The sequence below is a fragment of the Simochromis diagramma genome, unplaced genomic scaffold, assembly GCF_900408965.1.
Source record: "Simochromis diagramma unplaced genomic scaffold, fSimDia1.1 OVJJ01000337.1, whole genome shotgun sequence".
Lineage (NCBI taxonomy): Eukaryota > Metazoa > Chordata > Actinopteri > Cichliformes > Cichlidae > Simochromis > Simochromis diagramma.
In genome coordinates, this window is record NW_024386982.1 from 427,839 (window position 1) to 572,017 (window position 144,179).

The following is a 144,179-nucleotide window of genomic DNA, read 5'->3' on the forward strand; positions in this document are numbered from 1 at the left end:
CCTCACAGCAGGTTGTGTTATTTCTGATTAATCCAAGCACCAAAAGGCTATAAACACAACAGAGATAAAGCTCTGAGCCTTGTTCTGCTGGAGGTGTCTTCATATTAAAAATAATTTTGTTTTCTATTTTAAATGAGACTGTAGGCAGAACAAATGATGTTCCTTGGAGGCGCAGCGTTTTTTCTCTGCAAGTGTGGTAAGAAGAGAATAGCCAAAAGAGGGAAAAGCTGAGAGAAAGAAGTGAGAGCAGAGAGAAGTGAACAGAGTGAGAGACGTTTATTATAGATAAGGTACAGATGAGAGCAGAGGCCTGAAACTACCCAGACATACACAAACACAATTTTACTTGAGCTGGTTGGTAGAAAAGACGTGTTTAATTTGTGCTAATCTGAATCTTATCACAAAAGAAACTGAACTCAGGTAGAAAATTTACAAGAATCATCTAAAAACGGTCTAAAAATAAACTCTGCAGCTGGAAACAAGATCGAGAGGTGAGAGAAATAAAACCAACTTATGAGGCGACCTCAGCTGAAACAGTGACAAGTTTTGTGCGTCTCACTTTGATAAATAACCACGGACTGTCAAAGAGAACTGAAAGACAAGGTTTGCTTCTTTTTAAAATTAACAAGACATTTTTTCCAAACATAGGTTTACAACAAAAGATCGGCAATCATTACCAATACACATGTTGTTTAAAAACACAACAGTAAAATCAAACTAAAGGCACATGTACTTAGGTCCCAATGGGTTATCCTAATATCAAGAGACCAGAATGACATGTTGAAACCTTGTTTAAACAGATAGCATTAGCAAGAATCCTGTGCATGTGAGTGTGTGCATCCACTTACGGCTGCTTTTCCAATGACTGAGATGGGATTTAAACAGGAAACAGATGGCATCACCTTTGCATCCTTAATATGATTACAATGAGTCGATACATTCTATGTTGTGCTGTGAAGGACATTTCAGGGACATACATGTCCGAAACAAGCATAATTCACTTCAAACGATGACTATCATTCCTACAAATCTTTTTAAAATCATATAGAAAAAAGGTACAATAGACTTTCTAATGTTATTTAAATGTAGAAACAATTTCCAAAATGATTGTTCAGAGACAGGATAACCAGCAAGAAAGTATGCAAGTGAAGGGAAAAAAAACCAGAAATGGTGAAATTCCGACACAATGACTCTTGTGCATTAAGTGTTAAAAACTGTTGTTACACTTGGTGTTTAAACTACATTTTAAAATGACTGGGTGTAGGTAAAGAAACCCCTCTAAGTAACGAGTGCTTCTAATGTAATACTGGTCATATTTACATTTCTTTCGACTCCTGTATGCCCACTGCTAGATTTCTTTTTCCCTTGAACATGTCATACTTTGGCAATGAACTACATGAGATTTGAAGAAGCGGAACAGTCCAGAAAACATCTTAAAATAACAGACAACCAAAGAGGAGCAGAGACGATGTAAATGGCTTTCAGAACAATGCCAGCCTGATGTTTAAACTGGTATCTGCTGAAAGAGTAGGTGGTTCAGAAAGGAATACATAGAGAAGTGACTCTGACTTCAAAGATAAATTCAGGGAGAGGTCAACTCTGACAGACAGTTCAACACGAAATAAACCACAGACCGCACTTTAAATGAAAACTACCAGTCTGTACTGCTCTAAAGAGGATCTCAACACCAGGTTAGATTTGAAGTCTTTTTCACCTGTAACCCTGGTAAACAAAGATAACACATTCAGCTGGTGTTTAGTTGCTCTTTAACATGTTGTACGGATCAAAGCAGAACTGCCTCTGGGATGAGACTGAGGTAAGCACTGCTTCTACTGGTTGAGAAAATATATTGTAGTGAAATTCTGATTTTCTCATTTTTTTCACTGAAAACTATTCCAAGGAAATTTTCAAAAAGGGGACCACTGACAGTGACTTGTTGGCTTGTCACAGATCTGAATGTGACAAGGATTTGGATTAGATGGTAGACTTTGAAAAGGAGACTTTCAGATGGTGATTTCCTCCCATGTCGTAGTTGTGAAGATCCATCAGGGCTTGGATCCCTTCCTCAACTGATGACATCTGGATCAAAGCCATCTTACGGTCTCTTAATCGGGAAACAAAGAAAAGTTGAATGTCACAGGAAGCAAGAAAAACATGTTCACTCATGTTCACTTCTTCTTTAACATTACAACTGCCAGAATTTGATAATTTGATTATTTCATTACAGGCTGCAATGTTCAAATATATATTAGAATGTATTAATAAATCAATCAATAAACAGTTGGAGCTCAGGCTGCTGAGCTCTGGATTTCACTGCTCTGTACAGCCACCAGGTTCTCCACGTGTTCTGTCACACACTCCACCTTCTTTAACGCGCTCTGACACGACTTAGCATCCCACCCACGACCTTTCAATCCCGGAGTAACTATTCATCTTTTATCAATCCATCACATCCAGCTAGCTCTGCCTCATGTCATAGCAATATGCATATCAAAATGTGTGTAAACAATATGTGTTACTAGGCAACCCAACATGTTCTGTTCTTGTTATTCATTGTTATTCATTAATTAATTTCTATGGGAACAAAATGATGTCCCATTTGATGAAAAAACCCATTATAGGAATAGTGTGGGAATATGAAATGATAGTGTTTTAATTTGACCACAGTTACATAATTTAAAAAATTCCAAAGGGTCAAAATGATCCCCTTGTGGTTCTAGTGTTCTTTTGTAAGTTACCCCAGTGAATTGCATGCTACTTATCTAAAGTGTTTCAAAGTTTACTGCTTTTAACTTAAAGTAGAACGAATACCACTTATAGTGTCTTAAATAACTTCATACTGAAAGGTTACTTACTGGAAAAACTTGAAGGCCTTCACAGTCCCTCCACTGTTGGAGAACAGAAGACGCAGGTCATCCTCTCCTACCCCATCACTAAACAGGAAAACAGCAACTGTTATAACCTTGAAGCAAAGAATTATAAATAATACAAAGTGTCCGTGGCTATTTTACCGAATGTTGGAGAGGTGAAGCGTTGCTGAGGGTGGAAAGATGTTCTGGAAGTTTTTCGATCCTGGCTTCTTAAAGCGATGGAGTGGTGAGCCAGAAAAATCTGTGTATTGAAAACAAAATATCCACATCTTGACAAAAACACCTGCTAAAAAGTTTTGCTAATAATTCAATAACCAAATCTAGAAACTACAAACATTTTTAGACTCATGGACTAGGTCAGGGGTCGGCAACCTGCGGCTCCGGAGCCACATGCGGCTCTTTAGTCCTTATACTGCAGCTCCGTGTGGTTTGGGAAAATAAATTAGAAGTATTTAGCTGAAGTGTATTTTATTTATGTTAGTTCTTTTTTAACTTGTAGTTCTAAATTGGAAGATTACTGTGATATATATAAAAATATAATTATATTCTATTATTTTTTCATCGCTCAAAATAAGCTTCACACTCGCGGAAGCCGGTGTACCCGCAGAAACGCCGTGCATTTATCGAGACTTTCAACCCCAGGTAGGCCAATTATGGATCTTCGGATCCACATTACGTCAGCAGCTGTTCTCCACCGTGAACTATGTTAAAAACAAACACCGCTCACGCCTCACAGACGACAGCTTACAGTCCTGCGTAAAGGTGAAAGTGACTTCGTACAGCCCCGATCTGCAGACGCTGTGCGCAGAGGTTCAGGAGCAGAAGTCCCATTGTAAACATATCACGGCAGACCCGACGATGTTTCCATGAACATGCTTTTCAGCATCTCTTTATTGACCACTTTTCACACGGTTGCTGTACGCATACAGCCGGCTGTAGCTTTTCAGCTCACAGCCCGACACATAATAACACAGCATAGATAGCACAGACGGGTGCTATCTATGCGGGTACCGCTCAGGTGCGTTACCTCCCCTGCAGCGGCGCTGCAGACCACGCCCTGCCACACACATTAACCAGGTAAAATACATATTTAGGCAGAATTTAACAAATATCTATTTTTCATTTTTCAGCAGCATAGTGCTTTTTTTCCAATTATTTTTTAAAAGTCAGGTCAAGGTTCCACAAGCCCAAAGGCGATATGAGGGTGGCGACTCAAAACAGTTGTTGTTTGCTACATGGATCATTTTAGTTCAGCTGGGTTTCTTTCCTTTTGTTATATTTCTTTAAGAGTTCAAAATGTGTTAATTACATAAATAAAATGTAATTTTCTCTGTAGCACTTCATGGATTTCATAAGCAACACACCTTAGTTGTTCACACAAAGCATAAAGGTAAAAAACAATATATACAGTGTTATCTTTATTTTAGATGTCAAAAAGTATTTGCGGCTCCCAGTGTTTTCTTTAGCGTGGAAACCGCATCCAAATGGCTCTTTCGGTGTTAAAGGTTGCTGACCCCTGGACTAGGTGAACAATCTTTGAATATGGCATCTGGTTCTCCCAAGCAGGACAGCGCTGCCATTAAGACAGAGAAAAAACTTTCTAGCATCTTAAATTAACTTTAATACATATTGTTTTATGCACTTATGTAACTAGATCAGGCCACAGCTGTTTTTCATCAAATAACAGTTGTTTCAATGTTCTTTCTTTAAAATAATGAAGTTGGCGATAGAAGTGTAACATCCAAAGGGGCAAAGTGAGCAAACTTTTTTTTTTAAGTCAAGTCTCTCCTTTGACGCACAATCATCTTTTTGGTATGCCACACAAAATTTTGGTAAAGTCAAACATGTGGATCATAAATAACGAGATTTCCATACAGGATTTGTTGGAGTGTAGTGAAGGAAAACACACAGAGGGTTGGGCTGCAGTGGCGACACCTGTAGGGAGCAGCTATTCTTGATGCAGGGCTTGACACCAGTTTTGGAGAAAGGCTGCAGTTATCACTTATTTTAGTAATCAAGTATTTCATTGATTATTCCATCGATAAATTGGATAAGAAATAATTTTGTCTCATTAATGAGCAATAATAAATATTCAAAGGTGCAAAAACAAAAGTTTTAGAAATTGTAGTGTTTTAAGTTTGTACACTGTTAAAAAATTAAAACAGAATGGCTGTCTCCAGCCTTCAGCCAGTTGTCTAATTTAAACACCAAATTGGATTACATTAACAGTTCATCTGCATGTTTCATTTTAACTTCTGTATATTTCAGTACAACCTTTGTAGCTTTACTGCAGATTTTTCACTGTGTAAAAAGTGGCAGTGGATGCGAGCAGCTGCAAAGTTTGCTTTTCTTCCCATCGGAGTTTGTTAAACAGGTGGTTTGATGAAGGACTCCCACCAAAGGTTTTAATGATGATTACAGGAAAAAGTGCTACTATTTTGGACAAGCCATTGTACTGTGGCCCCCTGTGGCTGGGTTAATCCTTTGATACACAACAAGCAACGTGAAAGATACTGCCTTGTTGCCTTCCAGGATCATCTTACCTTTAGTTAATAGTTGGTCATCCAGTCCTTCTCTGGGCAAAGCCACAGTCTGATGTTTGGACAGTGTCACTCTCATCACTTTACCAAACACCTTCTGACCATTCAGGTGACTCATGGCTACAGGTGAGAAATGCAAACCAAGAGAAAAAAAACCTTGAAATCTGACAAATGTTGACAATATGAAATTTTCTGATGCAGTGATTTTGATGAGTGACTTTGTACATGCAAATCTCAAGCGCTACAAAAACAAAAGCACATTTCATTTTCTTCATATCAATGAGAATCTTTAACACAACATTTTTTTCCGTGAAATAATAAATGTATTATAATAAATAAATACATTTTTCCTAAAGAGTTTTTCAAAATATGTCAACCAGTGGAACTGGCAAGTTTTCACATTAAGCCTGAAACAGTGATTGTAAAAATACAAGCATCATGCCTTAAATGATCTCAAACTTACCAAGTTGAGCCTGGTTGCCATCTGACAGCTGAATCAGAGCGCTGTCCTTTTTGTTGTAGAGTATCTTTACCCTTTGCACATCACCATAGACCCCTGAAGGTACAGAAAGAGAGAGCGAGAGAGAACGAGCGCGAGCGAGAGAGGGAGATCGATAGGAGAGAAAGAGAGCAGGGGAGAAGAGAAAGAAGACAGATAGAGCAGGAGAGATGGAGCCGACGAAGATAAAAAAAGGAGAAGTGTGAAGGATGGAAGGAATAAAGTTAGTGCTAGAAAGACAAATGAAAAAGATGGAATCTTCCCATTTGACTTCAACTTTAAAGTCAATAAAATGCCTCTGTGAACCTGAGTAGTTTTATATCATGACTGTGAACCAATGAGAAAATCGTGGTTGAGCTTTAGCAATGACACCTGATTGATTATTGAGCAGTGTATGCAGGACTCACAAATCCAGCCTAATAATGCAATTCAAAATGGAAAACTAGACACGGACATGGTCAAAAATACACGTCATTAAACAAATATAGAGTAAACTAAGTCAGGAACATGACTTAGTTAGAACTCAGAACAACTGATATCTTTTCAGTGATTTTGAATGGAGATATTTTGAACTGTGGACATCTTGGAGTTGCAAAAACTAAAAACTAGTTTATATGAGTGTAAAGGCAAGAAACTCTCGTGCTACTCGACAGTCCAATGTGACCTTTGTGACACAACTTATTTAGAGGATTGATTGGCTGCAAAATCCAACTGCAAACTGACTGCACTTGTTTAAAACAAATCTAGAAAAAAAAAGGATAGAAAGAAAAGTAGCGCAAGAATGAGTCTTAATGAGTACACAGGACTGTCGTGATCAACCTGATTATCAGTAAGGAAGGAAAAAATAAAAAACCACTAAAAGACACATGGTAGCCAAGGCACAAGGAGAAAGACAGCAGAAATCTGCAGGGATGCAATACTTTCTGTCGTGGTCTTTGCTAATAAACTTGAGACTGGAGCAAATATTTATTTTGCCATTTCATCTAAAACAAATTTTATCTCATTTGTGGTCGCTGTGGTGCTCTAACAACGCTTCTATTACTTCTACTGGCTGTAAAATCTTTCAGCACTCACTTTTACAATGAAGCAGTTGAATTACATTTTCACAGGCAGATGTTCTATGTATTTAAAGGTTAGTCCTAAAACAATAGTCAGGTGTTCATATCAACACTGAAACAGGTTCCTAGTCATTAAATCCCTTTCCTAATGCACTTTTAGGGTACAGTTTTAAAATTATAAGAAGAAGAAAGAAATTAGGGTGATTAAAGCAAATACTGGTTCAAGCACTGGCTGGCTGGGGCTTGTTCTCCCTGTACCTGCATGGATTTCCACTAAAAAAAAAAATCCTGCTTCCTCCCACAGTCCAAAGACATGCATGTTAGATTAACTGGTGATTCTAAATGGCCATGGATATTAAAAAAACCATTTTCTCTTGTTTTTACTGGCCTGTGTGTGCTGTGGTACGAGAAACATGCAAAACTAAAGATATATCATAAACTGTTAAGCTCAGTCTGAAACCTTGTCAATGCCAGCTACACGTACAGAAGCTGCTCAGCCATGGAAAACCATGCTGTGAAGCTCCTGGTGGACAGTTTTTGTGTTGATGTTAATGGCAGAGGATGTTTGGGTCAGCAGAGCATTAGTGACCCCCCTCTGTACCTTTACTTTTACGATTTGAATTATTGCAACATCACCATTTTATTTTTGTACCATGCTCCAATTCAATGAGTTCTTCCACAAATTGCAGACTGCATGGCTAGATGTATAATTTTATACTCCTGTGGCAAAGAGTCAAAACACACCTAAATTTTAAGATTCCCCATACTTTTGTCCATATACATACATTTTTTTCCATGCTCAGTATGAACAATTAAAAGCTCTCTCAGTGTTCACAGAGACACCCGACTATTGACTTGAAAAAATTCTTAAGTTGAAGAAAATATGGTGCAGTATTTTAGATACATATATGCAGTTGACAGTTTGGCTTTTTCGTCTTTCTGTAATTGTACATGTAAAAAGAAAACACCAACAACAAAAAACAAAACAGAAACTTGTCTTTTGACTGAAGGCCTGCTACACCAACTGTGGACCAGGCAGAGTTCTTATGCGTTATAGGGTATATATGTAAGTGGTTTTGGTGTCTTGAGTTTAGAGATAAGCTGACCGAATGGACAATCTGTCAGACTCACTGCACTTTTAATGTGGTGACAGAAGTATATTTGAACTCTTGAGTACACAATATAATAGAGAAAGGCTTGGAAATACAGGAAGATACAGAAGTCCACGACATCACTGAAGAAAGTGAACAAAACTTGATTAACAGAGAGAGATATACAGATAGAATAGTAGAGGTTGAACATACCGAAGAGGGTAAAGAGACTTTGAGGCGTGACCATCTTTAGAGAGAGAGACCGCAGAGCAGAGGACAGGAAGAGGAGGAGCAGAGGAGGAGGAAGAGGAGAGACGAAGGTAGAAATCAGACCGCCCAGCGTTGGACGAGGGGTGGTGGTTTCCATGATGGTGAGGGGTGGAGCAAAGATGAAGGGCATGGGGGAGTGGGAGTTTCGGAGAGGAGGAGGGTCAAAATGGCAAAACCAAATTGGTTTTAGATCAGAGTGAGAAAAGTGAAGAGTAAAAAGTGAGAAAGGAGGCAAAATAATTCAGGGCAAATGTAGATGATTGGTTGCGGGTTAAGAGAAGTGTGCGGCAGTAAAGAATGGATGGCCACATGGAGAGAAAATAAATGTGTGAAGGGGGAGCAGAGGAGGGAAAAAAGGAGGCAGGGAAAGGAGAAAGGAGGAGAGGAGGACAAAAACCAAAGCAGAGGTCAGTAAACAGAGCATCAGTGGAATATCAACGGAGTCTGATTGATTGCTGGCTGGATTTCAAACACACACAGTCCAGTTTTGTTTACACACATATGCAAACATTTCTTTCGGAATGCATTTAACAGCGAAGAAAACAAAACAAAACAATGGAAGGCAGGTAGAATAATAAACAAAAAAACAAAGAGTGAGTGGAAGAGTGAGCAGCAGGACACATCAAACCAAAAGGACACAGTACCATGAAGCAGATGGCTGGAGGCATCGAGCACCACAAGAACCACCATCCATGTCTGGCAGATCAAACTGACAAGTGTGGAGGAGCTTTATACAAACAATGGAGCTAGACCACTTAAATGCAAAGCAATAAATTATTCATTCAAACAGGTCCTGCATTACTAGGGATGCACCAATCCAAGGCAATAACACCTGTAATATACCTGCTAATACGGAGTACCGATCCAATAGTCCACTAGTACTAAAATACAAAGCTGTTTCCATCCCTCTGAGGAGGAGACTGGGAATCATTGTTTGTAAAAGCAAACTACAATGAAAGAATGCATTTGTGTCATTTAAGCTCAGTGTGACACTACTGTGATGTCATTAATGGTCACACTGGTTTCTCATTGGCCCGCTGTCACTGATACCTAATATAGCTTTCAGAGTCATGACTGGCATTGGGTCGGCGCATTCCCATGTACGGCAATTTAAAACCAGGACGATCTAAAAAGCTATTCATAAAAGAACATGTATTCATTTTACAAATTTCATCCTATTTTAAAAAAAAAATCTAACATTTCAAATAAGTCCTTGTGTCATCACTATAAGTAGTCCAACCCTGGAACAAGATCCTCTGTGTTAACAGAGGCCATTGCCAAAACAAGGGTGTCAGTTTGTCACATTTTACTACTACCAAAATTAGTCGAAAAAGTTTAGAATGTTCAAGATGGATGAAAGCTTTTTTTAAAGTTTTGCTCATTGTCTGGGACTTCTTTTACTATGAAAACTGGAAACTCAAGTCTACTGTGTTAAAACAGCTAAAATCCATCCATACATTTGATGACAGAGTTGAGAAAGAATGAGCAAGTGACTGAAAAACATCACTTGGGTTCAACACTTACAATATGAAGAATGGCCACACCACACCCAAACACTACTTAACAAATGGACTGTATTGAGCAGACTCCCAAGTGTATGTGGAAGTTGCTGCTCTCAAGCGGATTGGTCACCAGAGAAAACTGTGTGCTCTTATGAAACAGTCAGGATACAGCTCCTGCACTAAGGGTAGAAGTGTGAAACCACTATTTTACTAAGAAGTCCATTTCAATACAGAGAGGGACAAAGACAGACAGAGAGAGAGGAAAAGAGAAGGAGTTTGATAGAGAGATGGAACACAGAAAAAGATAACAGGTACAGAAGATACTGGAAAAACAGATGACAGAATAGTTGCACATTTACACTTAGAAAATTAACAAAAAATTGAAAGACTAAATAGAATGCTATGATAAAAAATATACAAGTATGCAGGTGTTTATTACAGAGAAACCTCTCACCATCTGACAGACACAATGGGATCAAACATGAAGTAGTTGAAAATATTTTAAGACAGTAAAATTTAGGACTTGTGATGGGTCTTGGAGAACAAAATCAATCTGGAGATTCATCTCTCTCTCTCTCTCTCTCTCTCTCACACAGACACAAAAACACACATATACAGACACACACACCCTCACACCACTCCCTAACAGTCATTCCTGAATCTGAGAAAGTTCTTGAAAACAAGATAAATTGGCCAATCCACACTAAAGGCCAATCCACACTGGACAATTTAACTGGGGAAAAAAGTTTTGGTGCTAAGTGAAGAAAACCCTGAAACAGCTTAGGGGTCAAGACGATGTATTATACTTTAGCTAAGTGGAGGAAGATATGGGAAAAATTTAGCACACAAAAGACATAGCACACATCCAACCACAGCCCACACAGGAATTTACACTACTACCAACTTCAGCAGCATCCAACAATTCAAATAAGTGCATTTTACAGAACTTAAAAATATTACTTTAACATTATGCACATGGTTTGTGTACCTCTTCATTTAGGTTGGATGCCAACAGGACCCCTGACACTCCTGATCCTGATAGAGCAACGCGACCTGCAGCTGCTGCTGCCGCTGCTGCCGCACTCAGAGGGCTGATGGCTCCTGTTCGGAAAGCACAAGAGAAGGCACATCTCAGAATTAGACACTAAACTACAAAAACTAGAAACACCAACACACTTGTTTATTGTCAGCTAACTGCATGAAGCATTGGCAGGGCTATTATTTTTAATCAGTTTAACAGATTCTAAATGAAAGAACTACTGTGATCTGAAATACGAAATATGTAACAATTCCTCAAATGTGATAAAGAAAAAAAGACATGAAAAGAAATCAAAATGGACAACCTAACCAATTCAGGGTAGGGTCTGACATGATTGAGGTTATTGGTGGTATGACAATTGCCATTTAACTTTAGCTATCTCAACTTAAAAAAAAAAGTAGTACTTGTTGGCACTACAGAAATGAAAGGGAACGGTCACCAAAGTGAACATTACCTGCACTATACCATTTAACATTTTTGCTTCTTCTCTATAGAGGTAAACCACATAGAGAAGCAGGGCTTCCACTAGAAAAGCTGTTAGCCCCATAACCTTCAAAAGTCAACATCATTCATACAGCAAAGAATGATCAAGGCTGCTGTAATCTGTAAATGGGGGACATATGTGGATGGATAACAGCTAAACAGTTAAAACAACAGTAAATAATATAAGTTATTATTGAGTTGTTGTTGTTTTTTTTAATTAACCTTTAAAGCTTTTTCCAAGTTGCTTTTATTTCATACCCAATAAAAATATGCTAGTGGATACCGGTAACAGCTGTAACTGTACAGCTGGGGGAGGGTGTAGCTGTCGACAACAATGAAGCACACATAACATTTCCCCCCCAAATCTCACTGCATTCAACTAACAGGGCCATTTGAATCAACACAGATTTACACTCTCAACAAAGACCCCTCATTTTAAAACATGGGGAAGAAAAACAACCATGAGCAAAGTTTTCACACATCTGACTGAATATTATTTCTTTTTTTTTTTCTTTTTTTTTTACAAAAATCAACGCCCAAAACATACAACCTGCATTTAAACCATTTAAGTGTTTTGGTGAACAGAACAAGTTAATCTACAAAGAGAAATTCTTCAAGACTTCAAAACGCAGCAATCTTTAAATCTCTGAAACTCTCAGTATTGCTATTAAATTAAGCTGAAAAAGCACAGTTTAAACAGTTCAGCTAATTTAACACAACCTATACATATATTTAAATATTAAAAATAAGATTAAAAAAGCTCATAAAAATAGTTCAGGTCAATCAATGCCAGCACATTATTGGGAAAAAACATTTATTATGTGATGAACTATAATAATACAGGGGACTGCAAAGAATCCAACTGTTTACAAGATGGTAAACAGCAGTTTCTTAAGGCCACTATTTACCTAATTTATATATTTAGTTCCAATATCAACCGACCTATTTCGTAACCACTATGCTTTCATAGTAATCATAGCTGGACATGACAGGAGACAGGGCAGCAGTAACAGAGGCAGAGTCATGGAAAAACAAAAATAAGAAAAAAAAAGTATAGGTACCTCCACCCTGGGAGAGGGAGAGAGAAGATGAGTAACCTCCTCCACTAGAGTAGGAAGCTAGTGCTCCAGATGGGGTACCTACAAGACAATAACAGCTAGATTTATACCACACAACACTTAGCTAACCTAGCACCAAAGAGTACAAATATCACAAAAATCCATACTGGCCTAAATAACAGTATTATATTTAATGAGTTATTACAGTCAATAAGTAAATATTTATCGAAAACTACTCAGATGCTGCATGTCAGATACTGCATCGTCACCAGATTAGAAGAGACAAAATTAACATTAAAAAAAGAACTCTGTGCTTAAATGAGATCTAAAATATATCAGCATTACAGCATGGCTGCAATACACCAGCAACCTGCAAGCTGACACCTCACAAAAAGAGGAACAGAGATGATTTATGTACAAGTAGGATGACCAGAGACGAGTTACGGACATCCAAAAGTCAGTATACAAATGGTGTCATTTGCTATGAATAATGTGTACTTGTCTAAGAGAAAGAAACTTGCTTCTCAAATAAAATGTAACAAACTGACCCACAGCTACAACCTGATGGAAATAAATGCAAGTAAGATCTCTTTTGCTTCAAAGATGGAAGAGACTTCTCTATGTCTACAGTTTAATTTGTAGCTACTACAACAAACTTGTAATCTTGTAATGTAAGCTTGTAAGAATTTGTGTCGTTTGCCGCAACTATATTTGGCAACAAGCATTATGCTTCCCAACCATAAGCAGTTCGTTGAGATGACCCGGTGCACCTACTGTACTGACCCAGAAGACGCATATTTAGGAAGCCTGTGAGAAAAATAAGCTTTCAATATCCTGTATAAACAGCAAAATGACTAATGTGCACTACACTGCAAAAAGCTGGGTCTGTTTGAAAGTCACACTCTTGATTGGTTGATCAATTCAAATACTTGCCCCTTCCTAATACACAATACAGTAACATGGTGTTAAAGTTGATTGTTTTGCAGAATATATTCAGAGTGATTAATGAATAACATTAATGTAAAAGGGAAGAGCACAAGGGCAGTAGAAAAGAACACCAAGTTTATGAAGACAATAACACGAAGTTGCTTTTGTGTCTGATACTGCATAAATTGCAAAAGTATGAAGTATTGCACATTTCTAACTGACTCCCATGCACCACCAACGACTTGTGCAATATATTTCTTTGTAACGGTTTCGTGCTAGACTTTATCAGGCTAAAGAGGACAACTCATAATATTACCCAGAAACTTTAAACACCCCAGACCAGACCCTAGCACCAAGTCAGTTATACTTATGGGATATTGATCTGGTCAGGTAAATAGCAAAGGGCAAGGCTAATCAGGTACAGCTGCTTTGGTGTTAATGAAAGTAACAACAGGTGCACTAGTGGGGCAACAATGTGACAAGAACAGTTTACAAGTAGGGACCACTGACAAGTTTTCCTCCTTATCTTTTCTAATGTTTTTTAACTAGTTTTGCATTTTGCTATTATCTGTGTCTCTACTGGTAGCGAGACGCTACCAGCGATACCTAGTCCCTACAGAGATTGGACAGGTATTCCAACTCCTCCAGTATGGCACATCAATACGTGCCACGGCCAGAAGGTTTCTTAGTGTCCGATGTCTCCCAGGACAGTCTCGGGAGATTCCAAGACACAGATGGGAGACAGAAATCTTGCCCAACACAATGACCTCCAGGAGACCGGTAGTGTAAATTTCCAAACTGACCAAACAAGAGAAACAGACTTCACAAGGGTGGCTTAGGGTCCAGTGTTCTCTAGTGGGCCCTGGACTCACTGCCTGGCACTGTGGAGCCCGACTGGCATTTGCCACAGAATACCAGAATTGGCAGGTCAACCACTTGCGCACTGTGTTTTTCAGAGATTAGAAAAAGCAGGTTCATCATGAGCACATGTGAACGATCTGAAAGGGTCTGGAGAATCCAATGAGAACTTTATGCTTCCAGTTGGATGGTCATAATTGTCTGGGGAGGCATACACATGAAGGGACCCACACATGTCTGCCAGATAATTTATTCACTTTAATTTTCAAAGTTAATTTTAAATGCATCCCTCTGTAGGTCAAACAATCTATTTACTTGCATTTATTGGCCTTTATTGATTGATTATTATAATGACTAACTGCATTCTTTATTCTCTATTCTTAAATACACAAACAAATACAGAGCGGAAAGGATTACGACATATTCAGTGTAACTGTAATAATGTGTCGGTAAACTGGCTTCAAATTCACTTCCTTAAATTGACCCATGACTGGCAAAAGAATTTCTTTGTGGATGTGTTCCATCTAAAGCAAACAAATGGAGTTATGAACGTGACAGTACAGGGTTATGGATAAATGGAGGGACAGATAAGTTGATGTTTGGTAAATGGATTCAGGAGGTGGTCTATTTACCCAGTAAAGAATGATCCTTGTTGGTTGACTCTCCATCTCCTGTAGGAAGATCAGGCCTGGTGTAATCTCGACTCTTATCATTGTTGTATTTGACGTTAACATTGACCAGTTTACTGAAGTCTATCCGCAGAGTACAGCATGAGTTATAGATGTTCTGTCCATCCAAAGACTGAAGTAAAAGGAACAAAAGAGAAATAAAAGCTTGTACAATAGTCTCCAAAAGTTGATTCAGTTCATGCAGTCAATGTTGTGGTATCAAATACTGAAATTATTTTAAGATGTCAGACGAAATCAATAGAGCAAAGCACTTCCTAGCTCATATTTTGAGGTCAGTACCAGATTATTATTTTTATTAATAATAACAACAACAACAACAACGACAATGTTGTACAACTGTATTTTGGTACATAGATGGCGACAGATAGAAAGACAATCTAAAGCCTACAGAGATATACTTTAATAACCCTGGAGAAAAGAAAGTGTTAGACACTGTTGCTACTCTGTCAGCATGCAGTGGCTCAACACATTAAGCATTGTTTTTTCTGGTTTTGTCAGCCATTTATACATCTGCCTGCATACTTTATTTGCGCTTCTACAACAATGGGAAGGCAAAGACCTATTGCAGTGTAACTAGGGAGGATTCAGGGCTATCTGATCCAGCCCTTATTATATGCTTTATTGAAATTAAAGTTTTAAGCCTAATCTTAAAAGTAGAAAGGATGTCTGGCTCCTCAATTAAAACTGGAAGCTGGTTCCACAGAACCAAGAATCCTGGAATCTGCCTCCCATTCTAATTTGAAATAAGTAAGTCTGCATTCTGAGTGCAAAATACACTATTGGGGTGACACAGCAGTATGAAGTCTTTAAGATAAGATGGGGCCTGATTATTCAAGATCTTTTATGTGTTGTTGATGTGTTAGCTCCAGTTTGTGTATTTGTGGCCCCACCAGTTTAGCTTGCTGTGCATTGACGGGGTCACTGAACTGCAGAAGAGCCTGGAATTGGTTGTTCTTGGTGAAGGTTATAATCTTCATTACGGTCCCAAACTTACTGAAGATCTGAGAAGAGGAAAAGAAAAGAAAGAAAAAAAATAACAAACACCATAAAACCATGAGCAGCAAACTTAAACTGAGTAAGGTTCACAATTTTTTCTTTTTTTTTTTAAATGTATTTTGGGGTCTTTTTACCCTTTATTTGTAATGATGGACAGTGGAGACAAGAGAGGAAAGCTGGGAGAAAGACCACGTGCAAAATGTACAGTAAATGGCCTCAAGGCAGATCAAACCCAGGATTCTGTATTAAGGCTATATATAGGTCACATGCTCAACCCAGTGAGCTAAACCAGTGTCCCACCAATTAGATTTGTTATGATAACAGTTTCAAACTATATAGACAAATGACTAGTCAGCAAAAACAGCTTTTGAAAAGTCTTATGGGGATGATGATCAATGTGGGGATGCACCGATTCATTTTTTTCCAGATAACATCCAATACGTTGGCTGCGGACATCTGCCAATGCTGAGTATGATGCGATAGCAGTTTTAAATTAAGTCGCTATCCTGCCTACATAGTGCTACCAATTACAGTCACAGTAATTAATGCTTTTTCTTCTCACAGACACTTGAAGTGTGGCACTGCTAAAGATCTGGAGGCAAATAATATGAGTGAGTTGACAACATCATGTTATGTTACCATAATAAAAGCTTCCCATGAAGTGTTAAACCAAACCAATGTCCTTCACTCTGGGACCTGATGTAATGCCTCTACGAAAGAATATAATAAGAGTGAAAGTGAACGAGGGAGACAAAGTGAGAAAAAGCAAAGTTGTGTCATCTTATGTTTTCAGTCATGTCAGGTCACTCTAACCACAGTTTACAGTTGAGCAAGAAAACTTTGTTGGCAATGAGAAATGCCTCCAAACTGCTGCTGCTTTGTATAACTGAGGTTAGCTTTATGCTACCTTAGCTCTGCAGCTAGCTGTTGGATAGCACACAAACACAGAATTGAAAGGAAGGACTCCATTGTCATGACATCTTGTAAAGCGCTTTGAGTGCTCAGCAGAAAAGCGCTATATAAGAACCAGTCCATTTACCATTTTTACCATCCAGTTTTGGGGTCAGTACTGGATATCTGATCGAAATATCGGATATATGCACCCTTAGTTTATTTCTGTGCTCTTTTTCTGACCTGTAGTCCAAACATCAGAAAATACCAGACTGTGAATACCAAACATAATGCCAAATTTAGTATTCATGTTTTACCTGTTGTAGAACATCTAATGTGACAGGATAAAACATGTTGTCAATGATAATTCGCAGGACAGGGCTGGGGGGTGGAGTTAAGTCCAAAACTCCTGGGTCAGAGGACGGAGAGCTTCCATCCTGAACTGCTGACACTGCCTGCAGTACTGCCTGGGCCCTCTGAATGGAAAGAGAAAAGACACAACAATATAAGGTGATATAAGATTAATTCATCGAGGACTGGGTGAAGGACAGTCTTTAGTGTACAAATACAAATAAATAAATCCATCTACCTGGTTAAGAGCAGAGTCTGTTTTCAGTTCCTTATGGTTGGAATACTGGATGAAGACTGGAGTATTTCTGACCTGAATACAATACAAATCCACATATTAGTTACTAAGAATTAAAGCAACAACAGAAAACATTAATGCTTATAGAAAAGGTTGTACTTCAGACCTGTGGTGTGACAGCTGTGTAGTAGTTCACCATAGTTACAGCAGCTTCCTCTGTGCCCAACTCAAGAAAAGCCTGGAAAGGTACACCATGTTCAACTTTTGAAGAATGATAATGCTACAGTTGAGGTGACAAAAAATCCAGGAAAAAAATAACACAAATGGCTAATTTCACAGAGCATCAATAACACCAATGAAAGCCCCCGGGGAACAGACACAGTCTCACTGAATTTAATCAACTAGTAAGTCCACCTGTATTCATAACTGGCCAGACGCTCATTCAATATGGGAATGAATTTTTTGGGGGGGGAAATAAACTCTGCTCACCTTATGTTAGTAATGGCTTTCCGTGACTAAAATAATGTGAGAGAGCTTTTTTTCCAAATTTGCTGTATTAGCATATTTTGATAGAGAAACTTAACTGTTACAAGAGTACTCGCTAGGAAAGTTTTGTCCTTTCAACATTTGCTTTTGGGGGTAAAGTGATAACTAGTATCATCTTCTTTTGCAGTTTACAATGTAACATCATCTATTTACAGTATTCAATGATCAGGTTCACATTAGGTTCAGTTCTTGGATTCTGACAAATCACACCACTGCTGTTGTGACACCTTTGGAATAAGGGAGCGGCTGAAAATAGCCTTTTTTCCTTGCATTAGGCCCAGTGCATAATAGTTAATTTCCCATTCTGTGTAAAAGTTGAATGTTTTATTTTCCATCCTAGCACTAGCCGAAGCGAGAATATTTCACTGTAGCTCACCTGGTTTTTCCCCTTTAGCATCAGTATATTGGTGACCTTTCCAAAAGGCAGCCCCAGAGCGATGACTTCAGTCTCTGACACCTCATTGGGAAGTTTTCTGATGTGGAGGACTCTGGAGGGAGGTGATTCGTCCAGGCGTTGTTTCTTACTGTCACTGCCATTCGCTGAATATGCACATATAGACAAACATTAAGGATCAATAGCTTTTCATATCAAACCACACAGTTTGGGTCATGTTATTGGGCATACTTGTTCACTGACACATTTTCAAGGATCACTGTAACAAAGAAGTAAGAACAGAACTATTATGAACTTGTAATGTGAAATCATGACTTGACAGAGAAAAGAAATATTGGGAACCGTTAGCACTGAATTTATCTTTTAGGTCACGTATCATATGTATGTAAAACACTTTTTAAGGAGGTGCTTGTGGGTTCCATTCAAGCTACAACTGAACTCACCAGTCATAGAGTTGGGGCTGCTACCATACATGTTGAGCTCATCTGAGCCTCTCTAGTAAAACAAGCAAAAAAAGAAAAAAATTTAAAATTTCTATGTTCAACAAAATCTGAAAAGTGTACAAAGAAAAATCTAAAAGATCATGTCAAACAGTCAGGGAATACATAATTGTTAAGAGTAGAGGGAAAAAAACCAAAACTCAGCAATACAACTTACTTTCACACCAACCGCAACATCACTGCCAAAAACAAATGGGAAAAGAGATTAAGGACAAACTGCAAATCTCATGAGCACTGAAACAATGTAATTGTTCTCATAATTAAAACCAAAATTGAAGTATTGCTTAGTAAAATTGGAAATGATTATGTTGCTGGTGAGAATTTAACTTGTGTTCATTTATTACTGTCGATACTTTGGAGCTCTGATGACTGCACAGATACAACTATCAATGCAGTCTGTAAAACAACTGATTTTCTTATTTCAGAGCTTTAAGTAGAAACTGTACCGTCTAGGCGAGTAACAAAAATGACAAAGTATATGTCGTTTTGGTGCTAATATTCCCTTAAATCATATTACTACTTGAAGAAAAACAATGCAGCCGCTTAACCCAAATCACATTTGTTCTGTTTCAACACACCCACCAACTTTACAGCCTGCTTTGAATATGGCCATATTTACTAAACTGATATACGTTCCTCTTACACACCTTTCGTTTATCCCTTTTCTTTCCAAATGTACAGTCCGAGCAGTATGAGCACCTGATACTGATGCTAAAGTGTTTTAAAACAAACCTAAATCCAAAAAAACGCCTTTATTTATTGCATTATTTTGCATATAGTTAACTGCACAAACTGTTGTGCGACGCACTCTCACAGTGAAATAATAATATATATTTTTTAAACCCTTAATGTACAGTACCCCGACAGAGGTGAGTGTAGCATACATTATTCCAGACAAAGGAGCCTGCTTTCACTTAATGCGCGAGCAGCACCAACTGTCAAGTCATGTCGGCTTTGACATGATTCATTAACGCCGGGTTAACTAATCGCTTATTAAAATTGTAATAACTGACAGTAATAGTCGCCAATGCCATAAAACCACTTACATTGATTCCACTCTTACCGGCAGCTTTGTTAATGTAGCAAGCAAACGTTCAATTTTGTTTTACACACAAAACAATGCATTATTACGCCGAAACGCATAAGTGTCTTAATCTAACTAGGTTGTTAACACGAGGCATTACCATTACGTTAGAAAAAGACACATAAAACATACTGCTGAATAATGCTCCCCACACAATCAAGACATTTCAGTAATACATTTCGTGACGTTAGCTAGCTAACGTCGTGCACTTCGCTTTATACAGCTTCACGATTTGCAGGGGAGCTAACATTTAGCCTGTGTGAAACCGAGCAGGGGAAATGCTTTATTCTGAATACGGCCCACGCATAGCTGTGGAGGGCACACCCAAAAGCACCAGCTGCAACATAAATACATTTACCCGTCCATTGCAGCTCTTTGTCCTCTTCTGTCTGTTGATATTTCTGTACTCTTCGATGCGGACACTCTAAGCAAAATGGGCGTTCTTCTTCTTCTTCCTCTTCGTGTCTTTTAAGGGTGAACAACAGTAACATCAGGTGCTTTACTGCCAACCTTTGCTGAGGAGGGGAAAGGGAGATCGACTGTAGAATTTTAGAGGCTGCTTGAAGCTGGCTCCAAAAGCAAATGAATCTCTACAGACTCATATGCTTGAATTATATTTATGTTAAAATCCCTGCGTAGGATAAAACATCAAATCATGAGCAAATAATTTAATTTCACAGACACAGGTATTCCTTCACTGCCACTTGCACACGGAACAACCCAGTCCTATAGAAGTCTACAACATGCTTGTGAGAGTGTCTGCTTGGTGAGCACTGCAGCAGACTCCAGCTCTAACAGGCAGCTATGCTCTTAATGCTGAATTCCGGTGGTAAATTGGTGTAACTTTTGACAATGATATGAATATATGCCCCCTGTGCACCTGCAAAAAGGCCCAGCACTGACCAGGTGTCAGAGGTGAGCATCGCCTTCACATCATAATCAGTCAGATCCTTTACAGTGGAATGGATAGGGATATAAATTACAGAAATGACTATGTCTGTTTGTGAAGCTACTTGTGGATCATATTGTACTGTGTTCTCTTGACAGACCTATGTCTGTCAAGAGAACACAGTCAAGAGAACACGTGGGAAATTCATCTCACCCTAGAAGCTGAAATTGACTATTTTTCACTATGTCCTGCTAGCACACTCTCTTTCTTTCAGCTTTACTTATTAACAAAAAACAAACAAAAAACAGTTTGCCTCATCATCATCCTGCTGTGCTCTGGTAATTTTTCAGAAATCATCCCATATATAGCAGATTTATTAGTTCTGATGATTGTTTGTTTTTTTTTTTAAAAAAAAGACATCCCTAATATATGCTTGTGTCTGTCTGTTCAGGAAGACAAAACAAACGTTCAAGTAGGAGATAGCTCCTACTTGAACGTTTGTTTTGTCTTCCTGAACAGACAGACACAAGCATATATTAGGGATGTCTTTTTTCTAAAAAAAAAACAAACAAACATCAGAACTAATAAATCTGCTATATATGGGATGATTTCTGAAAAATTACCAGAGCACAGCAGGATGATGATGAGGCAAACTGTTTTTTGTTAATAAGTAAAGCTGAAAGAAAGAGAGTGTGCTAGCAGGACATAGTGAAAAATAGTCAATTTCAGCTTCTAGGGTGAGATGAATTTCCCACGGACCACCAGAGTGGCAAGGTCAAAGACTCATAAAAAAACATTTAAATGTGCAGATTTATAGCGAAGAACAAAACCTTTTCTAAAATATCTAAAATGTATTTTATACAACCCCAGTTTCATGAAGTGAATGAAATCTTTTAAATGAATATTGTTCTTAGTTAGTCTAGTTAACGATCATGTTAAAATATATTTTTAAGGGTGATAAGGGACTAATATTAGTAAGAGAACAAAGCACATTTCCTAGTGCAAAAAAGAGGAAATCTAAAAAAAAATAATTGTGTTTTCCAAAATAGTGATTTTTAGCTTCTTGAATTGATGAGGAAAAGGTGGCAACGTTTTTCCTGAATTTAATGCTACATTTTAAAAAGAAACTAACCAAATACTCAAGGGAAATATTTTCAAACCATTTCAAAGGTTGTTTCAAAAATGTTTCAGCAAGAAAAAGCTTCCAGCCTAACTAAACTCTTCTTCTAAACAAACTTTTATTTCACGGAATTCTTACCGTTCACAGAAATTAGAGGTAAACTGTCTACTAACCTCAAACTTAACTCCCTGGTCTTACTTTGCATAATCAAGTGAGACTTAACTGAGCTCTTGGTAATGTGAAAACACTAAAGATATAAACAGCACTACTGTCTAACCACATACAGAACCTGAATACAGAAACAGATGAGCATTCTGTCGCACTTTCTTCATTATATAGAACATAAAACATTTCATGTGAACAAATTATTAGTGACTTTGCAGATTTTGGATTCAAAATTACTTATTAAAATTTCATAAAAATAGAGACAAACTACCTAAAAATAGTATAATCTAACCAGCCCAGAATGTATGTTGTTTACATGCACTAGTGCAACTTTCATGAATATATATGAATATATAGGAACAATAATATTACCTAATATCAAAAACACAACAAAGCTGTACTTAAATATTTGAATAGATATAATGTATGTATTAGGATAATAAAATAACTTGACACAAAGTAATGGTTGCTTTTATTTTTAACATTTCACAACATTTTCCTGATAACGCATGTATAACAGAATATTTTTATGTTGGTTAATTTTTTTACACAATCTCACAAATTTGTAGAAAAATGTGCTCCATCTTACAGATATTTTCTGTATCCAAAAATACAGACATTTGAAATCACAGAACTTATTTGGGGAGCATTTCATTTGACTTGAATTAATTTGACATTCTGTAAATGCCTTTTTAACATTGAAATGATTTTCTACAAGAGAATAAAAACAAAGTCAGATTCAGATTTACCAACTAAATCAGAGTGGAATTATTGACATACACTTACTATATATACTATACAATTACTGTGATGTTATCTGCCTCTCTGCTCAGTGGTGCCACTGGAGCTGGGCTTTCAAACTAAGATTATACTTCACACAAATTAATTTACTGTATAAGACAATCCAGTTGGATGTCTTTGTTTTATTATTATCCTCGCCTTTAGCAGACAGGACTAATAGGTACACCTCTGTTGGGTTTGTAGGCTGTTTTCCTTTTGACCATCTTGATGCAGTCTATGATGGGACAGACACTGAGGCACAAAGTGCAGCCAGTGCAGCTGTCAGTCACGGATGGAAGATGAGTTTCAGGGTCGAATGTTATAGCCTTGAAATAAGAGTCACATTATGGGACTGAAGCAGATACATCTCTTCAAAAACAAGAAAGTGATGACTGTCTGGATATAGTAGAAAAACATACCTGGTATCCAGAGTCATTGCAGGTCATGTAACATTTCCCACAGTTGATACACATCTCTTCATCTATAAGAGCCTGGACCTGAGAGCACAGGGAAAGGCCATTGTTGTTGTTGTGATATTGATAAATGATATTTTACTGCTATCTGTGGTCATGAGAAGAAAACCTGATTTAGAAAATAAAAAGTGATTACACATGTGGTGCAATGTCCTTTTGTTCATTTATCTTTTCCTATAAATCACTACAATGGTCAGAATATTACCTGGTTAGAGTGAATGAAGGAGAACTGTGTACCTGCTCCATGTTGTTAAGTTCCTGGTATGCTCCAATGTGGCGCAGTGCTCTGGCTATCACGTCCTATAACACAACCCGTCACCACACACATACATAAAAACACATTTATGGTTAAAAACCAAATGCAGTGTCAGGGGCTGGGTCTGTGACCCAGCCTTTCATTCGGCTTTTGATCTCTTTTGTTGTATTTTGAAGATAATGTTAAGTTCTAGGTTCATTATTTAGTTGCCTCAAGTTTAATCTAGTTATGTTTCACTTACGTCTTCTGGTTAGTCTCATGTATTTCTTGTCTGTGATTTCAGGTTGTCAAGTTTGTATTGTCATGTTTGCATCTCATGTTTCCTGTTTTATTTTGAAGAGGTCTTGTGTTTCTATGTTCATTGTGTTTCATTTTACTCTTCCACTGTGAAGTCGTTATGCTGATTTGTGTCAGCTGTTTCCCTGCCTGAGTGTCTGTTACCTTACCTTGTTTCCATGTCAAGCTTCCAAGCTTATGAACTCATGCCAGGGGTCCGTTCTTCGTACCTCGCTAAGTAAGTTAGCTGGATTTGATTGTTGACGATTTCGCGTGATCTTGGATCGTTCGGTTCTCTGAAGCTCATCCGGGACTTGCTGTCATAGCAACAGATCCGTAAGCGTAAACCTGCTCGGGAGCAGGTTTACTTTATGTAAACAAGATTAGATCGCGGCCACTCAGGTATGTCCGCTTCATGTATACGAAAGCAACAGCAATATTTTACCACTGTTTTACCATAAATAAATATTATCAGTGTAACTAAAGTTAATGCAGTACTTGATCCTTTTATTGATTCCATACAGATACATACAGGTCATTTCCTAAAAAAAGGGAAATGTACTATTAATCATTCTATTTCATGTATTTGATTATTCCAGATGTAATTCATATGTCAGAGTAGTAATTGTAAATTACTTCGTGTAATCAAGATGAGAGACCACGGCTATAAAAGCGAAGGTGGATTTGGGAAGTCTGTCGCAGCCATGTCCTGTCCGTATACGCGAGCCACCCATTGCGGAAGGTGCAAGATTGATAAGGAGAGTTTTCAGAACTCAGCGTATATTGTGGGACAGACAGGATCCTTTAGCTCAGCGCTACAGTGTGCTCATTGAGAGATATCGATTTTCCCGTGAGGGTATTATTTACTTAACCAACTTGTTGACGAGGGGGTGCAGGACCACCACCTGACTTTTTTTGCTCTGCCCTTTTCTTGGTTGCTGTTATAAACAAACAGATTATTTCAGGGTCTCTTTCCAAGAGACTAAAAGCAATATAAGTGATAAATATTACCATTCTGTGGAATATTCTTATATTTCACTTTTACTTGTTCCCATGTTCTAGTGGGTCCTGTCGTGGCTCTAATGTGAAAGAGGATATAATATAATATAATATAATATAATATAATATAGTGTAATATAATAAATTTACCCTACCGCCTACTGGTGTTGGCCAGAGGGGCCGATGGCGTGATATGGCAGCCTCGCTTGTGTCAGTCTGCCCCAGGGCAGCTGTGGCTACAACCGTAGCTGCCTCCACCAGTGTGTGAATGTGAGAGTGAATGAATAGTGGTATTCTAAAGCGCTTTGGGTGCCTTGAAAAGCGCTATATAAATCCAATCTATTATTATTATTATTATTGTTAAATTACTTACGAGTTTAATTTGTCAGCAACCTTCTGCCAGCCCTCTCTCCTTGCTTTTGCAGCCTTTGCAGTGTTCCCTTGCGTTTTAATTAAACTCTGAAACTCCTGAAATCCCTCAATCAAGAGTTCTTGCTCTGCTGCCGAAAAATACTGAGCGTGCTCCTTCGACATTTTCGCCGACCAATCAAAGGGTTGCCGATCAATGTTTCTACTATCAATGCGTAGCCCCTGTTAAGCCACCCAGTGATCTCACATTACTTCATCCAGCTATACTAATCGTCAACAACAGGTGTGTTCGAAGAACCGGAATAGCGAGCTCAAAGTTAGCGCGATGATTTGATCTTGGATGTAGTAAGCGAGGTACGAAGAACGGACCCCAGGTTTCTATGTTCCAGGGTTTTGTTATGTTTAGCTCACCCGGTTTAGATCATGATTTAGTTCTGCTCTTTGCTTTATAAGTCCAGGCTTATTCTTCAGTTAATATTAAGTTTTGTTATTTTGCGTGTCTACACTTGGGTCCACCTTCTTCACTCCTTACAGTCTCAGCCAGACTGTGACATATAGCTTTATTGAACTCAATATGCAGCACATATGTGTGCGTATGGACCTTGACTGGAGGAACAGGCTTCTGGGGCACGTTGACCCGGCTGACGTTGGATTCCACCACATTGGTTTCACCAGCATCTCGGAGTCGTTTCTTGCATGCAGCAATGGCTTCCGTCTTCTCCTGAAGGTATGGACCAAAGCTAGGGAGACTCTAAACAAATGCACATTGACCATTAAGAGGTGACAAATGGTTATTAGACAAATAACCATTTAATGTGAAAAAGAACAGGCATCTTCTTTTGATTCAAGGTTTTAAATTTTAGGACGTAATAAAAATAATCTGGTCTCTAGCATGTTTTAAAATTGGTTAAATACAACCTAAGGAAAATAACAACACATTACCCAGGTTCAGTACTTATTTAACAAAATTTTAACTGGGAGCAGAAGCAAAACTAATTGCACTCTTACTGCTTCCTCAGGAATTAAGAGGGTAAGTACCAGTCTGGCAATGATAATAAGATGCAGCTGGTTAACTCATTGTCATCAGCAAACGGGAGTACCTCTACTAGCAGCTAGCAGGTTTTGGCAGTTTGCTGGCCTGAAGCATTCAGGTGTGGGTTGATATAAGGCCAAGAAAGACCAAAAAGTTACTATAACTGTTGTAGTTGTACCTTTCCAACCAGGCTTTCGAGTCTGGGAACTGGTTTTCCCTTCTGATGGCTCGCTGTTGGAGGTGACTGACCATCCCAGTCCTTTAGCTCTAGGCTCTTTAGGTACAGCAAGGCCTTCAGACCTAAACATGTGTAATGTCACAATAATACAAAAGTAAATATTTTGAAGCTCTAAAAACGTAAATGAATGCCTGTAAAGCTCAGCCAAAAAGCAGTTACGTACCCACACAGTAATCCTCAATCAATGTGAAGTCCTGGTTCTGAACTGCACTACACACCTGTGGTATCCCGACAGAATGAGACAGTTGATCTAAGTGACTGGTCTGTGATCAACTTTTATTAAATGGCAAAACCTGTTACAGTAAATTGGTTATCACCTGTAACAGGGAAGCCCCAGCATGAAGAAACTGTAGTCCGCTCTCTGCTGAGTCAATACCCCCGGTGGCCAGAATAGGAAAACCTGGAATTGCTCTGGCGATGGCTGACACTGCTCTGAGAGTAATGGGCCTGATGGCATTACCTGAACACACCATTAATGTGATAAATACGTTTATTCAGCACTGCACTATACTTTACCGTGTGTGTGCACTTACCAGAGATCCCTCCGTATGTGGTGCGTTTTTCCAAACCAACACTTGGCCAGGGAGCGCCATCAGCTTTGAGTCCCATTAAACCTGAGACCGTGTTGGTGGCTGTGACTCCATCCGCTCCACCTATAACACAGCACAACATTTACAGACTTGTTAACAGGCATCTGCTAATCATTCGTGGATTAGTACTGAGCAATGTAAAATGATACTGAATGAAAAGGTGAAGTGTGGTTACCTTCATGGGCTGCCTTGGCAATGTCAACAATATTTGTAACGTTTGGTGTCAGTTTAGCAAAGAATGGAATGGAAATGGCCTCACGCACCCAGCGACAGATGTTCCTTACCAGCACTGGGTCCTGATGACACAACAAATGAATAAATGGTTACACCTTCACACTTAATTGTTCTTACATCCATTTCCTCCCTTGTATATTTGGGTGGGTTTTTTTTTTTTTTTTTTTTTGGAGGGGGGGGTTGCTTTGTTCTTTCTTCATCAGTTGTGTGCGTACCTGTCCACAGGCCAGTCCCATGCCTCTCTCTCCCATCCCATGAGGACAAGAGAGGTTCAGCTCCAAAGCATCTGCTCCCGACTCCTAAACACATACATTCGTTATTTTTACAATTAAATTAAATCATCATTAGACTACATATTCTGTAAAAATGTTTATGATTATAGTGGTATATTGTTTTTATCACCTCAGCCATCTTGGCTAGCTCTGTCCAGTCTTCCTTGTTGTAACCACACATTATACTAGAAATCACCACCTGATGGACACAGAGGGATTTTTTTTTCGATTTTAAACATCACACATTTTAGACTTATTTTAGAACTTTGTACTTCAAACTTGGGTGAATTTTGGTACAGTGGTGCAAATAGACACTGCTAGAGAACACGCACTAAAGACATGAAATGTCTGGTAAACCACATGTGATGGAATGAAGCTCATGGAAAAAAAAATCAAAGTAAGAAATATGTAATATGGTACAGAAACAATCCAGAAAAGTAAATGTACATCCATCCATCCGTTCACTTCCGCTTATCCTTTTCAGGGTCGCGGGGGGCGCTGGAGCCTATCCCAGCTGTCATAGGGCGAGAGGCGGGGTACACCCTGGACAGGTCGCCAGTCTGTCGCAGGGCTAACACACAGAGACAGACAACCATTCGCACTCACTTTCACTCGCACATTCACACCTAGTGGCAATTTGGATTATCCAATTAACCTATCCCCACAAGCTGCATGTCTTTGGACGGTGGGAGGAAGCTGGAGTACCCGGAGGGAACCCACGCAGACACGGGGAGAACATGCAAACACAGAAAGACCCCGGCCTGATGGTGGAATTGAACTCAGGACCTTCTTGCTGTGCGGCAACAGTGCTAACCACCGTGCTGCCCCAAGTAAATGTATATTCATTATTTAATTAAAATCATCATACATTTCACCTGCAGTCAGCTGAGACTGAAGAAGTCACTTGGATGAGTGACGAAACGTTTCTCCCACAAAACGCTACGTCCAGATGAACAGAATCAACTTTTGGAGACATACATTTCATTCAGCTGAACACACACACGCGCGCGCAACAACAAGCTTATCACCAAGGAAAGGTATGATGTAATATCAAACTTACGTTGTTGGGGAAGTCTTTTTTCAGCTCAGCAACCGACTGACACCAGTAGGCTGCTGTCTTCTCGCTGATGAGCTCAATGTTGAGGAAGGAGCCCAGACCGGGCCCATAAAGAGGGCCTGATGTTGTACCACGCACAATTCGAGGAGACACATTGGTCACCAGATCCTAAAGACACAGATTTATAGAGCCCATTCATGAGGTTAACTTCTTTTTTTGGGGTCCTTAAAGTGAAACTTGCTAGACACAACAAAGCTTTCGTGTTTTTCTTTCTGAAGCTTTTACTTGTGTTCATCTGGTAAAGAATCCTAAACAAATCCCTTTTTTTTTTTTTTTTTTTTTTTTTTTTTTTTTTTTTTTTTTTGTAAGCTCACAATTTCCTGAGGAATAAATCTGAGGTTACATAATAAATTGGTATGGGAAAAATATAAAAATGCAAAAACAGCAAAGGTCTGCAAGGAGGAAATATTGATATGTTACAATGATTTATTGTAAGGTATTGTAAAATACATGTTCAGGTGAATAAATCTCTTTAATGCCTGCAAGTATAGTCGTTCTAGTGACTGGTGGTTTGGTACATTGTTTGCATGTGTGGTACCTTATCCAGTCCAAATGTCTTAGTCAGAGCGAAGCCCCATCCTTGTTCAAAAGCTCTTCTGATCATGGCTGTGCTAGTGGTAGGAGGAGCAGAGGCCAGGCCGAACGGATTTGGAAATTTTATTCCACAAACTTCAATGCTGATGTCCACCTGGTCTATAGCACTGTAGAACAATGGCAACTTTGGAACTGGGTCTACTGTTTGTCCATGAAGAGACTATACAAGTAAAAGAGAAGGGATAAATATTTTTGGTAACATTATTGGTATGATATTTTGTGTATTATGCATGAGGTACAAAAATTGTACATGGACACTAAACAAACCATTAATAGGCACAAGTTCAGTAAGGAAGATCTGCAGTCATTCATATGCTTGCTTTCCTAGATGTTCACTATAACCTTCCCATGCTGTCAAACTCAGTGCTGTCATCATTATACTAGCCCAGTCACCTTTTTGATTGGATCAAAGAAGGCAAAGCCTCCATTCTGAATGGTTTAAAATCTGTGCTTTTCCATCGGATTCTCATTCATGCAACCAACCACCTCTCCATCTCCATCTCGCCCCATCCAAGCTTCCATCTCCATCTTCAACACCATCAGTGCCTATGTTTTGGGGTTTCCTGTTCTAAATCCTATCGCTACTGGGATTCTTTTCTGTGATAACGGGTCATTGGAGTCTAATTGCAAAATTCATTCATTTTTCCATCTCAGTAAATCTTGTTCGGTTCTTCCAAATGATCTCTCCTTATCGAACTCATTGGTGTTTAGTCTTAGCAGACTTACCTGTATGTATCTGTGAATATGCCACGAGGCTTGTTTGCCATCATTCACTGACTCCACTGTGGTGTTTGCCAAACCAGCGACGTCTCCTCCAGCAAAAACCCAGGGCTCACTGGTCTGCATGGTGCCTGTGTTCACCTCTGGAGTACCCCAGCGACTCAGCTTCACAGGCGTCATGGCCTCAGTCACTACAAGCACCCAGCATATCAGTCAGTTTCATGCTCTGCCTCAGTCTAAACATCACCTGCAAACTTTCAAACCATTACAGATTTAATTTTGTTATGTAATAATACAAAATCTAGATGAATTTGCTTGCCCCCTAGTCTGACAGACTATATAGCAAGCTATACTGATTAACATCTCATCTAAGTTTAGCACAAAGAGTAAGGAAATTTGTGTTTGGTCAATTTTCTTTGCTGTAAAAATGCTTCTTTGCAATAAATGTTCTACTGTTGGAAAATTCCCCCTTAAATGGTGCTGCACCTGAAAGGAAAATGCATTTGTGGGTTGAGCAGCAAATTTTAGTATGTGGAAAAACTTGAAAAATCTCATCTGCCAGTACCAAAGAAGCTTATTCTGCTATTGACTGTTGTTTTGGGCTGCTGGTACTCCAGGTCTTTTTAACTGATGATTTTCAGAGAAATATGTTTTTGTGTGTCAAGCCTCTGAACATTGACCAAACATTAAAAGGTTCCTTACTCAAAAGATGAACTAGTGTTGTCTACACCTAACAGAGAACAACGTTTTTGCGCTGTATTTAAATTACAGGTTTTGCACCTATTTCCCATGTTAAGAAACTGGGAGTTGGTCAAGAGACTTGCTCAGTAATGTATATTTTAAAAAAAAATGTAAAATTAAAAAAGACAAACCAGCACTCAGAAACCAAAGTTTTACAATTACATCTGGATTTGTCATTACTTCTTCTAGTTAAAGGTGAAGCAAAAAGTTGGGTAATGTGTTGCGCAGCTGATTACTCATTACCTTGTGGCTCATTCAACATGGATCCAAAAGCACTGATTATGTAATCAGCCTTCAGTCTGACAATTTGCTCCTCGTCTTCAACCCAGTCACCTTCCTCAGTCTGCTCAGTGCGACAGAACTGTAACCCAGCAACATGCCCATTCTTCATAATGACCTCACGGGGAGACAGAAAAGGAAGGAACTCACACTGCTCCTCTTTAGCCAACTCCATCTGAGAGGAAAAAACGTCATACATATCAGTACACTCATCTGGTGATCTGTCTGTATACTGCGTCAGTTGATCCATCTGCCTCTCATCAGCACCTCCTCAGGAACAGCTCTAATGTTGGTGAATCCCCTCCTGAAGCAGACATACACTCTTTTGGCTCCACACCGAAGGGCTGAGGTGGCACAGTCAAATGCAGTGTCACCGGCCCCCAAAACTATCACCACGCCCTTTAGTTCTGGCAGAGAGGAGCGACACTGACACATACCTAGGCAAAGCGACAGAGAGCCCAAAATGTAAAAAACCATGTCACCAGCAAAAGTACTGTATGAATGAATGAGTATGTGCGGATACACTAACACATGAAAAGTTACGGGCTGATCAAAGGCTGTGAGGTGATGCTATTGTCGTATGTTTGGGATCGTGACTTCATATAAATAATGTGTATATTGTGACTTTGTTACTGCACATGTGAACTATAATCCTGTGGACTGGTAGAGGAACAAAAATTAAGTAGCACCTTTCTTGCTGGCAGAGGCCACCATGGGCAGAAAGTCCTTAGAAGTGAAGAATCCTTGATCCACAGTTAAACCCTTGAAGATTTCAGCTCTGTTGGCCTGTGGGAGACCTGGTGTCACACACACATTCACAGACACATGCAAACAGGACTTGATGAGGACTTAAAATGCATGCAGAAAAACAAATTTGATGGTTGATGTAATTCAGCAGTTTTTATAACTTTTTACAAATGTGCATAATATCGAGACACATCCAGATTCCAGATGAATTTACAGGGAACTAAACTGGAATCTATTCATAATGGTTGTCAAGTGAAACTCACCAATCCCTATGAAGACAGCCTTAAATCCATCTTCCTTCAGGGACTTCAGAGTCATTCCATTAACACCCAAGCCCTTCTCACACACCACCTGTAGACGCCACAGAAACAAAATGTTTTAACTGAACTGTTGACTCATGTAAAGAGATTAGACTAATATAATGGATGCTACAAATACTATTTTAAAAATACGTGCCACATTTCATACCTTCACTCCCAGGTCCTTCATCAGGTTTATTTCAAACTGGACGACCTCATATGGAAGCCGGAATTGAGGGATTTCTGACATGCTGCATAGAAGAACATATCTCTCTGAATGATTTTTGTCTCCCCAATGCTATCATGTTGGTATTGTGTCTTTCAACTGTCCTCATGCCAGCTTCTCTCTCTAATTTGCAGACATATTAAAAAAGGTTTACCCATGTCTCAATGTGCAATTCTAAAATTCTTTTTAAAAAGACTGAACCTTTACTTCCCAAGTAACTAACAATACAATATAAAACAGCTTGAGGGAAATGAACACTGTCCTATAATATTTTATATAATAATAATGTTAAGATACCTCAGCCCTCCTGTGTACTTCTGTTTTTCAAATATTGTGATATTATCATATCCCAGACGGGCCAGGAAAGAAGCACAACTAATTGATGCTGGGCCACAGCCAATCAGAGCTATAGGGGTGTGGTAAGACTCTGGCAGCTCATTGAATGGTGGGAGTTCGGGGTTTCTTATCTGAGGGATGCCCATTTTACTAAACACCTGTAAAGAAACACATACACAAATGCACATGCCAAGAATAGTCTTTAATACATTACGTTTACATCATGGCTGATGTTAAATCAATATAATTGATTAGAAATGTGTTTTCTGAAAACTGTTGTACCTCAATAGCAAACTGCTGTAACCCTCCAATGTTAATGGGTCCTTCTTCAGAAGCATACAGGTTGCAGCCCCCTACACACAGCTCCGATGTGGGACAAACCATTCCGCAGGTCAAACCCAGAGGGTTGTCAGATAGAATGGCACGCGCTGCCCCATAGTAGTTCTGTTACACAAATACACACACTTGACATCAGAGTACTGCTATCTGGTATTACTTTGAATATCTGAAGACATAAGGCTATGTGAAGACAGGATCGGGGACCCAGAATGCAGACTCTCATATGGACCTTAACTCAAAAACACAGCTTTATTATTGAACTTATGAAATACAAAACCAAACTGGAAACTAAACACACAGGCAGGAATGAGGGAGATGCAGACAATATATACACACGAGGGAATCAGGACAAAGAGGAATAACCTGGTGAAGACAGCTGGACATAATCTAACTGACGAGACAGAGGACAAAACTGCACATGCTACACACAGGGCAGGAGACTATCAAAGTAAAAAAGGAAGTACGAGAACATACACACACTGACTGACTAAATACAGGGAACAGAGGGAGTGAGAGAAACAGAGGCACGACTGGGGAACAGGCGAATAAGTGTGGAGACAGAGATAATACAACATAAACTAGACAAGAAACCAAGATGACTTAGGAATACAAATAATTAACAGAGAAACCAAAGTAAGAGTAACCAAACAAAGAACAGAATCTCAACCTCAGACTATAAAATAAACCAAAACTAAAAGTCCAAAACAGGAAACGCTGGGTACAAGACTCGGGATCATGACAGAAAGAGTGCAGAGTGGATTCTACCTTATTGGAGATACTCGTAATGAATGACTTGATGTCCAGATTAGTTGGGCAGCTCTTCTGACAGGGAGCATCAGCACATTTTAGACATCTAAACACAAATTTTTCATTTGTTTCTGCAGCTTAACCAAGTAAGATTTCTAAAAAAAATAAAAATTGCATGCAAACAGTTTGGAGGATTTTTGTTATTTTAGACAAAAAACATCCACACACAAAAGATTAATTTCCAACAAAAATGCTCTAATACATAATGCAGTCGTGACTATGGAAGGTTACCGATAAGACCTATAATTCCATAAGGCTGTAATGAAACTAAATTGTTACACAGTTTGTAGTGCTGTAATGTCTAATATTATAATGGATACATTTAAGATAATACTTTTCATGTACAGTGTCTTAGTTTAATGTGCCAGTACGTCACTATCACGATTTCGTCTCATAAATAAAATTTACATTTTGTTCATTTTGTACATTTTGTCATGATGGTGTAGCTAACTGAAAAAATAAAGAAAGTCCTGGAAAAAAAAACTTTCTTTTGACATGGATTATTATTATATTGTGTGTACAAATGTCATGGCTATTCAATTAACAGTTGGATTCATCCAACCGCACTGCTGCCCTTTTTCTCTAATGGTGATAAAAACAAAAGTACATGTGTGGAACTGGCCTGACAATGATCAGAATACTCTTCTTTAGCCTGCATTTGTTGTGACCATCTGAAATTTGGTATCTTTTTTAACATAAGTTGAATGTAAATCATATTTGTGACATATGCTATATTAAAAACAAATAACTAAAGTAGCCTCTTCATTAATCTTCACCTGAGAGCTTCTCGTAGTGCTCCTCGCTCGCTCAGTGTTGTATGCTTGATGTCGTCAAAGTTGTTTTCTAACTTCACACAAGACTGGAAAAAAGAATGAAGAAGATGAATGATGTTCCAAGCATTAAATTATGCAAATGCTCTAATTTGACTAAAGATACTCTTTTAATTGAAGCTACGTCTTGTTTGTGTATTTTTCTTACACCGCAGTTCCTTTCAGGGTTCCTCTTCCAGTGTTTCTTTTCTTTCTTCTTACTGGCTGTGGATATGATCTGAGCATGATGCTTCACCCTTGGATTCAGAGCTAGGATGCTCTGAAAAGAAAAAGACACAGGATTGGATTCTTAGACTGCACGTCCTAATAAACATGAGTAGAATCTTCTTTTATTTTCCAGAGACTTTGTTTTAGCATTTCAAGTGGCTCCACAGTATAGTGGTTCACATTTTTGCTTTACATATAAAGGAATGATCCAGGAAAAGCATCCAGTGTGTTTGTTTTTATAAAGTGGTATGGTTGCATTGCAGAGGGAACTAGATAATTATATTCAGAGAAGTCTTATGCCACAACCCCAAATTCCAAAAAAATTGGGGCACAAACCCATCCATATTTTCTTCACAATAAAACATATTTCTAACCTTTTATTATTTCATGAAATATATTTTCTCATATTTAATAATAATAATCCATCCATTTTCTTCTGCTTATATGGGGTCAGGTTGCTGGGACAGCAGCCTAAGCAGAGAAGCCCAGTCTGTAGCAAACTACCTAATCTAGCTTTTCCAGGTAGCACAGAGGCTTCCTAGGCCAGCTCAGAGATAAACCTCTACCGAGTGTCCTGGATCTGCCCCAGGGCCTCCTCTTGGTTGGACATGCCCAGAACACCTCACCCACAAGGCATCCTTGTCAGATGCCCAGACCACCTCAAAGGCTCCTTTATACAATTATAATTATTATCATAATTAAGTTAACAAAAGACAACAAAGGCAACAAAAGACTGGAAAAGTAAGTGGTCTTAGAAAGAAACAGCTGGAAAAATACTTTGCAACTAACTAGGATAACTGGTCAAAGGTCAGTAATATGATCGAATATAAAAAGAGCATCTTAAACAGGCACAGTTTCTCCACAGAAAATGTTTTATTTTCCAAGCTATTTCCCCTCAGTGCCCTTCTGTGTGTCTATATAGTGCTGGCTTCCTCTTATTCCTTGTCAGTCTCTATTTTCTTGTAAATGGTAATAGCCCTTTTCTACTCTCTCGGAGTACTCAAAGCACTCTATACAACATGCCACATTCACTTTATCTATACTTAGTGCTAGCTAACTACATTCACACACATTCTCCGATGGATGCATCGGAGAGCAACTTGGGGTTAGTACCTTGCCCAAGGATACTTGACATGCAGACTGGAGGAGCCAAGAATCGAACCACCAAACTTCGGATCAGTAGGTGACCTGCTCTACCTCCTGAGCTACAGCCACCCTTGTGTTTCCTCATTCCAGGTTCCTGTTGTTATAGTTTGCAATTCCCTTTTAGACATTAAGTTTTGTTTGCTGGACTTTTTACAGCCTAATAAAATGGCTTACTTTCTTCTGATTCCTACCTGCTTCTGTGTCTGCATTTTGGGTCCTCAACTTCACACTGCACAGTCTGCATAATATGCAGACCGTAACAACATTATCTTTCTTTACAGCACATTTGCTGAGATTTGCCGACAAGAACATTGAAACTGTGGAACATTCTAGGAAGTCTGGCTGTTTTCATGGTCGGGGTCAAGATGATAAGATAATGGTGAGGTGCCAGGTTGATGCACTGAGCCAATGTCACGTGTTGCATTCATATATAACAGTAGAAATCGAGAAATTAAGCTTGTCGCACACTGACACCTTGTTACATGGGGGAATACTGAATAGTATTTTATTCATGTAAATTCTACCATTAAAGAATATTATCACTGAATGTATTAATCCAACCTGACCTTGACTATTTGAACATTAGTGGCTAATGATCTATTGAACTGGTCTTAGCATATCAACGCCATCATTAGTTTCCAAAAATATGGGACATTTTATAAAATTTTGATTAAAAAAAATCAGTTCATTGTAGTCTATACTTGATTGGAAGTACAGTGATAACACATCAAATCATTCAAAAATGTAATAATTTAATAATTTATTTGATTTTAAAATCAAACAATTTGGAGAGGGCTTTGCATGAGACTAACTAAAAGTACTACTAAAAATATTTTCTACTTCTATGGGGCTAAAACCTGAGAAAATCCAGCTAGTCGACAGTTCACCCAGAATAATTTACTACAGAGGCATCCAGCAATTAACACAAAATATGTTTTGGCATTGCCTTGCTGGGATAAGTAAGCCTGTTGCCTGTCTATCAGTTAGCATCAAAGATGACTTGACAGGAGTGTTATCCACGCCATGTGGACTAACACATTCAGCTATGGGAACAGGTGTCCATGACATCCATGATTTGTGTGTGTCTCTCTCTCTCTCTCTCTCTCTCTCTCTCTCTCTCTCTCACTCTCTCTCTCTATGTATATATATACAGCTTTCTTGTCTTGACATAAAGACAAGAAAGCTCCTTACCATGCATGGAGGGTTTCACCCCAAGTCCAGCACCCTGAGGCTGTACGCTAAGCGGAAGGAAGGGGGCCGGGGACTGGTGAGTGTCAGCACCACAGTCCAGGATGAGACAAGGAACATCCACGAATACATCACAAAGATGGCCCCAACTGACCGAGTGCTCAGTGAATACCTCAGGCAGCAGAAACCCAAGAAAGTGGAGGAAGGCGAGGAACCATCATGGAAGGACAGGCCCCTGCACGGTATGTACCATCGGCAGATAGAGGAGGTGGCTGATATCCAGAAATCCTGCCAGTGGCTGGACAAAGCTGGACTGAAAGACAGCACGGAAGCACTAATCATGGCAGCACAGGAACAAGCACTAAGCACAAGATCCATTGAGGCTGGGGTCTATCACACCAGGCAAGACCCCAGGTGCAGGCTGTGTAAAGATGCCCCAGAGACAATCCAGCACATAACAGCAGGGTGCAAGATGCTAGCAGGCAAGGCATACATGGAACGCCATAACCAAGTGGCCGGCATAGTGTACAGGAACATCTGTGCCGAGTATAACCTGGAAGTCCCGAGGTCAAAATGGGAGATGCCCCCAAGGGTGGTGGAGAATGACCGAGCTAAGATCCTGTGGGACTTCCAGATACAGACGGACAAAGTGGTGGTGGCTAACCAACCGGACATAGTGGTGGTAGACAAACAGAAGAAGACGGCCGTAGTGATCGATGTAGCGGTTCCGAATGACAGCAACATCAGGAAGAAGGAACACAAGAAGCTTGAGAAATACCAAGGGCTCAGAGAAGAGCTCGAGAAGATGTGGAGGGTGAAGGTGACGGTGGTCCCAGTGGTAATCGGAGCACTAGGTGCGGTGACTCCCAAGCTAGGCGAGTGGCTCCAGCAGATCCCGGGAACAACATCGGAGATCTCTGTCCAGAAGAGCGCAGTCCTAGGAACAGCTAAGATACTGCGCAGGACCCTCAAGCTCCCAGGCCTCTGGTAGAGGACCCGAGCTTGAAGGATTGACCGCCCGCAGGGGCGAGTCGGGAATTTTTTTTTTTTTTTTTTTTTTTATAGATAGATAGATAGATAGACACATACATACATATGCACACTGACATCTCCACTTTGCCACCGCAGCAATTTCCTAATGTTGTAAACCCGCTCAACATTTGGCAATAAAACCCTTTCTGATTCTGATTCTTTGACCCTGTGTCAGTTATTTATAGGTTGTACAATCAAACACATGGCTTGTTACATAATACCAGGCGATCATGTTCAGACTGCATCGTGTGGCATTTTACCCACTAAATCCTCACCGTTGCAACATGTTACAGTGATTAGCCAATGTATAGGTCTGTCGTATATCTCTGATAACTCTACTGGTCTCTACTTGGTGCACCCAAGAGGACTTTTAAAAGAGTAAAAATCAGGTGACTCAGTAGATTCCTTTAAAAAGCATTTAGACACCCATGTTCTCACGCACTTTGACAGTGCCTCCCCCCCCCCCCCCCTATTTATCTGTTTTGTGTTTGTAGAAGCGGTTTTATTTCATTAAAAAACATTTTTATTTTATAAAACATTTTATTTTCATGTCACTTTGACATGTATTATTCTGCCACAAGGCAGAGAACACATCAGTGTGCGACATGCAGAAACTATGGGTGGCTCAGTGAAGCCAATTTCTAAATTAGTAAGATGTGTTTTTACTTTGCCCCAAAAACTCTGGATACTTTCATTTCTATTTCAGTATCATCTAAATCATACCAGGGCACTTCTCACACTAAAGTCAATACTTTACATTAGTAAAAAGAGTAACCCAATGAATCTCCATCGTGTGACTTTGCGGTCAGGCTTGCTTCTTATAGAAAGAAACGTCTCACCCTGTGGGCAGCCGAATGTTGAATTATACACAGGCCTTTTCTAAAGACACACACAGTAAGGGAAGTACTCTTTGTGCTGAGAAACTGATGGACTCAAAGGATATGCAGTGCCCTGTGCATGGCGGAAGTCCATTTGAAAACTGTGATATGCCTGCAAGTCTGATGAAACTGTATATGAACAGATGATTGTGACTGACTTACTGTTATTCCAGGATCACAGCTGTATGTATAGTTTCAATTTTTTCTTGTGAAATGGTCATAATTAGAGGCCAGTCGTGTGCAAATTAGCCTGCTGTTAAGCTTCTAGATTAGTGGAGAATAATCTTTAAATCCCCATCTGTACTCATAAAAATTCTATGGACACAATTAGAATGACTTTATTTTACTATGGCATGGAAAACATTTTTGGAAGCGCAGTTATCCACACAACACCTGTATATGTGTTGCTAGAGAATGCTATACATTGCATTTTCCACTTAGTATATATCATATGAGAATATCCTGCTATAACATATAACACAGCAAATTTACCTCAATGTCTGGAAGATCTTTACTCAACATGGTGCTTCAGCCCAGCTTCCGGAATAAAAGCTTTTAAAAGGTTGAAAATTATCCTCTGCAGATTGTGGTTGGTGTTGTGGTTTAGAGGTCCGAAGCACTGTCCGGGACTACTCTGCTCACAAGTGGAACTATATAAGAGCTTACGACCGCGTCACCCCTCTTAACAAAAATTTTAGACAGACAGTTTGAAGGCATCAAACGTCATACTTTCTCCTGCCAACCTGTTGATGAGGTGAACTTACAGGCAGAGCTCTTATCACTCATATGAGGGTTAAAGTTCAGCTTACAAACTCGGCTGCAGCTAGCAGATTCTGGGTTCACTGCACCCGAGTTTGTAAGCTAGACAGTGACCACGGCAAAGTTCAAACTCCACCTCTAAGAGGGGAGTGGACCTCTGCATATTTTTCCTCTTCTATCTGGTAAACAGTTCTGTGTTAACCCTTTTTTGTCTCAAGGACTCTATTCTTTTCTTCTACTTTGCGGGCGCTTCTTTCTCCATACAGAGGAGAGATCAGCTATTCAAGACAGCCAGAACCTGACTGATCAAGCAACTAGATATCAGCAAGTTCTCCTGTAGCAATATAACTGATTCTTCCTCCATAGTCTCTACTGGTTTAGATGTAACACAGCTTAGCGCCATCTTCTGACAGTAAGGAACACGATTGTCATGTGGTTGGTTGGTTAATAGACTTACATTAGTTTATGTTAGCTAACTAGTGACAGAATCGATAACGAGAGAAAAATAAGGACAGTAAAACTAAAGATCACTTTAAGGGGATCACATTTGTGCTGCCCCTGGCCGCAACACCGAGTTTTATGTTAAGAAACAGAGGATATACTGTCCACTTTCACTGTCTGTCTCTTTTGAGTACTGTGTGGAGGAGAGCCACCACAGTGGCAAGCTGGACTCCAACACTTGCAGAAGATGGCGCTAAACATGTTTCACTTATTTCTTAAATCCATCTTAACAGACAGTGTTACATCTATTTCAGTTTTTGAGAGCAGGGCTCAATGGTGTAAATTAGCCTTTATACATCTAGCGCTTTATGTGCTCTTTGACACAGCCAAGGACACTAACCACAGGCTGTGATTTCACGTGGCAAACTCAACCTCCTTATTGAAGAGGAATTCTGCTCATTTCTGGCGCTATATACATAGCTTTTATTCCAAATTAATTATTATTATTTAATTTCAAATGCACAGTGGAGCTAAACAGGAAAGCTAGGAGAAGGAACACGGGGGAGGCAGTAAAAACCTGGGCATATGGAATAACAGAGCACGTGTCACCTGTTCTTCCCAGTGAGCTAAACCAGCCCCCCCAGATTTTTATTTTTGTACTAATAGAGTGTATGTGTACAATTCAGAGTTCAAAACGATCCTTTGTCTTATACTGGGCCTCGGTGCGCTCCCTCAGTTCATTTTATGTATGAAACAAGTTGCTATATCTAGCTAGACTAGCTTATGTTCCCTGAAGGTGGTTGTGTGTCTACTGTAGCATTGTACAGATAGCTTAAATCCCCAGGACGCTATTTTCAGTTGGGGATTTTTTATTTTTTAAATAACTGTAGTCAGCCCTATTTGTTATCTTCTGATTCAACCAAGATCCACTTGGCAGAAAAGATCAAAACAAAACACTATTTCTTTATTTCATTTTCCTCAAATGTCATTGAGATACAGCATCGAGGCGGCAGTAGCAAGTAAGGCAACAGCTGTAGCCATGGCAACACCTAAACAACAAAAAGGAGGACAGTCAGGACAGAGTACACAAGCATGCATGTCCTTTAAAAAAAAAATATATATATATATATATTTTCGATAGTTAATCATTATCAAAGCACTACACAATAGACTTTAGTTATTTGAATACTGAGCCCTAACAGAAGACGATTGGATGATACAAAAAAAATAATAAGCAAATGTATCATTCGTCTTGCTAACACAATTTATTAAATGTAGATGAGAGGTCTTTACCAATGTAGTTTTTCTTGTGCTCTGGCGCCTCGACTTTTTCTTGAGTGGGCTCTGAAAACATACAACACACATTTGGATCAGCTAGGTTAACATCCCTCATCACCAACTCCTGCTTGATTATTGTGAAAATGGCGTAACTAAAGTACCATCAGTGTGCACATACAGATGTTCACTTGATTTAACGGTTAGAATTTGTTAGTGTCATAAAATGTTGCAGCTAGGGAGTAAGTTTGTGAAGTCAGGATGATTTCATTAAGTAACTTGTTAATTATTTGTTGTTTCAGTTTAACTTTGTGATGGGAATTTTCAACAGACATCATTAATATAAACTGTAAACTGACAGTTATCATCGCACCACTGTTAACAACAAAAATAACCATTTATTGTTGTATTACTGAGGCTGAGGCTTTGAGGAGGTTGCTGACTCTATCGCCAAATGATGACAGAGATGGGATATTGAGATTTTCCCAACCCAGGAAATTCCATTGAAGTGAACTTTTTTTTTATACCCATCCATTAGATGGATGAGCTATGATGGTTTTTAATTTGTTTTAATATACAGTGGGGCAAAAAAGTATTTAGTCAGCCACCGATTGTGCAAGTTCCCCCACTTAAAATGATGACAGAGGTCAGTAATTTGCACCAGAGGTACACTTCAACTGTGAGAGACAGAATGTGAAAAAAAAAATCCATGAATTCACATGGTAGGATTTGTAAAGAATTTATTCGTAAATCAGGGTGGAAAATAAGTATTTGGTCACCTCAAACATGGAAAATCTCTGGCTCTCACAGACCTGTAACGTCTTCTGTAAGACGCTTTTCTGTCCCCCACTCGTTACCTGTATGAATGGCACCTGTTTGAACCCATCATCTGTATAAAAGACACCTGTCCACAGCCTCAAACAGTCAGACTCCAAACTCCGCCATGGCCAAGACCAAAGAGCTTTCGAAGGACACCAGGAAAAGTATTGTAGACCTGCACCAGACTGGGAAGAGTGAATCTACAATAGGCAAGCAGCTTGGTGTGAAAAAATCAACTGTGGGAGCAATCATCAGAAAATGGAAGACATACAAGACCACTGATAATCTCCCTCGATCTGGGGCTCCACGCAAGATCTCATCCCGTGGGGTCAAAATGATCATGAGAACGGTGAGCAAAGATCCCAGAACCACACGGGGGGACCTGGTGAATGACCTGCAGAGAGCTGGGACCAAAGTAACAAAGGTCACCATCAGTAACACACTACAACGGCAGGGAATCAAATCCCGCAGTGCCAGACGTGTTCCGCTGCTGAAGCCAGTGCATGTCCAGGCCCGTCTGAAGTTTGCCAGAGAGCACATGGATGATACAGCAGAGGATTGGGAGAATGTCATGTGGTCAGATGAAACCAAAGTAGAACTTTTTGGTATAAACTCAACTCGTCGTGTTTGGAGGAAGAAGAATACTGAGTTGCATCCCAAGAACACCATACCTACTGTGAAGCATGGGGGTGGAAACATCATGCTATGGGGCTGTTTTTCTGCCAAGGGGACAGGACGACTGATCCGTGTTAAGGACAGAATGAATGGGGCCATGTATCGTGAGATTTTGAGCCAAAACCTCCTTCCATCAGTGAGAACTTTGAAGATGAAACGAGGCTGGGTCTTCCAACATGACAATGATCCAAAACACACCGCCCGGGCAACAAAGGAGTGGCTCTGTAAGAAGCATTTGAAAGTCCTGGAGTGGCCTAGCCAGTCTCCAGACCTCAACCCCATAGAAAATCTGTGGCGGGAGTTGAAAGTCCGTGTTGCTCGGCGACAGCCCCAAAACATCACTGCTCTCGAGAAGATCTGCATGGAGGAATGGGCCAAAATACCAGCTACTGTGTGTGCAAACCTGGTAAAGACCTATAGTGAACGTTTGACCTCTGTTATTGCCAACAAAGGTTATGTTACAAAGTTTTGAGTTGTATTTTTGTTATTGACCAAATACTTATTTTCCACCCTGATTTACGAATAAATTCTTTACAAATCCTACCATGTGGATTCATGGATTTTTTTTTTCACATTCTGTCTCTCACAGTTGAAGTGTACCTCTGGTGCAAATTACTGACCTCTGTCATCCTTTTAGGTGGGGGAACTTGCACAATCGGTGGCTGACTAAATACTTTTTTGCCCCACTGTACATCTGACCTCACATCTGCAGTTTGGCACATGTTCTCTGCAGCAGCACGTCACAATTACACATTTTGCATTCATATAGTAATGGCACTAAGATTTGGTCTGGAGGTAGGTGGAGCAGGTCATCTAGTAATCAGAAGGTTGGTGGTTCGATCCTGATGTGTGTGTGTCAGATAGAAAGCACTTAAGCATAGGGATAAAAAGTGCTTGTATGAATGGGTGAATGACGCATGTTGTAGTGTTTTTTGTGCTCCAGGTGAGTAGAAAAGCGCTATATAAAAAAATGTGTCCATTTACCATTTAAACAATACCGTGACAACAAAAGGAGAAAGTGAAAACTGATACCCAAACTAGAAATTAGGTTTTGGTGTGAAAATACTACTTTACAAACACAAACTCTGTGCCCACCTGGTGTAATATCACACCCTGTGATTTCAAAAGTCATTTCCTGTCTGGTATCCAAGTCTTCCTCAGCTGCATCAATGTCCAGCATCTCCTTCAACCGCTCAGTCACCTCAGATAAACCCTCATCACTGAACTGGTAGTCACACACACAGAGTGGCCCGCTGACTTTTAGTGGACAAAAGATACGATGGGGGAGGCAGAACAGCTCTGAAGGACAGACAGAGAAGCGCAGGTACAGTAACTAATATTGAGAGGTCGTTGATTTTAACATCTCTTCTAATGGTGCTCATCTATTAAGACACGACAGTAAGGTTATTCACTTCTAACTTTCATTCATTCTTTTTTTTTTGTCTGTCCCATTTGGTTCTTTAGCCATCAGAATTGTTGTCTGAAGACCAACAAGGATACCCAATGGATTTATTTTGCCAAATGGATCATCGTGGCATTGCTGTATTGGTCCATTTGATCGACCTTTGTTTTTATTATTTATTTTATTTTATTTTCAGTTGTTACAGACGGGACAGACATGAGTGAGGGATAGGAAACGGAGAAAGAAAGAGGAAGGAAAAGAAAAACAGAAGGGGAGAGGGACAGTGAGAAAGGGGAAAAAATAAAAAATAAATAAAAAAGAAAATCTCCTGAATCACCTGTTGAGAGAGAAAGAATAGAAAACAAGCAAAAAAAACCAAAGCAACATACTAAACACAACACCATCGCATTAATCTAGCTAAGTGTAAACAGCAGTAAATACTAAATATTCAATGTTGTTGTGCAGCACACAGGACAGACAGCGCACAATGTGCTTTGAAGTAGCAGCCAAGAAAGGTGTAATCTAAGTCTAGGAACAGTGAACACCCGTGTGCACACCTATGTGGATCAGCGCGCTTGTATTCAAATGGTTTCCACATGTAATGGTCTGCAAGAGGATGTAGAGAGCCATAGCCCCGTCCCCCAGGGCATGAAGCAGGCATGGAGGAGATCCAGGCCCCAGACATCCAGAGGCCCCAGAGTGCGAGAGCCCAAGGAGGACCACCGGAGGGGCATCCGTGCCACCCTCATGGGAAGGGCTGAGGATCCCCAGACGAGGAGTCACCCAGTAGCCACCGAGCAGAAGCTAGAGGGGGCTGCACCGGCGTGCCCGCCGGCTCTGCCGGCAGCCAGCTGTGCCGGAGTGAACCGAGCCACAGGCCCAGAGGCCGGAGGCCCGAGGGCCCCCGCACCCCGGAGGAGGCCTGACCGAGCAACAGGTGCCAGGCCCCGCCAGGTAGCCACCGGGAGTGAGCTGGTACATACCTGAGCGCCCAGCCCCAGACACCAAGAACCACCAATGCACCGACCCCTGAGGGCATCAGTCACCGGCAGGGAGTGTGGTGAGGGGAGATAGGCCTTGGAGGGCCTGGGAGTTCCCAGAGAGGTGGAGTCTAAGACCCGACCTGACATATAGACACAGACAAACAGGCACACACAGACACAAACATGCATTCCCACCCTCATGCACACATATACAAACACTCAGCACTCACCCAACATAAGGATTGACATAAATGGACATGTACACACAATCACACTCCCCAAACATACTCTATACCCCGGGTCCAGGTACCCTCGCCCCCAGAGGGGGAAACAGAACCCAGACCCAAGAGATGTTACCCTTCCCCCCGGGGTGGAGGCAAGCAGACCGTCCCAGGCTCCGCAGCAGCAGGGAGGCCAATCGGACAGCCAACATCTCCTCCCAGCCCCCCCGCCCCGATGGCTAGCAGAGAACGGGGGTGTGAACTTTCATTCATTCTAAAAAAGTTGCTTTGAAGATGTCACCATCAAGTGATCAGGTGTAGACAGACAACATTTTTCTTATTACTCCTTATTCCTCCTCCTTACTCATTTAAAGAATTGTGGGAGAAAGATAATAATAATACTAATAATGGATTGCATTTATGCAGCGCTTTTCGAGACCCTCAAAGCGCTTTACAATTCCACTATTCATTCACTCCACCGGCCTCCTCAGTTCCTAGATGTTTATAGTATTGTTGGAAGATGACTGGGGAGAAAACAGTGGTAAACATGGCCCTGTTCTAACTTTTTTGAGATGTGTTGCTGCCATCCCACTCAGTGCTTTGATACATTTTAAAATGCTACATTTTCAGTTTAAACATTTGATGCTTTTTATGTCTTGACCTTTTTGGAATTGGGGCTGTAGTTGTAGCATTTGTACTATTTGAACTAAACTGCTTTAAAATTCAGTGAGTTATGATCATTTTAGCTGTTTCATCTCCATAGACTTACATGGATTAACAGGTCTGGATCCCCCTTAACAATACACAAGCAGTGTCATTCTTGTGAGAAGCACTGGCCACATGTATACATGTGGATACACTGTGTTCATACCAGACCAACTATGAAATTGGTGTTTGGGATTAACAATAGCGTGTGCCATCCATTACTAATTGCTCACCTTGTACTGTTGAGGTCAGGTCTTATCTGTGTTCAAATCCTGCCTCTATGTGTTCATTGGCTGGCAGTAAACCCACCCATGACCCTGAACTTATCTATGTACAGCTGTAAGCAAGTGATTGGTAGAGCATACTGTGTCTGCACCTTTCTGTTGTTTGTCTCTGCAGCTGCCCTTGCTCTCCTGGTCTGATGCCAGCAGCTCCTCCAGCATCATTTGAACTCTCGTGGCCACCGTAGAAACCACATCCCTCTTCAGCAGCTGTCCGCAAGAGAGGTTTCCGTGAGAAAATAATAAATTCTGTTTTCATTTCATTTGTGGGTCATTCTTTTTCTCAGATGTTGAACTTCAGATCTTTTATCTGTAACGACCCTTATGTTAAAGAATTACCTTCTCTGCCAGTCTGGCCTTTGGCTTGTTGCTGTGTAGATAAGCTCTGCTGTGGATTGCTCCTGTTACTGACACGCTGCCGCCACACTGCTCAATCACATCTGTTAACCTCTTGTTTTCCTAACACAAAGGAAGACAAAATTTTATTTCATGGTCATGCACAAACTTCTCAAAACTTGACTTAGCTTTACTCCAGCAAATATGTATAATTTTAACAGAAATGTACCAAACACAAGCACATGTGTCCATTTATGGCTTCACTGCCACTACTTGTGTGACGTGTCATCTACCAATCACAAGGTCTGTGGTTCAATTACGTGCTACAGCAATCTACATGTCAAAGTACCATTGGGCAAGATACTTAACCTACTGGATCCATAGGTGGAAACCTACTGAAGTTTCCACCTATGGATCCATCGGAATGTGAGTGTATGTGCAAATGTTAGATATGGAGTTTAGGTACAGAAAAATGGGTGTATGAATGTGTGTGTGCTTGGGTGAATGAAGCTTGTAGTAAAAAAAACAGTGCTTTAAGTGCTTAATTAGAGTAGAAAAGTGCGTCTCTTACCGTTGTGATGAGCAGCTGAGCTGTGTATGTCTGTCTCACATTCCTCCTCTAGAGAAAAACACTGGATGTCAGAATTTTATTGCTGCCTTTCAACAAAAAATCACTTGTTATTTATCATCAAGCCACAGCAGTCTATGTAGGAATTGATTTGCACATAAAAGTGTGCAAATAATTGATCCTAAACCAGCAATCAAGCATTTATTCATTCATTCAAGTATCATAAACAACCTGTCCCACTGTGAGCTCCGAGTCCTCGGGTAGCCTTTTTCCATCAATCAGACACAGTCCGCTCTCAATCTGGTGTGCCCACGCTTTCAGTCCTTCCTGAAACAGAAAACCAAGTCAGAACTGTTCCCATGAAGAAAAAAAAAAAAAGGTCTCATGCATAAGTGTGTGTTCCAACCTTAAGGCATTCCTCCATATTTCCTGTGCTGGTTCTGTTGTTTGGTAGTGGTAGCAGCATGTCTACATTTAGACTGCATGACACGGTGGCCCAGGAGGAGCACAAACCCGACTGGTACTTCCAATCTGCAGGCTTAGCCACACTCTGGGAAAACATATAAACAACAACAACAACAGCAGCATTGTATGAAAGAGAACAGCACAACATATATCAAGACTGTTAACCTTGTGGCCTACATCTCACTTTAAAAGGTTTAATTCACAACCCCTGATAAATGTAACGTGGAAGGACTTTACCGCTGTGTTTGTGAAGTCAGAACATAATAGATTTCCTTGTTCAGTGAATAAGACTTATAACACCATACTGAAATAGTGTTCCAAAACTGTGAGATTACATGTTTTGGGAAAAGCAAAGAATGTTTTTTGAAGGCAGTACACATTTGAGTAATATTTTAGAGCTGTGCAGATAGAAGCTGCTTTTCTGTAAGACATGAGAGATGCAAACTGACCTTGGGGTCTTTGATGTCAAAGGTTCTACAGACAGTTCTAGTCCACTGGGTTAAAGAACATCCACAAACACTGTATGGTAGCTACCTGAGCCAAAGGCAAAGCTGATGAAAAGGATACTTTCTGGTTTTGGGATTGATGTGCAGCGTGACACAGTCTGTGACATCATCATCTGCAGGGTCCCACAGGTGCTCAGAGGAGATCAGATTTTCCACTGCAAACAGCAGCTAGACACACACACACTGCATGATGTTACCAATTTTTTACTTTTCTGTGGTTACATTTAATTTCACTCCTTTTGGAGTTGGGGATTATTCTAGCACTGAAGTGCAAATGTCAAAGACAAATTGAAAGACTGTTTCCAGTGTATTAAAGTTAAGTTAAGCAAGCTCCTTATGGAGTTGTAGGGTTTTCAGGCAAACCTTTGTCATCAATGTTATTTAAGATATACTTGACTGGGTTTAGAGCTTTAATTAGTTCAACAACATCAGCTAAAAGAAAGTTTGCATTTTGGTAAAAAAAAAAAAAGTTGAGATGATCACTGATACCAGTGTTTTTGTGAGAAAGTTTCTAATAAACCTCCGAATTATTTTTATTTCTTTTATAGCTACATAAAGAACAAAATCATGCTCCAACAATATTTCCACCATCAAACTGAATTAGCTCTTCACACACTTTGTGTTTAGTCACATGATGTCTTCCATCTGAACAAGCTAAGCTAATATTAAATAAAGCATTTTTTAACAAATCTGTGCTGAACTGTAAAGACTTATAGTGATTATTATTATCCATTCAACACTAAGACAAAACTGGTAAAAAAAAATGTATCCATGGGAGAATGGCAAGGCAAAATCTATGACCAGAAAGAACACAAAGGCTTGCCTCACATTTCCGAAAAAACATCTTGAAAATGTCCAAGACTTTTGAAAAAATATTTTGTAGCCTAATGAGAAAAAAACAAAACTCAGGTTTTTGGTAAGGTTTGATTCCCGTTACATCTGGCATAAAACTAACAGCATTTCATGAAAAGAAAATCTCACCAACAGTCAAACTTGGTGGTGGTAGTGTGATGGTTTTGAGCTACTTTGCTGCTTCAGTACTTAGACAACTTGCCATAATTGATGGAACTATGAATTCTGTTCTCTACCAGAAACTCCTGAAGGAGAACGTCTTCCCATCAGTCAGTACGCTGAAGCTCGAGATCACGTGTTATGATAATGTTCCGAAAAACATACCAGTTCTTGCTGCCACACGTAGCACATCCAGGTATTAGGTTTATGTGCAATTACTTTTTCACATCGGGCCAAGTACTGGAGGTTTGGAGGCAAGTTTCCTGCACTTAAATTGTCGAATTTCCTCCATGATTTTTCTTTTTTTTTTTTAAGCTTTGGAATATAAGGAGCATAATATAATAGATCCAGAAATAGATTCTGGAAGTAACTTTCTCTCTACTTTTGTTAAAAATTGTAATTATTTCACTCAGGAACAATATGAAAAAGAAATTAACCTAGACGGGAAGCTCTCATTAATTCACTTTAACAGCAGAAGTATGTACTCTAATTTTGATTTCATTAAGGACTATTTGCAACAATTTTCTCGCCCCTTTAGTGTTATAGCCATCACTGAAACTTGGTTCAATGTCGATAAAGGAATAGATTTTTGTTTGAATGGATATGATTTAAAATACATGAATAGATTAAATAAGGCGGGCGGCGGGGTTGCTATATATGTTCATAACTCTATAAAATATAATGTTGTAACAACTATGTCTATGGCTATTGATGGAATTTTGGAATGTTTGACTATTGAGATCATGAATGAAAAAAAGAGAAATGTTATAATAAGTTGCATATATCGGACACCCAGTTCAAGTATTGACACTTTTAATGAATGGATAGAAAAAACGTTTGCTTCGGTGAACCAAAAATTACTATTTATCTGTGGTGACTTTAATATTGATTTGCTAAACCCAACAAGGTTAAAAGCCATTGATGACTTTACTGACACGATGTACAGCTTATCACTATATCCAACAATAACAAAGCCAAGCAGAATAACATCACATAGCGCCACTATTATTGACAATATTTTTACTAATGTCATGGATTTCCAAATTAATAGTGGCCTGCTTGTCTGTGATATAACTGACCACTTACCAGTTTTTACTTTGTGTGACTGTGATTTTAAAAAAATAGATACCAAGATCATGATAGCAAAGCAAACAATAAATGAAGAAGCAATTCATGCCTTCAATTTCGATTTAGCACAACAAGATTGGAGTTCGGTGTATGAAGAGTCAGATGTGGACAAGGCTTATGACAATTTCCTAGATATTTTTACTATGTGGTACAATAAACATTGTCCTGTAAACGAACACATGACAAAGAAAAAAAAGATAAAAAGTCCTTGGCTCACAAAAGGAATTATTAATGCTTGCAAAAAGAAAAACAATCTGTATAAACAGTTTATCAAAGTAAAAACAAAAGAAGTGGAACAAAGATATAAAGCATATAGAAATAAATTGACTGATATTATAAGAACGAGCAAACAACTTTATTATAGAAGAAGATTATATGAAAATAAAAACAATATAAAAGGAACTTGGGATGTGTTAAACAACTTAATTAAACAAGGATCTTCTGGAACATCATATCCTGAATATTTTACTGATGCAAATGGTGAAAATCACAACATGAGTAATATCGTCGATGGGTTCAATAAATTCTTCATAAATGTTGGCCCTGAACTAGCAGCGGACATCCCATGTCATAAAAATGAAAATATCAGCAATATAAAATCAAATCCCTTTTCACTGTTCCTCTCAGCTACAAATGAGCAAGAAGTAATAAATATCACATTAGAATGTAAAAGTAAGTCTTCAATGGATTATCACGACATAAATATGTCTGTAGTTAAACAGGTTATTCTGAATATTGCTAGTCCCTTAACATATATCTGTAATTTATCATTTCAGTCCGGTTGTTTTCCAAAAAAAATGAAAATTGCGAAAGTAATACCACTATATAAAAGTAATGACAAACATAGTTTTACCAATTATAGGCCTATTTCTCTACTGCCTCAATTCTCAAAAATTCTAGAAAAACTTTTTAATTCAAGATTACAAAAATTCCTTGAAAAACATCAAATAATAAATGTTGGTCAGTATGGTTTCAGAACACAAAGAACCACTTCAATGGCGATAATTGAGGCAGTAGAAGAAATTACTGATGCACTGGACAAAAATAAATATGCAGTTGGTATTTCTGTTGATCTCAAAAAGGCCTTCGACACAATTAATCACTCAATTTTATTGGATAAATTGGAAAGATATGGTATTCGAGGGAAAGCTGGTAACTGGTTAAAAAGTTATCTAACGGGTCGGGAACAATATGTTAGCATAGGGCATTACCATTCAGAGAAACTTGGTATTACATGTGGTGTTCCCCAAGGGTCAGTGTTGGGACTAAAACTTTTCAATGTATACATAAATGATATTTTTGATGTTTCTCAAGTATTTAAACTCATACTGTTCGCAGATGACACCAACATATTTTTCAGTAGCGATGATTATACTGATCTTGTAATGACTGTAAACAGGGAGCTACAATTAATAAAAAAATGGATGGACATAAATAAATTATCATTAAATATAAATAAAACTAAAGCAATGTTTTTTGGTAATTTTAAATATAATATAGAATTACCAATTATCATTGAAGGTGTACCAATTGATAATGTGAGTGAAAACAAATTTTTGGGAGTCGTAATTGATAACAAAATTTCATGGAAACCCCACGTCAGACACATAAAAACCAAAATTTCCAGAAGCCTCGCAGTTTTGAACAAAGTGAAACAATTCCTTGATAAAGATGCACTTCGTACTCTGTACTGTACCCTGGTTCTTCCATATCTTACATATTGTGTGGAAGTGTGGGGAAACACATATAAAAATACAACTAATCCATTAGTCACAGTACAGAAACGAGCACTGCGTATAATTCACAAGGCTGGTTATCTAGATCATACTCACAAATTCTTTCTTCAGGCAAAGTTACTTAAATTCCAGGATCTGGTTAATTACAATACATCCATAATTTTGTATAAAGCTTTTACTAAACTTTTACCGGCAAATTTACAAACTAGATTTGAAATTCGAGAAAAGGTTTATAATGTTAGAGGATTTGGAGAATTCAAATTACCCAGAACTCGAACAACCCGTAAAGGTTTTTGTGTGTCTGTATGTGGTGTGAAAATCTGGAACAGTCTGAGTTTACAACTGAAACAATGCAAAAATATTCATAGATTTAAATTTCTCTACAAACAGTTGGTCTGGTCACAGTATACTCAATGATGGTTTTTTAGTGTGCTCTGTAATGTCTGTTCTCTTACCATTGCTGGTATGGATTAAAAAAACGAAAAAAACAAATAGTGTGCGTATGTATGTACATATATGTACATGTGTGTGTAGATATATATGTATGTATATGTATGTGTGTATGTGTGTGTTTGTTACTTGTAGTTATTACTGCCTGTTACCTGTGGTAATGTAATTTATAATTTATATATTCTGTATTCAGTTATGAAGGCTCTAATTGTTGTTTGCGAGCTGCAGTTTAGATGCTTGTATGCGCCCGGGGCTGTTGATGGGACTGTATGCAATAATGGGCGTAGCTGCGGGAAGTATATTGTTTTGTTTTGTTTTTTGTTTTTTTGTTGATGAGTGAGTATAGGGGTGGGATTTAATAAGTTTTCTTCGTCCCACTCCTTTTTCAGGCAATTTTTGTTTTTTGTTTTGTGCATTTTATGTTCAATATAGGTATTTGTTGTGCCTGGAAATGAACAAATAAATGAATGAATGAATGAATTCACAGCTGGTGGAACTATCTATTTATGTGCAGCCACTTATGTGTTAACATTCATGGAAGTCACCACTACTGGAGCTTAGCAAGAGTGAGAGCATAAAGCACCAGGTGACAGACATATTAAAACATTTTATTTTAAATTTGACATATAGGCTGCACATTTTTTAGAATCACTTAAAACAATGATTAAAAAAAAAAGTAAATTGTAAAAAAATTTACAATGCTCATTTTGATATATTAATTTTAGGTCAAAGCCACAGAGAGTAACTGGATTATGGGCAAAAAAGCTAAATGTGGCTCTAGAGCTGCAGGTTTAAGACCTCGTTTCTAATCACTTAAGTTGATTTTCGATTAAGCTTTCACACTACAAGCTATAGCACATTACAAGAATTTCAAAATGATTTTGCTGGAAACAGTGTCAACATGACTCTCACCTGTCGGAGTGTAGTTAGTGCGTCCTTGGCATCTGCATCAGTGATGATGAAGACTCCCACTACAGAGAGGCCTCCGGGCAGCATCCTGGACACCTGGAAATCAATAGCAAACATGAACCCTAGCAGTGTGCAAGTCCGTCTACCTAGGTGCACAGCTCATTTCAAAGCACATTCCACTCCTCATTTAATACATGAGCATAATACATGCTGAAATCAAATCAGTTTGTGCTGGAAGAAAGGCATGGCCCTCTTTAACTACCTGTCGAGCATGCTCGGTGACCCACTCCTTGTCCACAGAGTTTCTAGCTGCTGCAGCAGACTCCTCCTTTTGGGGGGTCCGAATTGCCATGACAACAAAATCCCTTTGCGTTGAGCTCTGAAATATTTAGTCAGTAATATTGATTAATCTCTCTTCACTCCACACACAGCATGTTGATGTCCTATCGTATTGTGACATTTGGTGCTCACGTATTAATTTTAAAGCATGTGTACAGTACTGTGCAAAAGTCTTTAGCCACTCTTTGTTTCTTTAGATTTTGCCAGAAAAATTGGAAATAGGTCCAGTGATTTATGAAAATGTGCAAATATGCATGGAAATACAGTATACAGGCTAAAACTCAGTTATAATTCTAACTAGCTTGAAAGTCAATATTCAGCATGACCACCTTTATTCTTCAACACAGCATGAACTCTGTGTTAGGCAGCTTTCTAGTAATTTCTTTACGCAGTCTTCATGAATTGTTCTCTTGACTTTCTGCATTTTGTTTTTTTCTCTGTCAAGATGATTAAATTAAATTTTATTTATATAGGGCCAAATCACAAAAAAAAATGCCTTGAGGCAATTTATATTGCAAGGTAAAGACCCTACAATAATACAGAGAAAACCCCAACAATCATATGACCCCTATGAGCAAGCACTTTAGTGAGAGTGTAACATTACTGACTGCAATGCAGAAGCAAACCATAACAGAGGCTCCGTCAATGTTTTACAGGTGGCTGTAGACAATTGTTGCTGCACCACTTTCCTGACTGTCTGAATACATATTGACAATTTGAACCAAAGATTTCAAATTTGGATTCATCACTCCATAAGACCTGCTGCCATGGATTTTCAGTCCAGTTCCTCTGAAAATGGTCACATACAGAGACTATACTGCAATAGACAGACCTTCAGAAAGCCTGAAGAACTGCAGCTCAAGACCATGATAAAAAATGACATGTTTGGATCTTTGGAAATAAAACATAGAAAATGGGGGTGGCAGAATATTTCTGCACAGAACTATATGTAGTGCATTTAATTAATTTCCATCTAATCTTTGAGAACATAGAATCATTTTCACCATTTCACAGCTCACATAAAACTGAGTAACTCTGGACTCCATCCTGAAAGGATTTTAGTATTTTTCAACTATTTTCTGATATTATATGGACAGAAGGGCTAATACACAGATTCACTTTCTTTTCTTTTTTTCTCATTTCACTTCTTAAGTTTAACACAATTGACAAACGTATTGGAATACTATTCAAAGTATTTGTGACTGTTACTTGCTTCTAAAAAGGACTTTGGTTGTAGCCCTGATTCAATATCTTGAACAAATTTTACATATGCCACCGCTAGACACACTCTTTGCATATAACAAAAAATTGGTATAATGAACGCAAAGTTCTAAAGCCTCTGTTTTTACACATGGCCTAATACACGACAGATGTTAGTATGCACAGGTACCTGTCCAATTAGCAGTCCTGTGACTGGGTCTGCCTTTTGTTCACAGAGTTTCGACAGATATCCCTCCACATCATCTTGGACTATATATCCACGACCCATTATTTCTGACAGGGAAATGAAGAGGTGATATAAACATTGCACTTTATCCAAGAGCTTCTGTAAATAAACAGTTCACGGAAAAAGAGATGTGGAGCACTACAACAAGTGAGTGTTTCTAATCTATAAATACGGTTGAATTAAAAGCAGTAAATATGCAGTCGCTCATTGATTATTTACAGCTGTTTGCCCCTCTAACTTTAGCTAGCTCATATTTTAGCTACATTTCATTAAAATAACAGTTCAGGTTCACTATAAAATACAGCGTGGACGTCATAAGCTTCCACGTACCATGGAAAATATTCAAAAGAAGTAAAACAGTTGCTAAAACCTCAACCAAAAAAGCAGGCAATTTTGACAGGTCTAATGGTTCGTCAGCAGACCAAAAACAAAAAAAATGCATTGACAAATTTCCGTCGCACGTCTGTGTCGTAATAGGTGACTCGGGATGGAAATGGTCAGCATACCAAAGCAAACTAGCGCTGAGAGTTTTTCTTCAAAATAAAATTTGCTGCAATAAGAGCCAGGTAGGCTTGGAGGCAAGACCAGATAAATACATTGTAGCTGCCCATATACATTAAATTAACAATTTAACTTTTATATTCGAAGAGCGTATATCGATTCATCGCATCTCAGCTTTAATAAGTAGTTTTCATTTACCTCGTCTAACTTCATTACCTTATTTTGAAAGTATGAAGCAAACTTCCTGCCTGTGTACGCGTCTAATTTGACATTTTTTAGTTGTTAGTTTGGTTGTAGACGGTGCACAGATTAAGATTATTTTACAAGAGTTTACCGTTATTCTTCGGGACGAGTAGGCAGCGATGGCGGTCGTCCTGCTTCAGGCTCTGGAGCGGACGGAGCTGAATAAGCTCCCGAAAGGCATCCAGAACAAGTTGGAGAAGTTTGTAACGGAGCTGCAGAATGCTAACGAGGCGCTCCAGACGCAACATGAGCGATTCAAAGCAGACAGCGGTGGGTACCTAGAACAAGTCCGTATTGGTTAGCTATTTGGCGTTTAACTTGCTTTTGTTGCTTGCTAGATTCCAGTATTCTAGTATTTAGAGTACTCACTCTGTTTGGGTATAAAACATGTATGTGTTTCACTACCCTTACTCCTGCACGCTAACGTTAGCTGCGCTATCAAGCTAAGGCTAATTTTGGCGGAAGGGAGATGTGTCCAGTTGTTGAAGTTATTTTATTATTAAGTAGTGATGTGTAGTGTGTTGAAATAAAAACAGTTCCCAAATTATTGAAAAACATCTTGTACCAGCCTGTGTTTTTATGTTGTCGCCATTAACCAAATGCACACAATGTTACTGTAAATTCGAATAGAGTTTGGCACTACCTTTTATCAGTACTGAAAAGGGGATTTTGTCAAATTATAAGTTAATATATATGTAAATATTTTATATATATGTATATATATATATATATATATATATATATATATATGTGTATGTATGTGTATATATAAATAAATAATAATCAGCATTGCAGATCTCTGTGTTTGTGACCGGACAAGTACTAAAGTGTATATTTCTTGTGTACACCTGTGTTCCTGTTGACTTTTGCCCAATATAGAGCAACAGTACTTTGACATGGAGAAGAGATTGGCGGAGAGTCAGGAACAGATCTTGTCTGCTACCAAAGATCTGCAGACCCTCAAGGAGGAAAATAAAAAGCTCAGTAAGTCATCATATCCATATCAGCTGGTGTCTTTATTCTACATGTTGTCTATATCAGCACAGAACTTAATTGTACAGTCCACTTTGAAAAAAAAAATACATTGATGTTTAATGATGCACTGATTGTGAAATTCTGGGAAAACAGGATTATAAAAAAATGTAGGTTGAAATCAGATGCTGATATGTTATTCCATTTGTTTAGTTTCTTTTTAAAAAATTTTTTGTTGTTTCAGATCAAATAGATCTTTAGTAACTGAACAGTTTTAACAATATTTTGTTTTTATTCACTTACATTTCCCATTTTTCCTAGAAAAATATAAATAACCAAGGGGTGGCTTGAAACGTTTGCACAGTATTATAAGGCTGATAACAAGTGTGTAAACATACACGGCAGACCCAGTGGCATTTTGATACTTTTTTATTAATCCCTTCGCGGTTGCTGTACATTCGCACTCAGAGCTGCAGCTCTCCCGCTGCCAGCTCAACATAACAACAACAGCCACAACCACAGGACCCAGTACAATATTTAATTCGGCGGGGCGTGATTGCGAATGCCGTGCAGGTGCGTCCACCTCCTCTGCACGGCACCGTAGGCCACGCCCCGCCACAAAGTGATATTGGTTTTAGCCAACGCTGATATTCTGCTGTTATAGATGACCATCCTTGTTGATGTTCTATATTATAGGCCTAAACAAGGCCTATTTAGTTTATAACACTGGCTGAAATGTTTCTGCAAAGACACTCTCAGTTAGACATTTCAGAGGTTACAGCTGCTAATGGCACCTGATTTGGGTGTGAGGGTTATTAAAAGAAATCTAGTGTAATTCATTGTACAGTCTTTTTATGCTTTACCAGAGACTGTTTTTAAATGAATCATGAGGTTTTAGTGTAGTCTAGCACTGTTTTTCTGGATCTCGTGATGCCATGGGTTGTAATGTTTCTCTCTTCAGATGAAGAGTTGAGCGCTCTAAAGGGAATAGAAGGAGAGAGCACCGAAGATAAACCATCGCAACAGGTAAACATGCCCATAAGGGCTTTATATTGACATAACTTAAAAGCTGTGTTGATACAATTATGCTTCATTTATCGGTGCTACACCCAGCTAAATCTTTGAACATGGTTAGTGTTTACTGCCATGTTGTGCGAGTACATAGCATGATATCACTGGGTGGGTTGGTTGGTTGCTGCTAGTAGACAATGATTGTTAATCTGTTACTGATAAATTGATAAACTGCAGTGAAAAAATAGCCAGAAATGCACAGGAGGAATCGATGGTACAGAACAGGCCAATCACAGTAGTCATGGGCTGTGGGAGGTGAGGTCTGAGGGATTTCCCACTGAAGCATATATCCTAGAATTTTATGCTGTAGTGGACTCACCAAAAATATAAACTCTATTCTAAAATCAACATCTTTAAGCTTGGTAATGGTAGCATCATAGTCTTTTGAGATTATTTAACAGAAAAAAGGATTATTGTACTTGTAAATATACATTGATTAGTGTGTAATTACATCTTCTAACTAATTACTGCATTCTCATAAACTCAGAAGTGATCTATTAAAAACACATAGGAGCAGGCACTAGTTATTAGGAGCTACAATGTGTGCCCCTCCATCTTGGATATAGTACTCACGATGGACACTGTTGCCTTGGCTTTTATGTATGTGCTAGAGACTGGTCTGGAGAAGAGAACTGTGGTGTCTGATATGGAGGCAAATTATAATTCCTTTTCTGCATTTTCAGACTAAACAGTTTATTCTTACATTGTGTGAGAGTTTTGTCACCAAGTGTCAGAGTCCAGCAATGTTAGAGCCTCTTCAAATAAAGCTTCACTAAAACTGGCTAAGAGTAACTAGCACGTGTAAAAACAGCAGCGCTTACCAGGATATTCTCAACAACTCACGTCAGTATCACTGTCATTGGTCACAAGTGAGCTTTCCTGACTTACTGGCTTGTATCGGGTTCCTTTCACAATTTTTGCATACTCCTCCAGAGTGAAGAGTCTGTACTAATTCTGCCAAGAAGAGTGGTGAAATATTCATCCAGATTTATACCAGAAGCTCTTGTTGATGGCTACCAAAATTGTCTGTTTGAGGTGCATCTTGCTAAGAGACATTTAACCAAGTATTAGTGAGGGTGTACGCATGTGTTTGAGTCTGTATGTTTTTGACCCTGTGTGAATTAGTGAAAAACCATTACCTCAGCTAATAAAAAAGAGACCTTTTACTCATCATTAACACAGATTAACACAGAAATTCCTTTAGAAGTCTGCTGGAGATACCGGATAATTGTTACACATTTCAATTTTCTACACACTCTTAGTGTAGTAGTATAATTCAAGTACTGTTTGTGCATGTATGTATGGATACAGCAAACCAAGACCAAGTATGAGATTGAGGCAGAGAAGAGAGAGCTGGAGCGGTTGCTAGAGAAGAGAACACAGGAGGTGGAGAACGTCTCTGGTAAGTTCACTACAGAAGCTATACACCTCGATAAATTGTGCATGTTTGGTTCAGTGGAAACCTGTTAACGCTTCTTTTTGTGGTCTGTGGATTTGTCTTTGCAGAGGATGTGAAACGTCTCAATGAGAAACTGACAGACTCAAACAAAGTGAAGATGGAGCTGCAGTTAAAACTGGACGAGATACAGTCGTCTGCAGCATCTGTACAGGTGCGCTACACACACACACACACACACACACACACACACACACACACACACACACACACACACACACCCCAACAGGTTCACCTTACGTTAAACACACCAAATAAACTACACAATAAGCAGGTAAGAAGCATAATATTACACACAAACAGATGCTTTGCTTTAATCTCTGTTTCAGATGTTTGCTTAAACTGCGGTCTGCCAAGAACAGCAGCTGCACTTGCAAGACGGGCTTGGAGTCGTCTTGCAAGGGCTTGAGGCTAAAATGACTGATCACAATAATCATTACTTTTGACTTAATCGAGAAGGCCTGCAGTCCTGCAGAGAAAGTGCTTACTGGCACAGAGTTCTACTTGTGGAAGCCAGACAAGGGACAGCCTTTTAGAAGACAGTGACCTTGTAGTTGGACAGTCTTAAAGGGATAGAAAATGAAACTGTTTCTTTCAGATAAGAAGTGTTGAGGCCTGTTCAGGTTGAACAAAGATTGCGAATTATTTATTTTTGAGCTTATAGTAAAAACCATATTTGGTCCCCCTTTAAAATGCCATTTTTTCCCTCTGGAAATCTTTTGTGGCGTGAAGAGAGAAGTGTTACTGGAAATGTATCTTACAGCACCGGGAGAAGCGCATGGAGCAGGAGAAGGAGCTGCTTGAGAAGAAGATCGAGTGGTTGACTGCAGAGCTAAAGACCAAAACTGAGGAACTCCTGAACACCAACAGAGAGAAAGGCGAAGAGATCGTGGAGCTGCAGAGCAGTCTGAAGAGCAGCGAGCAGAAGGTAAGATTGATACAGTACTGTATTTACATTCAGTACTGTATAAACTGAATGTAAATTCCCTGTTGGTTTTAATCTCCTTTATTATCAGTAGTTGTGGAATATGTAGGGTTAATTAGCTATTCTAGCTACAGTGCTAACGTCTTTATTAACAATATTTTCCTTTCCACAGGTGGCTGTACTGGAAAGTCAACTCACTGTTCTGAAGGAAACCGGTGAAAGTCAGAATAAAAGAGCTGAAGACCTCAACAACAAACTGAAACAGGTAACACAGAAACACTTGTGTAGGGCTGCAGCATTTGATTATTTTAGTAATTGATTAATTGGATAAGAAATACTTGTGACTTCTTAATGAGCAATAATAAATATTCAAAAGAGAAAAAAATAAAGGTCTTTCAAAATGAACTGTTCATTGGTTTCCATTTTAGAAACCGCATTGTTTTTGTTTTGTCCGTCATCTTGTTTCATTTGTCCCAAAAAAACACCAAAAAACTCCTGTGTTTTTATGCGTCATATTCAATTTTAGTTTTTAGAGAAAACATTTTCTTAAATGTATAAATGCTATCAAGTAGAGTCAAAGTCAAATAAGATAAGATAAATATGTGATAAGTCATAAAAATGTCATCTATACTCTGTCTTCTTGGAAAGCTTTGAGTTTTTGTGTTTCCATGGTGACAGTGGTGAGCTACAGAGCTGTGTCAAAGCGCTTAAACTCTAGTTAGTTGCCTTCGAAACTTTGTGCTCCATGATTTATTGAAAGATCTCTTCAAGTATGTTTAATGGTTTTATTGATCAAACAATTGATCAGCATTTTTTTTAATCTGCCAATTTAATTAATGATACAGTGATTGCATACACATATTTTATGCATTGCATTTATTTTCTAAATGTATTTCCAGGTCAAAGATGAGAAGAGCGCCATGGAAGAGAAGTACCGCAACGAACTCAATGCTCATGTCAAGTTGTCTTCACTCTATAAGGTGAAAAGTCACTAAGATAGTTGTTGCTTAAATAACTAAGACCTTCTGTCATACTGTAGTGCCATGTTCTTCTAAGAGTCATTCTTTTCCTCCCTGTAGGGGGCAGCAACAGACATGGAGACAAAGACCCAAGAACTGAGCAGAGCTGTTGAAGAACTCAGCAAGCTGGTGAAAGAAACACTTGAAGGTACAAATCCATGTTTTTAGTTTTGTTTCTGCACACCTGGTCATTAAATAAAAGTCTGAATATTCGTTTATAAGGCAAACAAAAACTAGTGCTATCATCAACCCCAAAGCCTTTGTAGTAAATGTGTATTCTTAATATATTTAACCTGCTCTGTACCTTTCCATATTCAAAGTGTTACTGATGACCTCTGTGTGGTTGATTTTGCTCTCTTTGCAGCCAATAAGGCTCTAGAAAAGAAGGTGTCAGAGGGTGAGGAGCTAAAGACTCGTCTTGAAGAAGAGCTTAAAGAGAAGATCAAGAAAATGGAGAAGGAGTTGGAAAATGCTACAGTGAAGGCTGCAGGCAAACACTGCTGTGAGAACACACACACACACGTCTTACCTGTGCTTATCAAGCTGAAGTCTGCTTTTACGAGAATGTCTCTGGAAACGCATAACAGCTTTATTTACATGTGCATGCTGTGTTCCAGGCATGCCTTCTATGACTGAAGAACAGTTGGATGCCATGTGCCCTTCAGCAGCCTCCATTGCAGCGATTGTTAAACCTGGCATGAAGTTCTTTGATGTGAGTTCACAGGATTTTACCAAGGTGTCAGTGAGAATTAGACACTACGTCTGAATCCAATAAAACACCTTTGGGATGTGGTAGAAGGGCTATTTGGTATTATGAATATCCAGAAAGGGTGCCATAAACCACATCATCATAGAGCAGCTTTTCAAAGGAGTGTTTTGAACAAAATTTTAGGCCATTAGAGAGCATTGTATTGCTTTGCTATGTTACGTCAAAAAAAAGGGAGGGCTTAACCAAGAATAACCATTCATTTGTTTATTGTGGTTGTTACTTGAGACACTCTGATATATTGCAAGTTTCTAGATATTTTCAAGTGTGCTGTAAATCGTCCTTCCAATAGTGTATCTGTACTACTGTAGTGTAGAGAGCAGTGTAGACTTTTGTGGTTAAGAATTCTTCTTTTGCTGTCTCTGTGTTTAGCTGTATAATGCGTATGCTGAGTGTCAGACACAGCTTCAGCTGGAGAAGCAAGAGACGAGGAGAGTGAGCCGTGTGCTGGATGAGATTGTTCAGGAGGTCGAATCCAAAGCTCCTGTCCTGAAACAACAGAGGGAGGAGTACGAGAGCATGCAGAGATCCATGGCCTCCCTGTGCAACAAACTGGAGCAAGCTCGAACAGTAAAGCAGCTGTTTTATAAACCCGATTGATTCACTTTTTGATTTGTTTGGTTACATAAAACTTACGTATTGTTCATTTTTTGCCATTAGGAAATCTACAGTTTGCAAAAAGAGAAAGAGGAGATAAAGCAGCACTGTGATACCCTGGAGAGAGAGAAACTGAGGATTGAAAGACTCTTGGAGGATACATCTGCTCAGGTATGCTAAGGCTACGTTCACACTGCAGGTCTTAATGCTCAATTCCGATTTTTTTGATCAAATACGATTTTTTTTTTTTTTGTCTGGTTGTTCACATTACAACTAAAATGTGACAGCAAACGAGCTCTAGTGTGAATGGTTCACGGCCCTCAAAGCAGCCTGCATGTGCAAGAGAAGACGTCACACACAACATGCTCTGTTTACGGAAGAAAAAATGGCGGCTACAGAGCTAGTAGGTGTTGTTGCAGCAGTCTATCAATTTCTGCACAGTCGTAACCGACAGAATTTTGACAAATTAATTAGAGAAAGAAGGACACTGAGAAAAAAGAGAGCTGTAATAATGGCCTTGTTTGCAGCAATGGCTGCTACCTCCGTGCAGAGGTATATATGGACATGGAGTCAGAACCAGGAGTGGTGGGATTGGGATGTGAGAGGCTGTCTTCTCCGGCGCTGAAATTGCCGTCTGTCTTGTGTCAGTGACGTAAAAGACAGATTTAATGCAACATGACCATTCAAACAGCAGTTGCTTTCCAAAATATCAGATATGTATCGGATTCAGTACCACATACGAAAGTGACCTACATTGGATTTGAAAATATCGGATTTGTGCCGTTCAAACTGTCATACCATGATTGGATATGGGTCGCATAGGGTCAGAAAAGTCGGATTTGATGCACTTTTGCCTGCAGTATGAACGTAGCCTAAGATATTCAGAGCAATACACAGAAGAAATTCATTCATTAGTGCTGTTATATCCGATTAGGTTTAATGCCCATCATGTGAGTAGGGAAATAATAAATTATTAATGTCAAACACAGAGTAGAGCTTGCACTGATTCATTTCTCTTCAGGTGTGTGGTCTTCTGGTGGAGTTGGAGGAAGCCAGGGGCAACCACGTGACCAAGGATGACGGCAGCTCTGCTGACATTTCTAAGACTTCAGAGGTGATCAGCCCTCACCAGCTGTCTTTCCGCAGTGTGGAGGAGCTCCAGAGGCACAACCAAAGCCTTCTGGGAAGGCTGAGGGAGCTGGAGGAGGAGAAGGACAAACAGCAGAGCCAAGTAACATCAGCACGGTAAATGTGATGGGGCTATTATATTTAGCCCTGCTACTTATTTTTATAATTGGTGTACAATTGTGTCCACAATGCAGTAACACAAATGTCTTAACACTGAACTTTCAGTAACTAGTAGACGTGATTTTAATTGGATGTACAGAAGCAAATCAATCTAACCATTGGGAGTTTTGTGTCTTCACGCCACTGAGATGACAAAAGATTGGACTGTAATGTCTGGTGTGGTAGTCACAGTAGGACTAGTCAGCATTTGTTTTTAGGTAATTTGATCAAAGATTGATTAAGGAATCTCAAAAGATGCGTTAGAGCAGCGATCCCCAACCTTTGGGCCTCGGACTGGTACCGGTCCGTGAGTCGTTTGGTACCGGGCCGCGAGAGTTGAGGCTCAGGTATGAAATGTATGGTTTTCAGGGTTTTTATCGGTTTTCAGCGTTATTTTGTTATTGTTTTTATTGTTAACTTGGTTTTCCTGGGTCTTTTCATGTGTGTTATGAATAAATCTTCTGTTTTTCGGTACCGGTACTAGTTTTATTTTGTTGTATTTATCCGCGACACCTTAAAGGCCGGTCCGTGAAAATATTGTCGGGCATAAACCGGTCCGCGGCGCAAAAAAGGTTGGGGAACCGCTGCCACTCTGTGGGTGAGTGATTGAAGTGATTGCAATTAAATTCAGCATTATTATTTATTTGTTATTATTAATGCTAAAACACATTCTGCAACAGCATGGCTAAACTGGTGAGCATGTAGTCCAGACTCATTCCATGAAAATATTTTTTGACACTTTTTAGGCAATGAACTACTGAGCTGCTGAAAATTTTAAACATTTTGTTTTCTAAACTGCTAATTTCCAAGTTCCTAAGAGTGTACTCAGACTCAACCTTTTAAATCTTGCATTTGCACTATTTTAATTAAATATGGGATTTAATTCATTTGCAAATTATCAAATTGAATTATAGCTATTTTACCTGTCATGGAACGGGGATTCTAAATACTTTATTGTAGTATTTTTTTAACAATATTGCAAATTAATAACATTTTAGCTAATAATGGTACATTATTTATCTTGGTATTCACATTACTGTTTTCAACCAGGTAATTATGAAGTCAACTGATATCTTTATTTATCGTAGTTAATCAGGGAAAATATCTGTCTATTTTAAAGATGAAGTATGTGCCCTTGGTTTCTTGTAGGATATCAGAGTTGGAGTCCAGTGTGGATCGACTTCATAAGGAGGTGGAGCAACTGAGAGAGCAGAGGAACCAGCAGAAACAGCTGGCAGACTCGAATGCAAGGCAGAGAGACATGTACAAGGCTTTGCTGACACAGAGCACTGGCTTCAGTCTGCCCCCTCAAGGTGACAAAAAAATACTAAGACCTGTATGTAGCATCTTTGTTGGTGAATACACACACAGTCAAGCTTTTATTTTTATTTATTTATTTTGTTTGCAACTTCAGGTCAAGACTCTTCTCCCCAACCTGCACAGGGCCGCTCTTCAATACCAGCTACTCGCTCTACTCCTCAGAGAGCTGCTGCTGCAGAGTCAGCACAGAATGCTCAGACAAAAGCAGCTTTAAAACAGGTACACACGAGCACATCTCTATATGAAAGTGAATGTTGAGTTAGGAATCGAATTCTTGAAGCTCTTCTGATGTGCGTCTGTTCCCAGCTCAATGACGCCTTCGCGCTGTATAAGAAGGAGAAGGCAGAGAACGACAGGATACTGAATGAAACCAATGATCGGCTGCAAAGGCAGCTGACAGAACTCCGCTCCAGCCATGCCAAGCTGACTTCTCAGCTGGAGTTCAGCAACAAGCGGTGGGTTTAGGACACAAAACACTAATGTGACAGTTTATGCTTTTTTTACCCCTCGCCTGTAAACGGCTGAAGGAGTATTGTCGTTAAATGCAGTGACTCAGTTTTCAAATTGATACAATAGTTGCATCTATTAAAAATCTTGTACGAGTTTGAATGTCAGTGATCTCAAGGTCAGAAGAAATTTTTCTCAATCTTGTGAATGCAATAACTTAAAAACAAAGTGATGTAGCATTGATACCATTGGTGTGTCTACCAGGAGGCTTAGGGGTAGTACTGGGAGTTGCCAGGATTTATTTTTAAAGGCTGAGATCTGTGTGTGTTTCTAAATACCAGATACGAAATACTCCAGGAGGCTGTATCAGCATACCGCCGAGAGATCGTTATCCTTCAGGAGAGGAACCAAAAGATGTCTGCAACAGCCCAGCGACACGAGCACATTATCCACACAATGAGCCAGGACCTGAGACAGGCTAATGAAAAAATTGCTCTGGAAGAGGTGAGCAAGACAAGCAGTGGGGATCAGGACGGCTAGAAAAATAAAGGGACTTATGGAGAACATTAAACATTAAAACCAATATTTTCCTAAGATAATATTAACATAGTAGCTTAATTTAGGCACATGGTGGTTTTTTTTGTACTTGTAATAACTTAATTTACAGCTGGGCCTCTTGACCACTGCAAGGAGTTTTATTTATAACTTATTTTGCTAGACTAATGGGTCTGTCTGCTTTTTAACCTAAAAGACCGGTTGACAGATTTTTGTGTTGTAAAATTTCCGCGCCTTCTTTTCTCTCTTTGCAATGGAAATGGCCCAAAAGTACATCTGCCTCTCTGTACATTAGGTTTCAGCAGTCTGAGAAGATCAAAACAAGAGAGGATTTTCAATACTCCAGAGTTCTTTCTGGTTTGGTCTATTAAACACCTGTGATATGTCTGAGAAGTTTATATTAACTCACTTTGGAAGTACATTAAACGTTACTATGAATGATTGGGAAGAAAGGTTATAGTAGACTGTATCAATGTGCGTTTTAGGCTTCAATTCCACATTTACTTCAAACATCTTTTAGCACTGGCGGATTCGCAGTTTAATGGCTGAGCCACACATGACACCTACATGTTAAAAATAAAACCAGACTGCCCCATAAAGGCATAACCAGTTAGCAATTTATGTTCACGTAGCTTTTGCAGTTGCTTCATAAACATAAACGGAATAAAAAGGGAAATGAATGTGCTCCCTAGTAAGTTAAAATTCTAATCATGTGTACTTTTGGGTCTGAACGAGACAAAACAAAAATAATCTTTCTTGGTGAGAGCAAGAACAAAATATTACATATATGATTCTCTGAATTTGGATCAAGTTCATGGTCATATTTGTTGTTTCATGGGCACTTTTGTCACCTTTGTCATTTTATCAGTAACCTGTCTCTGTCTGTAGGTGCGTGTGGAGAACCTGACAAAAGAGAGAGACATGTTGAGACAAGCAGAGAGTCGACTCAGTCGAGAGAAGGAAGCCATGCTGGCTGAACAACGTAACCAAAACTTGTTGCTCACCAACCTCAAGACCATACAGGTACCATATTACAGCAGCAGGGTTTGGAGACATGATGCTTTTGGTAATTTCTATATGTATGAGGTAGGGCAGGGCAATATGGACAAAAATATTTAGCACAATATATATTGGAAAATTTGCGATAACGATATAACTGATATCGATATAATTCCACAACTTTATTAGTGTAAAAAACCCATCAATTTATTTTCACTCAGCTGTTTTTTTTTATGTGCATTAAAGCTATACAGGGAGTGCAGAATTATTAGGCAAGTTGTATTTTTGAGGAATAATTTTATTATTGAACAACAACCATGTTCTCAATGAACCCAAAAAACTCATTAATATCAAAGCTGAATGTTTTTGGAAGTAGTTTTTAGTTTGTTTTTAGTTTTAGCTATTTTAGGGGGATATCTGTGTGTGCAGGTGACTATTACTGTGCATAATTATTAGGCAACTTAACAAAAAACAAATATATACCCATTTCAATTATTTATTTTTACCAGTGAAACCAATATAACATCTCCACATTCACAAATATACATTTCTGACATTCAAAAACAAAACAAAAACAAATCAGCGACCAATATAGCCACCTTTCTTTGCAAGGACACTCAAAAGCCTGCCATCCATGGATTCTGTCAGTGTTTTGATCTGTTCACCATCAACATTGCGTGCAGCAGCAACCACAGCCTCCCAGACACTGTTCAGAGAGGTGTACTGTTTTCCCTCCTTGTAAATCTCACATTTGATGATGGACCACAGGTTTTCAATGGGGTTCAGATCAGGTGAACAAGGAGGCCATGTCATTAGTTTTTCTTCTTTTATACCCTTTCTTGCCAGCCACGCCGTGGAGTACTTGGACGCGTGTGATGGAGCATTGTCCTGCATGAAAATCATGTTTTTCTTGAAGGATGCAGACTTCTTCCTGTACCACTGCTTGAAGAAGGTGTCTTCCAGAAACTGGCAGTAGGACTGGGAGTTGAGCTTGACTCCATCCTCAACCCGAAAAGGCCCCACAAGCTCATCTTTGATGATACCAGCCCAAACCAGTACTCCACCTCCACCTTGCTGGCGTCTGAGTCGGACTGGAGCTCTCTGCCCTTTACCAATCCAGCCACGGGCCCATCCATCTGGCCCATCAAGACTCACTCTCATTTCATCAGTCCATAAAACCTTAGAAAAATCAGTCTTGAGATATTTCTTGGCCCAGTCTTGATGTTTCAGCTTGTGTGTCTTGTTCAGTGGTGGTCGTCTTTCAGCCTTTCTTACCTTGGCCATGTCTCTGAGTATTGCACACCTTGTGCTTTTGGGCACTCCAGTGATGTTGCAGCTCTGAAATATGGCCAAACTGGTGGCAAGTGGCATCTTGGCAGCTGCACGCTTGACTTTTCTCAGTTCATGGGCAGTTATTTTGCGCCTTGGTTTTTCCACACGCTTCTTGCGACCCTGTTAACTATTTTGAATGAAATGCTTGATTGTTCGATGATCACGCTTCACAAGCTTTGCAATTTTGAGACTGCTGCATCCCTCTGCAAGATATCTCACTATTTTTGACTTTTCTGAGCCTGTCAAGTCCTTCTTTTGACCCATTTTGCCAAAGGAAAGGACGTTGCCTAATAATTATGCACACCTGATATAGGGTGTTGATGTCATTAGACCACACCCCTTCTCATTACAGAGATGCACATCACCTAATATGCTTAATTGGTAGTAGGCTTTCGAGCCTATACAGCTTGGAGTGAGACAACATGCATGAAGAGGATGATGTGGACAAAATACTCATTTGCCTAATAATTCTGCACTCCCTGTATAAAAATGTAACAGTGCAAATGCAAATTCCTTGCTGATAGTTTAACCAAAAGGCATTTTCAGTGGAAATGGGCTGACATATCCTGAGCATAACCATGTATAATATCCACAAAAGTTAAAAAGAGGTGCTTTGCAATATGAAACTGCAGTGTGCCAAATAAATAAGTCAAGTCCGTATTTTTTGGACCGTAAGGTGCACAGCATTATAAGGCACATTAAGCGAATCAAATCAGTCAGATACAGTGGGGCAAAAAAGTATTTAGTCAGCCACCGATTGTGCAAGTTCCCCCACCTAAAATGATGACAGAGGTCAGTAATTTGCACCAGAGGTACACTTCAACTGTGAGAGACAGAATGTGAAAAAAAAATCCATGAATTCACATGGTAGGATTTGTAAAGAATTTATTCGTAAATCAGGGTGGAAAATAAGTATTTGGTCACCTCAAACAAGGAAAATCTCTGGCTCTCACAGACCTGTAACGTCTTCTGTAAGAAGCTTTTCTGTCCCCCACTCGTTACCTGTATGAATGGCACCTGTTTGAACCCATCATCTGTATAAAAGACACCTGTCCACAGCCTCAAACAGTCAGACTCCAAACTCCGCCATGGCCAAGACCAAAGAGCTTTCGAAGGACACCAGGAAAAGTATTGTAGACCTGCACCAGACTGGGAAGAGTGAATCTACAATAGGCAAGCAGCTTGGTGTGAAAAAATCAACTGTGGGAGCAATCATCAGAAAATGGAAGACATACAAGACCACTGATAATCTCCCTCGATCTGGGGCTCCACGCAAGATCTCATCCCGTGGGGTCAAAATGATCACGAGAACGGTGAGCAAAGATCCCAGAACCACACGGGGGGACCTGGTGAATGACCTGCAGAGAGCTGGGACCAAAGTAACAAAGGTCACCATCAGTAACACACTACAACGGCAGGGAATCAAATCCCGCAGTGCCAGACGTGTTCCGCTGCTGAAGCCAGTGCATGTCCAGGCCCGTCTGAAGTTTGCCAGAGAGCACATGGATGATACAGCAGAGGATTGGGAGAATGTCATGTGGTCAGATGAAACCAAAGTAGAACTTTTTGGTATAAACTCAACTCGTCGTGTTTGGAGGAAGAAGAATACTGAGTTGCATCCCAAGAACACCATACCTACTGTGAAGCATGGGGGTGGAAACATCATGCTATGGGGCTGTTTTTCTGCCAAGGGGACAGGACGACTGATCCGTGTTAAGGACAGAATGAATGGGGCCATGTATCGTGAGATTTTGAGCCAAAACCTCCTTCCATCAGTGAGAACTTTGAAGATGAAACGAGGCTGGGTCTTCCAACATGACAATGATCCAAAGCACACCGCCCGGGCAACAAAGGAGTGGCTCCGTAAGAAGCATTTGAAAGTCCTGGAGTGGCCTAGCCAGTCTCCAGACCTCAACCCCATAGAAAATCTGTGGTGGGAGTTGAAAGTCCGTGTTGCTCGGCGACAGCCCCAAAACATCACTGCTCTCGAGAAGATCTGCATGGAGGAATGGGCCAAAATACCAGCTTGTGTGTGCAAACCTGGTAAAGACCTATAGTGAACGTTTGACCTCTGTTATTGCCAACAAAGGTTATGTTACAAAGTATTGAGTTGTATTTTTGTTATTGACCAAATACTTATTTTCCACCCTGATTTACGAATAAATTCTTTACAAATCCTACCATGTGGATTCATGGATTTTTTTTTTTTTTTCCACATTCTGTCTCTCACAGTTGAAGTGTACCTCTGGTGCAAATTACTGACCTCTGTCATCCTTTTAGGTGGGGGAACTTGCACAATCGGTGGCTGACTAAATACTTTTTTGCCCCACTGTAAGTCTATCTTCTTGCTTCCTCCACTTCTGTACCATTGACTCATTAATGCTGAATTCTCTGTTCCCATGTTCTACTGCGCGATTGATAGCCTTGAGTTTAAAATGTGCTTCATACGCATGTCTCTTAACAGGTGCCATTTTGGGGTCCTTATACACACACACAATACGGTAATATTATGTTGAAGCGCAGTACGTATTACTCCGCTAGGCTCCTGACTACGGTAGCTGTTATGCTCTGACAATCCATCAAGTAGCGTGGCTTCGTAGCTTACCAAAGTCATACTAAGACATTTTTTGACAGATTTTTGTGCATAAAATGAGTTCCAGGTCAGTAAGCACAACCAGAATTCATACATAAGGCGCACCAGATTTTAAGGTGCACTGTTCATTTTTGAGAAAATTAAAGGCTTTTAAGAGGCTTTTAAGAGTGCCTTATTATAATAATAATTATAATAATAATAATAATAATGGATTGCATTTATATAGCGCTTTTTGAGACCCTCAAAGCGCTTTACAATGCCACTATTCATTCACTCTCACATTCACACACTGGTGGAGGCAGCTATAGTTGCAGCCGCAGCTGCCCTGGGGCAGACTGACAGAAGCGAGGCTGCCATATCGCGCCATCGGCCCCTCTGGCCAACACCAGTAGGCTGTACGTGAAGTGTTTTGCCCAAGGACACAATGACTAAGACAAACAGAGCTGGGGATCAAACCGGCAACCTTCTGGTTACAAGATGAGCTTCCCAACCCCCTGAACCACGGTCGCCCCATTATAGTGCAGAAAATACGTTAATAACGACGGTCCACTTGCATGTTCTACAAAAAATGTGCTTTGGTGGGTATCTGACGGACAAAAACCAAACCAGTTTCACATCACTGAAGTTGCAGGTTTTTGAAAACAATTCTTGTTCATCTGTTTCATTCAACAATCCACCTTTGCCCTTCTTGTTTTCCGTCGCCGCCATGCTTTTTCTGCCATGTGCGTATGAAAACAAAGGCACCGCGCATGCGCATTTTATGTCATTTTCTTATCATTGCCTAACATTATAAAGTATAAAGTGAAGTATAATATGGCCCAGCTGTAGTATGAGGTGTATGTAAATATACCAAAGCTTTAGACTACTCTGAACACCTGTTTTGGTACTCATCTCTTTCTCCTTCAGTATAGGTATAAAGCATGTCTAAAGTTTAAAAGTGTTAAATTCACTTTCTTGGGATGTCATGTCCAGTTGACAATGGAGCGTGCAGAAACAGAGACACGCCAGCATCTGAACAACAAGATAGAACAACTGGAGTCAGAACTGGCTTCGATGAAGACCAGACTAGAACAGGAAGTGGCACAGAGACATGCCCTTGGGCGTACTATGGACGTATGTATAATATTTGTGTTTATTTCTTTCATTGTAAACGTTGTTGGAGAGCGCATGGCTCAAGTAGACTGATAGACTGTGTGTGTGTGTGTGTGTGTGTGTGTGTGTGTGTGTGTGTGTGTGTGTGTGTGTGTGTTATAAGAGTTTCATTCCTTGTTCCTTTGTAACCTCCATTTGCTCTACAGGCTCAGTTGTTAGAAGCTAAGAAGCAGCTGGAGACCCAAAACACACTGCAGCAGAAGACCAGGGAGCTGCTGCGTAGCTCTGAACAGCAGGTGGCAGCACTGAAAGCCCAGCTGGCCTCTGCTACCTCCTCTGAGGCTACCACCACCTCCAGCACCACCACCACGCCAGTTACCAGGGCAGTAGGCCTCCGAGCACCGTTGAGAGGTAAGTTATTATGGCCGTACAAAGGGTTAATGTACCTGTATACTCAAAGTCAGCTGTAAAACAATAGTAATGTCTCCCACAGTGCGCTCTCCAGTCCCAGCAGCCTCCCAGCTACCCAGCCAATCAGAGCAGGAGCTCTCAGAGGTGAAAGGTCTCCTGCACAGTGTTGAGGAGAAAAAGAGTGAATTAGAGGAGCAGCTGAAGAGTGCTAATGCCTCCGTAGAGCAGTATAGATCCGTGGTGCTGACTCTGGAAGACAGTCTAGAGAAAGAGAAGGAGGTACCACTCCTAAATACTACTAAATACTGTACTTCCTTGCTCTGTGCACCTTTTAACATACTCTCATACTGACCTTTCTTCATGCTTTAGCTACGTTCTCCTCTGGAGGTTCGTCTGAAAGAGTCGGAAGAGGTGCAGAAGCAGCTGGAGAAGAAGATTTTAGAGTTGGAGAAAATGAAGCAGCAAGAGCAAGAGGAAAGAAGAAAGGCTGTGGGTGCAGTGGAGAAACAAGTGAGTTATAATTTAACATGTGTTCTGATACAATCACACGTTTACTTAGTGCTGTGGTCATAAGTTTGCATATATACACTTATCAGGGATAAATGTTATAGTAATTTAGACTTTTACTGATCTCTTAGAATAGAGTGGAACAATTGAACAGCATACATCTTTAATGACTTTAAAAACAAGTGCCCGTGTGGGCAGCTGCAAAGTTGAGCTTGAAAGTGTTAATTTTGGACTAGGGGGTTCTTTCTTGGATGTCACCCACTCAGTCCACAGCTACATTAAACTTGCTTCAATGTGGACCGTGACAGTGGTGTTTCAGCAGTTTCCGGGCTTGAGCCTTGGAGGTTCTTGTGTTAGTTTGCCATGCTCTGGAAAAAGACACACTGAATAACTTGAATTTGAACAAAATTTGGAATCTACATTTGTTTAGAAATTGCTCCACTAAACCTTCCCGACTTGTGTAAATCTATAATTTCTTAGATCTTTGCTGAATTTCTGGGACTTTCCCATTGTTGTATATTGGTCAATCTAATTTTCATTTCAGACAAATACATTTTTATGCTGGCAAAGAAAAACTAGCAGTTAGAGTCAATCATGATGGCCAATGAGAAGTAAATAGGCTTTGACTGTGTCGAGTTAAAATACATTGTAGAACCTTCGGCACCACTTTGTAAAACATTTAAGTCAGTGTTTGTATATTTGAGCCTGTGTGTATAATTTTTGTAAATGTTGACTCGATGTCGACTTCAAGATTCTACCATACGTACAATACAAAGGCAACAAGAAACGTGAAAAAATAAGCCAGGCAGTCAAAAACTATTTGCACATTTGTATATAAGGTGCTTTTTAAAAATGCTTTAACAGAGCATCAGCTATTTCTACTCTCATGGCAATGATCATTAACTGGCAGCCACATGATTAATTGTGTATGCCATTGTCACTAGGAAAGTAAGCCCTGAAGATGGCTTAATTCAGATTTTTCTACTAATCCCTATACCGTGTGTTTTATCGTCTGCATCCCAAATCAGTATTATCACGATAGCGATAAATTTGCCAAAATACAGAAAAAATTGGTTGTTATTCATTTGACAAAATAAACATAACACATTGACTTGAAATATTCTATGAAAACTACTTTAAAAAGTGCAATAACTTTAAGAAGTATAAAAATAAAATTTCTCCCCCTGTTCTTTGCCTCAGACTGAGGTAAGGCTCTGTCATACTACTTGACTATAAATCTGTGGTTAGTGCATAGTAATTCACAGATAACAATGACTCTGGGAGTGCCGTCTTGATGGTGACAGTTTGGGTAATATCGTCTACGTCCAGGTGAATAGAATCAACCTTTTGGGATTTACTTACCTGGATCATTGAGAATGCATCAAGTCATGCAACTGGCGAGAGACTTGGTGATGCCATGCTGAACTAGCTTACTTTGTTTTAGTTTTGTAGCATTAGCTGCAGAGCTTTCCTCCCAGGCTTTCAGACATTCCTGATACAGGCTTGGGTGCTGATGCTTAAGAAGGTGAAATAAGTTAGAGATATTTCCCCCCTTCGACATTACAGGCTTTTTGCACTCATATTATCGTGGTCTGTTGTGTATATGCTGGTTTGTATCTAAAATAATTCCACACCACTAAAGTAGCTGCTCTTTTGGGAATTGAATCTCCAGCAGTAACGCTTCCAGCCATGTTTGCCTTCACCATCACAACTTTAATAACTTTGTGCTGCATGACCCACGTGAGCATAATTATTATGAATGATATGACAAATTAGTCACCAACAATTGTTTGTTTTTAAAATGCAAATTATAGAATAAGCTCAATTGTTCAGGCACATATAGATCCACGGACAATTTGATAATGCAATGACCGTAATCTCCTTTACTCTCTTTGTACAGGTGTGTGAGCTACAACGCAGTCTGAAAGCCAGTCGGGTAGAGCAGCAGGAGGCTCTGGAGAGGGCAGCTGCTGCTGTAACTCTGGAGCAGAAGGCTGTACAGGACAGCCTGCTGCAGGTACACACACGTACATTGATTAATATACTTGGTTTCTACTGTACTCCTACCAGTTTTTACCCTTCAGCCGTAAAAAGGTGGTGGGGTATTATCATCACCCCACCACCAACTCATAAACAAGGCAACGTAGATCTTGGATTAGCTTGAATCTCAGTGACCTTGACCTAATTTTCAGAAATTCTTGTGAATTTCATAACTCAAAAAAGAAGTTATCTAGATTTTCAAATTGATAACATAGGTGCATCTACTAAAATTCTTGAAGGAGTTTGAGGTCAAGGTCACTGAGATTCAAGGACAGAGTAAGTTTTCCAAAACTCTTGTGGACTTGATAACTTGACAACAAGGTGATGTAGGATTTTGAAAATGATATCATAAGTGTGTCTACTAGGAGGCTGAGGGGTAACGCTGGTGGTTGCCAGTATTTTCTTTTTAATTTTTGCCTACAGTAAGAAAACCACACTTGACATGCAACTGAAGGTCCCTCCCCTTCTCTTCTCCTGTCAGACTAAGCTAGCTGGAGAGGCACAGGCTAAGTATGAGCGGGAGCTAATGCTTCATGCTGCTGATGTGGAGGCTCTACAGGAACTGAAGAAAAAATTCCAACAAGGAGCAGCACAAAAGATGGAGTTAGAGGAGGAATTGAAGAAGACCACCTCCCTCCTGCAGGAGAAAACTGCAGCCTGGAGTACAGCAGAGAAAAAGCTGAAGGTAGAACAACAACCCAATAATCTTAATCGGGCAAGCTAACATCCCTCTTTTCACACAGGTCTGAATAACTGTTTGAGATATATAAAGTTGAACAAACCACATTATGAATCTTAGTTTAAGAAAATTAAAATGTAATTAGAAGACTGTTTGTGAATGATCGTAACAGTCCTTACTATGACTGTCATTCAGGAGGATCTGTCAAATCAGAGCCGTCACTGTGAGGAGTTGGGAAAGCAGAATTCCCTCCTGCATGAACAAATGGATGAAATAGCTGCTAAGAGCCGCCAGCTGCAACAACAACAGCAACCGCAGCAGCTTGACTTGTCATTCAGTGAGGAAGGAAAGACCACTGAGCAAATACTAGAAATACTCAGGTACTGTAACACGAGCTGGTTGATCAGTGTTTGTGTTATTTGTGTTATTGTGTATTGAAAGTATTGAAATAGCTGACACTGCAGTTTATTTTATAATAGAGTATGTAAACATCGTTACCTCTGAAGCACCTTATGATTTATATATTGTACATATATTTATTAGTTTCAGGTCGGCCATTCTTGTATTTTGCTCATTTGTGTTGTTGTGTTTGCACATCTCTGTTGCTTGTGGGGCTCGCACACAAGAATTTCACTCGCATGTGCTGTGCCAGTGTGCCTGCACATGTGATGTGACAATAAAAGTGATTTGATTTGATTTTGATTTTGATGAAATGAAATTCTAATAATTCTTTCATTATAAATCTTTTACTTGTTCAAAGTAGAACTGAGTGTAAAATGTGCGTTTGCGGTGCAGGTTTGTGCGGCGGGAAAAGGATATCGCTATAGCGCAATGTGAGGCGTCTGACGGAGAGGCTCTTCGTTACAAACAGCGAGTGGAACACCAAGAGAGAGAATTAAAGGAACTACAAGAAACCCTAAATGCTGAGAGGGAGAAGATGCAGGTATGAGTTGGGGGAGTGTTTGATCTGTTTTACCTTTGATCAAATAACATATCTTGATCCATGCTCAATCATCCAGGTAAGTAAATCCCAAGAAGTCACTTGGATGAGTGATGAGATGTTTCTCCCATTGAAAACGCTACGTCCAGATGAACAGAATCAACCCTTTGGGATCAAATAACGTAGTCAATTAAAAGCTGGTGTATATAGTGTGGTGACTGTAGATTAGTTAGATTAGTGAAGCTGTGACACCAATATAGTGGGAGGTCCTGGTTTTTGTTGCCGTAAGAGTCACCTCTTGCCTCACTCGAAACACCATAATGTTGTAACTTTAGCCGAGTAAATGTAAATAATATCAGTTTGCTCAAAAAACAAAACAACAAGTTATTTTTGGAGGAAAAAGAGGCCTTGATTAATATTTGAGAATCTACTACAGAATGAAGAGCTTCATTATACTTTGTAAAACTTTACTTCCACAAATTTGTTACTATGCAACTTCTTGAGCACTGTGAGGTTGATAGTCAGTTCAGAAACTTGTATTGTAAGTACAGAGCGTCCGTACCGGATTTAGCAAGAAAGAGTGTTTTTTTTTTTTTTTTTTTTTTTTTAAATAAGCAGCAAGTAGGATGCTAGTGTGACTTTTAAATGTGCAAAAGACATAATAGAGAATACTGTTTGTTACTTCTCTGTATATTTTTCTTCCTCTATGTCAGGCTACAGCAAAAACTCTAGTGCAGCAGGAAGAGCAGCTAAAGAAGCTGGAGACTATCAGTGCTCTTCGGGAAACCAACAAGATGCTGAAAATGGACCGAGATAAACTGGAGCAAGAACTGCAGCAAGCTCAGGCTAAAGTGAGTTTGCACTGCACTGCATGTTTGTCTTCATGTTTGTCTTGGCCAGTTCCGTCTTCTTTTTTTCTAACTGTAACCTTTCTCTCCAAGAGCTATAACTGACAAAATAACTTATCTTCAATGCATAATATTTTCAAAAAAAAAAAAAATTGAACGTTACAATCTGCAATAATAAACAGCTGAAGAGAAATGGCTCTGCTACTGGAAACAAGTTCAAATAATGTACCCCCCTTTACCTGACATACTTCACCTTAAGCAGTTACAGCAAATTTCTATAACAAAATGTTGTGGAGTCAGTTACAATACAGATCGTCACTACAGCATACCTGGAAGCCTACTGCAACTACTCTTGTGTACAGTATATACCACGTTGGTTACTTTTTGTGCTGCTGCAATATTATCAGGCAGTTCTATTTATATCCGTCAATAAGAGGCAAGAAGCCGCTGCTATGTTCTCCTAAACAATAGATGCCACCGCTCAAGCAATATCACAACATAAGCACTTGTATAGGAAGGGAAGAAGTCAAAACCAGAAGAAATGACTTTTTTTTTTCCCCCCACAAAGTTACAAGTTTTCAAACTGTAGCAATATCTCACTGTAATTGTATATATCTCTAAGCTTCTGTACTGGAATGTCATTAAAATGGCGGTAAAAAACCAACACGATCGTATACTTGTGTCTTCAACCGAGCTTTGCAAAGTGCCAAGTTACAGAAATTAAAAGGTGCACATCAGCTGAAGTGATACAAATACAGAGAGTCTGGTGTCAAACATGCAGCAAGCTTTAAAACGCCCAACATTGTGTCTCACCAGATCACAAAACTCCAGTCAGACATCAGCCCTCTGCATCACTCTCTGTCTGTGCTGTCAGAGAAGAATGGCTCCCTGCAGGCTGACAAGAGGCTGTTGGAGGAAGACCTTAAACGATTAAAAGCAAAAAATCAGGTAATGCCACTCTATGGAGGAGGTTGAGTACATGTGTAAATGCTTTTTTTTCTCTCTCTCTCATTTCTGCAACACTATAGTGGCTCCATAGTGTAGTAGTTTATACATTCAGTCAGCAAGCAAAAGATTTAGAAGATTTGTGATTTTTATTTTTACAGCAACTGATCAGCCAACAGAAAGACGGTGATGTTGAGGAGAGACAGAAACTCACCACGGAGAGAGAGGCTCAACAGAAGCGCATCACACAGCTGGCTGAGGAGACAGCCAAGCTGAAGGCTGAGCTGGCCAGGTAGAGCAACACACACAGGCGCACACACAGGGTTACACCTGTTATATACACTAACGCCACAAAGGTGAACTGAACGTAACTGAATGCATATACCTACTAGGTACTTTCCCAACTCTAGTTTCTTTTGTGTGGTTTGTACCAGACTTTTGCAGCTTTGCTGCCTAAGTGATCGGAACCTAATTTCCAGCAACTCAGTAGAAAATTGATCAATGCATCCAAAAAAATAACCTTACACAGATGATTATGTGTGAATCAGATCCAGTGCGAGTGGAAATTCAGCTCAGTCGCAGCTACATGGCCTCAGAGAGTCTGTTGCCCGCCTGACGTCCGAAAGAGACTCTCTGAAGAAAGACCTGGAAACAAAAAACAATGACATTGTGGAGAAGAACAAGACCATAACCCAGGTGAAGAAGATTGGGCGACGCTATAAAACCCAGTACGAGGAGCTCAAAGCCCAGCATGACAAGGTGCGGCGATAGGTTTGTGGAAACGGTTTGGACCCATTGAGCGTGGAGAACAACTGCAATGGGGATTTATGTTTGTCTTTTCCAGCTGGTCAGTGAAACAGCTACTAAAGCAGGAAGCGAGGTGGCTCCAAACCAGGAGGTACAGCAGGAGTTGAAAAAAGCTCAGGAGCAGCTCAGCAAGACCCAGGAGGAGCTGAGTGCCCTGAAAGGAGAAGTGCAGAAAAAACAGGAGGAGGTGAGCAAAGTTAAACATGACCAGCGCAAGTCTTTATTTTTTTTCCCAACTTAATTTTTTATCATATTTACCAAAAAATAAAAAAGGCTCATGGAGGGAGTATTTAAGATATTTGGAACAAAAAAGTTCTGCTCTATGCATCTAGATCAATTCCTATCCAGTTAATCAGCAGTCCACCCAAATAACTTTGATACTTAATGATTGAAGTCAATTCAGAGCAAAAAATATCTCCTAGTTTTATTTATCACACATAATTATGTGTGATATTTATGTGTATTGAGATACACAGAGATGCAATAGTGGTTCTGTTTCTTTTAGTTTAATTGTCAGTTTTTCACCAGGCCCAGAAGTCCCTGCAGGAGCTGGAAGGAGCCCAGAAGGAAAACCAGCAGCTCAAGGAAAAGGTCCAGGAGGTCCAAAACCAGCTGACACAGGTACGGTTTGACAAAGTTAGGTGAAACTGCCTGCAAGTCTTTGTTCACAGATGGGAAAAATGAACACCATATTCAGATAGCTGCTAGCTCAGATAGCAGATAGCGTGTAGATTCATCATGCCATTGGCTTTGTCATGTCTTTGATTCTACAGCTCCAGTCCCAGCTGTCCCAGACCCAGACTCAACTGCAGCAGAATCAGAACCAACTAACCCAAAATCAGAAAGAGCTTCAACAAGCTAAGAGTCACACCCAGCAGGTGAGAATTCTTGCAGGAACAGGGATTTTATCCATTTGCTAGATTTGTGGTTGACCTTTTATTTATTTGGACTATTGGTCTAAAGACTGTTAATGCACATGAGCTCCATCACCAGATCTAAAAGAATCCCAGCCAGTATCTGAGAATAGGCCTACAGTAACCACATTACCTGCTTCCTTTTTTCTTAAAGGTGCAGAACCAGTTAAAAACAGCTCAGTCTCAAGCTCAAGCCCGTCAGAACCAGATTCAGCAGCTCCAAAGGGAGCTTCAGCAGGCTAAAGAAACCCTTCAGCAGAACCTCACCAGTCAGAAAGAGCTTCAGCAGACCCACCAAACCAGCCAACAGAGCCACGACCAGGAAATCTCTAGCCTCAAGACTGCTCTGAGCCAAGCAGAGAGTAAGGTGAGCAACAATTATTAACAATGTGAGGTCATGTGATGATGTGATGACCCCCCCAACTCTGTGATGTCAAAGAGTTATCTTTTTTTTTTCTGGTGCTGATATGCACCAAAACTATTTTTGACAAAACAAATTCTTTGCACATTTCACATCTTCATGTAATATTTGTGTAAATATTGTCCTAGTATGATAAAAGGCTCAGTTTACATCACAACAGTTTACTTCTGCAGTCTGACAGCTTGGTGATGAGCCTTCTTCTTTTAACAGTATGTAGTATTTTTGTCATATTTGCAGTAAACTAACAAGTAGTTTCTGTATCTGTGCTTACCTCCTAACAGGTGACTGAGCTTCAAGGCCAGTTGGAGAGCTTGCAGAAGGTTAGGAAAGAGATCAACATCATTCAATCAATTTTCAGTGGATTAGTAATGCCAGTCATATCCCCTTGTATTTTTACCTCTGTTATGTGATCGTCTTCAATCAAAAACAACGATCATTCAACGTGGTTTTCCGTTTGTGCTAAACAGATAAAGTTGCAGGAAGACTGAATCTGACAAATTGTAGTGAGTAGTGAGTGAAGGTTGTGTTGGTGTGGCCAAAAAGGGTAGAGCAACAAACATAAAAACCAGACTTTGACTTTGACTGTAGTTGAAACCAATAGTAAATACAGGATTATTTGGTTTACACTTAACAACTGTCAGTCAGAGTTTGGTTACAACAACTACTTGGTTATTTGTGAGAAAAGGTTCTAGTTTGTGTTAAAGTAGACTTCACAATGTTATTTTAAAAAGGCCTTTCTACCAGACAGACCTGAAGGGAAACCTTTGCCATGAGCAGTCTTTTTTCCCCAAGTGGCAAAGTGATGACACTGAATACTCGAACAGTTTGTTTGTTTTTTGCGTTTTTTACTGTAATCGTCTAAACACTAACCAAGCAAGTAGTCAATTTGAGGAAGAAGACTATATTAGGAACTATGAGTTGTTAATTAATGTCCTCTTCTTTCCTTTAAAATGTTATTTAACATAATACTTTTTTTCTCAGTGAAATTTGGAGAAAAAGATTTAGGCAATTCAAATGTCTTGCATAAAATGGTATTTTAATCTTTTTGGCATGTTTACCTCCCCTTCAGACGGTTGTTGAGCGTGAAGCAGACATAAAACATCTGAAGGAGCAGCTAACTGAAGCCAAACAAGCTAATGAATCAAGCCGAACCGCACAGGCCAGCCAAAACCAGAGTTCCCAGTCTGTCCACTCAAGTGATGCTACCACAGCTGCTGAGGCAAACCAGGCACAACAAGAGGAGCTTGCAAAACTCAGACAGGAGGTATCTGAGAATCCTACATACTCCAAACTACATTCTAGTCAAACTGTCGTTCGATTTCCCTCCATAATCGTTTAATGCAAGCACAGTCTCTTATGTTGAATTTTACGCACTAAATTTAAATGAGATGTTGTGAAAGCAGTTTTTTTTATTTATTTATTTTTTTTATGAATGTTTTCGCTAGCTATCCGAGAGCAAAATCAGAGAGGAGCAGCTCAAACAGCAGATGGCCGACAAAGAGGAAAAAACTAAGAAGGCCTTCCTGGGAGCCAAGACCAAAATCAACCAGCTAAACAGTGAGCTCAGAAAAACACTATAATATGAAAATCTGCTGACAAATATCACCAAACAAACAAGCAAATATGCTTAGCGTGACTAAAATTTGTGACTTGCTTCCTTTACCTTCAGGTGCTAAAGAGCAGCTCAGTCAGGAGGTAGAAGAACTGAAGCAGAGTAAAGAGGAGCTGGAGGTGAGAATGAATGCCCTCAAATCTCAGTATGAAGGACGACTTCTTCGGCTGGACAGAGAGCTTAGGGAACGGAGAGAGACACAAACGCACTCTGACACCAGAGAAGAAACACAGGACCAGAGTGGAGCTAAGGTACAGGATGGACTTGAAGGCACACATTACATAGAGCACGTTTTGAAAAAACTCACCCTTTTCTTGTTATAATTGTCTAAAGGTATGCTAAAACTCAATTTGTTATTTCAATGTGCATGTATGTTTGTATGTCGCAAAATTAAGAAGAAAACCAAAGTGGTATAAGAAAACCTTCTTTACAAGCTAAGATGAAAATATTACAGAAGCAAAGTGTGACTGACTGTGCTAGACCAACACCAGAAATAGAGCCTTTATTATGGATAACATAACCCATCATTTTGTGTTATTACAATAGTATTTCTATGAATATTTAAATATTTTATTTTTCAAAATGTTCCAAAATTCAAATGTGAAACCTTGTTTGTCTTAAAATTGAGGTTTTAACAATACAGATATTTTACAAATGGTTATATTTTTAAAATTACAAATTGTATGCTTTAAGTATTTGCAAATTTCTCAAAATATCTTTTTAAAAATACTCTGGAAACAATATTTTACAACTTTGAGAAAGTGTTTTTTTTTTTTTTTCCGAGGAATTGAATAACTTTTTGTCTAAATTGCAACAGTAAAAAAAATGCATTTTTTCCTGTAATTAGTTTGCTTTGGCTTTGCTAAATTTATTTCCATCATGTGATTGTGGTAATGATCAAGAACACACCTGTTTGTCCTTAGATGGGTGATCAGACGAGGTCTGCAGACCAGAGACAGATATCGTTGAAGAGTCCTGCACAAGACAGAGGAAGGTAAACTATAAATTGCTCTGAATGATTGTAAACGTTTCATACAATGTCAAGTCAGTGGACGTAATGAGGCTGTAGTTTGATGAACTTAAAAACCACATTACAAAGACGCCAGTATGAACTCTCAAAGCCTGAAAGAGAGCTTTTCTAAATGTAGAACAGACACAACAAATCGCTTTTCTCCATCAGTTCCACTCTGTCTGAGCCTCCAACTGCCAACATCCGACCCACCCCAAGTACTCCATCTCCTAGCAACAAGCCAAGTCCCTCTCCTGGCAGCAAGGCCACGCCTCGAGCCAGCATCCGTCCTTTGGTTACCCTGGCAACTGTCCCTGTCCCAACACCTATGGCCACAGTAATGCCGACCACACAGACTGAAAGCCAAGAGGGTAAGAACAAGAAGGCCATCCATTCAACAACTTTCTTCTAGAAGAAGACAACTGAAATAAAAGTAGATCTCTGTTGGAGATGCGCTTTGAGATTTTGAAGCAGTATGTGTCAGTATATGTCAAAGTGAAATGTGTTTCTCCTAGCAGTGCTGATGAATACGTCAGCCTCTGTGCACTCTACCAGCTCCAGTATGGTGAATGCACCCACCTCCATATCTCAGCCAAGCAGCACTCAGGCCACAGCGTTTGTTCAGCCCACTCAGCAGCAGGCAGCCAGTCAGGATGCAGGGCCCAGCGTGGAGGCAGAGCGGCCATCTACATCCTCATCTCCCTCCTCTCTGAGTGTAACAGGTCAGAAAGAGAAGCCTGAAACTTTACTCACAAAACACCTCAACAGTAAAGAAACAAAATATAGTACTGAAAATGTTGATGGTCAGATTCTTAACTGAGGTCCTGGTGTGTTTTTGTGATGCCACTAAAGCATCTTCAAAGCGAAGCAGAGATGATGATGAGGAGGAAGAAGAAAGCAGACCCGAGAGCTCACACACACCTCCAACCACCAAAAAGCTACGCCTCAAAGCAACAGCAGCAATGCAGGTAAACACAAAAACCCAGAAACTAGAAATAGAAGTGCTGTCATTCTTAAACTGTTAGTTCTAGGGTATCTTATGTTGTGTGAATGCTGATTAAAGACAGACCTCTTCCAGGCCACTTGAGTTTTACAAACTGATGAAAGTCTGGGAATTTTAACTGATGTCACGAAGAAAAGTCCAGAGCTTCCTATTCGATATCTGCAGTAGGAGTCATTTTAATCTGTTGTGTCAAGAATACATCTGTAAAACCTCAAAAGCTTGGCACGACATTATCAGTTGTTTTGTTGTCTGTGTGTGTTTAATAAATGTAAGTCAAACTATGGCCCTTGGTGTGTTTCAGGTGGAAGGTGATGAGGAGATGGAAGGAGAGCTCAGAGATGAAGAACGGCAAGATTCACCAGATGATAATCAGGTCTGTTGTCAAGTCAACTCTTCTGGTTCAAGTAAATGTTGGTTGTCATATGACCTTAGAACTTAAAGTTAGTCGTTAGCTGATAGCTAGTTATCTCTGCTGATTTCTAAATGCAGAGATGCTTTTGAAAGCAGCTACTTTACCTGATTTTCCAGCTCTAGCCTATGAAAAGGCTGCTTCTGGATAGTTTCTTCAGATGCACAGTATTCAGGCCTTTGGTTCATCTTTCCACTGCCAAGTTACATTTAAGATTTCAGATGTACAGCATGGTGAACAATTCACAATTATAAACCGTATTTCTGAAATGGGTGACTAAAAGCTGTCTTGTGTAAGTTGTAACATGCAGTGGGTGTGATTTGCATCTATTCTGCACATCTTGTTCAAAATCGGGTATGCAGAGAATATTTACCTTAAACACTTGCATGATGCTATGATGTTGGAATATAAAGCGCACATTAAAAAATAAAAAGGCTCACACAACTGAAATGTCTTGTCAGATTGTTTGCATATGAACACAAACAGGCCTGCAAAGGTGTGTGATAAGACCTGATTTTTATGTTTGGGATGTAGGAGCTCCCAGAACAGAGCTTCCCAGTCTTATCGGGGGACGACAAGGAAAGTGAGGAAGAGGGCGTGTCCCAGTCCGTTCCCACTGACCTGATGTCCTCCCAGGGCTCTGCCATCATCCGAGATGTGATTGTGATCGACACCGACAGCGAGAGCCGCGAGAGTAAAGATGGAGAGGAGAAGGAGGAGGAGGAAGAGGAGGAAGAAGAAGATGATGAGGTGCTGCTGCTTGTCACTACCTTATGCAAATGTTTTGAGTTTTAATCTAATGGCAGGTGTTAATTTCTAACTTTGTCTGTTAGTATAAAGAGGAAGAGGATGATGATGAAGATGACAATGATGCTGCTGACAGCGGAATGAGAGCGGGAGAGGAAAGTAACGAGGAGAGCGGAGAGGCCGAAGAGCAGAGGCGGGAGGAACTGACAGAAGGCACTAACACTGAGGAGAGTGTGTGTGGAGCACCCTCAGGCTCACAGCACCCCAGTGAGCCAACAGCCAGTGGTGAGCACCAAGGCCAGCTTACGTCTCATATCATGCATGCTTCTCTCAAAATCGCAACCTGACACACTCATCTCTTCCAGGTGAAGGCAGCGGTGATGCCCCATCAGAGTCCGACCACCCTAGAGACCCTTTACACCTTCCTCCAACTTCTGCCCCCTCACCTTCCTCATCCTCCCTCACACCCCGGATGTCACACACACGAAGGCCCCCACACCCACTCCCACCTCGCCTCTACATCCAGCCTCCTGCTCCTGAGCTGGGTCCCCCACAAACACAGGTGATAACCTAACAGACATTTCTTTTTTTTATTGTTGTTCCATTCAAAATATATGTTTTGGATTTGGAGTGAGCTTACTTATCATGAACAGGAGGCAGGTTTGTTATCCACATCGGCTAAATGAGTGATGCAGTTTAATTAAGAGTTTAGTAGAAAGATGCCAAAAGCATTTTGTTTAGATTCATCTGGGAGTTTTAAGTAAGTCAAATTAATACATATACTGTCCAGTTATTTGGTGTTATATAAAGCCACCTGAAATCACAATGCCAATCAGCAAAGACTGATTAATAATACCGATCAATAGTGAATGGTAAAATCATTACATGGAAATATAAGAGGAGAAGAAAGCAGCACTCTGACAGTAATGGTGTCTGTGTGTGAATCAGAGACAGGCCTCTCAGCTGCGCAGACCATCGTCAGGACGTGGACCTCAGCTGACTCCTGGAATAGGCAGTATGGTAAGAGATGTGTGTTGTGAACTTTGACCATATTATTCAGTTTCTGTGGATCAGCTAGCCTAAATGTGCCTGTGTGTTGTCAGCAGCCTTTCTTTGATGATGATGACAGAATGGTTCCCAGTACTCCCACTCTGGTTGTTCCACATCGTACTGATGGTTTTGCAGAGGCTATACAGTAAGAGAGAGAGAGAGAGACAGACAGACACACACACACACACACACACACACACACACACACACACACACACACACACACACACACACACACACACACACACACACACACCTGGCTCATAATGTCTTCCATCATGGCTGATGTTTGTAGATCGCTGTATAAGATTCTGTATATTATCCTGTAACTTTATTTATTTTTTTATCTTTTTAAAGAGGATTAAGTTTCAGAGAGGCAAATCTAGTGAATATAATGGTTGAAAGGTGACTTTTGTGTTTGTATGGAAGAAACTTGCATTGCTTTCAATGCACTGTGGGCTGGAACACAATAAGCTCAGGTTGTTCGGCCTCCGATGCCTCAAGATGTTAAAGTAAGGAAACTATTTCAAAATATTTCAGTTGAGCTCTGGATGATACTCTACTGTGACAGAGAAGCTCAAAGTGCAAGTCATAAAGGGACTACTTTATAGAGTCAGAAGTGGTCTAGAGTTTGGTCAATAAGTTGATCTTTGAGAGGAGATGGGACAAATATAAATTGATTCAAGGCTGGTTCCCAGAACCTGTTGATTAGGCCTCATATTTTAATTGAATGGACACAATATTAGGATCCCTATGTTTTCTGAAAGCAAAATAAAGAATAATCTAGTTTAGGGCAAAAGACCAACTTCACACAATCTACTGTTTTTAAGGTATGAGTCACTATGATAGTCCATCACGCACTAAAGATTCCCATACTTTACTCCACTGCTTCACTTTAACTTTCCTTCACCCTGTTATTTTGTGTCTTAACTGGACTGTTTCTAGACATAGTGGTATCATATGATCTGACACATTATAGATTTATTAACTCAGGGATTTTTGAGGTGAGATTTTCATGGAGACAGAACAGACAGTGGTCTGCTGCTCCCTGTGTAGAGAAACCTGTCAGTTACAGTGTCCGTATTTCCAGCAACTAGGTAAATAAGTTAAAAGCAATTTAACCTTTTAGAGGGGAAAACTGCAACCTGGTACAAACTAGTTTAAAATGGCAGTGAGAAGTGATTTCCTTTTAGAAAAGCATTCAAGTGGCCAATTTTAGCACTTTTGTAGGGGATTTTTTTTCTTTCTCTAATTGCAGCAACTAATTCTAGAAGGAAGCTGCAGATGAAACATGTGTTCTTGAGTGAAACATGCAGAGAAGGCAAAGGAGACTACAAATGTGGGCTGCTGAAAAGATGCATTTTAACACGTGTTTAAGCAGATGTTTTTGATCTCCTCAGCTCACCTCAGGTAGCAGGTCTGTCCACCAGATTCAGGTTTGGACCCCCTGAAGATCTGCTGCCACAGACTTCAGCCTCACACTCTGACCTGGGACAGCTGGCTTCTCAAGGAGGTACTGCACAAACGCTTAATTGTAACTTGTGCATGCAGTCTGATACTCGAGTTAAAACATTCATTTTTTTTGTGTCAAACTAAATCTGTATGTAGGTCTCGGTATGTATGAATCTCCTCTGTTTCTGGCTGCTCATGATGAAGATGGAGGAGGAAGGAGTGTCCCCACCACACCTTTACAAGTGGCTGCACCAGGTGAGAAAAACACACAAACCCCGAAGACAAGATTTCCTCAGTCGGCGCTGTCCAGCTCTTGGGCTCAAAAGCTCAGTATTCCCTGTGTCTCTGTTTCATCAGTGACAGTCTTCACTGAATCCCTGCCCTCAGACAGCAGTGACAACATGGCGTCCCAGTCAGTTCCCATGGTAACTGCCTCTACTGGAATGGCTGCTGCTACAGATGATGGAGATGAGGTGTTCATGGAGCAGGAAGTGGAGGGGTGAGCTTTTAAGTTTTCAGTTTTAATTTATGTAGGATTTACTGTCAAATGATTTTTTTGGACTCATAAAAATCTAAAAAAGAAGCTTCTCACGTGGTGTTAAAATAGATTTGTGAGAGAAATGTTGACTTTTATTTTAAACCTGACACCGCTGGAAGTTTTCTCTGATTGTGCATGTGTTTCCAGCCCTGGAATTGAGTCTACCCTGGAGAGTCAGACAGACATGGAATCAGCAGGACAGCAAAGTGATGATGCGTCACTGCCATCTACCAGCCAAGACCCTGGTAACGTATTCTGTTTACTGACCGATAGATGTCAAAGCAACCATATCCTGTGCAAAGTTGTTATAAAGGTGAAAACTGTCCTCAATTAATGTACTTTTAATTCTGTAAAATTGGACATTTGAACATTGGGAATCTATGAGGACCAGCCTGAAGTGGCTGGCTTCGAAAGCGAATCAGAGGAACTGCAGTTTTGAGTTTGCGCTGCCTTCATTTTTCAGCCCAGTGCAGTCTCTCTGTTTCCATGCTTAGTCCATATATAATCCATGGTGCAGACTTATAGAACCTTTAAACCCCAACAACACTATTAGCAGTCCTTTTTTTTTCTCCTGTCAATTTAATTAAATGTTTAATATATTAGCTCATTAGTCTGAAAGGGAATTCCATTATTTTGCTAATGAAAGACGTTGAAAAGCAAAGCAAGCAACATTTTTGCTAAACTGAACTCGTCAGCTAAAGCTTTCATATGTGCACAAACTCTTGTGTGATGTTTTTTTTTTTTTTCCCTTCTTTGATTACAGACACAAGCAATATGACGCAGCGTCACACAGTGGCCAGTCAGCCTCTGGTGAGCAGCCTGTCAAGCACAGGACCTCGAGGAGTGAGACTAATCAGCCGCAGAGGTAAGGTGTCAAAGCTTTATTAAAGGACTATCCTTCTGGGATGGTTGTTAACCTCTGCCTGTGAGAATATAGTGTACACTCACAGAACTGACTCAAGTCCTGTAGTTTTAAATGATAAAGCAGTTTATTGAAGTGCATTAAGCAGAGAGCAGCATTACACTCAGGGAACAAGAAGAGTGACAATATGGTATCTCACTGATCGCCTCACACATTTTTTTTTTTTTTTTGTCGTCTTTCGCTAATATTTCAGGAACGTTCTCTCGAGAAGGGAGGGGAGGAGCTCTGGGAAGAGGAGGAATCTCCTAATGAAGATATCACCAGTGAAGACTTAATCATCTTATTCAGTAAAACATAAACAAGGCAACAAATTTAATGTCAATACATTTTAGGTCCACGTAAAATCTGACTATTACTGGAGAGATCTGACAGGTGTGTGACTTCTGATTGTGTTATTTTGTTAGTTTATTTCTTTTTTTGTCCTCTGATCTTTGGTTGTTTATACATGTGTTTTAATAATAAAGTGGAAATATGAGGAGCAGCAGTGTCATGGGATGCTTTTTATTTATGAAATGAAGAATATTTTGGAAGGATGTAGTGGAGGACACGAAGATCAATTATCTAAACAATGCCAAAAATATTTCTTTTGAATTGACCAAATAATAAAATTGCTCCACGTGTTTTGCTTTTGTTTTGTATCAGTGGAGACAATCACTGGAATCCACTTTTAATGAAAATAGCTGTGAATTACACTTCTTTTTCCTCAAACTGTGGGCTGGCTTTAGATAATCCTTAAAGGTTATGTTGCAGTTCATGATGGGTAGAATAACTTAAACCCACCATAGAATATGTGGTGTTGTGCTGGATATACACTCGTATGGTTAACATGTGTAGACTTTTGTGATGGTATTTATTTGACCCTTCCAGATATTATAAATGTCATATTAATGTATGGGGAAAATCAGCAGCAGACTTATTTATTATGAGCCTTTTTTTTGCGCGTTAACAAAGAAAACACAACAGGTCTCCTGCAGGACTTTCCTAAGGACAGCGCAGCCAAACTCTGATAGAGTTGGCTGGCTGGGGAAGGACCGTGTTCTGGCCAGCCATGTTTGCAGAACTGGTTGCCACAGTAGTTTGGCTGAGGATGGGCAAAGGTGCAAAGGATGCAGATGGATCAGGCTTGGTCAGCACTGGCAGGTCACCTGAAATCTGGATGCTGAAGAAGAGAGCTGCAGAGATGACAGAACAGGTGTGAGTTTAGTTACTTTGCTGATGCAGTATTTATGGCTATATCTGCCTACATTAGGGCAGTAGAGGAGACAATGAATACAAAATTAACATATGAACTTATACTGCTTATCACAGTGTCATGGTGATGTTCCTCCAAGTCTGTTGCTCTAGTTACATTTTTGTTTTAACAACGACCGGGTCTTTTTGCCTAAACATAAAACTGGCTACAAAACTATAAATGAATTCATTGAAAGTCCATTAAGATGCCAAGGTTCTTTTTGAGACCTTATCCTGCCATCATTAAGGTTCCATGTGGTGGAGTGTAAGTAAGGCTTAAAATGTCTGGGTAGGGATCTTAAGACTGCAGGTAGTTGATAGCTGGTGTAGTAGGCCACCTCTGATCAATAGTGGTCATTCACAGTGGACACAGTTGTAATGTCCTGCTTTTAAGGAGGGGAAGGACAAACCGTGTTTTAGAAAAGATTCACACAAGGAGAAATAATGGTCCCCCAAACTTTTGGCATGTTGTTAGCACTACATCTTATTCACTGGATGATTTCGTGGTGGCCAGGTACACCTTTTATATACAGGCTATGGACTGAACCAACAAAGATGAGACGATGTGTAATCTCTACCGCTATTAAAACTTAATGTGTATAAATAAAATGCTCTGATTGTTCTTACGTCCAGAGAAGACGTAGTGATGGTATCTGCCGCTCCCCTGAGGGCTGGTCATGGACAGAGCCGAGGTGATGGGGGTGGGAAATCCCTTCAGAGACACTTTGATGTTGATCTCTCCACCCAGAAGAACTCCTGAATGTCAGAAATAAAAAATAGCATGGTATTAAAAAGCACAGGACCACTTAGTCCAATATGGTTACCAGCTCTTTAAAGCTAAAAGGAACAGAATTTAAATAATTTGTTGAGCTACAAACCAGTATTCATGGAATTTCTTGGTTTCTTGCTGCAGGAAGGAATGCTGTCTGGTGGGAATGTGAAGCTCTGCAAAATTTCTCCTAGTGGACAAATACAGAGATATCATTACTATTGATTCATTCTACCTGTATGTTTTGTTCAGTTTTATATAGGCTTTTATATACTGTTTAATTGTGTTTATATTTAATCTAAGTGCAAGGTTGAATCTGTCAAAAAATAAAATAAAATAATGACACTGTTACTGTAGCCCCTGCCATAACCAATGATGTCACTGGCTTCATCTCTGGGGACCATCAATTTTGTGGTATGTGGGGGGTGTGGAAACTGTTAAATTGGGCACTAGCATTGGCACCATGACAGTGGAGTTATTTTGGGTCTGTCTTTGTTCCTCACCATTCTTAAAGAAGTACACAGTTTCTGGTTTGCTCCTGGTGGCCGGCACTGCCAGTGCAGCACTGATGTGTCCTGTCAAACCAGGGAATTCTGAGACCAGAGGTTTCGGGTAACCCGGCTCCATCACCATGTTCCCATCTAAACGCCAGTACTGGTCCCCCTGGAGACAAAGAGCGATTAATACATCCAACATCCATCAGCACAGAGGGTGCTTTTAGGACTGCTCTTCCACTATGATTCCCCCTTGTTGTATTCATATAGCTAGTTGCTGTAAAAGGTCATGGTACAGTAATCCAGTACTGAAAACTATATCCCCTTTCAATGTGGTAAGCAACTGTTGTATTTAGTTTAAAACGTCAGATTCTGACTTTTAAACCTCAAAACCTTAATGAAAACGTCCAGGATAATGCTTATAGATTATCCACAAAGGTGGTCTGGCTCAGCTGATATTCTACACATCTAATCTCGTATGGAGTGCTTTGATTAAGCAGTTTTAGTCTGCTCAAAGTTAGTGTGCCTATACAAGCTGCTTTGCAACCCACTTGCACTCGGCCTCCTCATTTCATGTTGTGCACACAATAATCAATGCTTTATTGTTTGATGACTATGTTGTGGTATCACAACATGCACTTTAGACATTTAGCAGACACAAAAAGAAAAGAAAGAAAAGGTGACATACAGGGGCAGCTTTAGTTGTGATACTGTGACGGATTCTAGTGATATCTATACCTTGATAATGTAGGTGTTTCCTTGGCAGTTGGCACGTGTGAAGATGGTGTCGATGGGAGATGAGATGCCCAAAGTGTCTGTGATACTTTGTGGCTGACCCACAGAGCGGCTGATGGGATCAACGGACCAGAATAACTCGCCTGCAACACACACAAACATACATACACATATCAGGCACATCACATAACCTGTAAATCACATTACATAATATCACTGTCCAGGTGCCAACCTGCAATTCTCAAAATAAATAAAATTCTGGCCACTTGAGGCCAACTCCCAAAGTAAATCACTCTGCTCAATCACTTTGTATTAAAACACCAAACGTTAAAGCATTACAAAGCAGGTGTACAACCTAGTACATCTTTTTATTTGTTTGTTTAAGAATCTGGATTTTGCTAAGAGTTAAAGTTGGAGGTGTGGCTGCTTTGATTGATAGCTGTGTCAACATAGTCAGCTGTAGTCACTACCTGTCTACTAGGCTGCTGTTTGCTGTGTTTGTGCCTTTTGGAGAAAGTTAAATTGAATTTCTCAGAAAATAGTATAGATATGTTATCAGTCTGTTACTTGGCACTAATTAACTCACACAAACACAGATGTATAACTGTATACACACACACACACACACACACACACACACACACACACACACACACACACACAGTTATTTGATTTAGCCTGCTAACCAACTTGCAAACACTCTGCCTTCTCTTCTAAGAACAGTCATTTCTTGCTCCAAAGAGCAACATGGCTAAAAATGCTAATGTTGATGCTTCAAAATGCAGAACCTATAAATGAATTGATAACATCATAATGTATGATATATACATGGACAGTCTATAGCTAATATGCTAACATTAATCCAAATTAAAAAACTGTTGCATGCTTGCAACAACCTGCAGTCACTAAACTTCACAGCATATATTGGCAGAGGATATAGTTTGTCCAGCACAGCTACAGAACATATTAACCCTAACCCCCTCACGCCTAGCCATAATTCGACAGTCACAGCACTCACCTTTAAATACCAGAATGGTCCCGTTAATGAGCGCTGTCAGTCCATTGATGGGAGAATGGCTGCATAGGTCGATATCAGCAAAGACCCCTGCACGCACACATACATTTTTATGTAATTTAGAAGAAGCTTATTAAACATACCCACAGGGCACCTTCAGCTGCTTACCTGTTCCTGGTCCTTCAGATCCTCCATGCCCCAAGCCCTGTAATACATCTTGAAGAGTGCTGGGTCTGGAACCTGCTGGAACACCAAGGCCTATGAGCACAAAGAACAGCATTGCTGTGTACTGTAGTATGTTGGGAATTGTTTTTGAACAACTTGTTTTAATGAACCTAAAACAAGGTGCAAAAATCTTGGTTCATCTACAATTATGAAATAATTTCTGTTAAATAAACCTTGACTAAGCATAGATGAAGCAGCTCCCCCAGGGGATAACACAAGCTGGGCATCCAGTTTACTGCCAACAGCTCCATGAGCCAGGGGGCTCACTGGAGCACCAATGCCCAGAGACGGAGCATTATTGATGGGCAGAGATGAGCCTGGTGCTGGTGAGTATGGAGCTCTGCTGTGAGAGGAAGGGACTATCACAGGCAGCAGGCCAACAGGCATGCTACTCACACCTACAGGAGGAATGAGAGACATTACCTTTAATGACCATTAATCAAACCTGCATTTTGCTCATTTAAGAAAACTAAGTTACGAAAGAAAGAAAGTAGTCCAAACCATGTTGTAGCTGATTGGCTGATACAGCAGAAGGGGTGGAGTCAGATAAGCCAACAGTCAGTGAGTTGAGGAGGCCTGAAGAACCCTGACACTGAGCCCCAAGGTGCTCTGGGCAGCGGCCTCTTCCTACATACAACAACGGTAATGTAGCATTATTATTCATTTTTGTTACTCTTTTAAAGGAAGCTAATGATGGATGGATTTAGCATTGCTAGTGCTTTGTCAGTTTTGGACAGAGTAAGGGCTGTTACCAGATTCAGTACTGGCAAATATTCAGTAATATTTGAACTGTATTCACCTGTGAAATATTCCTCACTCTCACTATTGGAGGATTTCCTGTTCCTCTGGGATTTCCGCTTTCCTGAGGTCGATAAAACAGAGCAGAAAGGCTTAAAATAAGATACCAGGAACTGTAATGAAAGCATTAGGAACATTCTTGTATTGATGTCTGTAGTAACTGACTACAGGCATACCTGAAGCTGTGGCCCTTAGAGACTGGAGCCTGCCACGATATGACTCTGGTGAGAGTGGCACTGTGGCGTCTGTCAACACAGAGAAAAATGAAAAACTAGAAATTAGAATAGAATAGAATAATCCTTTCTTTGTCCCACAAGGGGAAATTTGGTTTTAACAGCAGCCAGAAAGACACATTGCAAACAAACAGTACACAGAACAGAAACATACACAATTTTTCTTTCTTACATATTTACATTAAGGACAATGGTTACTATAAACAGAGTACTGTACCGTTATTAAATTAAATAAAATTAACTACAGATAAGAGGCAAACACAGGTTGTAGTGCGAATCGGTTGATTAAATTATTGCAGTTACAGCGCAGATGTGAACATCTATGATTGTTGGGAGCGGTTTTGATTGTACAGTCTGACAGCTGCAGGGAGGAAGGACCTGCGGAAACGCTCTTTCATGCATCTAGGATGCAGCATCTGCTCAAATCGCATGTGAAAAAACATTTGTCCTTAAAGGCCTACAAGTTCAGATGAGTTGGGAAATTGGACATTGTGCTTTCTCTATGCAGTTGCAGCCGTGACTGTGGATACTTACTGCAGTTCAATTTGTAGTCATGGCAACAGGTGTTGTAGAGGACACACAGTGGATCACATTCGCACAGCTTACCACGTCGGAAGACCTCACCACAGCGACCCTGACATGACTGTCCTGAAAACACAGACAGAGAGGAGCATGTCATCACAGGACAGCACTTTGCTTCGACTGGCTTGAAATTTAAAGCCGTGATATTCTATCTGCCATGGGATTTAATAAGATAAGAAAAAGACACACCACTGAAAAATTAGCATCTCGTGTTTTACTTTCAGACAATCGTGCACTTGTCTTCCAACCAGTAAACTTTTCAACCGTTTGAAGTCATATAAAATATCCTATTTTCTGTCACTCATTCTTTTAAGAACGTTTCACTTCGATAATAAGGGAGTTATATATAATAGAACACTGCACACAAAAAATCCATCACTGTTTGTGCATTTAGGTCAAACATAGCAGCTGGACAGATGCTTAGTGCCCATTACGTTACAGCAAAATGCAGCATAGCTTTTCATTATATTATTCTTTTGGTTTAAAAATAAATAAATAAACTGCCAGTATAACAGATAACTATATTTTGTATTTGGCTGGTGCCAGTGTTGAACTTGTTGTCCAACTAAACATCATATCAAAGAAACAATTAGCTTAAAAATATTGATAAGTATATATAGAGGGACAAAAGAAATCATCCAAGTTGAAGCAACTAGGTGAAAAGAACAGTTCTTTGGAAAGAAACCTCTATAAAATTTAACACAAATAACAAACCAAAATGTAAAGTATAACAGAAGAAAGCTCTAGAACAAAACAATTAGAAACATTATGTTTCCATGAAAATAGCTACTAAACAAACAGAAAGAGGAGGACATATCGCAAAATAAAACAAACCCAAACAAATAGTTGTGTTCTGTAGTAATTAATACAGCAAACAGAAGAAACATAACAGGAAAAACAAAAGATCCATAGAGCCCAAAACAAGCTTGAAGCGTTTGTGGGCTTCAGGAAGAAACATGATCATATTTTAAAATGGAGAAAAAAAACTTTTAAACACTGAAAAGCAAACACAAAAAAAGAAAAAAGAAAAGAAAATCAAAACAGCTTACAGAAACAGATAACTTAGTAAGTGAGTTAATCTAACACAACAACAATAAGGGTACATCTTTCGCCATCTTACAATACTGTGATTGCAGCCATTCCCCAACTCTCTGTGAACAGCAATAATAGATTCATTGCTTCCACATCGAGTAGTTTTTCTGTTTTTATTCATCTGTGTTGTATCTTAATACTCGTCTACAAAAAGAAGAGGTGTAAAATGTGTAGACTTGTATGTTTTTAAGCTTTGTTTTTTAGGGTGTTATTGTATCTGTCTCACCCATGGTGCATGTAGCCTCAAAGTCCTGGCAGCACTCATTATGTTGCAGGCAGCTGAAGTCACACTTACACTGCCAGCCTCTGTTGAAAACCTCACCGCATCGACCCACACAGCTGCCTGAAGACAGAAGAAATGTGACTTGAGTCATAATTTAATTTCTATCTATTTTATAGTTATTGGGTTCAGTATTCCTTATTAGCATTTTTATATTATGCATAGTAGAGACATTATTTAAGATTTCTCTTTGTAAAATGCAAAATGATACAGCGCAAAACAGGACAAATGCATTACTGGATATTAGAAGATCAAAAAGGATGCATCCAAGGAATTGCCAGTGGAGTGATTTGGTATTTTAGGTACATAGCTAGAAAACTGTAGACAGATAAACATGGCATGCTAGGTACATAACTAGAGATCTGAGGATGTTAACTGTTTTAGTAAGTGCATTCTCAGACAATAAATAAAATTTTTAGACATCTTTTAGACATCACAGCACGATATTGTAGAAAAACAGATTAAATGTAAATGTTGATGTATACCTGGGCCAGCAGCAGCTGATGTCATACCAAGTCCAACAAAGAGAAGCCCCAGTGATATAATCATCATCACCATCTTCACCTTTATCCGTGAGCAATATCAGATCAGATCTAAGTGAGATAATCAGTAGTTAGTTACCTCCTCAGTGTGTCACCTCGCCTCTTCTACTCTGTCTGTCATCTGCTGTCTCTTGGTCTTATATATGAGACAAAAGCACACACGAACAGGACACTTTTAATTAGCAGCACACACAAACACACACTGGCAGTACACCCACAGACTAATTAAAAACTGCCAACATGCATTTAAACTTCCTACACTGTCAGTAAATCAACTCCTACACAGAGTAACTTTAGTAAGTAAAAGTAAAGACTTAAAGTAAAAAGTAATTAGATTAATTACTCCAGTAACATAAATAATATTTACGTATTTGAGATCAAATGTGCCGTAAAGCATTTTGAAAGTAAAAAGGAGCACTAAATCAGAAGCTATGTTTACTACAAGTATTTGTACAGACATTTGCTTCCGTGCGATACCACTCCTACCTGTTGACCTTTTGGCCACATTTTTCCAAACAACCAACTTAGGTACTTGATCCAAAACTGATGTCATGTGGCTTTATAATCTTTTATGGTGGATTTTAAATAGTTCAACTTGGTATACGTGTCATAAAAAGTGTCTACATATGGGTAACTTTAACGAGGAGATGAACAGAGGCAAAAAGAAGAAATGACTGAGAGGGGTCCATCCGGTGAGGCATTTACTAAAGTTTGATGTATATGCACTGCATCATATTAGTTTTATTTATTTATGCTCTACAGTAAAACAAAATCAATAACAGTCAAATAGATTTTTTTGGTGGAGGTGGAGGCAAAATTATGGCATGGGAATGCCAAAGGAACCAGGCTACTGGTGTTAACTGATTATGTCACTGCTTATAGCGGTAGCAGCTATATCATTTTTGACAGATTATATGGTATGCTTCAGATCATGTGCTCCATGCTTTTCTCTTCCCAAGTACAAGTTCATCTTTATTTCATCTGAAAAGATATTTTTTCTTTAAAAAAAAATGCAAATCAGATATTTTCTGGCAATGTCTAATCTGGCCTTTGTGTAATCAGTGGTTTCCGTCTGTATTTCAGTTTATCTCTTGATTGTAGATTTTGAAAATGATATGCCTCCTTCCTTGAAAGTATTCTTGACTTGGTTAAATTTTGTGAAGTTGTTTTCCATAAAAGGATTTTTTTTTGTGACAAACTGTTGATTTGGCCGTTCTTAAATTTTGGATCTTTCTGTGGATTTATTGCCTTGACTTGCACATATATTTCTCTAAACTTCTTATTCAGAGTTGCAGCGAACAGAGACCAAGTGTAACTTCAGCACTTAGAATAAACTCCACACCTCTTATCGCTTTAGTGTAATAAGGAAAAACAAGCCTCACCTGGTTATGAAACTGCTTATCAGTCAATTGTCCAAACCTCACAAAATATGGCACTATGTATAAAAAGGGCTGTAAATACTAAAAGGTTAACACAATATCTTAGTTAAACTCCAAATTGATTGCTTGATTTAAAATTAACTGTGGTAATAATAATAATAATTATAATAAATAATTATATGATTTTTGTCATTTCCACAGTGCTTAGCAGTTCTGTTAATTCAGAATTTATGACTGACAAAAACTATACTTGTTGTACTAGCAAACATCTACTCTAAAATATTGACAATAAATTAACAACCAACACAACAAAAGCCACACTGATGTTTTCGTTTGCCCATATCTCTCCAAAAAACATGTCTAACCAGGGACCAAGTCCCTGCTTATGGATGGGACTAATCAGGCATAAAATACAATTATATATTGAAGGTCAGTTCTGTACACAGCCCTTACATGTAGGCAATTGATGTATCAGTTCTTTTTTTGAAGCCATCTCTTTATATGTACAGCGTTATGGTCATAAGAAGCTGCTTATTCAAACGACATATGGGATTATTTTCAAGTAGAAGAAAGGCTCCGTTTGACAATACTGAGATGGACACAATGTCAATGAGTCACTCCACCAGACCAAACACACCATTAACACGCCCACACTGCTCACAGTCACCTGCTGGCCTTTGCACTGACTATATGTGTGTATGTGTTCTGTCTTCTTCATATGGTTCATTTTGAACAGTCAATTATGTGTGATGGGGAGCCCTCTAATAAGCCCTCAAGGATGGATGTGGTTACTTCAGGGTATTGTGATTGGCGAGATGGCCAGATTAAAGCAGCTCGTAAAACTTTATTAGCACCCCACATTGTGACCATGTACAGACTGTGGGATGCATGTTGGCGGGCAGTTCAGAGCAACACACACACACTTGTTAGGTGTAAAGGAACAAGAGTCCAGACAGACATCATGAAACATGTATTTAAAGAGCATCTGGCAGTAGAAATAACTGATTCATTCATCCAGCACATGTAATTGTCACTTATACAATATACAAGTCAGACAGTTCACTTGAGAAATGTGTCTGTTGCTGTCTGTAGCTGCCATGGGACACAACATCGTGCCTGTCCAATCACATTCACTTTGTTCAGTTTTACTGTCAGTGGTAATGACTCTGGTGGGACCGTGGGCTGCTGACCAGTGTCTGCTCACATTACCTCACCCTCCTGGTATCATCCTCTCACTGTCTTCACTTGTTCCTACTCGTTATTTCATTTTTATAGTGAGAGCCAATTACATGCTTAAGTTTATTTAGTAGTGGGAAAGGAATGTGTTCCTTTGTTTACTTAGTTTGATTAGCTCATTCCAACTTTTAACTTCAGCTTTATTAGGAATATAATGTGAAAAGCTTGTATGACAATATCTTATGTTTTCAGATAAATTTGAGTTTTTACATTCCACAGTTATTGATCTGTTAAGCACTTTCTAAAACACAAGTTAATGACTTTTGGTTTGTCTAAATCAAAAGACTTCTTAATACTTAATGCTTTTCCCAGTAACACATCATTCTCGGAAAAGGAGAGCCTTTAATGACTAGTCACAAAGGGGTGTGGGTGTTATGGTTTTGAGGTTTAGTTGGTGTTTTGGTCTATAAAATTTCTATTTATTTTTTTCTATTTTTTGTGATTCCTTATTTCTCAGCACTTTCTTTTGCACTTTCCTAAAGTCTCTGTGACTCTGTCTGTCCATGTGCTGTTCTTATTACTGATTAGTCATTTCCTGTTTTATTTTGTTATCCAGTTTTCCTTTTGATAAACTTGTCTGATTTGTTCTCAGTTGCTGTCATATGCCTTATTAATCCCCCTTAGGGAAATCAAGCTTATTTAATTCCCTGACGGAGGGATAATATGCCCTGTCTGTCAAACCACTGATTTATGGCCCCATGTCAAAGAATTTATGATTTAGGAAGTTATACATTTTATGACAGTTATCATTTTTATGAATATCGTAAAATTATGATATGTCATAACTCGGTAATAATCAGTCCCAAAAATATAATCACGAAAATGTGGACTAGGATAATGAATAGGATGTTTGAGATAGAACTGGACTATAGAATCATTCATAATGGTGTGCTGTTGTCATTTTAAGCGAAAAAGTTTACTTTTTACTAAAAAGCTTTTTAGTCTAAAAAGTTTTTAGACTAAAAAGCTTTTGTAACAGTGATGATGGAGGGAGATGGAGGCTGCATGCCCCTTCTTGATTGCAAACCGTGAGATTGACAGATAAGGTCTAGGAGTAGTCCCCGATGTTTGCAGACGACATTGTGATCTATAGTGAGATTAGTGAAGAGAGATATGGAGAGAAAAGGAATGTAGAAGCAAGACACAATACAGTGGTCCTTCGTTTATCGCAGTAGTTACGTTCCAAAAATAACCCGCGATAGGTGAAATCCGCGAAGTAGCTAACTTTATTTTCATTTTTTTTACAATTATTATAGATGTTTTAAGGCTGTAAAACTATGGGCAGAAATCTGTACCATCAGAAACTGAATTTGAATAAGTTAAATTTGAATTTGAATTGCTCGGATTGAATCTGAATTGTAACTTGAATAAATGCTTTTAAAAACTGAATATGAATTAGCCTAATTTGAAATTTAATTTTATATTTTTAAAATGAATTCATTTGCTTTGAAACTGCATTTTATCCTTTAAAAATTTAGCTCTCGAATAATTTCAGATTCCCTTCTCACCATTCAGTTTCAGTTCTACAATTCAGTTTCAGTTCCAAAATTCTGTTTTTTGGGACTTACATACGATTCCGGTAATCAACCGCAGATTAATAGAACTATGTTCTACTAGTGGACCGAAAGTGTTACTGACGGGAATCTACAGCATCTTGAGCTGACTTAAGACTTCAGAAGTTATTCGTCATGTCGAATGACCAGCGGATAAACTCTCAGGTTGGAAATAAATGTATTACATGTATAAGAACAAGGGTCATGTTAACAAATGATAGCCGTACAGTAACTTTTATGCTTATTGTAGCTGTTAGCTAAAAATGCTAATTTAGCGTAGTTTGCCCTGAATTCAGCTTTGACAAACAAAATGATCGACTGTTTCTAGTAGAATTCCAAAGTTGTCATCTTTACCCTGTCAGAGCCCTGTATGCTTGCAGAGACCCCTACAGTAGGGAAACGTGCAAAACAGTGTCCAAACCTTTGTATTTTAGCTTTATTTATGTCTTACACAGCATCCCAACTCTTTAGCTAACTTAATAACTTTAGCTAAAGTGAATAGTTAGTCTAATTCATTAGTGCAGCATTACTGGATCACCTCTGTTTGAAATGATATGATATGTGACTATCACTGTGTTTAACTACCATAATAATTCTTAGGGTACTGAGTGCATGCTTAATTGGGTTTTGTTTTTTTTACATACTGCTCCATTGCTATGTTTGACAGGCTGAAGTTGTCAGGTCGCCTCCTAAATCAACCATCTTTTACAGGTGTTTTGTGCCAGAAATGGAGTGTCCACTGAAGACTGAAGATACTGAATTTCTACACCTTGCCATTGATCCGTCTTGTGCCTTCATCTAGACAAGAGACATTAACTTAACCACTCATCTCTGTACCTACATCACCTTCCCTGACAGTTGTAGCTTGGCTCATCTGAGGGTGAAATTATAAGAATGTGTTATTTTGCAAAGTGCTCTCTCGGCTTCCTAAATAAAATATGGCATTGAGGTCATTTCTTCTGAAATATAAGAACCTCTCCTGGTTTTAATGGCACTTTGGATTTCCTTACTTTCTGTTCCACTCCCAACCCCAAATAGATGCTGACAAGCTGACACAGTAACATGGAAGAGGGAAAGAAGTTGGAAAGGACTACTACAAATAAACCTAATGCCTAACAATGAAAAATGTAAAATAATAACAACAATAATAATAATAAAGATGAAAGATGAAGTAACAAGTTTTTAGTTTCTTCTTTATTCCAGATGTCTGTGACATGTGATGAGAAACACCATAATGGAAGGCCTTTGTCATCACATGCTTAAACTCATCATATATTTTTGCATATGCTGAACAGGCAGTCAGACATGCTGTAACCAGGTGGTCCTAGCCTGTTTGGTGCCCTGGGCGAACACTGAGAAGCTGAGAAGAGACGCAGTTTGTCCCGAACTTTAGCTAGAATGGAAAAAAAGACACAAAGCTGGAGTTATTCTGTCATTACGCTGCACAGCTCCCTCTTCTTCTCTCATTCTCCCCCCTCCCTCTCCTGTTGCTACTTCAATCATGAAACTGATCAATGATCAGCTGATCGGCTTTTCTCTCTTGTTTATTTATCGCCCACTTTGCGCCAGAAACAGGAAACCAGCAGATGTCGCGCTAAACAACAGCAGCACGTTTAAGCTTGATCAGCTGTTGTTAGAATTTATTTAATATTTATTTCTAGTATCAGCTGATGTTTGCTGGAGCCACAGCTGTAAAAGCTGCTGGTCTTGATGTCGGTTTAGTTATCTGGTGAGAGGGAAACATGAAGATGAAACCAGGAGATGTCCTTACTGAATCATCAGAGCTGAACAGGTGATGGAGAAACAGGTTTACCTTTTAGTTCACATGAATGAGTTGAAGGGAAGTTATGAACTGTTTCTGAGAGACAAATAACACCAGGATCCTTTTTTAGGTAGCTGACAGCTGGTAACTGTGCAGGGGCGGGTCTAGGAAAGTTTTGCCAGGGGGGCAGGTAGGGCATTAACAGGGAAAGGGGGGCACAAAGAAATACTTTTCTTTCTTATTCTCATTTAAAATATCTCACTTTTATTAAACAATTATGTATGAAAAGCATACAAGAGTAAAAACAGATATAAGATCCCTTGAAAGATTATATAATGAATCTTGTATGTTTTGGATACTTACTAAAACAATATATGAAAGTAATGAGAAAGTGGCCACTTTCTTGAGTAAATCATGTAAGTTTTTACTATTTCTTTTCCATGTGGGACTGTCACAACAGCATTTGTTTTCATTCAAAGTCTTTATGGCTTTAATACCTGGTGGGCCGGTCTGTAGTCAAAATGCCCGATTTTCTGTCCCAGTCCAGCCCTGCAGGTTAATACTGGCAGTGTCACCATGCCAGCTGACTGTATTTCATCATCAGCCAGTGTTGTTCTTTTTATTTATTTATTTATTTTTATAAATTTTATTTTCAGTCACAGCAGCATGTTAACAACAAAACATTGAACATACAGTAGTTTGCTGTTCAGTATTTACAATACCCCAAAAGATAACAGAAATAGAGAAGGAAAAAACAAACAAACAAACCAAAGAAACCCCTACAAAACAACAAAAAACAAACAAACAACAACAAACAAATATAAAAATAAAATGTATAAGGGACATTCAGCGTACAGTTAACTATGATAGTGATATAGAGATATGGCATCCGGTCATGATAAGGTGGTCATTTTAAATGTTTCCATGTACATCAGGAATGGCTGCCATGCCTTAAGAAATTTGGTGGTTGAACCTGCCAGTGTATATCTCATCTTTTCTAAATGTAAAAACCTCATGAGCTCCGCAAGCCACTGTTCATGTGTGGGAGGAGCTTCCTGCTTCCATCTTAAAAGTATAAGGCGCCTTGCGATAAGTGAAGCAAAGGCAATAGAATTCGAATAGCATTTTGGCAAAGTGATGTCTTGAGGTATCACCCCAAAGATAGCTGTTAGAGCAGAAGGATCATATTTAACGTTATACATCTCTGACAGAGTGTTAAATATAGACACCCAATAGGTATGAAGATTGGGGCATGTCCAAAAGGTATGAAGGAGCGAACCTGTTTCTGCTTTACATCTGTTACACAGAGGGTCAGCTCCTGGATAGAACTTGGCTAACTTTTCCTTGGAGATATGTAATTGGTGTAGGACCTTAAATTGAAGGAGCCCATGCCTGGCACATATCGAAGAAGAGTGTACCCTCTGGAGAAAAGATTGCCAGAGCTCATCTGTTATAGTCATCCCAAGGTCTTTCTCCCACTGTGCTTTAAGGATGAAGAGAGAAGGAGATCTAATAGTATAGCATAGATTTCTTTAATCGCCCCTCTCTTATGAACGTTTATATTAATAATTTTATCCAAAGAAGTTTCCTCAGGTAGTTCCGGAAATGAAGGAAATCGACTCTTTACAAAGTGACGAATTTGTAAATAGCGGAAAAAATGTTGCCGAGGAACATTAAACTGCTTCAGGAGCTGCGTGAATGAGGCAAAAATCCCATCTACAAAAAGGTCTTTGATATTTCTAAGGCCATTACTTTCCCATATTTTAAAGGCAGAGTCCATCATGGAGGGTGGGAACATATGATTTGAGCAGATAGGTGCTTTAATTGACATTAAGTGTAACCCCAACCTTTTCCGACATTGCACCCAGATTCTGAGCGAGTCATACAACAAAGGGTTACGTTTATAGGTGTATAGTTCTAATGGGAGAGCTGAACTCAACAAAGCTGATAGGCAAATTTTGCCACAATTGGATGACTCAATTTGGAGCCAAGCTGGAGTCTCTGTAGTAACGTTACTCATCCAGTACAGCATATTACGAATATTTGCTGCCCAATAATAAGACTGAAAGTTTGGCAAGGCTAATCCACCCATTGGCCTAGTTCTCTGCATGAAATCTTTACGAATTCGTGGACTTTTGCCATTCCAAATAAATGCAGAGATATGCTTATTCAGTGTTATAAAATACTTATTGGGTAAGTAGCATGGGATACATTGAAATAAATAAAGGAACTTGGGTAGTATGTTCATTTTGATAGAATTGATGCGGCCAATTAATGACAGTGGTAAATTGTTCCATCTCTGAAGATCTGTCTCAGTATTTTTAAGCAGCGGGACAAAGTTTCTTTCATAAAGATCTTTGTATGAGTGGGTAACCTTAACCCCCAGATAGGTCACATACCCTGATTTAACGTTAAATTGAAAATCTGAAAATGAAATCTTTCTGGCTAGAGAGTTGACACAGAGAAGTTCACTTTTATGCAGGTTCAACTTGTAACCTGAAATATTACCAAAACATTCAAAAATGGCAAGAGCACGGGGAAGAGAGCATAAAGGCTCTGACATATACAGCAGGAGGTCGTCAGCATATAAGGATATTTTGTGCTCCTGGTCACCTCTGAAGATGCCCTTAATGCAACTGTCAGCTCGCAGTTTAATCGCCAGTGGTTCAATTGATAATGCAAAAAGAAGAGGGGATAAGGGACAACCTTGTCTCGTACCGCGGAGAAGTGGGAAATAAGAAGAGAATAACGAATTTGTTCTAACACGTGCCATAGGTGAGGAGTAAAGTAACTGAATCCATGAAATGAAATTAGGGCCAAATCCAAATGTATGCAGAGTATAAAACAGATAATCCCACTCCACCCGGTCAAATGCCTTCTCAGCATCGAGTAATAAGGCAATTTCAGGGGTTGTAGTTGACTTGGTGTGTAATATGTTTAAAAACCTGCGCAGGTTGAAAAAACCATGCCTACCCTTCACGAAACCTGTCTGATCTGGAGAAATTAACAATGGTAGGTATTGCTCTAGCCTGAGTGTAATGGGCTAAGTTTCCATCCAGCTTAAACACTCCCAAATAAATCTCCGAGACACAGGGGGTTGAAGTCCAGGAGCTTTACTGGGTACTTTTTTGTGAAACTGTAAACACGATACAATGAAATATATGAGATGTATTATAGATACAATAAGCTCAAAACATCTGGCTAATTATTACAGCCTAACAACCTAGCCGCATAGCTTATATGAGACACAATAAAGCTAACCGAATAACAGACAACGGTTCAAACGCTTCGCCGCTTAATAGTACAAAAATGAATTATACTCACAGACTATGCCTTAGCGAGGGGAAAAGGATTAAACCTGTAACGGCGGAGCTGGCGGCTGCATGAGCCCACACGCTAATATCCCGAGTCACACGGTAGATTCACTTCCCGACTCCCAGCATGCACTGCTCTCGTGCTGTCATGGTTACGAAGATACACGAGTCGCTACGAAGATACACGAGTCGCTCTAAGCTGTGATAACGAGATAAAAAGAACACATGAGAACACATTTCTGAAGGCATGACACTCCCCGCTTGGGATCTTTAAAGAGCCCACATCAATCAGCAGAATCAGACTTTGGAGAAAGAAGCAGAACTACTTCTGTAATGGGACGAGAGAATCCTCTCCTCTTTCCATCCTTGACGACCTCCACTTCGACTCTCCGAACCAATCCGTCCTGTCCTGGAAAGGCTTTCGTAATGATGCCCATAGGCCACTCGTTCCTCTCTGCCTGATTATCTTTTAGGAGAACTACGTCCCCTTCTTGAAGATTCGGTTGTTTCCCTTGCCACTTGTGCCGAAGTTGCAGTGTTTTGAGGTATTCACGCCTCCATCTGTTCCAAAACATATCCGCTAAGCCCTGAACTTGTTTCCACTCCTCTCTGAAAAGATCTGCTTCCTCGAAATTGCCTGACGGCAAAGGAGGTGTGGAACCTGTTTTAAGAGTCAGGAGCATCGCCGGCGTGAGGATGCAGGGCGACTCCGGGTCGGATGACACTGGGATGATCGGCCTTGCGTTCATAATCGCAGCTACCTCGGCCATAAGCGTGGTCAGAACCTCATGTGTCAGGCGAGACTTTCTTTGTTCAAGCAGCATGCAGTCCAAGATACGGCGGGCGATGCCGATCATCCTCTCCCATGCGCCACCCATATGGGATGCATGGGGTGGGTTAAACGCCCAGGTGCAGCTCTGTTTACTGAGGTACTTCTCTACCCTGTCGAACTCTGAGTTTTCCTTGTCCATCCCCAACTCACGGGAAGCGCCGACGAAGTTAGTTCCGCAGTCCGAGCGTATCTGCTTCGCGGGGCCCCTGACCGCAAAGAATCTCCTCAAGGCGTTAATAAAGCTGCTAGCACTCATGGCTTCGATGACCTCAATGTGTACCGCCCTGGAACACATACACGAGAATATCACCGCCCATCGCTTGGAGTTCGAGACTCCTCCTCTTGTGCGGCGTGAAACGACGTCCCATGGTCCAAAAACATCAACGCCCACGTAAGTGAAGGGAGGTGCCACTCGTAGCCGTTCTGCTGGCAGGGCTGCCATCTGTTGATGTTCGGCCTTCCCTCTCAGTTTCCTACAAGTGATGCATCTGTGAAGCAGACTGCTGATACAGCGTTTGGCTCCCACGATCCAAAACCCTGCAGCCCGAATAGCACCCTCGGTAAGATGTCTCCCTTGGTGCTTTATTGCTTCGTGATAGTGGGACACAAGCAGAGTTGCGAGGTGATGCCGGCCAGGAATGATGATGGGATGAGTCTCGTTCATGCCTAAGTCTGACTGCTCGATCCGACCTCCTACCCTGAGTAGTCGATCCTGGTCCATAATGGGATGCAGTCTCCACAAACTGCTAGAGGATGGTATGTTGGTTTCCGAGTTGATGCACTTGAGCTCTTCTGCGTAGCAGTCGCCCTGGACGCTCCTTACAATGCACACCTCGGCTCTCAGTAACTCCTCCTCTGTAGGACGACAAATGTGCCAGCCTCGACATTCGCTCTGCGTCGAGCGAGCGAAGGACCTAGCTATGTGTATCAGGTGTGCCATGGCTGCACGGAGTGTGCTGAACTTGGAGAAACGTTCAAAACGTTGAGGGCGTATCACACCTTTGGTGACATGGGTGAGTTTCGCCGTCACCTGCGGACGCACTTCGGCATCGATGTCAGGGTCGACGAGATTGTATGTCTCTTGGAGCTCGGATAGATGCCCTGATGCGTCGCAGAGAAAGGCTGGTCCTTTGAGCCATGGTGTGCTACTGAGCAGGGCTGATGCTATGGTTCTTGACCCAACATCGGCTGGGTTGAGGTGCGTTGGGACGTACTTCCACTTGCCAGGATTAGGTGACTGAAGGATTCGTTGGACCCTGTTGTGTACGTAGACATAAAACCTCCTTGACCGGTTGTGGATGTATCCCAGCACGACTTTGCTATCTGTATAGTAGGTGATGCTGTCGAACGTTGTGTCCATCTCTGCAACTATCATCTCAGCGATCTCGACAGCAAGCACGGCAGCGCAGAGTTCAAGTCTGGGGATAGTTGAGCCGGGTTGAGGAGCTAACTTCGCCTTCCCAAAGACGAAGCCAATCTCAGTCTGTCCCTGTTTGCTAGTTACCTTGATGTAGGCTACGGCTGCTATTGCTTTGACCGACGCGTCGGCGAAGACACAGAGTTCTCTCCTCAGAGCGCCTATGGTGGAGAGGGACGTATAAGGGCGTGGTATCTCGAGCCCCTCCAGGTCTTGGAGAGACTGTTTCCATCTAGTCCACTCGATCTCCATGTCTCTGGGAAGGGGTGCGTCCCAATCCTCCGCTTGCAAGGTGAGCTCTCTGAGAATCCGTCTTCCGTCGACTGTGATGGGTGCAAGAAACCCTAGGGGGTCGTATAGGCTGTTCACGGTCGAGAGTACCCCTCTGCGGGTGAACGGCTTCTGGTCAATCTCGATCTGGAACGCGAAGGTGTCCGTGCGCATGTTCCAAAACAGTCCCAGGCTACGCTGAATGGGCAGATCGTCGATGAAGAGATCTAGGCCATTGAAGTCCTGAGAGCGATCTTGAGGGGGGAACGCTCTGATGACTGCAGAGCGATTTGACGCAACCTTGTGCAGCCTGAGGTTAGAAGCCGCGAGCATCTTCTGCGCTCGTTGGAGAACTGCGATGCCTTCTTCCTCTGTGTTGAAGGACTTCAAGGCATCGTCGACATAGAAGTCGCGGTCGATGAATCTCCTGGCATCGCTGCCGTAGTCGGCCTCTGCTGCCTTAGCCGCCCGCCGCAAGCAGTACACTGCGACAGCGGGCGAGGGGCTGTTACCAAAGAGATGAACCCGCATCCTGTAGTCCACAATGTCGGAGGTAGGGTCGTTGTTTTTGTACCACAGGAAACGGAGAAAATCCCGGTGGTCCTCTTTCACGATGAAACAGTGGAACATGTGCTCGATGTCGGCAGTGATTGCAACCTGTTCCTTCCTAAACCTCATGAGAACACCTAGTAGGCTGTTATTGAGGTCGGGACCGGTGAGTAAAACGTCATTGAGCGATACTCCCTCATAGGATGCGCTGCTGTCGAAAACCACGCGGATCTTGTCCGGCTTCCGAGGGTGATACACGCCGAACAGGGGCAAGTACCAACGCTCCTGACCAGGTTGCATGGGAGGGGCAACTTCAGCATGTGCCTTCTTGAGCATCTTCTCCATAAACTCTAGGAAGTCGGCCTTCATCCGTGGTCGTTTTTCCAGTGAGCGCCGAAGTGAGACGAGGCGTTCGAGGGCCTGTTTCCTGTTGTTGGGGAGTCGCCGTCTCGGTGACCTAAACGGCAGAGGTGCGACCCAGCTGTTGGAGTTGTTCTGGCAGCACTCGGCTTCCATTATTCTCAGAAACTCTAGATCTTCCAAGGATGGAGCGAGTCTGTGGTCGTTGGGAGTGCGAGCGAAGACGGTTTGCCCCAAATGGTCTCCAGTTAGCATCGTCGACACTAGTGCTGAATGGTGGTGGTAGTCGCGTGCTTGTTCGAACGCCTCTGTCACTTTGATCTGGTTGTCACATGGCTGGAGATGACTTGTACGACCGTTTCCTAGAACGGCTGTTTTGTAGCTTCTCACCTCTGGTGGCCTGTGAGCACCTCCGAGGCACACGTCCCCGACGATGACCCACCCCAGGTCAAGCCTTTGGGCGAAGGGAGCGTCTCCTGGGCCACTTATCTGCTCTCGGACCTTGTGGACCCGTAAGATATCTCTGCCCAGTAGGAGAAGGATGTTAGCGTCTGGGTCCGGAGGTGGTATCTTGTCGGCGATGCATTTTAGATGAGCATGATGGTAGGCCACACCGGGGGTGGGAATCTCCGCACGAACGTTAGGGATTTGGTTACACTCGAGGAGTGTAGGCAAAGAAATACTCGATTTCTTATCCAATGGCTCTACGGTGTAGCCGCTGGCTCTCCTCCCCGCTGTCTCCGTACGTCCCGCGCAGGTCTTTAGGGTGTATGGGTACGGGCGCCCGGAGATCTTGAAGGCTTCGAAGAACTCTGACCGCGCGAGGGAGCGATTACTCTGCTCATCCAATATAGCGTACATTCTCTTGGCTTCCTCTCTTCGTCCGTTTGGGAACACCCTGACGAGACAGATCTTAGCACATGCTCTAGCGCTCAGACCTTCTCCACATACCTGTGTGCACGTTGCCTTGACCTCCTGGTTGTCCGCTTTGTCCTCCTCCCCGCTATCCTCTGAGGTGGAGGGGAACGGCTTGGGCCTCCAGGCAGGCGTGTGGGGGTGGAGAGCTGTCGCGTGGGCAGCGCTCCCACACTCGGTACATGTTATCTCGGCTGTGCAGTTCTTTGCTAGGTGTTCTGTTGACGAGCAGCAGCGAAAACAGACGTAGTGTTCTTTCAGAAGCTGTTTACGGTCGTCTAAGCTCTTCTCGCGGAAGCCTCTGCATTTCCTCAGAGGATGGGGCTTTTTGTGCAGGGGGCAATACTTATTCGGGTCAATGCGTTCCCTGCTTTCTTTGGACTCGGACTTGGTAGTGCCTGAGACCTGTGTCTTGTGGGCGTGGACGGACGTCTTTGTGGGCCTCTCCCATTTATTCCTTCCTTCGGCTGGAGGGTTTGGCATGAAGAGGCTGAAACTTGGGTCCGTACGTGCTTTCGCCTCGGTGCGGATGAAGTCCACCAACACGGGGAAAGGTGGGAAGCTGACAAAATGTTCTTGTTTGTATCTCGCCCCGTGGTATAACCATTTTTCTTGTAAACTATATGGAAGTTTCTCGATGATGGGCTTAATCCCTCTGGAGGTGTCCAAGTACGACATGCCCGCGAGGTAGCCGTCTTCCTTGGCGGCTTGTAGCTCTGACAGCAGGTCGGCTAGGTCCCGGAGTCTCCGTGGGTCCTTTGATGTGAGCTTCGGAAAGCTTTCTAGTTTGCTGAACAGAGCTTGTTCGACTGCTTCTGGTGAGCCGTATACTTCGTCGAGGCGCTCCCATGCTGAGCACAGCCCAGTAGTTGGGTTCCTGATGTTGACCGCCTTTATTCTTCTTACTTGTTCTGCTGACTCTTTTCCCAGGTGTTTGGTTAGGAGGTCGAGTTCTTCTGCGGCAGACAGGTCTAGATTGGCAGTGGCGTTCTGAAACGATGTTTTCCAGGCCCAGTAGTTTATTGGCTGGTCGTCATATGCGGTGAGACCTGAAGTCACCAAGTGGTTACGAGTGAGATATTTGATAAGGTCAGTGGTTGTAGAGTGGTCGTAATCACCTCCGTAGAGTGTCCCGTGGACGGGCTGATGCGTGGGAAACGTAGAATCTCGTTTGGGGTTCTGCTGTAGGAGTGGAGTTGGAGGGGGGTAGAAGGGTGACTTGGAGCTCTGTCTTAACGGTGCCTCGCTTTTCCAAGGGCCCTGAAGAGCTTGGCGTGGCGTAATAGCAGCGGGAGCGGCATCTTGGGTCTGAGCCGCGTTATGCGGGTGAGTGACTGGCTGAGAAGGGGGAAGGTTGTTTTCTGTAGCCGATAGACCCTTGGCGCTCAGGCTGGCCTGTTCGGTGACAAAGGCGGCTACGCGCTGGTCTTTGACAGACTGGGAGACCGGGCTGTTAACTTCGCTGCGTACTTCGAGACCCATATCTTGTAGACCGGCTACTAGGGAGTTCGCCTCTGCAACGGCAGCATCCCTTTCCTTTTCGTCCATTAATGCGTCGAGGCTCGCTTGAATACGTGCTTGCTCCACTTTAAGCTCGATTTCCCTTTTTGAATGTGCCGCTCTAGCTTGCGCGGCTTCAGCCTTTGCTTTTGCCACGGCGATGGCTATGCTGATTTTCGAGCCAGACGATGTACCAGATGAGCGACTGCTCCTTGAGCGCACACACTCTGACTGGTTGTCTCCATTTCCTTTGTTAGCATTGCTACGTTGTGACATTGCGTGTCGCTGGGTCTCTGGTATCGGGAGAGGAAGGCTGAAGGCGAAGCTCTCCGAAGGCTGTAGTGGGAGCCGTTTATCTCTTGATAATGAGTGGCTGCGTACGGCGACGATCCTGTATGCCCCGTTAGCTGCGTTGCAGTCTTTTCACTGTAATGGGCTAAGTTTCCATCCAGCTTAAACACTCCCAAATAAATCTCCGAGACACAGGGGGTTGAAGTCCAGGAGCTTTACTGGGTACTTTTTTGTGAAACTGTAAACACGATACAATGAAATATATGAGATGTATTATAGATACAATAAGCTCAAAACATCTGGCTAATTATTACAGCCTAACAACCTAGCCGCATAGCTTATATGAGACACAATAAAGCTAACCGAATAACAGACAACGGTTCAAACGCTTCGCCGCTTAATAGTACAAAAATGAATTATACTCACAGACTATGCCTTAGCGAGGGGAAAAGGATTAAACCTGTAACGGCGGAGCTGGCGGCTGCATGAGCCCACACGCTAATATCCCGAGTCACACGGTAGATTCACTTCCCGACTCCCAGCATGCACTGCTCTCGTGCTGTCATGGTTACGAAGATACACGAGTCGCTACGAAGATACACGAGTCGCTCTAAGCTGTGATAACGAGATAAAAAGAACACATGAGAACACATTTCTGAAGGCATGACACTGAGAGCAAGTGTTTTTGACAGTATTTTTAAATCTACATTTAAGAGTGATATAGGACGATATGATGAACACTCTAATGGATCCTTATTTGGCTTCAATAGGAGTGAGATGGTCGCTTGTCGAAGCGTTAGGGGAAGACATTTTGAAACCAATGACTCAATGAACATGTCTCGTAATAAAGGTGATAAACTGTCTTTAAAGGTCTTGTAAAATTCAACCGGATACCCATCCGGACCCGGGGATTTGCCATTCTGCATTGAGCTAATCGCCAATTTAATTTCTTCCACCGTAATTTGCTCCTCCAATTGGTCTCTGAATGCCGAGGTTAAAGTCGGAACTGTCATTCCATCAAAAAAAGCCTCAAACAGTCCAGGCGTGTTTAAAGATTCAGAATCATAGAGACTGGAATAGAATATTTTGGAAACTCTCATTTATTTTTTGTGGTGTAGTGGTGACATGTCCAGATTCAGTCCTAATTTCAGGGATTATACGAGTTGCTTCTGATTTACGAAGCTGATGTGCTAAAATTTTAGATGCTTTTTCTCCGTGCTCATACCATCTTCCTTTAGATTTAAGAATCATAGACTCTGACTGCTGGGTTGAGATTAAATTTAATTCAGTCTGTAACGTTAGTCTTTGTTTATACAAATCTGGAGAGGGGGTTGTAGAGTGTTGCTCATCCAATTGCAAAATAAGGTGTATCAATTCAGAAAGACGTTTCTGTTTCTGTTTTCTAGTATATGAACAGTATGATATAATATGGCCCCGTAAGAATGCTTTTAAGCTTTCCCAAACCGTACTATAGGCCATGCCAGGCGTAATGTTTGTTCTTATAAAGATATCAATTTGTTTGGAAAGATATTCCACAAACTCCTTATCCGACAAAGAAAGAGGATTGAGTCTCCAGGAGTACACAAAGGGTTCATCCGGGAAGCTGAGTTCCAAAACAAGTGGACTGTGATCAGATATTACTATGCTATTGTATTTACAAGTCTTGATATTGGGAAGCAATTTTTTGTCAACAAAAAAGTAGTCTATACGAGAATACGTTTGATGCACTGCAGAAAAAAAAGGAATATTGTTTAGTGGAGGGGTAGAGAAATCGCCACGCATCAACAGCCCCATAGGTTTGTAAATAAGACTGTAACACTAATGAGGATTTAGGGAGTGGAAGTCTTTTATCTGAGGAGCGATCTAGTACTGGATCCATAACAGTATTCATGTCCCCTCCAAGGATCAATTGGTGTGTATTGATCTGTGGAAGGGAATTAAGAAAGTCAATGAAAAAAGTTGAGTCATTCCAATTCGGAGCATATACGTTTGCTAAAATAAGTGAAGTATTAAACAGGGACCCTGTCACAACTACATAGCGACCATTTGGGTCAGCTATTGTGTGAGAGACTATAAACGGAGTATTCTTATTAATCAAAATTGCTGCACCTCTGGCTTTACCATTGAATTTGGAATGAAAAATTTGTCCAACCCAATTTCGTCTTAATCTGGCATGATCTGTATGCTTAAGGTGTGTTTCTTGAAGAAACGCTACATGTACTTTAAGATAAAGAAGATGAGAGAGCACCTTATTTCGTTTCACTAGGTGGTTCAATCCCTTCACATTCCAACTAATAAAGTTAACATGGCAGCCATTACTCACAGCAGTTGAAGTGTCATCAACAGAAGTCATCACCATATAAGTACATGATGAAAAAGGCGGTTCCAAACGCAAATACCAATCCTATCATGAGTGCACACTGAAATGTTGTTGTTAACAATAATCTGAGCAAATAATATACAACAAAAAAGAAAAAAAAAAAAAAACACAAAAGAAAAAGTAGATAAGTCCCTCCCACCCACCTCCCCGTGTTCAGTGTTGTCCCCAAACGACACACACCAATTTCCCAAAGCTCCCCTGCTTCTATTAAGAGTCCCATTCACCTTATTCATAACCACAGCCCCACATGAGCAGAAGCATCTGAACTATGAATCACACATGTAGTCCAAAACATATTCAAATTAGAAAGTCACAAAGTCCAACACAATAGAGTAAAATAATTAAGAGAAGGAAAGAGAAAAACTCCCACGTCGCATTTACCCGTAACCGAAAAACGGACCTGTTTCACTTCTCATCAAAGCTGACCCCGGAGTCCCTTTTAAGTGACAAGTACTGGAATATATTTAACCTCCCAGGAAACAAGGGCAAACTCACCAACATCTGAGATTTCTAAATGAACATTGAACATGAAACTAAGCTAAACCAAAGATCGTCCGTTTATTGATTGACAAAAATATAGTCACGATGGTATGAAAGTCCCGGTGGTTCTTATGAAATGTCATTCGGGAGATGACTCAAACTTGGAGTCAATGAAATCTTTCACTGCTTTTTAAGAGAGTCGAATACCTGTGTTTCTCCATTAAACGAGATCCGAAGCCGGGCAGGATAAAGAAGACCGTAGCGAACTCCGTCTTTTTTCCGTAGTAGTCCCTTCACCTCGCTGAAAGCAGCCCGGCGTCTGGCCAGGTCGGCGCTGTAGTCAGGAAAGATGAAGATCTGCTTCCCTTGAAACTCCAGCCGGCCTTTCTGTCTGGCTAAGCGCTGTATCCGCTCCTTCTCCTGGTAGTAATGAATGCGAACAATGAACGGCCGCGGTCGCCCTCCCTCCGTGGGCAGCGCAACCGCCGCCCGGTGAGCTCTGTCCAGGATCGGAGCCTGCTCCAAACCGCCGGGACCACCCAGTACAACGTGCAACAGATCAGCAACAAATTTAGTGGGATTCCCTTGTTCGGCTCCCTCCGGCACTCCTAATATACGCAAGTTGCATCGTCTTCCCCGATTCTCCAAGTTGTCAGTTTTCAGCAGCAACTTCTTGTATTGGTTACTCAGATCTGCGAAACATGTCTCCATAACTTCTAGCCGCTTGTCCAGATTATTCAAGCCTTCTTCGTGTTCGCCCAACTTCTCAGTACATTCGTCAAGAGTGGTTTGGATGGGCGAAATGGCTCGTTTAATTTTGTCCCGTAGGTTGTCATTTTCCTCTTGAATCACTTCTTTGACAATGTCGCGGAAAGCTAGCAGTGTCGCTGGGTCAACGGTAGTTTTGCTAGCGGTCCCTGAGCAGCTAGCCTGCACTCCTTTAGCAGACTGCTTAGGAGGCATTTCACTTTGAGATAAGGCAAAAAGACGGAAAGAACAACAGCTAAAACAATGCTGACTTTCTTAATAGAGCTTAAGAAATCTCTGAATTGGGCCACAATAGGTGAACCATAAAGTAATTTAACAGATAAATGGGACCTCGTGGTTTGCGCGTCTACTCCATAACGCGCCCCCTAGCGGACTCGGCCAGTGTTGTTCTTGATCAATATTACCAAAGTTTACCATAAGGCAGCATATAAAGTATTTACTTGCTTTCAGGTTTTATTCAAATGTTAGTCTTTTCAGTTGTTTCTCCACTTTTTTCCTGTTTCAAAATCAAACACCAGTTTGTGAGAAGATTATCTTCTTCTTTTAACAGGCACATAAAGTTTTACATTGGAACTGGCTAATTTGTCAATTGTTTGTTACAAATGTTCGTATTTTAATATTCAAAAATGTTTTTGCCCAAAACATATGTGCTCTATATGTCAGTAAAAATACTATGCAAATATTGCTGTCCTTGAATGTTAAGTAAACACTGACAAAGCACTGACTGTATCTCTTGTACTTTATCAACACAGTATCTAAAAACTTTGCACCGTAGTGGTTAAAATCTCATTCTAATAAGAGTAAAAAGTGCATTCGGTTATTAGGTTTACAGGATTATTGAATTATGGTTAATGGTTGGTAGAATTTTTTTTAAACATTATCTGGCAATTACATCTGCCACCCTTCTCCAAATCTGTGCCCCTACCTGGCCCCCCCAACAAAAATTTTCTAGACACGCCACTGGCTACAATAAGCATAACAGTTACTGTACGGCTATCATTTGTTAACATGACGCTTGTTCTTATACATGTAATACATTTATTACCAACCTGAGAGTTTATCCGCTGGTCATTCGACATGACGAATGACTTCTGAAGTCTTAAGTCAGCTCAAGATGCTGTAGATTCCCGTCAGTAACACTTTCGGTCCGCTAGTAGAACATAGTTCTATTAATCTGCGGTTGATTACCGGAACCGTATGTAAGTCCCAAAAAACTGAATTTTGGAACTGAAATTGAATTGTAGAACTGAAACTGAATGGTGAGAAGGGAATCTGAAATTATTCGAGAGCTAAACTTTTAAAGGATAAAATACGGTTTCAGAGCAAATGAATTCATTTTCAAAATATAAAAGGCAATTTCAATTTAGTGATGATCATTTTCAAACCAATAAATTGAATTTCAATATAGGCTAATTTATATTCAGTTTTTAAAAGAATTTATTCAAATTACAATTCAGATTCAATTTGAGCAATTCAAATTCGAATTTAACGTATTCAAATTCAGTTTCTGATGGTACAGATTTCTGCCCATATAAAACCCCTCTCTACAGACTTACACTTTTCTCTGACAGGCATGAACACTTTTCTATCTTGTTTAAACACTCTAAAAGTTCAAACCGTCGTCAAAAAATAAGTCCAGTATTATAGAATGAAACCAATGGCACCCGCGGTTGCCATTGGTTAGAAAATTTTGATAAATTCAACAAGCTGAACGCATTCTGTACTGTACAGGAGACACAGCACGAGATTGGCTGCAGACCACTGTCAATCAATCAGAATGCAGAACAATGCGCTGTAAAAAAAAAAAAATTAAAAAAAATGCATGCAAAATTGCACAAAAAAAATCCGCAAAACAGCGAAACCGCGAAAGGTGAACCGCGTTATAGCGAGGGATCACTGTACATATGTGTGAATAAGCAGGAGACAGATGTAACAGTAAAGCTGCAAGGAGCAGACACATAGGAGACAAATGAGTTTACATACCTGGGGGTAACCCATTCAATACAATAGACAGTCAAGAAGAGAGTGTAGGGCAGTGGAGTGGGCGGAGACAAGTGTCAAGGGTGACTTGTGACAGCAGCAACATTAAAAGGGTAGATTTACAACATGGTAGTGAGCAGGGCTGGACTGGGACAAAAAATCGGCCCAGGCATTTTGACTAGAGACCAGCCCACCAGGTATTATAGGAAAAGCCATAAAGCCTTTGAATGAAAACAAATGCTGTCAGTGACAGTGGCAGTGATGTACACTGTCTTGTTGGTATATATGTATGATTTCTATACATTTTACATCAGATAAAAACTTTAGTTGTGAGATCCAGATAATTATTTATTTAAAGCTAGACATTTTAAATGAGAATAATAAAGAAAAGTATTTCTTTGTGCCCCCTTTTCCTGCTAATGCCCTACCTGGCCCCCTGGCAAAACTTTGCTAGACCTGCCTCTGCACAGTTACCAGCTGTCAGCTACGTAGAAAAGGATCCTGGTGTTATTTGTCTCTCAGAAACAGTTCATAACTTCCCTTCAACTCATTCATGTCACCTAAAAGGTAAACCTGTTTCTCCATCACCTGTTCAGCTCTGATGATTCTGTAAGGAGATTTCCTGGTTTCATCTTCATGTTTCCCTCTCACCAGGATATCCAAACTGACATCAAGTAGCAACAGGAGAGGGAGGGGAGAGAATAAGAGGCAGCAGCGCAGTGTAAAGACACAGAATAACTCCAACTTTGTGTCTTTTTTCATTCTAGCTGAAGTAAGGGACAAATCGCTTCCTTTTCAGCTCAATACAAAACGCGGCCAGCCCGGCGGCCGCCACGGGTCCTCCCCTTTCCCTCATCCACCTGCTGACCTCTTTGGAAGCTCCGCCATAGCCACCACCAAACAGTTAGTTTTACACATCTGCCAGCATCTGGTGATTCTGACAAATCGTCTGGAAGCAAAACTAGAGCTGGCAAAACTGAAGGTTTTCACTGGGAGTGAGCAAGAGGGACAGGATCAGATATGAGTACATCAAGGGGACAGCCCAGGTTGAGTGGTTGTGATGGCTACATTTCACATGTGTTTTCCTATCATTTTGTTTGAATGTTGTCACATATTATGCACAACATATGCACAACAATTACATTACAAGCGTAATGTAATTTTAATTTCCCTGCTTTTAGCACAGAAAGAAAAGGAACACAATATTTTTCTGTGGAAGGCACTACCAGGGAATCTGTCAATGACAATGAGGACCGTGAAAGAGAAATTAATTAGTCTCACATGAAGTGGAAAAAGGTTTGAGCAGAAATGAAAAATCACAGTTTGAAATGTTGCTTTTCTGTCTGTTATTGAACTCAGCAGCCGTTCTGACATCTGTAAGTCATTCTAATAATTGGAATACAGAGCAGACAGGACACAAAATATGGTTCAAAATATGGGGGGGAGGGAAGCTCCTAAGTGACAGGAAAACATGTGCCTAGATCAAATCCATCCATCCATCCATCCATCTTCTTCCGCTTTATCTGGGGCCGGGTCGCGGGGGCAGCAGCCTAAGCAGAGAAGCCCAGACCTCCCTCTCCCCAGCCACCTGCAGCTTATCCGGGGGAACACCAAGGCGTTCCCAGGCCAGCCGAGAGATATAATCTCTCCAGCGTGTCCTGGGTCTGGTCCGGGGCCTCCTCCCGGTGGGACTTGCCCGGAACACCTCACCCAGGAGGTGCCCAGGAGACATCCTTGTTAGATGGCCAAACCACCTCAGCTGGCTCCTTTCGATGTAGAGAAACAGTGGCTCTACTCTGAGCCCCTCCCGGATGGCTGAACTTCTCACCCTATCTCTAAGGGAGAGGCCAGCCGCCCTTCGGAGGAAGCTCATTTCCGCCGCTTGTATCTGCGATCTTGTTCTTTCAGTCACTACCTACAGCTCGTGGCCATAGGTGAGGGTAGGGATGTAGATCAACTGGTAAATTGAGACTTCGCTTTTACACTCAGCTCCCTCTTCACCACAACAGACCGTCAATTCGTCTGTCGATCTCTGGCTCCCTTCTCCCATCACTTGTGAACAACACCCCGAGATACTTGAACTCCTCCACTTGGGGCAGTAACTCATCCCCCACCCGGAGTGGGCACTCCACCCTTTTCCAGCTGAGAACCATAGCCTCAGATTTGGAGGTGCTGATCCTCATTCCCACCGCTTCACACTCGGCTGCGAACCGTTCCAGTGCGAGCTGGAGGCCATCACCCGATGAAGCCAAGAGAACCACATCATCCGCGAAAAGCAGAGATGAGATTCTGAGGCCACCGAAGTGAAAGCCCTCCGCCACTTGGCTGCGCCTAGAAATCCTGTCCATAAAAATTATGAACAGAATCGGTGACAAAGGGCAGCCCTGGCGGAGCCCATCACCCACCGGGAATGAGTCTGACTTATTGCCAGCAATGCGAACCAAGCTCTTGCAATGGTTGTATAGGGATCGAATGGCCCGTAGCAATGGGCCAGACACCCCATACTCCTGCAGCACCTCCCACAGGACACCCCGAGGGACACAGTCATATGCCTTCTCCAAGTCTACAAAACACATGTAGACTAGTTGGGCAAACTCCCATGCACCCTCAAGTATCCTTGAGAGGATAAAGAGCTGGTCCAGTGTTCCGCGACCAGGACGAAAACCGCATTGTTCCTCCTGTATCTGAGGTTCGACTAGCGGAGGAATTCTCCTTTCCAGCACCCTGGCATAGACTTTCCCAGGGAGGCTGAGGAGTGTGATCCCCCTGTAGTTGGAACACACCCTCCGGTTCCCCTTCTTAAAGATGGGATCCACCACCCCGGTCTGCTAGTCCAGGAGTACTGCCCCTGATCTCCACGCAACATTGTAGAGGCGTGTCAACCAGGACAGCCCTACAACGTCCAGAGCCTTCAGTAACTCGGGGTGGACCTCATCCACACCAGGGGCTCTGCCACCAAGGAGTTGTTTAACTGCCTCAGTGACCTCGCCCCCGGAAATTGGCGGGTCATTCCCCTCATCCCCAGACTCTGCTTCCTCCTCGGAAGACGTGTCAGAGGGATTAAGGAGGTCCTTGAAGTATTCCTTCCACCGCCCGACAATTTTCTCAGTCGAAGTCAGCAGCGCTCCGCCAGCACTATACACAGTGCAGGTAGAGCACTGAGACGCCTGACGGTTTGCCAGAATCTCTTTGAGGCAGTCTGAAAGTCTTTTTCCATGGCCTCTCCGAACTCCTCCCACACCCGAGTTTTTGCTTCAGCCACTGCCCGAGCCGGATTCCGCTTGCCCTGTCGGTACCTGTCAGCTGCCTCCAAAGTCCCACAGGCTAACCAAGCCTGATAGGACTCCTTCTGGTGGCTCCCTTCACCTCTGGTGTCCACCATTTGGTTTGGGGATTACCACCACGACAGGCACCAACCACCTTGCGGCTGCAGCTCAATGCAGCAGCTTCGGCAATGGAGATGCTGAACATGGTCCATTCGGACTCAATGTCCCCAGTCTCCCTGTTGAAGCTCTGCCGGAGGTGTGCGTTGAAGATCTCGCGGATTGGGGCCTCTGCTAGGCATTCCCAGCACACCCTCACTACGTGTTTAAGTGCATCGGATCTGTCCAGCGTCCTCCCCCGCCACCTGATCCGTCTCACCACCAGGTGGTGATCAGTTGACAGCTCAGCCCCTCTCTTTACCCGAGTCTCCAGAACATATGGTCGCAGGTCTGGTGATACGATTACAAAATCGATCATCGACCTGTGGCCTAGAGCGTCCTGGTGCCATGTGCACTTATAGACACTCTTATGTTCGAACAAGGTGTTCGTTATGGCCAAACTGTGATTTGCACAGAAGTCCAATAACAAAACCCCGCTCGGGTTCAGATCGGGGAAGCCGTTCCTCCCAAATCATGCCCAACAACAGAGTCTCCAGGTGGAGCACCTTCCAGCACTCCACCCAGGGACTCTAAGAAGGCTGGGTACTCTGAACTGCCATTCGGTGCATAAGAGCAGATGACAGTCAGGACCCGTTCCCTGACCCTAATGTGCAGGGAACAAACCCTCTCATCCATATATATTAGATATTAGAATACCCACCCCAGCCCGCCGCCTCTCACCAGGGGCAACTCCAGACTGAGACAGAGTCCAGCCCCTCTCTAGGAGACTGGTTTCAGAGCCCAAGCCATGAGTACAGGGTGGGCCATTTATATGGATACACCGTAATAAAATGGGAATGGTTGGTGATATTAAAGTCCTGTTTGTGGAACATTAGTATATGTGAGGGGGCAAACTCCTCAAGATGGTTGGTGACCATGGTGGCCATTTAGAAGTTGGCCATCTTGGATACAACTTTTGTTTTTTCAATAGGAAGAGGGCCATGTGACACATCACACTTATTGGTAATGTCACAAGAAAAACAATGGTGTGCTTGGTTTCAACGTAACCTTATTCTTTCATGAGTTATTTACAAATTTCTGACCCCTTATAAAATGTGTTCAATATATATTTATAATTTTAATAAATGACAAATTAAAAAGGCATGAACATTTTTTTTGTATCGAAAAAATATCGAACCGTGACACCAAAGTATCGAACCGAACCGTGAATTTTGTGTATCGTTGCACCCCTAATATATATATATATATATATATATATATATATATATATATATATATATATATATACATACATATACAATGGTGTGCCTGGTATCAACGTAACTTATTCTTTCATGAGTTATTTACAAGTATCTGACCCCTTATAAAATGTGTTCAATGTGCTGCCCATTGTGTTGGATTGTCAATGCAACCCTCTTCTCCCACTCTTCGCACACTGATAGCAACACTGCAGGAGAAATGCCAGCACAGGCATTTCTCCTGCCACATTATGGGTGTGCACCACCACATTATGGTGGTGCACAATCTTGCTGGAAAAACTCAGGGAACGTGCCAGCTTCAGTGCATAAAGAGGGAAACACATCATCATGTAGCAATTTCAAATATCCAGTGGCCTTGAGGTTTGCATTGATGAAGAATGGACCCACTATTGTTGTACCCCATATACCACACCAAACCATCACTTTTGTTGTTCCAACAGTCTTGGAGGGATCCATCCAATGTGGGTTAGTGTCAGACCAATAGCGGTGGTTTTGTTTTTTAACTTCACCATTCACATAAACGTTTGCCTCATCACTGAACAAAATCTTCTGCATGAACTGAGGGTCCTGTTTCAATTTTTGTTTTGCCCATTCTGCAAATTCTGTGCGCTGATCTGCATCATCCTCATTGAGGTGCTGCAGTAGCTGGAGTTTGTAAGGGTGCCATTTGTGAATAGCTAATATCCGCCGAAGGGATGTTCGACTAATGCCAGTCTCCAGTGACATGTGGCGAGTGCTACACTGTGGGCTCTTGCTGAATGAAGCTAGGACAGCCACTGATGTTTCTTTATTAGTGACAGTTTTCTTGCATCCACATTTTGGCAAATCCAACACTGAACCAGTTTCACGAAACTTAGCAAGCAGTTTGCTAACTGTAGCATGGGAGATGGGTGGTCTCGTAGGGTGTCTTGCATTGAAATCTGCTGCAATGACCCGGTTACTGCGTTCACCAGATATCAACACAATTTCGATCCGCTCCTCACGTGTTAACCTCTTCGACATGTCAATGGCTGTGAACAAATAAAACAAATAAAGTTACGTTGAAACCAAGCACACCATTGTTTTTCTTGTGACATTACCAATAAGTTTGATGTGTCACATGGCCCTCTTCCTATTGAAAAAACAAAAGTTGTATCCAAGATGGCCGACTTCTAAATGATCACCATGGTCACCACCCATCTTGAGGAGTTTGCCCCCTCACATATACTAATGTGCCACAAACAGGACTTTAATATCACCAACCATTCCCATGTTATTACAGTGTATCCATAGAGGATACACTGTAATCCTCTATCGGGCTCACCCTGTAGAGGTGAGCCCGACTATATCTAGCCGGTACTCAGGCTCCTTCCCCACCAGAGAGGTGACATTCCATGTCCCAATTGCCAGTCTTGGTAGCCGGGGATCAGTCCGCCAGGGCCTCCGTTCCTGGCCGTCGCCCGGCACACAATGCACCCTAACCCTACGGCGCCTCCTGCGGGTGGTGGGCCTGCAGGAGGATGGGCCCATGTCTCCTTTTCAGGCTGTGCCTGGCCGGGCCCCATGGACTAAGACCCGGCCACCAGATGCTCGCCCTCGGGCACCCTCCCCGGACCTGGCTCCAGGGCAGGGCCCCGGTAACCCTATCCCGGGCAGGGTAAACTGTTCCCTCTATGTTTTTCTCATAAGGGTCTTCTGAATCGCTCTTTGTCTGGTCCCTCACCCAGGACTAATTTGCCATGGGAGACCCTACCATGGGGCAAAAGCCCCCAGACAACATAGCCCCTGGGATCCCTGGGACATACTACATACATACCACGATAAGGTAGCGATTCACGGAGAGGGCCTAGATCAAATCCCATATGTAAATACTTCAAAGTCCTTTTCCCTTTTTTTTTTTTTACTTAATCTGCCCAGACCCTGTGTCCTCACATAACATTTAGGCTTTTCTGCACTTTATACTTCATTCTGTGTTTTACATCACTTTGTAAAGTGATGTTGACTTTATCTTTGTTGTAAATTAAATGCATTGTTCCCATTTGAAAAGTTATTAAAATGATGTAAGAACTATCAAACAAAGTAAGACTTCCTCTTTCAAAATCAAATGTAGTTAACATACTTTTGATTGATTGATTGATTGATTGATTGATTGATTGATCATACTTTATTCATCCCAAGAGAAATTGGGTTAAGACTGCCAGCCGTGCCAGTGCCATCTTACCCTTCCGACCATACATACATTACACAAACATCACATGGGGAAGACAGGTCAGAGGAGTATAACATGGAAAATGCACAACACGAGGAAAGATAAGGAGAAAAAAATAACTCTCCCCAGACTGAGCTCCAACAGGGAGATCAGTTTGAGAACAGAAAAAAACACCTCTGCACATAGCACATGAAAAAACTCTTAATACACCAAAGAAACACATGGCAAGCAACAGGGATGGGTAAAGGGTGAGAGACAGCCAGTGTAGACAGTGCATCCGGTCCTGCAGCATAAGGCTGGTCTCCTTGATCCACAGTCAGCATCGGAGGGGAATAAGCGTCGAAGACGTTTGGAGGGGGAGGGGGGATGAGTGTATATCTGCATGTGTAGGGGAGACCGGGGATAGTTGTAACGTGGGTCAGTTGTAACACTTCCAATTTCTCCAATCAGAGCTAAGTTTCAAATGATGTGACTCATCCTGTGCATGCCCAACTCAGTTCTGCTATCACATGTGAAAAATCAGCACATTTTGTCAAACACAGACAATTTAACATGAAAAAAAGTAATTTGTATGCCAAAAAGTAAGTTTTTCTACTTTATTTCAATGTTTAATAGCATTATCTGCTTTGCAGTTAAACTCATCAAACTTAAATTATGTTATTTGTATGTCTATGGGGATATATTCTGTGTAGGTCTTTAGTGCTAGTGTTTTAGCCGTTGGCTGTAATGTTAGCTAGTTCATGGCTATAGGAGTCTGGGTCAGTTGTAACAGCAACAGTCTGGGTTAGTTGTAACAATAATGCAGATGTTACAACTTACCACACTATTACTTTAACTTATATTAAACAAGTTGGGGCAACGACATCAGCAGAGAGAGGTTCACTGGTCGCTTTTGTATATGCGGTTAATGCCATTGGCAACACAGTTCCTCCACTGTTTGTGTTCCCACACATACATTATGCAGACCACTGTGTCAGAGATGGACCAATAAGAAGTATTGGTGGAAATAAATCAGGATGGGTGCAAGAAACAGATTTCCTCATCTTTCTGAAGCACTTTCCAAACCACACCAAGGTAAGCCATGATAAAAAGTAATGGAATTGCGATGCTGGTGAACAACTACATTTTTTCAGCTTCATTGTTATGTTCAAAATTGGTGCAAGAGTTGTAGGTTATAATGCCCACTGAGCCAATGAGGCCAAACTCAAGGAAGACCAACCAAAATTAATGAAATATTCAGTTGCAGAAAATTCCATAATTTGTCTTTTTTTGGGGGGTTGGAATATGTTCAAAAGCTAGATTTCTGCATTCTGTCACACACACACATAGCTACATAAATGGCTCTAAGTGCATTCATGTGTTGAATAAACAAAGATTACATGTTAATATTTTGTCAGTACCCTTATTTCATTGTGTTACATTTCACCCCAGGATATGTTACAACTAACCCAGACTATGGGGTTAATTGTAACATTTCACTCTTTGTGTTTGAGGCCATACCATGCAATGGGTAATTGTGCTGCAGAGAAAATAGCTGCACTATTTAATAGCCGAGACATGTAAATACTTTGGATTACATTTTGAATCCACTACCTTAAATGAGCTCCAATTTACAGACAGAAATGTCAAAAATGTTACAACTATCCCCGGTCTCCCCTATATATATATGTCTGTGTGTGTGTGTGTGTGTGTGTGTGTGTGTGTGTGTGTGTGTGTATGTGTCCAGAGTTCAGCTGAGACAATGTCCTTCGCCCTGCCAGGCAAAGTAAACACTTTTCATGTTCATGTTCAACAAATAGCTAAGAGAAATTAAAAATTTTCCCCTAACCAAGAGCCAAGAGCGTCTCCAGGTTATTTATTTATTTATTTATTGGAATTTTTGTATTGCTCTCCAAGCGTTGTCTAGTTTATCTTCAATTAAAAATATTTTTCTGGGGTATGGTCGATAGGGGTGGGCGGGAAAAACAAGTAAAAAAACCCTTTATCAATAAAATGACCCAAATTTGGTATTCACCATTGTGTTCCTCTTGCTTTGTTTAACATCAGAGATACTGGCTGTACATAGAACGTATATGTAAATACGTTTTGACTATTTAATTTTCTGCCATACTTATTATACTTATTGAAATTATTTTGAAAGTATAACAGGCCGGAACTAACGACGCGTGTTTGTGTTGACGTCTACGTTTCCGACCGAGCATTTTAAAACGGGAACCAAATGCTGATGCAGACTACAACACGTTAACTTTTTTTGGATTATATTTGAGCCTGTAACGTATTTCACTGCACTCACTTTCTCTTAAATCAGTATCTGCGTTACACACTAAAAGGCGAAGCCGGTGAGAATCAGCAAAAAGGCGAAAACGACTGCGAGAGATCGCGAGTGAGTGAACGATGTGAGGGTGTGTGGGTTGTCAGAATGAGTAGATGTTAAAGTGAAAGTTCAGATTCATATTTTGGCAACGGCACTGAACCAAAGACGATCGCTACTTGTGACACAGAAAACAAAACTAGTTACTTGAAAATAATACTACTGACGGTTTCTTTGAACCAAAGTATCCTATTTTTAATCCTTTGCTGTGTCAGAGACAATATATAGAGAAACATGGCACTGAATGGTAATCAGTTGATGAATAACAGCAACGATGGTGGCAGAAGTGGCTTTCAAGAGGAAAAGCTTTTAATAAAAAACGTATTTTAAGCCAAAGACAGCAAACTGTTTGATGATTCGACACTTTTTGTATCCAGGTGACCTTTGAAATTAAAATTCAGACAGCGGTCCAAATTTGCTTCTAAGATTAAAACGTAGTTGTATTCTATTCCTATACTTGTATGTATGTATGTATGTATGTATGTATAAAAAGTATTTTTTTGTTTTTGATGCTTATTGATGTTTTTATGTTCACATTTTAATCTCCTAATTTTAAATTGGTATCTAACAAATGAAATGCCAAGATGATCCAAAGGGGAAAAAATATAAAGGTTTGATTTGAGAAATTGGGCAGTGATCAGAATTTTTAAAGCTGTAAAGGTGGTCTACAAAAATGGTTATAGACACAGCCATTTACTCCATTCTACTTTGTGTTGTTAGTGCCTGGAAGAATGTCCAGATTCATTTATGACTTCTTGATGTTTTTCTGGCCATATTTCTGCACAGACATTAGTGTTACTGGGTTTGTCTCTGCAGTCATGATTCTGGTGGACCCTGGGCTGTACATCGGCACTGCAGCTAACCTCAACGACCACCAGGAACTGGTCGGTGTGAACATCAGTCACATCCTGTCTGTAGATTCTGTAGACCCCAGCCCACTGTTTCCTGATGATAGAGCCTTTGTTAGGAAGTGGATTGATGTCTTAGATGAAGAGACTTCTGACCTCCTCAGTTACATGGACACCAGTTTCCGGTTCATTAAAGAGGCTGTAGATGGTGGCCGGGCTGCACTGGTTCACTGGTAAGGCAATTTTATATATCAAATCGCAATATTGTGATTTAAAAAATGCTCCTTTTATTTTACTCAAGCTTGTGAAAATATGCAATGTGAAACAATCGCGTTAAGTGGCAAACAAACCGCAAACATGGTTTTGTGTGTGTTTTAGTCAGGCTGGTCGGAGTCGCAGTGCCACCATTGTTACTGCTTATCTAATGAAGAGATACAAACTGGGATTCACTGAGGCTTATCATAGACTAAAGAGTCTCAAACCAGATGTACAGTAAGTGTGTATTTCACTTTAAAGTACTGTTATTTGTATTTAATGTTTATTAAATCCCCCAGAGATTATATTTCTTACTCCACACATAAAATTTACATTTTTTAAAAATTCTCTAAAGCACACTTGCTTGTATGTATGTCTTTTAGGGTCAACAGTGGTTTTGAGGAGCAGTTGTGTCTGTACGAAGCAATGCAGTGTGAGGTGGATACCTCCAGTCCTCTGTACAAACAATACAGACTGACCAAGATCACTGAAAAATACCCTGGTAACCACACACACACATTCTGAGATTATAGTTAAACATTTGAGCACTTCTCATTATTTTTGTTGTGCTTTCTTGTTCTTAAATTATATGTTTCCTTTCTGTATGTGTGCATGTGTTTGAGCAGAGTTACAGAAGGTGCCTAGGGAGGTGTTTGCTGTTGACCCTGCCCACTCCAGCTCCTCTGAAGCATCCTATCGATGCAGGAAGTGCAGGTGAAAAATGGAAGCTGAATGCTTCAAATTACATGTGTCTTTAATATGAATAAGCTGATGGCACACACAAAAACAAAACAGTTTGTTAAGTTGATGATTTTACTTCTTAGCTCAACAGTCCACAGTTTAATTTATGACTCACAGCCGATCATAGCAAACTATTTACAGTGTTGTGAAAAAGTGTTTGCCAACTTCCTGATTTCCTTTTTTTTTGGTTTTGTTTGTCATACTTAAATGTTTAAAGTAAGCGCAAAATGCATTTTCTAAATGAAGGTGTTCATTTTTAAGGGGAAAACAAATCCAAACGTACAGGGCCCTGTGTGAAAAAGCGACTGTCAGTCTGGAAAATTCCTACACAACTCTGTAAAAGGCAAAAACACGGAACAGGGGTTAAACTTCCCAGGAGTAGCCAGCTGACCAAAATTACAACCAGAGCGCAGCAATGACCTATTCAAGAGGTCACAAAAGACCCCAGAGGAACATTCAAAGAACTGCAGGTCACATGTACCTCAGTTAAGGTCAGTGTTCATGACTCCACCATAAGTAAGAGACTGGGCAAAAATGGCCTGCATGGCAGAGTCAAAAACCACTGCTGAGCAAAAGGAACAAAAATGCTCATTTCAGTTTTGCCAGAAAACGTCTTGAAGATGCCCAATACTTTTGGGAAAATACTCTATGGACTGACAAGACAAAAGTTGAGCTTTTTGGAAGGTGTGTCCCATTGTATTTGGCATAAAAGTAACACAGCATTTCAGAAAAGGAGCAACATTACCAATAAGTAAAAAATGGCGGTGGTAGTGCTCTGGGGCTGTTTTGCTGCCGCAGGACCTGGAAGACTTCCTGTGGTAAATGGAACCATGAATTCTGTCGTCTACCAAAACATCCTGATGGAGAATGTCCGGGCAGCTGTGCGTGACCTCAAGCTGAAACGCACTTGGGTTTTGCAGCAGTACAATGATCCAAAACACACCAAGTCCACTTTTGAATGGCTTAAGAAAAACAAAATGAAGACTTTGAAGTGGCCTAGTCAAAGTCCTGACTTGAATCCGATTGAGATGCTGTGGAAAAACTGCATCATTGTCTCACCTGATGCAGGAGGAGCTAAGAAGGTCACATCAAAAAGGTTTGCGGACGAAACTGATACCTTCAGTGTGGCTGAATTGCAACAATTCTACAAAGATGAGTGGGCCAAAATTCCTCCATGTTGCTGTAAGAGACTCATTGCCAGTTATCGCAAATGCTTGATTGCAGTTGTTGTTGCTAAGGGTGGCCCAACCAGTTATTATGGTTAGGGGGCAATCACTTTTTCACACCAATGTATCCTGGTATTGGTATTAAGTTTGTCTCGAAGTTTGTACATCTTGGATAGGATATGTAATTTCCTAATGTAATCTAAGGAATCCAAGGAACTGAGTGAATCTTCTTCTGAATGGAGAAAAGGGGGTATTCAGCCTGGTGTGTGTGTCAGTTTGAGCTACAGCTTCTGCAGGCAGTAACCTCCACTTTCTCCTTGCAGTCGAACTCTATTTCGTGGCTCCAGTATTCTCAGTCATTTAGTAGGAGAAGGAGCTTCGGCCTTTAGTCACAAAAAGGCCAGTAACCTTACTGGTAAGAAGACATACTGTGAACATTCACTCAATAAATTATTGACAATGTCATTTTTAATTAGTATCTGGATATTCTTTTTTTCTTTTTTTTAATTTCATTGACTTTTTTTCACCCACATGTTCTTTTTTTATGTTGCAGAGATACAGCTGCCCTAGATTAACAGTATTAATATTACCATATTTCATATTTCTATTAACGGATGCCCCACCTATATTTACAAGCTAGTTAATCAGAAAATATAATTACTGATGTTATCCAGGAATTTTCAAATGAACTTTTTTGCAATAAAGCTGAAAAACAATAGTAAAGCACTTTTTTTTTCCCCAAGAGATTTAGTTTTAGTTATTTATTTACTTGCATTCCTTAAAAAAACATTCTAGTGGTTGAATGTTGAGTAATTTAATTTATGACTTGTGTGACTGCTCAAATTTTGGCATTAAAATGTGAATTCAGTTTGTTTTTCATTAATAAATAATAATATATATATATTTTAGTTTTAAGCAAGTTTCAGATTGATTTCTAAAATAGATTTTAAGATATTTGTTTTCTTAGTTTTATGACAGATTTGTTATCTCTGATATGATTTTACATTGTGTTGACATGGCTAAACTGAAGAAAGCTTGACTGTTTCAAACTGGCTTCACAGTACATCCATACATCCATAAAAAAGACTACAAAGTAATCGCACTTACTGAACTTGTAATCTTTCGATGTGTTGTTGTTCAGGAGAGGTCCAGTGTACATCATACTTTATTGAGCCAGTGCAATGGATGGAGCAAGCCTTACTTGGAGTGATGGATGGACAGGTAAAAAACTTGTCATCTTTTCTCTTGCATCATTGTTTGTTACCCCCCAACAACTTTTGAGCAAATATGAATGTTTGATATGACCACCTTTTGCTAATTTACAGTTCTTGTTCATTCTCTCTTCCTTTCTTTTATATATTTGTGTGTGTGTAGCTGCTGTGTCCTAAGTGTAACTGTAAGCTGGGCTCATTCAGCTGGTGTGGAGATCAGTGTTCGTGTGGCCGTTGGGTCACTCCCGCCTTCCAGTTGCACCACAACAGAGTGGACGAGATCCGGCAGCTGAACATAATGAAATAACACTTCCTTATGTCTGTAAGAAAGGGAATAATCATCATGCATAAAGACATACTCCAGTTTGTAACACGAAAAAGTGATTCAATTATTATCTGAAATGCATAATGTAAATAAATACAAATGTAAATATCATTTATCTAAGAATTGTTGCAGGTACTTTTATGTTTCACTGATTAGTATACAACAATACTGTGTGTATCTGGGGTTTTTCACCATAAACTAACAAATAAAAAAGAAAATGTCTGCCTTTCACACAAAGAGTGGACCATATGTTTTTGAATTTGAATATTTCATGTTTAAGCTATGAAAGGAGCAATGTGTATCTTAAGCAAATGCACTTATTCGTTATGCTGTGTCCTGACATTGATAATCACCTGCCTCATTCTGTCCTAGTTGAAAGTCTTAAAGTAAACTTTTTATACAGATTAATTGCAGCGTGAGTTATCATGGGATCAATGAGCCCACACTGAAGAAAAACTGATAATTGAAAACATTTACATTTTCTTTATATAGCACCAAATCACAACAATTGACTCAAATTGGTTTATCTTGTAAGGTAAAGACCCTAAAATTGTTGAGAGGAAAACCCCAACAGTAAAAAAACCCCCAAAAAACAAACAAACCAGGACAGTCAGGTGAGGGAGACAGGGCAACAGACAAGCTATGGAAGAGAGAGATTAATCATAAGTAATGATTAAATGCAAAATGGCATATAAAACACCCAGTAACTTAAAAGAGGTGAGTGAAGAAGAAACACTAAGCACATCATGGAAGCCCCCAGCAGCCTAGGCCTATTACAGCTGTCGATCTTCAAAGCCCAGAGCCCCAATACAGGAAGTCTGTGTCGGCACTCTTTTTTAAAAAAGTTTTATCCTCTGAGCCTGTGGGTCAGAGTTCACATGGAGCCAATGTGGATGTGATGAACCAAGCAATGAAGGAGCATCAGCCACAGGTTAAAGTCCAAAAAAAGGCTTTTTATTTAACCCCAAAACAAACTTGGTTAAATTACACAACAATCAAAATCTTGGGCCCATAAATCAGCCCCCAAAAATACAAAAAGGGCTCCCAACTGAAGCTAACATAACAAATCCCCCCCCCCCATGATCCAGAGTTGTGGTATGACCCAATTTGCAGGTCTCCATATAGGCTTGCTTCACCCTTTTCCACCTCTTGGCTCATCAACCAAGGGACTGGGAGCAGCTGCCACTGAGGTAACTCAGAAAACAAAGAAAGATTAAATCATAGGTGCACAACAGTGTAAACTAAAATCTGCACACTTATTTTAGAATAGTGTATTATGTGATTGTATAAATGAATTAATTCTAAACCAAAGCCAATTCTTTATTATCCTGTAAATTAAATCCTATATTTAAAGAAAGAAAAATGTAAATGTAGGCCTCTATTGTAACACTATTACCACTGTGTGGCTGTACCTGCAGCCATAACAGTGGATGAGGGGACTCGCCCAGCTCTGACTACCTCGAAGTCCAGGTGTCTTCCCTCCTTTCACTGTTGTGGGGGGGACCTGACTAGACTTGCAGCTCATATCCTACCAGTCACACCTGTTACAGACCCTAGATCGTTAATTTTAGGGACCAGGACAGTAGGCCTCAAGGTACTGTTATATTTAAATGGCTGGAGTAACCTGTAAGAGCTTTTTACACTCAGAAAACAAGGGACTTAATACCCAGATTTTTACCTTTAACCATTTCACAAAAGGTTAAACATTTAATGTCCACAATTTAGACTTGCAGGTTACAGAATCCAAAATTAATAAAAATCAAAGTATAATAATCACATTACCTAAATTATACTTATCTAATTTACCAACTCTGAGCTAATGCTGATTTTGTTCTGATCCTGTGGAGGAGAGAGGCTGGAGAGGATAAAGCAGATCAGAGGAAAAACAGGATCCCCCGGGCATTCAGTGGAAGTATGCCGTGAATGAAAGACCTTCTGAATTAATCATCTTAACACGGCTTCAAATTTAGCAGAGGAAAAACCCCAAAATATACAAAACCAACTTGCAGGTGTACGGTTTGGTCAGTGATTGGTTCCCCTGGCATCTCTGCTGGAATTTTCAACTGTGACCTCTTTAGATCCAATCTTCTGATCATCAGAAGACAAAAAAGAACCTTGTATGTCTTCTTCACCTCACTTGTATACATTTCCACCTTTTCTCCCCCTTTTCTTTCTGGACATTAAATCTTCTGAGATCACATCCTGCCTCACCCACCACAGGGGCATCAAATTACTCAGTTAACATCTAATCACCTGATATCCACACACCTTATCCTCTCGCTGACTCAGTCGTCCCACATGCATGAACTAAAGTTTAAACTTTAAAATCACTTCATGACATTTTCTGTGTTATTGTTAACATAGATATTTGAACATTCAGTCATATATGGGTACACTCCTTCGTTTCATTCAGTTTATGTAATTCTACTTCAGTTAGATATCTTCAACATATTCTCACATGAACATTCAGTTTTAAAATGATCCCTTTTTAATTCAAATCAAGAGGATTACTTCCTTTTATTTCTTTCTTTTATTCAAAATCATAATGGGTGAGACACACACTAGTCTGCCAAGGTCAGAGCCAGATCATGTCCTCACAAAACTCAGACATTAGAACAGTTACTTCCACTACTCAAACTACATTTGTCATTTAACATACCGTACTAATCAGACTTCTACTTTGGCTTCAGTAAATCATTATTTAAGAATAAAAATGATTTACTATTAGCAAATAAGGGAAAAGCGTTTTACCTCCTCTCAGATGGAATAAGAGGAAACAGCCAGGGGAACTTCAGTCTCTATCTGTCCCACCTCTTTCACACAGCATAACTAAGGGAGGATTCACATGAGCAGGCCCTATCAAAAAAGCAAAGTTTTAAGAAATATCTCAAAAGTAGAGAGTCAAAATGACCCTGTTCATCAGCCAGCTTTATCTGACAGGACACCTGTTATAAATTAAGATGACATCAGCTTGCAGAAACTTTTAAATCTCTCACTGTAAGAGAAGAAGTCACACAGACATCAAACCTATTGTGTCTGTGTGCATTTGATGTAAGAAGGCATCACGTCCAGTTCAGAGTCTAAGTGTACAAGATACTAGTAAATGCACTAGTAATTATATAGTGCATTTGAGCACGCAACCTTCTGCTACATCCCACTCACCCAGTCACTTACACACACACACATTCATACAGTGTTTTGTATCTATGCCTTTAATCTAATACACACACACACACACACACACACACACACACACACACACACACACACACACCACTCATTCCCAGTATCTTTTCAAAGGACACGTCAACAAATGGAGTTGATCAGTTCACTGACCTTTCGTGTAGTAGAGGACCTTGTCAAGCACCCGAGCTACAGCTGCCCCAACACTGAAACCTCAAATTGTGAAGTTTTTCTATCTGTCCACTAGATGGAGCTAATTGATTATATAAACTTTTGGCTGCTTTGTGTTTTATGCTTACCTGCAGTAGTAGGACAGAAATTACAAAGCTCAATGGGAGAATCCTGCAACAGCAAAGATGGTGGAACTGAAAAAAATCCTAGGATTTTTTTTTTTTTTTTACTTCATATTTGAGCTGGTTAAAAGGTAAATACTGCTTTGAAGTAACTGCTCGAATAAGTGCTCTGAGCTATTTCAAGGTGGTTGCTGAGCAGTTAACACCTGCTTCTGGTAGTGTGTGATTTACATTTTCTAAGTGTGTGACATCTTCCAGCTGTTCCACTGATTCTTTACTAGACTGAAAATAACATTGCTCTGACAATGGCAAAATTCATTGGAGTAAGAAATCATCACTAACATAACCTCATTGTATATGAGGCCTTTCTGTTTGTGTGAGAACACCAAGTCTTATTCTATTTTTTTTTTTTTTTAAACAAGTCTGTCCATTTACTCTGATAATTTCAACCTTACCTCCATACATACTAATGAAAAAACCAGTATGGCCCACGTTTCCAAATAATTTTAGCCCATGAATTCAGTTTGTCTCGGCTGTTTAGGTTATTATTCAGAAGAGAGAAAGTTCTGCTGGAAAGCACCTCATTAACAACAACAACAAAAAAAGCCAAAAAAAGTGTGATCTTGCTCAACACTGCTTGCAATACTGAAAGCAATTGACTATAAAGGATAAAGGTTATCATGTGAAAGTGATAATGTGCTTGAGAAAACTCAAACTACAGCATGTGCATTGTTACAGCAAGTGGTCCTAAGTGAGACTGTTTAACTGTAACTCAGCAGTCCTGTCCAACAGATCCCTGGAAAACTGGAACACACACTCTGGAAATTTGGTGCAGAGACAAAGGGGCAGGAGGAGCAATAATAATGACACTAAAAAGAGATGGTTATGTAAAAGAGGTGGAAAACGGATTTAAAGTTGAGGTGAAAATGTGTGAAAATGAAAAGAGTTGGAAGGAAAGAAAGGGGGATGTGTCTGAGTTTTCCATTCTCTCATTAGCATTGTATTTGGGAATCCATTCCAGCTTCATGCACAGTATGGCTGTGCACGAGAGTTTTTTTCAAAAATGTAAAATCGTATAATCATCGGGGTCATAAAAAGTAAAAATTTTCTTCTCTGTGAAGGAAAATGATTTATCAGTTCAGTTCAGCTGAATATACTAAAGCTGTGCCACTCAGTTCTATCTACCACTGCTCCCTGAACCTCCCTCACCCAACTCCCCCCACACACTACTACAGCTCTATTGGGATAATATGGTACTATCTTTAAGATATGACTGAGCCTGATTATTAGCCACATGGAGAGGGGTAGACTATTTTTAAAGCATTCCACTATTCCATTTTAACTTTACTTTATGAAACAATTTAAAAAGGTCATACACTCGATCATGCATGCTACCACCATCACTATCAAGAAGGGAGCTTTAGACAAAAACAGTGTGGGCCCAGTATCGTGAAAGTGTCATGGTAACCCGAGCCTCTTTGCAATACCCACAATCTTTATCTGTTTTCTATAGTTTAGCTGTAGGAGGAAGATTCTTTTCAGTCTTGACAAGACTGACAAATGTATTTTTAATTTATGTATTTACTTTTTTTAAGCAATCTTCTAATGTTTTTGTTAATCTCTCTCTCTCGCTCTCTCTCTCTCTCTCTCTCTCTCTGTAATGATATACAGTTTTTTTTTAAATTGGTTTGGCACTATTTTCATAACTAAAGTGTGCATTTTTAAATCTCTCAGTACAAAACTCACATTTGATCACATTTGTAACACCACTAGTCATTCTTTCAAATCTGATGTCATGATTTCATTGTATTTGCACATATTCCACTTAATCATTGTTTCAGAACACATGATCATTGTGATATATTTTGAGAACATTTGCTTTAATCACCCAAACAAAACAGTAAGATCTTTTTTCAACTTAGTACTTTTACCAATCATTTCATTCAGGAGCAAATAATACAAGGTAAGGGTTTCAAATTGTCCTTGTTGATGAATGAGTGTAACTGAACTGTAAAACTTTACACAGCAAATATTACACTTATGTTCAGACATAAAAAAAAAAAATATACACACACACACACACACACACGAAAAAGAGAGAGAAAAAACAAGTCATTTACATAAGCAAAATATATATTATTCTATTTTTTTATATTTTTTTTTATCACTTTTACACAATTAATCAAGCCGGTCATTAACATTGGGCCATAAATTGTCATCAACATCACAGTGGATGTCTTCGTTGTTCAGGCACCGTGGGAAAAATCTCCTGCCATGACGAATCCAGGCTTGACATTCCTCAGCAGTTATATCACCGCAAGCTTCACACATGGCTTGAAGAAGGGAGACATGCTCATGGGGATGGCGATCATACACCTTCCACCTCCATGTAGAGAAGAATTCCTCAATTGGGTTGAGGAAAGGGGAATATGGTGGAAGATAGAGGGTCATGAAGCGAGGATGTGTTTGAAACCATTCCTGAACCAGCTGTGCATGGTGGAAGCTGACATTGTCCCACACAACAACATAGACGATGTCTTCTCCCTGACAGGCCTGCTCCAGTTCATTTAAAAAAAACTATCAGGTGTTCAGTGTTGTATGACCCTAGAACTGGTCTACAGCCTACCACACCATATAGCATATCGCTGCACACATTGAGATGTTTCCCCCACGTTGTCCAGGGACTTGGATGGTAGCCCTTTGTCCAATAAGGTTACGTCCTCTGCGTCTAGTTTTTGCCAGATTGAAACTGGCCTCATCAACAAAAATATACTTGTGATGATTCACAGCAGCGTCCAGCTGCATCACCCTCTAAAATGATAATCAAGTTATTTTTTTTTATTACAACTAATAGTTGTCAGTACTGTCACAGTAATTGCATGCCAGTTTAGAGTTTTTCCAGCAAGATGGTGCACCACCACATTATGGGTGCCAGGTCCAAGCATTTCTAGATGAAAAGTTTCCTGGAAAGTGGATTGGTCGTCGTGGGCCAGTTGAATGGCCCCCAAGGTCTCCCGATCTGACCCCCTTAGACTCATCTGAAGGCAATTGTCTATGGTGTGAAGATACGAGATGTGCAGCACCTGAAACTACGGATACTGGATGCCTGTGCTGGCATTTCTCCTGCGGTGTTGCTATCAGTGTGAAGAGTGGGAGAAGAGGGTTGCATTGACAATCCAACACAATGGGCAACACATTGAACACATTTTATAAGTGGTCAGATACTTGTAAATAACTCATGAAAGAATAAGTTACGTTGATACCAGGCACACCATTGTATATGTATATATATATGTATATATATATATATATATATATATATATATATATATATATATATATATATATATTAGGGGTGCAACGATACACAAAATTCACGGTTCGGTTCGGTTCGATACTTTGGTGTCACGGTTCGATATTTTTTCGATACAAAAAAAATGTTCACGCCTTTTTAATTTGTCATTTATTAAAATTATAAATATATATTTTAACTCAAAGGTACAGTTTTTAAATTTAACCCTAACCCTTGTGCGTGTTTTTTATTTTGACAGCGAATGCGCACCTGCGGACCACTTATGTGCAGCCCTGGTTATTTAGCTCGTCATATTGCAGCCACAGAAATTCTTTTGTCCATGAAACCATAAAGCTGCACTTTCTTTTTGCCTTATAGTCTGATTTGTCATAACTTCTCCGTTTTGTGGTAAGCTTTTCTTTGGCTGTCACTTCTTCACCCTGACCTGTCTTATTTGGCTCAGCAGAACTAAAATATATATGCTGCTGCTTTTACACACGCACTCACATAAGCTCAGCGATTCTCTGCGCGATCAACCTCTCACATGTTTAAGCTTGCTGCAGGAGATTTCACTTGTCATGTTTGCATAGTAAGCTAACGATTAATAAGACGATGTCAGAGGAATTGGTGCACAAATTATCATCACTCACAGATCAGTGCTGTCGCTCTCTATACACAGTTCACATGATTGCAAAGTGAAAGCAAAAAACAAGCGCAAATTCAAACGCGATTTCAATATGTCACATATTGACAGTGGCTCACCGATGCCAATGACATAATTACCCAGCTACATTTCTGAAAGAATGCAAAAGCATTGACATATATTCCTACAATAGCCCAACGGGCAGGGAAGAGATAGATTTTGGTAGCCCGACTGAAAAAATCGCTAGCTCCAGGACGTCAGGCTAGCGATATTGCAAGCCCTGTATCTGATTGAGGAATTACTCATCTTTGGAAAAGAGAGTTTATTACAGAGAAATGTCTCTTTCCAAAATAAAAGCTATACTATCCGCTTCTTCTGGGCTATATTTTCAGCAGCATAAGGAGAATCATGTGCTAACAGCTGTCTAAATGACTCTGCTAAAGTTAGTAGCATGCTTGTTATTTTTGTCTTTGCACTAGGATGATGTCGGCGTAAATGTGCAGTCATATTCGTTGTGTTCCCACTAGTGCTTTCAGGTTAATCTCGTTGAAATGACCTTAACGCCACAACACGGCAAATCTCCGTTAACGAGCTACCGCCGATCGCCCCGTGCATGGGGCTAGACGGCCAACACGTTAACGAGCTAACTGCGCTAACACACTAGTTCCCACCCATGTAATTGAGCATTGCATGGCACATCCAACATACTGTTTTACTTTAGTCCATGACTCGCTTACCTTCAGGGTCATACGTCACATGAAAACCAAAATAATTCCAAACGCCAGATCTGAATGTTGCAAGTAGAGCTTAACTTCTGTCTCGCTAGCTTGCCCTGCGCTCTTCCTTCTGACTATGCTGTCGTGGTTGAGCGCTCAGTGGATCTGCGCTCGACAGTGCAGCCTAGGCGGAGTAGTCGAACACAGATTCACTGAGCGCTCAACACAGACAGCATCGTCAGAAGGAAAATTGATAAAATAAATTACAAATGTTGTATGTTCGAATACATATGCGTAACGAACCGAAAGCACTGTATCGAACGGTTCATATCGATTACGAATATCGTTGCATATATATATTATATATGTAGTATATATATATGTATATGTGTAAGTATATAATATATATAGTGTATGTGTAATTTGTAATGTATATATATATATGTGTATATGTATATATATATATATGTATATGTATATATGTGTGTATATATATATATATATATATATATATATATATATATATATATATATATATACGTATATATACATATACATAAATATGAATGTATGTGTATGTATATATGTGTATATATATGTATTTATGTTTTTCTATGATTAAATGGAGGAGTGCAATAGACCTGTATAGCCAAAGCAAATTTCTCCCAGGGGGGACAAATAAAGACACTTTGACTTTATTTTGGCCACTTTGTAACTCAAAATCAAACAGAACATGTAGTTTGGTTTAATACATTCATATCATCAATATCATCACAATAAAACCTTTTTTTCTTTTTATGTAAATTATGATTACATCCTCTTATGTTTTAACATTAACTTACACTGAAGAAAAAAGAATAAGCCCGAAGGTGTGGCAGAGCAATGTTAGCATTGCTTCCAATTCAATTGAATTCAATTTAATGTATATAGCACCAAATCACAACAACAGGCACCTCTTCCAGAGAAAAATGATTTCAAATAAACTAATTAATTTTGTATATTTGAGCTAATGGTAGCACTAGATCATGGCAGTATAGCTCTCTTACTCATGGATGTAAGGCTCCAGCACAGAATGAAGATATGACTTATGACTGTGACTAATGCAGAACCTGCATCAAAGGAGGAGGGGAGGTGGTTTGCAAGGAAGATCGCAAGACAGTTTGCAATACATAATAGAGATTTTAAAAAAAAATTCTTCACAAAGGTGGTACACTGAACCTTCTAGCAAGCCAAAATAATAATTCTAAATTGATTTGTACGGGAGGAGCTTGTTAATGTTCTGAAGGCAGTTGGGGCCATAGTTACTAAGAACACCAACTTACCATTGGTGTTCATCTGTAATAGACAGAAATCCTGCAGCACTCGCAAGGTCCCAACAAGGCACATGTACAGAGAATACTTGGGAGAACCTGCTGTGGCCAGAATGCTTACATCAAGTTACAATAATTTCTTCAAAGTTGACATTTCACGCCCACTTAAGACAGTGTATAATGTCTTCCTAAATTTTGGATGCCATTTATAATGACTTACATTATAAATGGCACCTATAGTAAATTTTTAGTTCTAAATAGTTCATCTTTCATTATTTCAGTGGAAATAATGAAAGATAAAATATTTGCTCACTGAACAATACCAGGCACTGCTGTTTCTTTGAAATCTCCAGGTTTGTTTTTATTACTAAAGCTGATCACAAAAGTGTCATTCATCTGTCTGCTGAGATGGTTTCTTTAACTTTATGGTCTGCGAGAGCAAAACATAAAGTGCAGGGTTTAAGAAATCCTTTTAAAGTGCTTTAAACAGATCTCACATATGCCCAGGATTTCATTAATTTAAGTGGTTCTGTCTCAAGTTATCGTTAGTGGAGTACCTAGACAGCCTGTGCTCTAGCAGTATGTCTGTTAATACAGATGGCAGATGAAATACTTCTGTTAAGAAAAAAATAATTTAAAAATTCAGAATATTTCCTTTCATGGCCAAACAGCCTGTCTGGTCCTGGTGGAAATCCCATTTTATGCTGCTATTTCACACCAAAGAAGAGTGGTAACCATTTTTAGAATACTGTCTGCAGTGTTTCTGGGGTCAACTATAGTCCTTCCTAAAATTTACAGCTCTATTTTGATTTAACTGACAAAATTTTAGGCTCAGTGCAGCCAGGCTGAGTGGCAGTTTACCTTACAAAGAAGAAGTTACAGTTTTCCCACAGTTAATTATGCATAATATTAGACTGCCTTATCAAAGCACATCCCACACTCAGCATAACAGTAATCATAGTTTTTCGCTGTTTCTCAAGAGTCGTGTTGTAACCACATTTTCTGCAGTTCATCAAATGTCTTTGTTCTAAAACCATAACAACTCTGTTTATAAGACTTTATAAACACAATGATGGTCCATAAAGTCTTCCATAAAAATGAGCAGCTTTGGTAATTCACCTAAACAGCTTTTTTTCAACCTTGGACCTTATATGTAAAATTAAATAAAATACAACCACACTGACATCACTCATTAATTTAGTCAAGTCTTGTTGTGAAGCCTCAAAATACGTACTTTTGCCATCACCATATTGGGAACCCCAAAGTGAAAACCAAGAGGTGGAGCTGGCTTTCTCCTCCATGACAGACCAGTGCAGCCTGAGTCTCCCTGCAGTCTATCTGTCTCCAACTTCCCTCTCAACTCATTTGTGAACAAGATACCAAGTTACTTAAACTCCACTTAGAGAAGCAACTTGTCCCTATCCCAGAGTCAGCACCCCACCTTTTTCTGTGTGAGGACTTTGCACTAGGCTGCGAAACTCCCCAATGCAAGATGGAGGCCACCACCTGATGAAGCCATCAGAATCACATCATCTACAAAAGGAAGGATGAGATTCTGAGGCCACCAAGGTGGAGCCATGCCACTAATTGACCACGCCTAGAAATTGGTGGTAAGGGAAGCTCTGGTAGAGTCCAAAACACACTGGGAGCGAGTCCAACTTATTGCTGGCAATGTAGACTAAGCTCTTGCAACAGTTGTACAGGGACTGAAATGTCTCATAAGAAAGGGGGTCAGACACCCCATACTGCCAAAGCACCACCCAGAGGATAACCTGAGGGATACAATTGAATGCCTTCTCCAAGTCCACAAAACAAAGTAGACTGGATGGATGAACTCCACACACACTCAGATTTTGTGAGCCACTAAAGAGTCACTCCAGCATTTCACAAGAAGGAAAAAAAATCAAATACTCCCCCTATTGTTGTTGTGCTGCATACCTGCAGTTTAATTGGGGGTCAGCATCTCCCTCAGCATAAAGTCATCTAGGCTTTGCTTCTCACTCTGTACTCCTTTGCAAACAGCAATGCAATACCATAATTATGATACAGCGTCCTTTCATTCTGGAAA

The 144,179-nt window shown here is 40.3% G+C and overlaps 6 protein-coding genes across 15 annotated transcripts; 2 read left to right on the forward strand and 4 right to left on the reverse strand.

Moving 5' to 3' along the window:
• Positions 1-257: 257 nt before the first annotated feature.
• On the reverse strand, positions 258-20,350 carry LOC120738338 (polypyrimidine tract-binding protein 2-like). The gene is made up of 17 exons (XM_040039520.1): positions 20,240-20,350; positions 18,955-18,976; positions 18,741-18,792; positions 18,280-18,443; positions 17,524-17,595; positions 17,361-17,432; positions 17,089-17,247; positions 15,775-15,885; positions 14,828-14,996; positions 12,414-12,491; positions 10,819-10,931; positions 8,272-8,305; positions 5,874-5,966; positions 5,414-5,530; positions 3,012-3,111; positions 2,856-2,933; positions 258-2,104 (listed from the first exon to the last, which is right to left on the reverse strand). The coding sequence occupies exons 1-17, from the start codon at positions 20,245-20,247 to the stop codon at positions 1,975-1,977; spliced, it is 1,572 nt and encodes a 523-aa protein (XP_039895454.1). The 5' UTR covers positions 20,248-20,350; the 3' UTR covers positions 258-1,974.
• Positions 20,351-22,510: 2,160 nt separating this feature from the next.
• Positions 22,511-41,089, reverse strand: dpydb (dihydropyrimidine dehydrogenase b). The gene is made up of 25 exons (XM_040039518.1): positions 39,554-41,089; positions 34,759-34,869; positions 34,557-34,639; positions 33,739-33,826; positions 32,917-33,078; positions 32,596-32,792; positions 32,242-32,323; positions 32,037-32,124; positions 31,716-31,823; positions 31,294-31,463; positions 30,991-31,201; positions 30,013-30,197; positions 29,231-29,446; positions 28,636-28,800; positions 27,706-27,774; positions 27,519-27,602; positions 27,245-27,365; positions 27,013-27,132; positions 26,797-26,939; positions 26,643-26,697; positions 26,420-26,541; positions 25,810-25,959; positions 23,546-23,608; positions 23,255-23,332; positions 22,511-23,161 (listed from the first exon to the last, which is right to left on the reverse strand). The coding sequence occupies exons 1-25, from the start codon at positions 39,581-39,583 to the stop codon at positions 22,997-22,999; spliced, it is 3,066 nt and encodes a 1,021-aa protein (XP_039895452.1). The 5' UTR covers positions 39,584-41,089; the 3' UTR covers positions 22,511-22,996.
• A 115-nt stretch (positions 41,090-41,204) lies between these two features.
• Positions 41,205-55,988, reverse strand: odr4 (odr-4 GPCR localization factor homolog). The gene is made up of 14 exons (XM_040039521.1): positions 55,848-55,988; positions 55,461-55,564; positions 53,994-54,110; positions 53,735-53,827; positions 48,559-48,665; positions 48,441-48,477; positions 47,933-48,076; positions 47,758-47,853; positions 47,530-47,577; positions 46,962-47,081; positions 46,718-46,832; positions 44,126-44,329; positions 41,555-41,605; positions 41,205-41,310 (listed from the first exon to the last, which is right to left on the reverse strand). The coding sequence occupies exons 1-14, from the start codon at positions 55,957-55,959 to the stop codon at positions 41,240-41,242; spliced, it is 1,419 nt and encodes a 472-aa protein (XP_039895455.1). The 5' UTR covers positions 55,960-55,988; the 3' UTR covers positions 41,205-41,239.
• Positions 55,989-56,240: 252 nt separating this feature from the next.
• On the forward strand, positions 56,241-90,241 carry tpra (translocated promoter region a, nuclear basket protein). 5 transcript variants are annotated; one of them, XM_040039513.1, is made up of 55 exons: positions 56,241-56,531; positions 57,141-57,245; positions 58,195-58,259; positions 59,616-59,706; positions 59,811-59,914; positions 60,524-60,688; positions 60,858-60,950; positions 61,585-61,665; positions 61,765-61,852; positions 62,069-62,206; positions 62,322-62,416; positions 62,843-63,040; positions 63,131-63,238; positions 64,089-64,312; positions 65,504-65,667; positions 65,769-65,893; positions 65,981-66,129; positions 66,463-66,625; positions 67,565-67,699; positions 72,573-72,713; positions 72,899-73,103; positions 73,186-73,382; positions 73,473-73,613; positions 75,511-75,627; positions 76,132-76,335; positions 76,525-76,709; positions 77,125-77,272; positions 77,983-78,120; positions 78,934-79,065; positions 79,224-79,354; positions 79,611-79,821; positions 79,907-80,056; positions 80,398-80,490; positions 80,643-80,747; positions 80,938-81,150; positions 81,486-81,524; positions 82,274-82,468; positions 82,650-82,761; positions 82,874-83,067; positions 83,740-83,810; positions 83,997-84,196; positions 84,341-84,547; positions 84,678-84,793; positions 85,130-85,201; positions 85,772-85,987; positions 86,071-86,269; positions 86,350-86,546; positions 86,933-87,004; positions 87,088-87,179; positions 88,435-88,547; positions 88,643-88,741; positions 88,844-88,985; positions 89,172-89,269; positions 89,788-89,889; positions 90,140-90,241. In XM_040039513.1, exons 1-55 carry the CDS (start codon positions 56,381-56,383, stop codon positions 90,193-90,195), a joined length of 7,545 nt encoding a protein of 2,514 aa, XP_039895447.1. In that variant the 5' UTR covers positions 56,241-56,380; the 3' UTR covers positions 90,196-90,241. The 5 variants fall into 5 exon arrangements, with proteins under 5 accessions (XP_039895447.1, XP_039895451.1, XP_039895450.1 ...); XM_040039517.1 differs by having other exon boundaries at positions 88,874-88,985; XM_040039516.1 differs by having other exon boundaries at positions 85,772-85,982; positions 86,069-86,269.
• On the reverse strand, positions 90,101-98,412 carry prg4a (proteoglycan 4a). The gene is made up of 14 exons (XM_040039519.1): positions 97,885-98,412; positions 97,346-97,462; positions 95,980-96,093; positions 95,389-95,457; positions 95,214-95,276; positions 94,916-95,041; positions 94,588-94,812; positions 94,358-94,447; positions 94,193-94,279; positions 93,178-93,317; positions 92,449-92,608; positions 92,055-92,135; positions 91,804-91,932; positions 90,101-91,118 (listed from the first exon to the last, which is right to left on the reverse strand). Exons 1-14 carry the CDS (start codon positions 97,955-97,957, stop codon positions 90,928-90,930), a joined length of 1,665 nt encoding a protein of 554 aa, XP_039895453.1. The 5' UTR covers positions 97,958-98,412; the 3' UTR covers positions 90,101-90,927.
• A 29,523-nt stretch (positions 98,413-127,935) lies between these two features.
• dusp12 (dual specificity phosphatase 12) lies at positions 127,936-133,322 on the forward strand. 6 transcript variants are annotated; one of them, XM_040039560.1, is made up of 8 exons: positions 127,936-128,159; positions 128,915-129,209; positions 129,355-129,468; positions 129,615-129,733; positions 129,858-129,945; positions 131,462-131,553; positions 132,280-132,359; positions 132,513-133,322. In XM_040039560.1, the coding sequence occupies exons 2-8, from the start codon at positions 128,947-128,949 to the stop codon at positions 132,654-132,656; spliced, it is 900 nt and encodes a 299-aa protein (XP_039895494.1). In that variant the 5' UTR covers positions 127,936-128,159; positions 128,915-128,946; the 3' UTR covers positions 132,657-133,322. The 6 variants fall into 6 exon arrangements, with proteins under 6 accessions (XP_039895494.1, XP_039895493.1, XP_039895495.1 ...); XM_040039559.1 differs by having other exon boundaries at positions 127,936-128,153; XM_040039561.1 differs by having other exon boundaries at positions 127,936-128,096.
• The last annotated feature ends 10,857 nt before the right edge of the window (positions 133,323-144,179 follow it).

Excerpts from the sequence above, each read along its gene's own strand:
- tpra (XM_040039513.1), top strand. The coding sequence starts at position 56,381 with ATGGCGGTCGTCCTGCTTCAGGCTCTGGAGCGGACGGAGCTGAATAAG. Across the intron at positions 84,548-84,677 it reads CTCCTCTCTGAGTGTAACAG|CATCTTCAAAGCGAAGCAGA; the intron begins GTCAGAAAGAGA and ends ATGCCACTAAAG. Across the intron at positions 85,988-86,070 it reads AGGAAGAAGAAGATGATGAG|TATAAAGAGGAAGAGGATGA; the intron begins GTGCTGCTGCTT and ends TTTGTCTGTTAG.
- prg4a (XM_040039519.1), bottom strand. The coding sequence starts at position 97,957 with ATGGTGATGATGATTATATCACTGGGGCTTCTCTTTGTTGGACTTGGT. Across the intron at positions 97,463-97,884 it reads ATCAGCTGCTGCTGGCCCAG|GCAGCTGTGTGGGTCGATGC; the intron begins GTATACATCAAC and ends TTCTGTCTTCAG. Across the intron at positions 94,280-94,357 it reads ATCTGAAGGACCAGGAACAG|GGGTCTTTGCTGATATCGAC; the intron begins GTAAGCAGCTGA and ends GTGTGCGTGCAG.
- LOC120738338 (XM_040039520.1), bottom strand. Across the intron at positions 18,793-18,954 it reads ATGTTGCGGTTGGTGTGAAA|AGAGGCTCAGATGAGCTCAA; the intron begins GTAAGTTGTATT and ends TTGTTTTACTAG. Across the intron at positions 17,433-17,523 it reads ACACAGCTGTCACACCACAG|GTCAGAAATACTCCAGTCTT; the intron begins GTCTGAAGTACA and ends TATTGTATTCAG.
- odr4 (XM_040039521.1), bottom strand. The coding sequence starts at position 55,959 with ATGCATTTTTTTTGTTTTTGGTCTGCTGACGAACCATTAGACCTGTCA. Across the intron at positions 46,833-46,961 it reads AGGCCAGACTGGCAGAGAAG|CTGCTGAAGAGGGATGTGGT; the intron begins GTAATTCTTTAA and ends TCTTGCGGACAG. Across the intron at positions 41,606-44,125 it reads AGGGTGTGATATTACACCAG|AGCCCACTCAAGAAAAAGTC; the intron begins GTGGGCACAGAG and ends GTATGTTTTCAG.
- dusp12 (XM_040039560.1), top strand. The coding sequence starts at position 128,947 with ATGATTCTGGTGGACCCTGGGCTGTACATCGGCACTGCAGCTAACCTC. Across the intron at positions 129,734-129,857 it reads GATCACTGAAAAATACCCTG|AGTTACAGAAGGTGCCTAGG; the intron begins GTAACCACACAC and ends GTGTTTGAGCAG. Across the intron at positions 131,554-132,279 it reads AAAGGCCAGTAACCTTACTG|GAGAGGTCCAGTGTACATCA; the intron begins GTAAGAAGACAT and ends GTTGTTGTTCAG.
- dpydb (XM_040039518.1), bottom strand. The coding sequence starts at position 39,583 with ATGTTGAGTAAAGATCTTCCAGACATTGAG. Across the intron at positions 34,870-39,553 it reads AAGATCTTCCAGACATTGAG|AGCATCCTAGCTCTGAATCC; the intron begins GTAAATTTGCTG and ends TTTTCTTTTCAG. Across the intron at positions 27,775-28,635 it reads AAAAAGACTTCCCCAACAAC|GTGGTGATTTCTAGTATAAT; the intron begins GTAAGTTTGATA and ends TGTGTCCATCAG.